Raw genomic sequence first — 144,179 nt, forward strand, 5'->3', positions numbered from 1 at the left:
GAAAATTTCCCTTTTCAGATCGAATTTGTTAAAAAACAGTTGAAAGCTTATACTGCAAAATAATTCTGGAATAATGTAATTTTTGTTGGTTGCTTCAGACAGTAAACAGGTAATTGTAGGTATGTTTGGTGGAACAACCGTATATGTAGGATCAAGAGGACCGACACTGTCAGTGAACAAATCTGTCCTCCCCTAATACATGTCACAGACCACAAACACAGATACAATCATGTTCGCTGACAACCTGACCAATTTGGGATTTCTGGGTAATCTCTTCTGCAGTCTTTATTAGATTCATAAATACCACTGTATTGTCACATCAAATGCTTTCAAAGCTTTTCAGTGACTTTGAAGTTTCCCTCTGTTAGTCTTGTTTTCTCAGATAACCTTCTTAAACACATTTCGTTTCTTGTCGGTAGTAATGACTAATTATTTTAACTTGGTTATAAAAAGTGATCAGTTTGGTCATCAGTTTGGTCACAGTGGACAGCTACAAGCACATTGCAAAATAAGTCTGACTCTCAAATACACAACAACCATTTATATAACACAGGATTTTCTGAAGGGGAACTTGTACAGCCAGTAAACACAGTAAAAAGACTTTTTTTCTCTGCTTAAAATTCTTGTTTCACTTTAAGTGAGAGATTGCATGGCAGTTCCATTTTAAAAAGTTTGTCGATAGTAAATAATGTGAATTTTATCACTGACAGTAGTAACACTGGTGGGGTCTGCTGGTGAAAATAACAGTTAATTTGTATGACTACAAATGAATCATATCAGACACATTTGTTGTGTTATCAGGGAGAGGAGGCTGGGGATTGGCTACAGGGTGAGCTCATTCTCTTGTCATTCCTTCATGGGCTTCCTGTAATTCACCAGTAATTCTGTATCAAACTTTGAACCAATCATTCAACTTTGTTCTGTTCCCATCAATTCAATCAAAATCCCTTGGCAATATTTAATTTTAAGAACAAAAATTTGAATTGAAGTTAGAAGAGAGGAATCTGATTTCAATACTTTTTTTGTAGTTTTTTTATTATGGGGATCAGATGAAATGATTCCTATCTCAAAGCCAATTTGATATTTTGATGAATCAATTTTTTTCCTTCTAAAAAACATTTAATAATCATGTATAGTAAACGGTCTTATATCGTGCTATAAAATCTACACATTCCTGCATCTTTTGGAATGATGTATTTTGTGGTGATTTTTTGTAAAAGAAGAACTGTTTACATCATTAGCAGTGTGGAGAAAGGTTGTGTATAGAGACATAAGAAGTGTAACCTCGGCTCGTTACAACAGTTAGTCAGTAATTATTGCAGCGATCGCTCCTGTAAAGTTATCTCCCATAGTTCGTAAAGATTAAAGGACGAAATATGTGTTGGTATAACCTCTAGTAATGAAGTTAATATGCTCCTAGCATGTAGTAGATAGGGGAGGGCCTTTCATCCTGTCCCTCAATGATTAAAAACACTTCCCTTTGTAAAATGGCCGACGACACCTTCAGACATCCACTCCATAGCTTTCAGCTGTAAATTGTAAAATTTGACTGTAAATTAGTGTGTCTAGATTTAGGTATAGTAAATGGTACATTTTATGACCAATACTTCAGCAGTTAAACTTGAGATCAAGACTTTTTTATGGCTGGGTCTTCGAGGAGGGGAAGGAAAGCAATGATGCCTTCAAGCAAAGGAAATATTTTTTTCTATTTTGTGTTGGGGGGCATTGATAAGTCGACATCTAGCCATGTGTCTTTTACAGTAAATTAAGATCCCAAGTTAAAGCTGTATCTGAATTTCCTGTTCACCCTGACACCACCATTACAGCTAGCTGTGTGTTGCTATGAAGACGGAGCAGAACCTTGTTCTCGAAATCAATAACTCTAACCTAGAAGTCCTGCTCACTAACGAAGGAGTACTTATAACAGTAAACCTGATGATGTGCTTTATATGAAAGTTCTTCAGCATGAAAGTTCAATGTAGATTTCATAGTTGAACGCTTTATTTTTTTGTAATCTTTTATTGAAAAGTCATTAATTTTTTTTCCTTGATAATATAGGTTATATACCTGGAATTTCTGTAATTACTGAGTTAGGTGCTCACTAACTTACCTCCACATTATTTTTAGAAATACATTTAATTTCATCATTTTACAAAGACTGGTTATTTGTTTTTAGTTCTTTAAGAATTCTTTGTAAAAGTGTTTTTTCCTGCTGCTGTTTAGACACCATACTCTACACCTGTGACCTAGTTTCTCTAGTTTGAATAATATTCCAGTCTCAGCTTGACAAATGGCAATTTTCAAGACAAGTTGAATTGACATGTTTTTCTGGCGGTAAAATGACTTAATTAAGTGTTATCTTGGTTTCTGGGCTATTTCATCTTGTTTTACAAAAAAGTATTATTGTATACATTTCTGTACCCAGAAGTTGGCAGTATCCTGTTGGTTAGAAAGCAGCGACTGAGAGGGAAAGTCTAGCCTTGTCACGGAAAAATGTCAACCGATGTGGTGGGATATTTGACATGATGCAGCAGGGCAGCTATGTCAGACCCACAGCAAATGGTTGTTATGGTCTGTAATTGGTGTGGACACATTGGAAGAATTAGACTGTATAAGATATCATGAGATATAAATTAGAAGGACAACATTTCTGCTGTTTTGTCAAGGGAGATGGCTAATAGGCGTTGGTTTTTTGAGTCTGTATAATAAAAATGTTACCACTTCATCTGTAGCGACATTCTGTGGATCTTGTCTGGAAAACACTTATCTTCCTTCAAGACAATTGCTAATGAAACATTCATTGTGTGTTTAAATGTTTTTTACTTGTTCTGTTTTGTTGTTTAATGGATAACTGGAGTCAGACAGTAAAACCCACCGGTATTTTATCTGCAGTTTGTAGATAGGAAATAGTAAAGATCGGCTGTTTTTGGTAAGCAGACATTTCCAGTAGAAAATCTTGTGATATGATGTTATGAAAATATTCTTATCTTGATTAAAAATGTAGTGTTCATGTATTGTTAAGGCAGATTCTGCACTCTTTAAATAAGGACAGTATTGTATTTCTGAAATGCAGTAATGTCTCTTACCAATGGAGACTGTGATTCATAATACAGCAGCGCCGCACCCAAATAACAGATATTCCAGTCAAACTTTCACAGCTCCAGACAACAAATAATCACCACCGCATTGTTAAAAATTGAGAATATACTTTAGATATTGTTTCCAGTTAAGTTGCTAATGTCATTCAGTGTAGTGATGGTGTGTTACTTGTGTATAATGTTTGTGTCCAGTTAATGATGATGTTCATGTTGAGCCATAGTTTGGTATGAATTGCTGGTTGTGAGAAGGACAAAGCCTTTGTCACTTGTAAGGAAAACTTTTGAAAGTGATACAGTCAATTTACTGATCAAGTATTGTTTTCCTTAAAGTTTTATTTTGTTCAAAGTATGGCTGCCATCTGTACCAGCATATTAAGATAGTTTTTTTATCCTCCATTGTTGGTTCTAGAGGCTGTTAAGGTTTTAGCACCCATGTCCAAATGTCAAATATTGTGTCTCAGTGGTGACAGTCATGGTTTTTGTGTTTGCAGGGATGAGCTTAGTACCATTGTCTTTAATGGTTTATTAGCATAGATAGTGTCATTGTATTGCTGTAGGAATCTTTCTGACAAAGGCATATTGAGTCTACTTTAGCTTGTGTGGATTAGGTGGTTTTTAGACATAGGGAATTCAGGGATAAATAGTCAGCAGGTTTTTGTTATCCTTACACCTCAAACTTTCACAAGTTTTGTAGCGATATATACCATATCTAACTGTTTTAAGGGGCTCATACTTACTTCTAACTTTAAATAAAAGGGTGTCTTATAACCGGAAAACTAATTGTGTTTACTTTATACACTTGAATATTGTTGGGTGTATTACCAAAGAGATAAAGAATTTGGTTAATTTTGAACTCCATTTGTTGGAGACACTCTTAGTTTGATTAAGATTAGAAATTAGATTAGAAATGTCCTAAGCCTGGAGCTCCAAAGTGAGAGACATGTAGAGTATGAGGCCCCAAAGTGAGAGACTAGTAGAGTCTGAGACCCCAGAGTGAGAGACATGTAGAGTCTGAGACCAAGAGTGAGAGACCTGTAGAGTCTGAGACCCCAGAGTGAGAGACCAGTAGAGACTGAGACCCCAGAGTGACAGACCTGTAGAGTCTGAGACCCCAGAGTGAGAGACCTGTAGAGTCTGAGACCCCAGAGTGAGAGACCAGTAGAGACTGAGACCCCAGAGTAACAGACCAGTAGAGTCTGAGACCCCAAAGTGAGAGACTAGTAGAGTCTGAGACCCCAGAGTGAGAGACCTGTAGAGTCTGAGGCCCCAAAGTGAGAGACCAGTAGAGCCTGAGACCCTGAAGTAACAGACCAGTAGAGTCTGAGACCCCAGAATGAGAGACCAGTAGAGTCTGAGGCCCCAGAATGAGAGACCTGTAGAGTCTGAGGCCCCAGAATGAGAGACCTGTAGAGTCTGAGACCCCAGAATGAGAGACCTGTAGAGTCTGAGGCCCTGGAGTGAGAGACTAGTAGAGTCTGAGACCCCAGAGTGAGAGACCTGTAGAGTCTGAGGCCCCAGAATGAGAGACCTGTAGAGTCTAAGGCCCCAGAATGAGAGACCTGTAGAGTCTGAGGCCCCAAAGTGAGAGACCAGTAGAGCCTGAGACACTGAAGTAACAGACCAGTAGAGTCTGAGGCCCCAAAGTGAGAGACCAGTAGAGTCTGAGACCCCAAAGTTAGAGACTAGTCGAGTCTGAGGCCTCAGAGTGAGAGACTAGTAAAGTCTGAGGCCCTGAAGTGAGAGACTAGTGAAGTCTGAGACCCCAGAGTGAGAGACTGATACAGTTTGAATTATCCAAATGTCCCCGCCCCTTCTTAGACACCCACTAGGAACACAAACAATATCATAGCATCTCTGCCAAAATTTCATCTGCAAGCTCTGAGGATCATTACAATATATATGAGATAGGATGAGGGCACTGGTACTGATAACAAATGCATTTTTTGTGTCTGAGGTGCACATATAATCTCCCTATCACCGTCCCAAGCATTCCGTAGGTTATGTGGGTCCTTGGATGAATTTTCATATTTAGATTTCGGAATATCATGTATCAAAATGCAGTTCTTGAGTCTGTGCCAAGTGATGATATGTTTGAATATTAGAATACATGGAGTTGAACATTTCCTCCAGCAGTTAAGCATTTCTTGACCTATATTTTCTTTCATAATCATGTTAGCAGCAGAGAAATCACCATGGAAATATTGCCACGGTAACAAGTGTTAGCTGGTAAGGAAACCAATGAGTGTTTTGTTTCTGCAGAAGGAAGCTGGACAACATTCCTATAGCAAACATGAGCTACAAACAGCATTTGTCAATGTCACTGAGATATGTTTTGCTTTTGGATTGCCTCAGCTCAGAGAGCATTTTGACCCAAGACCAATGCTTCCTAGCATTGTAACTGAGCCTCTTTCACCTATCTCACAGACTTAGATGATAGAATGCCAGGGCTACAGGACCGTTCTGCTTTCATTGACATGATTTATCATGGCAGGAAATCCTACGCATTGTGACCTTGTCAAGGTCAAGGACAACCAAAAATATAGATGTCATCAATAGTGGTGTCCACAAGCCAGCATTTCCTGCCTTACGTTAGCCTAAGCCATACTGTCTTATTCTGGTAACTTGTTCTTGCATTCAAGGTTTAATGAAAAGGGAAGATTTTCTTTCACTGTAGGTTTAATTGTTTCTGGGAAAGTGTTGCCCGTTTTGGTTAGCATCTGCATTCTTTGTGTAATCTGCAGCATAGTTTTTAATAATTATGAGTTGTATATTTCCCCCTCATTCATTCTTTATACATTAACCTCTGTATACCCACTTTCTCCTTCTTCCAGCTTAGTGTGATCAAATTAAATTCATTTGTGAACCTTTTAAGTACAAAAAGATAGGATTGACTACAATGTTAAATTGACACTACTTCATACGTGTGTGAACACAACACCCTAACAACGAGACAGGTGTATAACGATGTTTGTTTTTGTGTAAGGCCTTTGGTAGGATCCCTAAAGACTTAGTATGTCATGTTGTCCCTGTGTTGTGTTTGACTCGCCTAAGCACAGTGTTTGTGTTTTGTCCAATGACAGTATCCAATTTTAAAACACTGAACAAAGATGTGAATTATAACGCCATCGACATTGACAGTAATATCCGAGGCGTGGAGGATTCTTGTGTAGCTATGATATACAGTGCAGCCCTGATCTTTGGAGGAGAAAACACTTCTTTGGTTTATCTATCAAGTGTAATTTCACTTTGGATTTAATTTGGTCTATATACATGGTCGTGGTATTTCTGATTAGCCTTATTTGGAATAAAAAAGGTATTAGAAAATTATCTTATTATAAGTAAATGTTTTAAAAGGCAGACATCACAGCTCTAGCTTTTATTGTGAAACTGTGAGAGGGCATAAAGAGGGAACCTTTAATGGTCTTAATAGGTGGGAGGGGTAAACTTTATAGCCAGAAAAGGTGTGTTTATTTGACAGCCACAATAGCTGTGGGTAGGAGATGATGCTATGAGGGAACCAACACCCCAATAACTTGGAGAAGGGTTTGTGACAGGAAGGTGGGGGAAAGGGATTGTTGGATGAACACTTAAAAATAGGTAGAAATTTAGTATGAGGGAAGTGACCCTAAATAACTGGAGGTTTAGCATGAGGGAAGTGACCTTAAATAATTGGAGGTTTGGCATGAGGGAAGTGACCCTGAATAACTGGAGGTTTGGCATGAGGGAAGTGACCCTAAATAACTGGAGGTTTAGCGTGAGGGAAGTGACCCTAAGTAACTTGAGGCTTAGCATGAGGGAAGTGACCCTGAACAACTTAGAAGACAGTATAAGACAACTAGAATAGTTGAAAATTTCTGTATGTTGGACATTCATCTCCTGCCCACTCACTGCTGTGTAAAAATTAAAAGTACATCCGGATTATAAACTTGTCTGACTTAATGTTGTCATTAGACCCAGGTATTGGTCAAACCTCTCGGGCTTTATGATTATAGTAGACCTGTACAGAAATACGGCCATATATGTTAAATATCTATCTAAAATATCAGCTGTTTAAATTATTGCTGCATGTTATGGCTTTCTGTTGATGTATGGTTAGAGATCCACCCACATGTACACCCTGATATTCTATACTGATTATACCATGATTTACGGGATACTGCCAACACAGGAAGCCTCCTATAGCTCTGATCATTCTGAAGCAAGAGTCACTCTATGTATAGCTGAGATCATGGCGGTGATATCAACCTTATTTGTATAACAGTTCACGAGCAGAGAATCACACACCGGGTTACGCAGCAACAGTGCAGGGCAAAAAGTGATCATTTAAAATCGTGCCTTTGAAGTTTCCATATTTGTGATAAAAGTGAGATAGGTTTATCTGCAATGTATTGTTGTATTATATGTGTACTATATCTCAAGGCAGCCCACGACAGTCTGCAGAGTATGGTCAACTCAATCGCACACTGTGTGGCTTTTTGTTGAAAAAAAAAAAATTATCTTTCAATCTTTTTAGTGTAAAACTAATAATCTAAAAATTATCATATTACAGGTTTAAAATTCCAATGTAAATCCTAGCTTGTTGCATTGATTCCGACTGCAGTAAAGCTAATGTAATGGGAAACAGCTGACCATGTGAAAGGTAGAGAAAAAAAGAGAGTTCACATTCAGTCAGTACAGATTTTATAAGGCATTGTGTTACGTAACCTGGTCATTTGGTCTAGAAAGTTGCTGGATTTATTTTCCCAGAAACACCTTATCAATTAGGCTGTGTCACTGTCAATTGAGAAATTCTGTTGAACTTAACAAACACCGGTTTTTGTTTTACAGTGAAATATATATTGCATTTAAAATGACTCTTTAAGTGAACATTTTCTTTAATGTTCTTTAATCACATCTGTCTTCAGCATTTTTGCCAGCAATCCTTTGCTATCAGAGTAAGATGGGTTGTCTAAGGAGACATGCTTGTTGTAGTAAATGATACATCTCCTGAGTTCGAGTTCAACTGCATAAAACAGTTTGCCATGCATTGGTGTTTTTATTTAAGGGATGAACGGACGTTTAACAGAATGTAAACTTTTATAGTTGATAGTTTGGGAATAAAAGACACATATAAGAAGCATTACCTTCACAAGGAATTTATCTGAGAATATACAGATCAGAAAAAAAAGGAGAAGACCAAAATTTTGATACAGTAAAAGTATGAAGAAATGTATCCGTTTTTGAAAAATGTTATAGCATGTTGATATTGACTTTATCAAAAGAATATGAAGGATTAGACCAATTTTCAAGGTAAAAATAGATAGGCATATATCAGGATATAATAATTGTGCTCCCTCCTTTACAAATTTATCAATGAAATGAATAAAATATGTCAAAATCTTTTATCTTTGACAGCCCAAGGCTGAAAAAGTATTTCCTTTTCCCTTGTGTGTGGAACTGTCTGAGAATCTGCATGTGGGACATAGAAGATATCTATCACTCTTCTGTCTTGACAAATACCCTATGTCTCTGTCAGAGGCCATTTTGGTTTCTCTGTAACTGGTCTGTAGGATACTACAACACCGACAGGCACCAAATACATTCTGGAATCTTTCAGTAGTAGTGAAAAATGGTTGGTACGCTTGCCTTTGACAGGCTGGTTGGTTTTTGCAGGTTTTAATGAGGAAGAGTGGGAATGAACCTTGTACACTCACACCATACATTAGCGAGAATTTGTGAGAACTCCCCAGTACTACTTATATCTCTCCCAGTGTGTTGGAATGTCCCACCAACAACAAACTCCTGATGTTTGCTGCACTTGTAAATAAACTCCATCCCTCATTGATTTTGACAAGACTTTGTGTCAGAAATTTGTCTTTTCCTTCAACCATGAAACTACATCATGTCTACCATCCCCAGAACAGTCATGGCTAACCAACATTTGCAAATATTCCAGCACCAAGCATTTTGAGAGGTTTGGAGTAGCTATGGCAGCAAGCTACTGTTTACTTCCATCCCCAGCATCAGACAACCATAGGCTATAGAATGTGTAACAAAATTCATAATAGGAGTTCTGCTACTTCTCTTTGTTTGTGGAAATATCTCATAACTTACATTTTTCCATCTGGTAATTATATTGACAATGAAATATAATAAGCTGTAAGGTTTTCTTTGGGTTGCCTCCGAGTGATTATCTCTCCTTGGTTTCAACATCATGCTTTTCAAATCACAAAGTTAGGACAATTACAGTAGGTGCAGGGAATATTTTCTGCCACATAAAAGGACAATAGTGGCATTTATTTGGCCAATTCTGTTATACTGATGTAAAGCAAATTAGCAGTGCCCCTGTTTACAGACAGTTATCATGTCTAGTTCCCATTTGATTTGTTTCTGTTCCTTTGTTTGGATGTCAAACCTGTGAGTGTTGGTTCCCTGGAGACGCACTCTACATATAGCAATACTGGGCTGTTGGGCTGTAAAACAATTACACGGAAAATACTGTGAAAAATATTGAATTACTTCAACAACGGTATGTTAAGTCCCTTTTTAACAGTAAAATAGAGACAATGACAGTTATTTCATATATATTGATTAAAATATCTGATTATACACACAACAGATATTGGTTAGTTTTTTGTTTAGATTTCATCTGAATTTAATTTATCCATACTGGAAACACTACTGTTCTGATACTCTCAAATTTTATGTAAACAATGGTTTTGTTTTTCATAAGTAAAAAAATGAAGCATAGATTTAGAAATTAATTGACGAATATAAGGTTTAGTGGATTGTTTTCACCTACATGTACATTAGCTTTTCAAAAAGCACTTGTTTAAGGCATAGTTTGGTTCATGCTTAACTGGACTTATTCAAAAACTTATTTGAGTTTTCACAATGTGTTGGTGGAGAAAAACTGTTTTTGGTTCTGTTGAGTTAGATAAAAAAAAAGTGTCATTCATGCTTTTTGTTATCAGTGTCCAATACCATTTACTTGATTCTATTACCCATTGATTGGGTTTTGACACTTCTGGCTGTCAGGGATGTTGCTGCTTGGGACATGATTAACTAATTTGTGGCTGGCACTGATATGCATGTTAGACTCAGAACCAGTGCAATCTTGTACACATGTTTGAAAGGTTGTAGAAGTGACTTTTTTTTTGTAAATGCTTAAGAATTCTAAAAAGAAATTATATTAGTTTTATTACTATTTCCAAGTAATTGTTTTGGTATTGGAATAACTTGTGGACAGGAAAATTCTTGATGCAAGCTATCAATGTAACACCAACAATGGAATATTTTCAAGAGTCCTGATATTTTCTTTAAGTCCAGACATTCTGTTTTTAATTGCTTACCACTGTGATTTAGTATAGGTTTGATATAGTGAAAATAGATTAAGCTTACTGAGAGATTCACAAGATCCCTCAACACTGCACAGCCATGCCAGGTCTAGCTATGTATCAATGGTAAGCTTCACAGGAAACACAAAATGCAATGGTTTTAATGATGAAATGTAAGTTCTAGCCCCTGTTCTGTTACCTCACCTCCGAATACAAATTCATCGCTGCCTATCATTACAAAGCTAATTACCTGTCTGCATCGGAAATAAGGACCTTTTTATTCAGTATACGATTACATGATTTTTAGCCAAAGCAATAAATCTAACACAAAAAATATGGATGAATCAAGGTTTAGGTTACTTTGTCTAGCTGGCAACCAAAAAAAGTATTAAAAAAAATTATAATAAAAGAAAAAAATACATATTGATACATAATTGAACAGAATTAGTTTTTAAAAATAGTGATTTATTGTAGGTACTTAAATTCTCATTAGACCTTTCTTGGATATAAATTCTGTTAAAATTGATGCATGGAAAATAATTAATTTGAAATTGTGACAGGAGAAGTTGCTTAATTGTTGCTATAATTCAATAAATTAATTCATTCTCATCCTATTAGGTGGCCAATTGTTTGCCACATAAAATGTCCTATTGCACATGGAGTGCTGAACAGCTTGATAATGGCATAAAAATGGCTATTTATGTCACCATGTTTACGCTGTTCTGGTATGGATGGAATGTGATTCACTGATTAATATCAGAGAGCCAGGTGAAGGGACATTAGCATACAGCTTCCTTGCCTTACAACATTTCTCCTTAATTTGTTTATTAAAAGATTGCATCTGACTTTTTTGGGGGGGAGGGGAGACTCAATAATTAAATGAAATATAGAGTAATGACCATAAAAGTCCTGAAAATGATACAAAGTTACACATTGTGATCCTTGTTTATTTTCTTTGTCCCAGAATACATTTAATCAGTTGCCATAGTCACAGAAATTACAAAAAGCAGATGGTGGAGTAGGCTAATGGTGGTGAGCTCATAAAATCCCTGATTGTCTCCCTTCTCTGGAGGGTAATTTTTGCACAAGTTATCATGTTTTTTGTGCATAAATTATCCTACCACACCACAGCTCCGTTGCTCTGAGAAAGGACTATGAAAAGGGAGGGGGTTATATTTTTGGGGAAGGGTATGAAGATTGTACTTGTTACAATGTAGTTCCAGGTTATGATCAGGAGACAGAATTGTGGGTCCAGGATTGGAATACTACACCAAGGTATTGGTTGCTGTAGACATGTATTTGCATTTGTAAAATGAGAAAAAGAGATTTAAGAGACAGTCTTTATAAGCTGGATAATAAAGAATACTTTTTCCTTAACTCTGGGAGATTGTGTTATTTGGTTGGTGAATGGATTGTTTATATTGTTTAACGTCCTATCAGCAACTAGGGTCATTTAAGGACGTCCGCCAGATGTATTTCAAGGCAAGTGTATACATTTAGATCATGTGTTTTTTGAGGTTTATGATCATAAAACCCTCATGATCATGCAGAACTGAATCCAACATCATAATTGCTACCACACTGAAGTATACTGCTGAAGGCCTCCAGCTGGACATCTCAGCTGGTCACATTATACTGACAACAGGTGAACCATTGGGTACACTACCACACTGAAGTATACTGCCGCAGGCCTCCAGCTGGACATCTCAGCCGGTCACTATATACTGACAACAGGTGAACCATTGGGTACACTACCACAGTGAAGTATACTGCCGCAGGCCTCCAGCTGGACATCTCAGCCGGTCACATTATACTGACAACAGGTGAACCTTTGGGTACACTACCACACTGAAGTATACTGCCGAAGCCCTCTCCAGCTGGACATTCACCCTCTGGACCCTGGTCAATATATTATACTGACAACAGGCAAAACAGTGGTTACTCTTCCATTATGATGAATGTGAAACAAGAATTAGTACAGCTATCTTTTTAAAGACCCTGGTAGAACCCATAACTTTCCTGATGAACACTCAACTTAAGGCCAAAAGTGAGGCAGTGTCAGGGGAGATAATAGGATGAAAACAGATGAAAGAGAGGAAATATAAAGATTTCGAGTTAAATTGCCTCTTACAATCATACAATGAGGGCAGCAAATACCATTCTTACTCTCGACCTCCAGGACAGTGGTGAATGATGGTAAATACAGATTGTCTAACAGGACAGTGAACAGCCATAGAAATAAAATGTAAATGTACATTAGATAAGAAGAAGAAATCTTAAGAATATTTTTTGCAATAGGAATATTGATTTTGGTTGGAATTATGATTTATTTGAGTGGAAATCATAATGATATTTGGTGGGTATCCTGAGTGCAAGGGCAGGAATCATAATGATATTTGGTGGGTATCCTGAGTGCAACGGCAGGAATCATGATTATTTTTGGTGGGTATCCTGAGTACAACAGCAGGAATCATGATTATTTTTGGTGGGTATCCTGAGTGCAAGGGCAGGAATCATGATTATTTTTGGTGGGTATCCTGAGTGCAAGGGCAGGAATCATGATTATTTTTGGTGGGTATCCTGAGTGCAAGGGCAGGAATCATGATTATTTTTGGTGGGTATCCTGAGTACAACGGCAGGAATCATGATTATTTTTGGTGGGTATCCTGAGTGCAAGGGCAGGAATCATGATTATTTTTGGTGGGTATCCTGAGTGCAAGGGCAGGAATCATGATTATTTTTGGTGGTATCCTGAGTACAACAGCAGGAATCATGATTATTTTTGTTGGGTATCCTGAGTACAACAGCAGGAATCATGATTATTTTTGGTGGGTATCCTGAGTGCAAAGGCAGGAATCATGATTATTTTTGGTGGGTATCCTGAGTGCAAGGGCAGGAATCATGATTATTTTTGGTGGGTATCCTGAGTTCAACAGCAGGAATCATGATTATTTTTGGTGGGTATCCTGATTACAACGGCAGGAATCATGATTATTTTTGGTACAAATGATGATGGGTACGAATGTATAGGCAGACTATACCAGTTTGAATTAGAATTTGTGTATGGAACGCAGTCCTACTGAGTGTCTGGAATGGAATTGAACCCAGATCTCCAGCTTGATATTCAACAATGGAGCTAACTAGGAAGCATATTGAGTGACTATATATGCCACACGACCTAGCTGCTACCTGTTCTAGTGGTAAAGTGATGTGGCCAGCCGTCATTATAAACTGTTATACACGGACATGATTCATCAACTGCTATTAATCGTTGAACACTGGTGTTCATGTTCCTGTGGATGGTTTATTTCTGTTGAATAGTCTGTAACTTTTAACAGGAGAGCCATTGCAAATGATTCACTACACAATTTTGATTGCAATTATTATATTTTATTGATGGTGTAGAGACCAGGTAATAAAAGACATTGGTTATTGTACACAGGAGTGTGTACTGTAGACAAACACATTAATGACACTGCAATGAATCTCACAATCCAAAAACTGTTTTACAATTATAAATTATGTCTGTGGTAAATAAATATTTAACTAGGTTTATTTCAACCAGTTTTATTAAGGAAATGTTTAAAATGGGAAATTTTAGAATCTTGTAGAACTCTGTTCTAAGGATCAAAGTAAAATGCGACACATTGCCTTAAGTCATTTAGATGTTTAAATTACTAGAAAAGTAGATTTTAATATCTTGTGTTGGACAATTCATATGTGTCCTTCTTAACGGTAGTTGATGTGTACCTAATGTAGGATATTGATGGTGGATAGGGTTGTCAGGAATAGATACTTATGTACACAGAGCTCAGGTGTAAAGTGTCAACTGTTCTATTAGCTGTAATACATGTATCCACTGCTTGATGTGTAAACTCTATCAGAGCAGTCTTAGGGCACAGACAAAATATTTACTCTTTAATTTAAAAGACACTACTGCATACCTGGAGATGATAGCAGCCCAGCTATGTTGTCATGGGGAACATAATGTGTATACTGTTGATACTTAAATATACAAGTAATGCTAGGTTTCATTTTGATTGGACTACCTGTAGCTAATGACACAGGTAAAATGTCAAACTTTAATACCTGTACATTTCTTGTTCTTGAGATTAGAACTTTTTTTTACACCTTTAACGAGGATGAAATTTACCTAACGTAGAAACTTGTTAATGAGACCTTTGATGTTTTTCCTGAAATAAATCTCTGACGATAGGGGATTAGACAGGGGATCAGTATTGGAAAAATTACAATGATCTGGATCGCATGACTGAGTTGGTGAAGATGTGAAGGTAAAAGATCTGCAAGCAGTGGCGAGAAGGATGTACTCTTACAGGACGCATTTAATGTAAATGGCCACAAATTTTACAGTGCATGTTATCCCTCTTAGTGATGACACCATTGTCGACTTTGGTTTATCAAAACAGACTTAATTACGATCTTTCTGTACTGTTTCGTATCAATAGTGATTTGATGCCCCGAAAGTGTGACGTTTTCTCTTGCAGTTTTTATGTTTCTTCTATCTTTATTGTATAACGGTGTTAACAATAAAATTTGAAGGAAAAAAAATTATCAAAAGGAAAAAAAAGATTATCCCAAATGGTTGCGTTGCCTCATAAACATTAAAAGTGGCAGTTAAAATTTTAAGAGTACATGTAAAGTATTTGTCCTATTGTTGTCAATTAAAGAGTGTTAAAATGTTTTACTGATCCATTCAACACTGAAATTAAAACTCTTTCAAGACTTGTTCAGTATTTAAACTTTGTTGATTGATAAGCATGTCATATATTTCGAGATATTTTACCTATAAAAGATTTGTTTAGCCTGAGGATACATGTGTGTCCTCTAGAAGATGTTAAAACCTAACTGCATATCACTTTATCTGTGCATGTGGAATTACAATTCTATCTGCGATATCTAATATTCTATAATTGGAATGAGATAAATTGAGAAAGACAGACCAACCTTGGAATTAAACAGTTTTTTCATTAGAATGGTATTGGGTTCTGTTGGGTAAAATTCTGTCCAATGTATCAATTGCTGGTTTGTCAAGATGACATGGAGGGTGAAAGATGGCTTTGATGAGTGCTATGTCAGCTCGGTTACGCATGCTGGTCAATTTGACAGTGAAGGAATGCCGATGAATAAATTTGAATTTCTTGACAATATAAATTTGTCTACACTTAGGTGGTAATCTGTGGTATCAGTTACATTACTGTCTATAAAAGGGAAGACTAAACAGGGGTAGACTATGACCATGATATAAATCGTTCGAGCAAAATATGATATTGCTGCCTGACAGCATGTTCTGGACACCTGGTTAGCGCCGCTTTGATCTTTTCACAACCGACAGAAATCTCCTATGTCAGTCTTTGATACTAGTGACAATACTCACCAGGGACTCAACTCCTTACTTTCCATTGGTAGGTAATACCAAAACCTCATGACCAGCAGGGAATTGTCACAGTTGCCCTTTTTTTCTTCCACAAACCTGACATGTACTGATTCTGATCTCTGTGAATACTTTATGGATCAGAGATTAGCTGTAATCTTATTGAAAGGTTTGACAAATAATCCAACATGGACATTTTACATTCAGAATGTTTATTGGAATTTATATAAGGATGCCTTTGTGTGTAGAGAATATGACTTGAGGGGTCTTGGTGGGGAGTGTAATCCCTTAATTCTTACACCAGACACGTTCACAGAACTAGACCAAGTATGATGACAGGCAAACCAAATCCAGGCTTGATAGGAAGAGTGTAGACAATTGTAATGGTATCATAATGTCAAGGTCATTGGTATCAACCAAAGTATACAAGGTCAAGGTCAACTGTATAATGTTGATCACCTTGTTCTTTCAATCTGAAGCAAGTTGATTGCATTTACTGCTTCAAGATCTTTCCATATTCTGAAAATAAGATGTCTTCCAATGCACTCCATGGTGAGAAGAGTAACTCTGCTTGAATGTTTTATGATAGAATGGTTTGTCATAGGTAAGTGTATTGAACAGTGTGTTGATGTTAGAACTAATCCTTTCTACTGACATGATGTGATAATAAGTAACTAATTTAATGTTGAATCCTGCAGCCGCCAATCCTTCCCACAAGGTAGACTGGAAGCTTGCATATATTTTATTAATGAAAAAGTGGAAATTGTAATTTGTAATCTGAGCTATGAAGTAAGGTGTCCAGTTTTTCCCCCCATTATGGATAGAGTGGATAAAAGCATGGAGAAATTAAACGCTCATTGTATTTCCAACAACATCTGTAATGAGACAATTTTGTAGTCATATACAAGGATTGGTTTGGGATCTGTTGAGCAATGACCTGGTTTGATGACCTTCTTGGTTGTTGATCTGGAGTCCTACATCATTAGATTTTGGCACAATTTTGACAAACTGGGGATAATGACAGATATACAAGACATCTCACAAAGCTTTTCAGGATTAACTCACTAAAATGATTTTGGGGTTTGCCGGTGATCTCAGATATATTTTCACAACTGTTATATTCTTTATTTTTTTGTTTTAAGTTGCATTGCAATTTCCTGAACAACTTTAGTGTAACTTAGGGCAGTTTTTCTCTACATTTTCTTCTGATTTTGTATCAATGGATTTTCAGCATCATAGGAATTTTGAAGATTTTTTTTTGTAAGAACAGGAGAAGGATTGTAAGTGTTGAAGTGAATTTAAGCCTGTATTGTGTGGTGACTGTAGAATCAGTCTGAACATAGAAATATGCTGACTGCAACTGTTAAAACTGGTGATCATTGAAAGTGTCTTGTGCTGTCATTAATGGACTAGAATGGTGATCGCAGACGGTGCATTTTCCTCAATCAAAACAAGACATTTCACATTTTATACTCAATTTATTAATGCCTTGAGAAGTTTTTAATTTACGGTCAATAAAAAGGAAATTATGAAAATTGTCTGTATTCAAGAAACATCATCATTATCAGCTAGAACAACTTTGTCTCTGTTTTATTATTTTTCTGTGATAATTACAATTATGGATCCTACGTCCATCAATGGCATACAATTTTATGTGTAGAATCATATCTTTTTGCATTTCATTGGATTCTGAGCATTGTGTGTAAAAAGAGAGTGGTAAGCTACCACAAGCCTAAGGGATAGATGTCAAGGGAATGCCATGGAGAAAGATGTATTACCCTATGATTATTTACACATAAAACCTTGTTTTTATGGTCAGATAATAATAAGTCCTCTTGCTTTGGGGTGTTTCACTAGCCTGTTATGCTATGGTTAAACTAGGATTGTTTTAGGGTCTTAATCTTTCCAATCCAGCAAACAATACTGGTGACAGGTCCAAACAAAGCAATATGGAACCCACCAGACAACAAGAGGTGATGTATTTTTAAATCTATATAGGAAAGACATAGTTTTGTCAGTATCAGAAAGCTTCACTGGTTCCTCTTTAGTATATTGACGATATATTGACTTGTAGGGAGCTCAAGGCTGCAATTTCTTCTGTAGGGAATAATTCATATACTCTCACAGAGAAATGTTATACCATTCCAATATTTTCCATTTGATTCTTTGTATGTTTTACTCTGTAATGATGTTAAAAATTACCATATCCTTACAACACAAGGTCAGCAAAATTTGCATTTAGGGACCATCCTTTTAGACCAAAATGTATTTTTTTTCTATTTTTCTAACACAGGTGGTCTCTTAATACAGGTTCAGTGGACAAAGGTGTGTCAGCATGGATAACATTATAAGTGGGCTCTAACACAGGTGGTCTCTTAATACAGGTTCAATTGACAAAGGTGTGTCAGCATGGATAACATTATAAGTGGGCTCTAACACAGGTGGTCTCTTAATACAGGTTCAATTGACAAAGGTGTGTCAGCATGGATAACATAAGTGGGTTCTAACACAGGTGGTTTCCTAATACAGGTTTAGTTCACAATGGTGTGTCAGCATGGATAAGATTGATGTGGTCTATTAAACACATGTGGCCTCTTGATGTGAAACTGCAGCAATAATTGTACTTTGCCATGAGACTTTTTATTTTGATTAAGGGTATCTCCTCTGTAGTCTTGGGTAATATCAGCTTTTCTCTTATGTTGTTTTTTCCAGAATTGGCATCATTTCATTTTTTCTTAACAGCCGAGCTATTTTTGTAAGCATGTTTGCACTGCTATCAAATTTGAAAAAAAGAAAGAAATTTTGAATATAAAAAGTGACAGTTTTGCAGATAATTGGTTGTATTTTCAATATGAAACATGAATTTTATTCCAGAATTGGCTGGCAGAATGAATAATATGTCTCTGGCCCCCTCCTCAGCTCTGAGTCCTATCTTCTCAGTAATAAATCTACTTTTAGTGGAACAAATATGTCTTGAATGAAACAGTTTATATGGAAGCTCCCGTCTCCAACTAGGCAGGGAGATGAATCGAACTGAAAGAAGACTCAGACAAAAGTCAAATACATGATAAGGTGAAGTGATATATTTAGAGGGCATTAAGTTGGATAGTTAACTAATAAACGGCTTTAAATGGGGACAAGATAATTTCATAAGGTCAGTGATGTAATAAATTTTGTTTTTAACTCTTTCTTAATCTCAATGATAATTTTAATGACATTTGTGACAAGTTATCATTTAATACAAAATCCTCTACACCTGACAGGTTCATAGTGATGTGACTTGTCCAGTTATAGGGAGAATGCTAGTACAAATGTGAAAATACCTGTGGATTTTACGCTCAGGATGATATAAACTGTCTGTTACCAGGGAAAATACCAGTGGGTTTCACACTCAGGACGATATAAACTGTCTATTACCAGGAAAAATACCAGTGGATTTCACACTCAGGATGATATAAACTGTCTATTACCAGGAAAAATACCAGTAGATTTCACACTCGGCGATATAAACTGTCTATTACCAGGACAAATACCAGTAGATTTCACACTCGGCAATATAAACTGTCTATTACCAGGACAAATACCAGTAGATTTCACACTCAGGATGATATAAACGGTCTGTTACCAGGACAAATACCAGTAGATTTCACACTCAGGATGATATAAACCGTCTGTTACCAGGACAAATACCAGTGGGTTTCACACTCAGGACGATATAAACTGTCTATTACCAGGACAAATACCAGTAGATTTCACACTCAGGATGATATAAACCGTCTGTTACCAGGACAAATACCAGTAGATTTCACACTCAGGATGATATAAACCGTCTGTTACCAGGACAAATACCAGTGGGTTTCACACTCAGGATGATATAAACTGTCTATTACCAGGACAAATACCAGTAGATTTCACACTCAGGATGATATAAACTGTCTATTATCAGGACAAATACCAGTAGATTTCACACTCAGGATGATATAAACCGTCTGTTACCGGTTTTAAATGTTAGTTTATCAGACTATCTTCATCAATGAAATATTTTTGCATTTATCCCGGTATAAATAGATTGATTAGACATGAAGGACAGCTACAAAGTAAGACTTCTACTAATACATCATATGAAAGGTTACAAAAACCTAGTCAGGGGGTGAAAAGCCAGTATGGAGCCATGTGTTAAGGATGTTTTTGTGTTGTAACTGAAATCAAAACCATCTCATCCTAAGCTGCTATTATCAATATATCTAATTGAATTTGCAAAAAAAAAAAAAAAAAAAGTCACCAAATCTCAGTCAGTATGAAGATTTTTGAATGACTATCAAAATGGCTGAGTGCACTTTTCTCACCCTTTGATGTTGCATGAATAAAATTTTGAATCCTCTGACGTATTTTATTTCTCTTATCGTCCTAAGTGTGAAATCCGCTGATATTTTTCCTGAGTGGATGTATTAAGAATAAAGCATTCCTTGTGTGTACTATCTGCTACTGTGATCTAACCAGATCATCATCTCCAGGAATTGTGCTGTGCTATACAACACCTGTCTACATTTCTATCTTATATTGGCATGCAAGGGCAGATTGAACATTCTCATGTTTCATTTCTGTTTTTATTGGATTTTTAAGGAGTTTTGAAAATTTAATTAAAAAGGGGGTCATATTTAATTGCTTACCAGACTTTAATACACTCAGTCTTATGAAAAAAAAATTCATCTCATGTCTGATTAACTTGAGCCAGTTGAATGGGTAACATCTGATCTGAGTCTCTGAAACCAAGAAACATGTATAGATTCCAGATTGCATTTGTGTAAAATGAACCTGTGTGGTCTATAAACAGATTCATTCTCACAAAATGGTTCATCCTGAAGTTTCTCGATATACAATATGGAAGGCTTTAAAACTGTTGGAATATGAAACATTTTCAGTTTCACACACAACACTGCAACTTTAAGATGAATTCTTTTTAACATTCATTTGAAAAAAAAAAATATCATTTTGCTTTCCAGCACTTCAAATTTAAATAACACTAGATAATGATCAGTAGGACAGCAAGATACATGTAGACAGATACATTATGTAGAAAAATAGTTTTAGCGGATGTTTTAACGAACACCTTCGATATCAGCAGATCTAGATGTATATCCTGCATCATATCAGAGCTTGCATCATTTTAGTGGGTGTAGTTTTGTCCGTACATGCATACGATACTAAATGGTGTTTTCATTTAAATTTGAACACCTTTATGAGAGGCTTAAGTAAATATTCATAATGTGTTGTAAAATGTGCAGCAGAGTGGTATAAACACATTACACATAGAGGCCTGTTATCGGCTGTTATAATATTTCCCGCATTATGTTCTCACCAGATGCATTTCTAAATTGTGGAGGACATTGATCAAAAATCAGATAAGCGTCTTGAATAACATGACTGTCTACAGAATAGAGATCACATTATGTCAATGTCTTTAAGCAAACGCTGTAACTGTAAAAAGACGGCCCCTCTATCTGTTATCAAAATTTTACAGGATTTGGAAATGACTGCACGTGTACAATGAAATGTATATATGGAAACTTCAGATGTAATTAAACAAAAGTTTGCATAATCACTTCTATCTTGATCATGTGTTCACTTCGGATGAGCACACATCTCATAGAGTCCTCAGTCCATTGTCACAGTCAATCGCATCTCGTAACTCGATACAACACCAACCGCTTTATGAATAACATTGAGAAATTTCTGGGGACCAATGAAACATTCATGACTGCAAAATTCGTAATGGAAAATTGGATGATGTGAAATGTGTCGCTGGCGTGGTAATATGTAAGGGAGATGTATGAGGTTGGGGAAGCGGCTGTACAGAGCATTGGGGGTATACCCTGTCACTGTAACTTAAAATCATAGCCTGAAATACCTGCCCGATTAGAATTATAGCTATACACATATTGTATTGTCACTGTGTGCTGGACTCTGCAGGGCTTAGGAATAATACATTAGAAAGTGATAACAACCTATATTGATCCAGCCCAGGGAAGGATCAGAGGTGGCCGATTTCCATGATACTGTGATGGAAATCTACACTTGATATGCACTTATCTTTATTTGGGTGTATTTATTATAATCCAATCCATCATAGACATCATTTTTATGTCGGCTATCAGCCCTGGTGATATCTGCACATCATATGAGAATGTTTCTAATTCCAGTATCTTAGCATCAGCGTCATCAAGTTCTCTGAATATGAGCAGATTAAAGGAAGTTTACACATCTGATCATATAATCTGTTTGGCCCGTTTGAATATTATGATGATTGAGGAGTTCCATTAGGTCTTTTGTTGATGAGGAAAAGACTACCACACCCATGACTGATTCACTGTGAATACAGGTGTTTTTACATTAAACACTTTGTCACAACAAGACTAATTCTAGAGCTTGGCAATTTGTTGTCCTTAAAGAATCTATTGTGTCATTGCCATGTAATGAAATCTATAAATTTAGCTTTTGTATACGGGTGAAAATCATTTATCATTATCAATTCATGATGGTTGTCTGTGTCAGTAACATTTACTGAAAGTTAGGTGTGATTCTATACCTTACATACGTTGCATTTATATTGAGTTTAAGTGGATAAAAACCTACATATAAAGGCTCCATTTGTGTAATATCTTAAGCGCTCGGCATAATTCTTATGTTTTTCCTGCTTCAAGCAATGATGATGAGCTAGGGGAATTTACCTGGAAATGATTTATATATATAAATATTGTTAAACTAATGGGAATAACTGCTTTAATTAGCATTACTAAAACATTAGTGTGTATAGCTATTTCAGCTATTTATTAACTTTTTCTTCAAGTTTTTTAAAAAGTTTTTTATTTGAGAATGAGATTTGTTTTCTGAACATTGGTAGAAGAGATGCTATGGTAATTGAAAATCATCAAGGGATCAGGTAACTTTGTTTCAGTATCAATGGTTCTGGTTAATGTTGATGCGTGATGGGCCACCTGCTTCGAGACCTGGTGGGGTCAGCTCTTTTACACATAGTTCCAATGTACACTTCAAAATTTCCTCTGTCTAAAGCTGCATTTCCGGTGGTTTGGAAACCATGCAGGTTAGGTGTGTGGTTGTGACAACCATGTTACATGTTAGCAAGGACTTTTAGGATGCACACTTGCATGTTTTCACGGTAACTGTCAGATAGCATTTACATTTGGTTGCAAATTTCTGGCATTAAGTGCAGACGTCAGGAACTCTTGCTGAAGGAGAAGGATTTTGTCAGATATGGAACTCTCCTGACATGGACCACAAAAATATCAGTTGGTAAATGTCATTGTGTTTGGGTGCAACAAATTAAAAGTTTACATGAATTCATAATAATTTGTAAATGTATTAAAAAAAATTGTTAGGAATTTTCACAGATTTGGTATTAAGCCTTTTGAAAACTACTAGATCAGACCAATGTCTTCTCTTTGAAAACGGGCTTCAAAATTTACTGGTAGCTACCGTAATCTCAAGATATTCAACATGACAGTCATAATTAAGATTCATTAAGTGGTTGAGAAATACATGACAGTCATGTATAAGATATGTTTAAGTGTTTGAAAAATACTTACTCCATAGAGATTTAGAGAAATAATGATAAGTTTTCAATCAAACACACACTCACCACTCCTCACACACCACCACCACCACATATATATGTCTTACTTAGACAAAGACAAAATGTTTTTAAATATCAAGAAAAAGTTTCTCAGCAAGGAAGGGTATTTGATATCTATATATTATAGGACATTAAGATAAATCTTTTGATGCTTTTGTTTAACAACACACTTCTATGTTAGATTCTGTTGCAAGAGACACAATGGTTGTTTTGAGAGAATTTCTTTCAATGACAAATTATGCCTGTCCTAGCTGGTAAGATAACATTTGGGCAGATCAGTAACACTAGCAAGATATAGTGTTTTGAAGAATTTCCATTACCCCAGATTACCAAGTCATCAAAACATTTGTGGGATCGTGGAGTGTCTAGGTCATCAAAAGGTTTGGTGTAGGTTCTGGGTGTCTGGCAGTCAGGATGTTGATAGATCAGTTAATTGTAATCTTGGGATAAAAAATGAGAATGTTGTTTTTGTACATAGGTACCTGGATGGTAATGAAGACGACTTTGATAATTATTTCAATGACCACCTTTCAATTCAATATCAAAATCTAGTTCTATTTCATTCATAACCAATCCTATTTCAAGTAGGATTTCAGTGTTCATTTGTTTCAGTGAAAAAAATATGTTAGTCTCTCTGTATATCATTTTTACAACTCATTTTATTGGTTTGTTATATTATGTGTTAGAATTCTCATTGTTTCACTGCTTTCTATCTTGGAATATTTGGACAATTTAATGGAACATAAACATGAAAGTGTTTTTGATATAATCCAGGTAGATCATGATAGCTACATGTACTCGTGACAAAACCTGTAACCTAGCTGCATCTCCTGAGCTGGAAATCTCCCAATAGATCTTCACTACTCAATCATTAAATTATTGGATTTTTGTCGGTATCGAAATGATATGAATGACATTTTATGATATTAGGATCTAAATATAAGACATCTATATACAAGTGTATGAAGGTTTGGAGAGAGTGCATCTATAAATAGTGTAGCAAGTGAGGAAATGTAAGGTTTTAATCCTAGGTATATGATCGCATATGTTTACCTGTAGACAAAATGATTGATAGACAGATAAAACTAAAGCCATCACTGGCAAAAAGTCTAATGGCACTCTATAAACACTGGGTTTATGGTGGAATCATGGCCATGCATGGAGCTAGTGGTACAACCAGAATGTTGGAGAAAAATGGTTTTCAACTAGAAGATAGCAATAGTTCAAAAGTACAAACTGTAAATAGTGACCCTTTCTTATCTTATTTGGCAGAGCTTCAGTTTGGACATTTACTTTTCATAAATGTAAACATTGTCTAATTTATACAGTTATTGGAACAGTTTGTATGTCTACTGATTATCATGAGAGAATTCTAGTGAAGGATGTTTGTCTTTTCAATATGGCACCTTGTAAGTAAGTTGATAATTCATGATACCGACCTTAATGATGACTTGGATGGCAGGGTTATCTGGTGAGTTTGACTTTGAAAAATTGTTGTATCATGATGGTTGACATAAAAACATATCATTTATGTACAATTAGAAAAAAAGAGGTATGTTGACTACTAAAACTTGGGAGAGAAATGAGACTGTTTATACAGAAGGAACCCTATCCACAACTGGTACAGTATTCATTCCAATAAATGTTCAGAATATCCTTAGAGGGATAAGTAGAGTAAAAGAAGGGGATAAGGATGGTTATGTGACGCAGTGGTAACACACTTGATTTTCACCTAGCCGTCTGGGGTTAGATTCCCAGAATGGATGTTAAAACGTATGGGGGTCACCTGCACCCATTCACCCCCCACCCCCACACCCCCATCCAGCCCCAGTGCTCTGGTTTCCTTCCACAGTAAGATTTGTGCACTTGCATCCATGCAGGCTGACAGTGATTAATAGATTAATATAAGCTAATAGTTTCTTTTCGCAATTGTTGTAGAATAAATGAAGTTTATATATATAAGGAGTATGTAGGTGAAAAGGGAAGATGAAATGATAGATGACAAGGATTAAAGGACTGGATTCCGCTACCTAAAAATCATCAACCAGTTTAGTGTGCAATATGTGAAGGATATGTGGGGGATGAGAATAGACAGATTGATGTCAGGAACAGTCTGACATGTGTATTTGTTGTCCAACACACTCCGGTCACTATTTACACCACTGGTCAGTGTGTCTTATCACCTATAAATCTCTGGTCAGATGGATCAAGGTGTCAACAGCTAGCTGCTAAAGGCCATTTTATGTCCAGTTTATGGAAATTTTAAACCCATTACACACATCTCGGACAGGCCAGCTAATGGCTTGTTTTCTACTTTTCAACTATTGTAGGCTAATAATGGATATATAATCATGTTCACAATTCAGATTTTGACAATGTTTGTTCATTTAGAATGATACCAGATATATCTGGCCTCAAGTTGTCATGATACTGACAGTGAAGAAAAAGAGCACAGTTTGTACCTCTGTGAGTGTTGACCATCTGACAAGGAAAAGGTTCCTGTCAATAAGAATGTTATTGGAGACTCAGATGTACCATCGTCAATCAGATCTTTCTTTGTTGGATTTCTCTTATATCAACAACATATAACACCACCATGTGTCACTTCATTATTGAAAAAAATAATGGTATGTTTTTCTTGTAATTTAAGAATTTCCAATGAAAATCCACTACTTTTCTAAACTTTTGATTTAGAAAAGAAATGATTGAAATAGCTCTTTTTGGCCTCTCTGAAGTCTGAAGTAGCACTTTCCCAGATATGTCATTTAGAAATGTTTTGATTTAATTTTTTCTCAAGGAGTTGTTAGAATGATATCTTCAGGCGTGGAAATTTGATCTTCGGAGTTATTGACTTAGTGTGTGAGCTCGGCTTTGATAGCTACAGATACCTTCTGCTGACAGCTAAGTGTTGTTCAAATGGGAAAGGTTTGTTTCAGGTGCTTTAACCTTGGAAAAAAATCATACCTTCTGTCAAAATACTGCCATTGATTTCATAAGTAATTGACATGAGCAGACAGTGATACCCTAGTTAAAGATCAACATATTTTATCCAATAAAATGCCATCATGTCGGTATCGCTGCTGATAACACCGAGTTTCTTTGCATTATTTACATAGTTTTTATTACGCTGGAAAACCTTGGAGTGGAAAAATAAAGCTTAGGTGTAGTATATGAGGTTTTAATGTCATTTGTCTGTAAAAATTTGCAGAAATAATCAGCTTTAAAGGTTAATGTGACAAAAAAGGTAACTTATCTGAACTCAGAATGATCGAATGGAAAGGTATAAGAATAATGATGATATAGGCGATAAATCAACAGATGATGGCTACAATTCATTTGTAATGCTAAATAATGACACTATTTATGTTTCAATTTCTTCAAATGCCAATGAAGGCTCTCAATCTGTATTCTAACTAAAGATACCAAATAAGGCTCTCAATCTGTATTCTGACTAAAGATACCAAATAAGGCTCTCAATCTGTATTCTGACTAAAGATACCAAATAAGGCTCTCAATCTGTATTCTAACTAAAGATACCAAATAAGGCTCTCAATCTGTATTCTGACTAAAGATACCAAATAAGGCTCTCTGTCTGTATTCTGACTAAAGATACCAAATAAGGCTCTCAATCTGTATTCTGACTGAAGATACCAAATAAGGCTCTCAATCTGTATTCTAACTAAAAATAAAAAATAAGGCTCTCAATCTGTATTCTAACTAAAGATACCAAATAAGGCTCTCAATCTGTATTCTGACTAAAGATACCAAATAAGGCTCTCAATCTGTATTCTAACTAAAGATACCAAATAAGGCTCTCAATCTGTATTCTGACTAAAGATACCAAATAAGGCTCTCTGTCTGTATTCTGACTGAAGATACCAAATAAGGCTCTCAATCTGTATTCTAACTAAAAATAAAAAATAAGGCTCTCAATCTGTATTCTAACTAAAGATACCAAATAAGGCTCTCAATCTGTATTCTGACTAAAGATACCAAATAAGGCTCTCAATCTGTATTCTGACTAAAGATACCAAATAAGGCTCTCAATCTGTATTCTGACTAAAGATACCAAATAAGGCTCTCAATCTGTATTCTGACTAAAGATACCAAATAAGGCTCTCAATCTGTATTCTGACTAAAGATACCAAATAAGGCTCTCAATCTGTATTCTGACTAAAGATACCAAATAAGGCTCTCAATCTGTATTCTGACTAAAGATACCAAATAAGGCTCTCAATCTGTATTCTGACTAAAGATACCAAATAAGGCTCTCAATCTGTATGCTGTAAATGGATATTTTTGTCTATAGAAAAAGATTTAGATTATCGATATGTGTTTGGAGTAGGTTGTCTACAGCCACCAACCAGATCAAAGATGTCAGTGTCAATTCACAAACATTACAGATCCTTGTGCAAATACAAAGATAAGGTAACAGTTGATCACGAAAATGGTTGGATCTCAAGATGGAAATTGGTTACAATTGAAGTTCAAAAGGTCATCAGTTTAAAGGACAAAGTAGACACCCATGTGATCAGCTGATGATTTCTATTGAAGTCTCATTGTTTTACTCTAAACATTCAGAGTACCGGTGTGTTGGGGTCATCAAAACACTTGACCATTCTTGCTTATTAATTTGTAGGGAGACCAGTTGCCTTTACACACATTGAATATATATACTTGTATAAAAAGGCCAGATTTCTTCTTAAAAATAGACTACCATTGTGCACACATGTATGTAGACTACCTCAAAATAGAGACCAGACTACCTCTTTATAGGGACCAGGCTACCTCAATATAGAGACCAGACTACCAGTGGTATATACATGTTTATAAACTACCTCTTTATAGGGGCCAGACTACCAGTGAATAGACATGTATAAAAATCTACCTCTATATAAAGACCAGGCTACCATTGTTTACACATGTAGACTACCTCTTTATAGAGGCCAGTACATATACATGTATAAAACCTACTTCAGTATAGGAACCAGACTATTATTGTATATATACTTCCTCTATATAGAGACCACTTGTATGAAATACCTGTGTATTTGGGTAATTTATTCATTAAAGTCACTTGTTTATATTATAAACAGGCATTAGTACATAGAAATAGACAGAACCTTTTGTAATTTGTAAAATACATATTCCAGTAGTCATAATATGTGGATTGATGTGCATCTTTACCTTAACTAATAAGACTGACCCCTGAAAATAGTTGTATGTTAGAAGGCAGGGTACTGGTGTGATGGATGAGTGGGGTATATACCCAGCTGGAGCAGTCATCAATCATTCCCCGCCCCTGTCCAGGCAAAGAGGTCAGGTGTCCATGGCAGTCAGATCTCCGCCATCTCTACTCTACCCCATTGTCCACCATTGGTAAATTGATAACCCACTTTAATCAGGCCGATTGACTGACCGTATCATTAGGCCGTGATCAAACATGTTCTTTAAACTGACTGACCTCACACAATTGGGTGGTAAGAGCTGGATGGAAGTGACCAATGGAAGTGTCTTGGCTAGTATTGCCAAAACATGTCGGGAGGTAATTTGAAGATTATGAATGTGTGTTTTGTGCTAATCTGAACTATTGGCTGAGATTGTCTTCTTGTTCAGATAAAATTTTAGAAGTCATGGCCTGTAATTATCTTCAACATCTATAATATTGGTGCTCCTTTATAATAAAATATTGTATATTGTGTATTCAAAATTCTAAAATTTAAATACATTTTGTACCTGGTTTCTTCAAATTCATCAACTGTTTGATTATCTGAGCAACTGTCTCTACATGGGTGGGATTGACTATTTAAGCTTAATTTATCTTCCAATTTACTACATGAAACAAGCCTGTTGTGAAATTAAAGTTTAATTGAAATTAATTTGAAGAACAGCGTAACATCTATGCTTTCTAATCTGATCTACATGTTTCCTGATTGGAATTGATCACAAAATTAATTTTTTATCTGAAATTCCAATGTCCTGTTGATGGTGATGTTTCCTGATAATAAAATGCCTAAAATATCAGTAGGTCACATCACACATACAATCTTCTTAGCGGGAAACTTTGGTGGGTAGGGGTTGGGGGATAATTCAAACTCGCTTCTAAATTCTCCAATTCTACACGATTTAAAACCGATCTCTTGTTTCTATTTCCAATGAGATGTTCATTAGAAAAAATTTACTTCAGCACTGATTTCCATTACCATCAAGTCTGTGTGAATGAGAAAAGAAGGCAAAGACATATTACACATTACTGCTATGGCGTGCACATGATTGGCAGGACATGGCTTTCATGAGCTCCAAGCTATTGGACAAGTTGCATGAAGGCTGAAAGCAGGCTTAATCCCCAAATTAGGTGCTATAAAGTCAATTTCAACAAATAGGAGGTTTGGAATGAGCTGTATAGGAAGATAAGGGTTATGCTGTCTGTGCAGCTGTTGTAGGGATCAGAATCTGATATCATAGGAGCTATTTGGTGATATTAGTTTGAAGATTGGTATGGGCAGGGCTTTCCTTATGGTGGTCAATAGTAAATGGCTGTCATTAGAAGGCAGGTTCGTGACAGCCTGTCCTACAAGTGATTAATCACAAACTGATCAAGGTTATTTGCATATCAGATCAAGTGCCAATCCTTTCTTCCAAAATAAGACGACAGATTTTCAAGAACAAGGAGGATTTAAAAATGCGTGATTTTTTTTCTTTTTCTTTTGGCTAGCATAATAAATCTTTCAAAAAGAGTGAAACTAAAGCATAGATATTGAAAAGAAATTTGATTTCATTTGACTTAAGCTGGTTATTATAATGAGCATTCAGTACATTTTTTGATTTTTGATTTTAGAGAGTGTATTTTAATTAAGAAAAGATGACATATATGAGAGGATGGAAAAGGTTTAACAAATTTAATTGATTTTTTGGTATTTCTGTTATTACAGTTATCTATATCATGATTTATTTGTTACTGAGATAAATAGACCATATAAAATAGGTATTTACTTTATGGCAGATGAAATGTTACCACAGATATTTTTAACCCAAAATCATCAGACAGTGTGTGATTTAAATTTCCCTATGCCCATGGTCAGCAGTCTGTACACGATTATTGTTAATGCTATTTCTTGACAAGTACTGAATGGATCTTTCTCAAATTTTTTAAGTAGGTTTCCCTTGGTCCCTAGTTGTGCCTGGTTGATCTTGGGTCTGATCATACAAAAACACATAATTGCCTACAACTGGCCATCTTGGGTTTTTATGGTGAAGACTGCTAATCGCTATTTCTTGAGAAGTACTGGATTGATCTTTGTCAAATTTCAGACATAGGTTTCCTTTGGTCCCTAGTTGTGCCCTTTGAATTTGGGACTGATTAGAAAAAACAGTATAGCAAACAGGCAGCCATCTTTGATTTCGACTTTGAAAATTTGTTATGGCTATTTGATGAGAACTACTGGAATAATCTTTGTCACATTTCGTATGGAGATTCCCCTAAGTCACTATTTGTGCCAGTTTGATTTTGGGACTGATCAGAAAAACAAAATGGCTGATAGACCACTAACTTGGATTTGGCAGTTAAAGATTATTATCAATATTCTGCAAAAGAATGTTTAAATTTCGCATCATTAAGAGCAAAAACAGAGAAAAGAAGGAAAAAGATCCAACTTTTAAAGAACAAGTAAAGATCAGACAATAGTGGGCACCAACATCCTTCTGGGATCTCTTGTTTACAAGAGAGCATTAATACCTTGGGTAATTTGAAGTTGGTGGTTTGACAGTTGATATCTAACAGAAGTCAGGCATACCATCCTGGATCTGATATTCTGTTCTATAATAGATTATGAAGCTTCCAAACTTCATCTGCACCCAGAATCTGTGTCCCAGAAAGGCTTGATAGTCCGATAAAGCAGGTCTCAGCAGGATTGTCAGGGATTGACAAATTACTTACAAGGATTCGAGCTTTTTTTTCCTCTGTTTGTATTTTTTCTTGGCTTAAAGGAAAAGAAGGGAAAAAAACCAGCATCATCGCCGTGGAAAGTGATTACATGTTAATAGAGAACCAGCGTGAATCTACAATTGAAGCAGACAGATTTTTGTAATTTTCCATTATCTTAATCGTAATGTCTCGAAAACCGGTGATAAGATTGATGGCAGAGAAAGGAGACCACTGTTGAAAATGGTTTATCATTTATATTTGCCACATGAATTCCGGAGAGGTTTTCTGGTTCAGATATTTCAAAACGAAAAGAAAAGCTGAAGGATTTGCCTTTTACCATTCTGTGTGTAATCTGTGATACCAGAGTAAAACAGAAAAAAATGGAATTGATCCAAGGCTTGGCACAGTTCTGTAGATATGAAATGACACATTTCATGGTATATGTTTAGTTTTAACATCACGATGCATGTTTTGTTGGCAGCAAGATGCCCCGAGAGTTTGTCATGCACTTCATTGTATATCAAATATCATGTAGGCTCAAATGACACAATTGTGTTGGGTAACTGTACAAGGTCATAAAACTACATTTCATAGATTTGTTAAATTGTATAACGGTTTCATATCCCCAGAGCAAAACCTGTAATAAAAATTACTGTGCACCTGGATGTAAACATTGATTTTAGTGTATACACACCATGGTGTTTCAAATGTTGCCTTTTAGTGTGGAAACGAAATAGGGAAAGTCAGGACTGAGGTGATGATAGGAAACTAATTGTCCAGCCAATCAGGTACAATATTACAGAACACCATGTTAACTAGATAAATAGATGGGAAGGAAATACAGGGGAAATTAGATCAACTTGTTCTCCTTGAGAATTTACTAGATGTTGAATGGCAGAAAAAAACTCTACAATTATTTATGAAATATTGTTATCGTTATATTATTCAATTACCCTTGGGTCAGAAAAAACAGCGTAGACTGCATCAGGAAAATGTCCTGTATCAACTTTCATTGGAGACAGTGAACAGCCTTAATGGCTAGTCAGTAGCTGTTGAATGGGCATATAAATCAGTGACGGGAATCACAGGCTTCTACAGACCCTGAAAAATAACAGCAAATATGTTTTATTGTTTGGTTGAAGGGGAAATGCTATGATTGGCCTGGTGCTTGATGTAAAGGACGGATCTACCAATATATCGCATGAAACTCCAGCGGTTGTGCTGCCTGTATTGTAGGAGAAAACACTCATATTATTGTTGTATGTGATGTAATGTTTTGGCTTGAGGCAATTAACTTAGTAATTATCAGAAATTGTGCAATTATTAAAAAAAGGTAATTTCACTTGGGTGTTAAATATCAAAGGGGAGAAAAGTTGTTTTTCATCCTTATTTCCTCTCGCCATTAAAGCTATCCTGATTTTAAAGTAACGGTATTCATCTCTCATTGAGTGCACTGGATATGTAGAACACAGATAATTGGTCAATACAATATGAATAGATGACAAATTTTATTAAAAAGTTTTCCATTCAATTTCCCATGCTCACTGACTGTAATTATGTATGCTGTGGAATAACTTTATCCAATAAAAAATAGAGTTAAATTACTCTAGCATTTAACGAGCAAGCAATCAAATCATTCAAAATCCCTTGTGAAATTAAATTTGTTTTTATACTTAATTGATGGAGTAATTGATGAAATTTGACATAATATTGTGCGTCAATGTTTCTTTTTGAAACTGGTTTGTTCTCAATAGGAAAAATTATACTGTTTAAAGGCATTACAATGTCAGATTAAATTAGCTGAGAATGTAATATATAAAGGCAAATTATGGTAGAAAGAACTGTGGGATAACGAATCTGACCTTTTTTTACTTTTTAGAATAAAAACCATTTAATCATAGGACTCATATGAAACTGGTGCCAGAGTCTGATATCAAATGATTGAAGATTAGATTTTTGGTTGAAAAGTTTGGATGTTATTAAAGGAAAAGATGTTTTAATGATTTGTGAGACAAGATGTTACATCTGTCAAGAAAACTATCTCTAGCTGTGATTATTAATGTCACACAGCTGAGTACATACACTTATTGATTGTCATTATAGTATTAAGGCAACTGGGCAAAGGAGAGCTTTTGCATCTTGAGCCTCTAGAGACTTCCTATCCATATATCAACAAAGATGACTAACTCTCATATAAGAGATATTTGCTTGCTAAATGATCATCAATGTCCACACAGGCCAACATCAATATCTATGACTGATGGCAGGTGCTCCCTAGGAGAGAAGTAAGTTCACATGCTAATTGTGATACCCAGTGATAAACTTAACAAGCCTTAATTGTATATTGTTTTATCAAACATTGATATAGGATTATTCATTGGTGAAATTTGGACAATTTTCATAGGGAATCTTAACCAAGAATAATGTTTGCCATATTTTGTTTTATTTAAGACTGGATATCAGTGTCAGAGTTTACTGGAGTTGAAACAGTAGCCTTCTGAGATGGCCAATATTCAGATCAGTGTGGTCAAATGGAGATGTCATTGATTGACACCTGGGTAGTTCTATCAATAATCTTACATGTTTGAATAAAAGCAGTAAAACATTCCAATTGACTGAAGTTGAAACAAGCAATTTATCTCAGATAATCAGAATGTTTTTGTATAAACTGCCTCAATGTAACATGTCTTTACTTCAGTTATTCCTTGTTTAGATTATCATTTTGTGGTAATTGTATGGTGGTGCCTGATATAGGATAGAATTTTTTTATTTAAGATATTGTGTCTATTTTTCATGATCTAGTACTAGCACGATCGTACTCACGGATCTCAGCGGGAATATTGACATTATGTCTTAGACTTTTCACAGTTTATCTGTAATGTTGTGAAATTGTAGAGATAGAGTATAAACTTTAGAGTGGGGGACATGTCTATTTGATTAACATTCCAAGCTACATGTGATTGGAGGGACATAAACATCAATACAGCCAAAGCTTGTATGTTCCTTAATGATGGGAACCTCAAACACCTGTTTGTATGGAGTTAATACTCAATAACAGGTGACACCTGATGGAAGAGAGATAGGAATAGAGGATTTGTCATTTTGGACCTGTCAGTTCTGAATGTGAGTGGTTCTATAGATGTATATATGAAATTAAGTGAAAACAATATACTATCAACTGCAGGAGGAAAAAACACAATTTTTTTTCAGTAGAAAGTGTAAAATTTTATATGAGATATCTTGTGTAGTCAAAGTGATCCACAAATCAATCATTTTGTTTGAATTTCTGAAAGTATAGGACTGAGGTTATCCATTGTCTGACACATGTTGTACAGCAACATTTGAACAGACAGGTTTGTACAGATTTTTGAGATGTAATATTAGAGTTATTGATGGATATAAAAAGTCACAATAATAGGCCATGTTAATTTGGTCAGACAGAATCACTTTAATACATCAGTGTGAATGGAAGAAACTCCTGGGGATCAGAAGAGCAGCTCAATCAAGAGAATTGGTTACATTTCTATGGCTGTCACAGGAGTAATGAGGCCACAATAAAAACAGTTCTGGACAGTGGCCATAGGACTGACCAGATCTGCTTCACTGTGGTGATGGCCTGTCTAGGCTCTGCTTCACTGTGGTGATGGCCTGTCCAGACTCTGCAGCAGCTTCTTTCCTCTCTCACCTCCCTGTGACACCCTTCCTGTCATCACGATGAGGATAACCTTCTCCGAGTAAATGCATGTGCCTCTGTTTGTATGGAGTTACCATGACAACTGATCCACCATTTGTAGACCTAAGATAAATGAACTCAGAGGGCAGGAAGGAAGTTCTGCATCCCAAAGGGGGTCACCAAAAGTGCAAATTCCAATTACATTCCCTCAGTCCGCCAGTATCAACAATTTGTTACAATGTGCAAATTGAAAGCTGCAGAATGAGATAAAAGGTTATTAGGAATCACATATCCACACTCATCTGTTGTGAAGACACGCTAATTATAGTGGAAAGAGGATTAGGGAGTCCAATCCCCTACACATGGATCCTGGATCGACCAATTAATGGAAACAACTGACATGGATAAAGAAATGAGCCCTTATAGGGGGTCACACGTATTGTGGTTTTTGTGGTGACTGTTCGGTAACATCATCGAATATCATAAATGTCCAAGAAACAGAAAGCCATAGATTATTGAACTTGGTATAGCTGATGACAGCTTTCGTCGACCCTAAAACCACTTGTAAGACTTCTCAATTCTAAAAGGTATTAGGGTAGTAAGCTAAGATAACACTATATTTTATAATCTCCAGGGAAAATCTACACATTACAGCACATTAACCATATATGAACTTGGCGCCAGAGACACGTGATGGTCCCCCTGGAGACGCATCTCAATGGTCATCAACGGTTGGGCAAATATTGACAGGAGTATTTTCACAATATCAGGCATTAGTCCATGTTTATATGGAATAACTGGTGTTGAAAATCATTGTCAGTGGGTTTCCTTCACACATTAGATAACTATAAAAAGAAAGCTGAGATAGAAAGTAAGGATCCAAAGCTGGAAAAGCTTGAGTGAAGTTACAATTTTGTTCAGTTTGAGTCTATGATTTTTCAGATGGTTATTTAGGCAAAACGTATCATAGATCCCTATTAAATGGCAAAATATACATTGTATGATGCAATTACCCGTGGTGTGTGTTATTGGAACTAACTTAACGACTTTTATTACCAATATATCTCCTGTAATGACTTTACATGAAGAAAATTCAGTGTCACTTGGAAGGTTAAATATCCTTGTTTATCACAAACATAAAAAGAGGGTTACATGGCAACTAAACAAAGTGATGGCAATGTCTGGCCTGGTATTGTGTTGGGGTCAGCTATTGTGATGGCAGACTGCTGTTTTGTAACACCAACCACCCAGTAAGTCTGAAGGCCATGTGTGCAGTGAACCTCCAGTAATAAATCACACTAAAGAGTGGCAGACCAGGGGAGATAATTGGTCTGAGGTCATCCTTCAGGGTGACCCTACAAAGTAGCTAAATATACAGAGGTGATATGAGGTCATCCATCACATTGACCCCAACAAAATGGCTGTAAATGTGGTCTGGGTGCTCAAGTGTTCACACCTCTTGTGTCAAACAGCGATTTCATCCACAGTATTTACATCTGTAATAGCTGATGATAGCATTCAATGAAAAAAAAAAGAAAAATCATAGTGTTTGGAAATTCATTGATTTTCTTTTTGTGGAACCTTTAAAAGATCCAATCTTCTTTATAATACTTGGAATTAAACAGTGTACTTTATGGCGTTTGTTTTAACAGTTGATTTTTACTTAGCTCTATAAATACTCGGGTGTATTCAAATGTCTTCAGAGGCCATGTGCCAGTGATTGAAAGTTTTTAATTAGTATTTCCAGAAATAATGATCGGGAAGATGAGCCAATCATTAAAATAGCTGGTACCAATCTCCCATTACTACCCAGATTAATCATTATCTTTAGGAATGTTAGCTCATTATTGTGCAGAACACCATTATATAGCTTTATTAAATGTCAGGAATATGTGTAATATCGTGGTGTAAATGAGATATTTGGGTTTTCTGTAATAACAGGATTTTAATATAGTTTTTACTTACATTGTACAATGACCCATTTTTAACTGTCACATTGTCTCACCCATGAACACGGTGTTCCGGTGACAGTTGGTCTCTGATTTATGTGCTGTATATCAGGAATATGGTTAGGTGGATTCAGTTACATATTACATTAAGTGACTTCTCTATTGCCATGAGTTTTCAGTTAGAAATCTAGATTCATCAACAGCTAATCATCATAGTCCATGTTAACCACAGAATGGTATGTAAGATACTTCTACCAATATTACACAGAATTTCCCATCAGTGGAAATGGCTACAATATAGAGATATGGCTGAAGATGTGGAATATGTTCCATAACAATAAGAACGCCGCCAGGCTCCCACTGTTAAATCACCCAATTTCACTTTCAAGTACCATTTCAAGTTGTTCTGTCGAAATCCCATGTAGTGTACACAGTCTGCGGTTGAAAGGGTTTCTCAGAGATGGGAGTTGAACAGGTTCATCTCTATCCCAGTCCACACTTTTTTTGTTATCTCAAATTTGATTGGATACTTCAATTACTCCATTTCCACCTTCAATGATACATTGAATATGGTTTAGTTACCACTCTCAACGCTTTCCTTGTTATCTGATTTTTGATTGGTTCAGTTTCAGGGCAATTATCTGTATATTATCATGCAATATATTGAATATCCTTATATTGATGTGATACCTTTGTAGAAGTGTTCATCACACATCCAATTTTCAAAGTGTTGAAAAATAGTTTAATAGGATGAATTAAGGCTAAATCCTGTACAGTTTAATTTGATGTTGTATAAATTGCATCAAGTGCAATTTGACACTTTATGTTTTCGTGGTGCTATGGATGAGTAGACATGACAAAGAATAAGAGGTCATATCCAGTATCTCAAGGTTAAAGAGCAAGGGTCAAATGTGGTCAAAAGTGGGGTTAGATTTACTACCATAGTGCTTTCTTGGTTTCGGCTTGATGCTATCTGGTACAAAATTGTTGGTTTTCTGTGACAACTGTTTCATGGTTGGCTGGTGCTTAAGTAGGGGTGAATTCACCCCAATTTTCCTGCCATAAAACTTGATAATCCAAGCCTTTTTACACAAACATTATTAACTTCATGTGATTTTTGGGAGGTTAGAGAACACATCCTATTAAACGTAGAACTGTGTAACTGTAATTCATGAAACCATCTGTTTTCTTTTGTTTGTGTTGGTTTGTTTGAGCATTATCTTGTGTATTTCAGTGCAGGTTGTATTGTTTGTGTTGGTTCGCATCTCGTGTATTTCAGTGCGTGAGTTTAGGTCATTGTACCAGATAAACTGAGACGTCTTTTATCTCGCCTCAAATACACATCTCTATCTGTGTGGCACGTATCATCTTCTGTACATTAAATCTGACAAAAATGTACTAAAATAAATGGAGAACCACAGCCACTGTATTACCAATCATCATTATTAAAGAAATATAAGACTGATTCAAAATACTGGCACACATCAATGACAACCAGTCCATTGCTTTGTAGTATTATATTGAATTTGAACTTTAACGGCTGATGTTTAGTTAAAACAAGTGCAAATACCACTCATGAACAATGGATGTTTTCATGACGTTTTTTCTCCATGAAGAATTTGATCCATTTTCTTTGTTTAGTTAAAATGTTGTCATGGGAACAATGAGGATGCTAATGATAGTTCTAGTTCCTCTTTGTTTTAGGAAGATTGTAATTTTTCTGGTCTGATTGTTAACTTTGAAGACAGTTTAATTCATGACAGTATAGTGAGAAAAGATTAAAGAGGTTTATAGGTAGAGTGAGGGGAGTCAATAGGTATAAGAATGGCTGAAGAGGGTATTGGGTGTTAGGGGGTTGAGTTTGCAGATGGTGGACACAAGCAAGGTGTAGAGAGTATAGGCGATTGTTGGGGAAGAGGGAGGGAGTTGGGTGTACAGGGAGAAGTAGGGAGGACAGGATAGAAGGCAGGATGTAGGATAAACTATGGGTTGACAGCAGTAGAATAGAGAGGTAGAGAGGACATGGTAGAAGGCATGATGTAGGATAAACTATGGGTTGACAGCAGTAGAATAGAGAGGTAGAGAGGACATGGTAGAAGGCAAGATGTAGGATAAACTATGGGTTGACAGCAGTAGAATAGAGAGGTAGAGAGGACATGGTAGAAGGCAAGATGTAGGATAAACTATGGGTTGACAGCAGTAGAATAGAGAAGTAGAGAGGACATGGTAGAAGGCAGGGTGTAGGGATAATTACAGTTGTTAGGTAGGGATGCTGCAGAAGAGATAGTAAAAGGACAGACAGAGAAGAAATAGATAATGGTTTGGATCAAGTAGCAGAGGTGATGAAAGGCAATAATGTTATGTCTGTTGACTGATCAGTGCAGCATAAGGTCAGAATTGGTGTAGGTCAGTTAGGCCAAGTCCAGTCTGACCATCAGTGTATATTACTTACAAAGGTCAAGCCTTGGTCATTGGTAAGGGCGGAGAACATGAAAAGCCACTGTGGTAGAATCTGTAATCACCTTTCCATTCTTCCCTTCCTGTACCGTGTCTTTTTGTGAAGGCGTCTTAGAGGTTTCTGTAAAATTCTGAACACCCTGATGACCGGTGGATGTTAAAGTGCATTTTAACAAAGTGATAGTGATGAAGTTATCATTGTAACTTGATGTTTGTATTGTAGATAACCACTAGTAGGTTTAGTATTTTTACCAACACCCCACCCACCAAGACTGCATTGATCCCAGTGACCTAGGGTTGTGTGGTTTCTAAAACACCCTCTACCACTGACCTAAGCCACATGGAATCATGTGGTTCCTAAAACGCCCTCTATCACTGACCTAAGCCACATGGAGTTATGTGGTTCCTAAAACGCCCTCTATCACTGACCTAAGCCACATGGAGTTATGTGGTTCCTAAAACGCCCTCTATCACTGACCTAAGCCACATGGAATCATGTGGTTCCTAAAATGCCCTCTATCACTGACCTAAGCCACATGGAATCATGTGGTTCCTAAAACACCCTCTACCACTGACCTAAGCCACATGGAGTTATGTGATTCTTTAAACACCCTCTTTAATTGACCCCAGCCACATGGGGTTGTGTGGTTCCTTAATAAAAACCCGCTACCTGACTGCTCCTGTCATTCTGTCATTCCACATTTGATATAATTATGTATGATGGGCTGTGATAGTGGTTATAACGAAAGGCAGTAGAATCCAGTCTGTGTGCAAGAACATGCTTAATAAATTATCAATTTCCTTTTTTTTTAAGTTGTAAGATGAAAGATTTATACATGGAAGTTACGTGTTTAATAATGCGTGAATGCAAATATTATATCTTTCTGACATTGGAGATTGTAAGGGACACTAAACTGGCAAAGAGTGGCTAGTTTTTTATCACCGTTAATATGTTTATGGTTTTAATGCATATTACCACCTAATGATAGGGAAAGGCACACAGGGCTTTCTTATGTTGACTGACTCATGAACCTGCTTGTTTATCATGTAGATATGGTTTTCTTTTCCATTTCTCTTGATAAATATCTTGAAGTTTATACGTTTCCCCCATCAGCAAATCTTTGTGTCTGTCTATATGCACTTTGCTGGAGATGCATTGATCACCATATCAATCTGCAGATGTTTACATGTAGGGTGTACAGTAGGGGTCAACAGATAGAGAACCTAAGGGCTCCTTCAGTTACATAGAAGAGATACTTAATATCACAGATTACATATTTAGATATTGTCAGATCTTCAATAATTTTCACATATTTCTTCTCTAAAGAGAATTTCGAATATGAAAATTTGTGATAGTGAATAAAAGTATTTCATTATTATCTACAAGTATTTAGCAACATCTGAACATCAATTTCTTTGCTTTCAAACCAGAAAATATTTAAATGACGTTCTTGAGTAGTTATCAGCCATTACAAATTGCTGTGTTTCTTCTAAAGTGTTTATTTTTATCTTGCACTCGGAACACTTTTTTCCCATTTAATGTAGAAATTTTATTGCTGATTTCTCCCAATTTCGTCTCACCTCTCTCAGCATCTTTCACATGTGCTTAGATAGTGGTGTGCAATCCTTTCAGAGATTTTATCAGGACTTGTCCATTTCATAGTCTTTTAACAAACTTGAACATGAAAGAATACATATCATTGTTCCTGATGAAACATTTTAGTCAATATCTGCACAGTAATCCTAAATTGTTTTTTAACTCTAAAAATGTATAAATCATTTCAGCTCTGTTACATTTCAAAGGATTTTGCATGGTCTGTATATGTAGTTTTTCTCACAATTTTCAAATTAAAAAAAAAAAAAAAATTTAAGGTGGATTTTCCTGACTTAATGACCTATATACTGTATATTTTCCAGGGTTAGGAAAAACAGCAGAAGTTGAGCTGCGGAAACCAAGGCCAGATGAAGTGTCTCTGGGTTCAGAACTATCCCTCAAATGTATTGTCTCTGGAAATCCTGAGCCAACCTACCTTTGGTACCACAACAATTTCAGGTAAGTAAGATAGTGGGCAGTAAGATAGAGATAGGCTTTGTCTCCTGTGGTACCATGATGTTATATAGCTTTGGATACTCTGAGACAACAATTATGTGTACCCCTCTGACTCAGGAGTCGGCTGTCAGGTGTACCCCTCTGACTCAGGAGTTGGTTGTCAGGGGTACCCTTCTGACTCAGGAGTCGGCTATCAAGTGTACCCCTCTGACTCAGGAGTTGGTTGTCAGGTGTACCCCTCTGACATAGAAGTCAGCTGTCAGGGGTACCCCTCTGACTTGGAAGTCAGCTGTCAGGTGTTATCCTCTGACTCAGGAGTTGGTTGTCAGGTGTTATCCTCTGACTCAGGAGTCGGTTGTAAGGTGTACCCCTCTGACTTGGAAGTCAGCTGTCAGGTGTACCCTTCTGACTCAGGAGTCGGTTGTCAAGTGTACCCCTCTGACATGGAAGTCAGCTGTCAGGTGTTATCCTCTGACTCAGGAGTCGGTTGTCAGGTGTTATCCTCTGACTCAGGAGTCGGTTGTAAGGTGTACCCCTCTGACTTGGAAGTCAGCTGTCAGGTGTACCCTTCTGACTCAGGAGTCGGTTGTCAAGTGTACCCCTCTGACATGGAAGTCAGCTGTCAGGTGTTATCCTCTGACTCAGGAGTCGGTTGTCAGGTGTACCCCTCTGACTTGGAATTCAGCTCTCAGGTGTACCCCTCTGACTCAGGAGTCAGCTGTTATGTGTTCCCCTTCCTGACTCAGAGTTTGTAGTTATGTGTAATGTTACCAAATTATACAGAAACAAGCTATTAATGCTACTACATATTTACAATTGATACATAGTTAATTTAGTGCTACAAAAAAGCTAGGTAAGTATATGTAAATATATACTTATTGTATCATAACTCACATAGGTAATTAGGTGGTTAAAAAGTATCATTTACCTGTGTCATTGTGTTTTAAAATGGATAATAAGGTAGATGTTTGTAAACTGGGGATTCGTCACGATTGGGTGGATAGTGGGTACTTTGTTAGAGGCATCATATCACAGTCCAGAGGAAGTGATTCCAGTAGATGTACTCTGACTTTCTGATGCGGGACTGGAGCTTCTTTTATAGCTTTCATAAGTAATTTGTCTCTATATCTTATAAACAATCATTATATAGTACTGACAAAATTTAGATTTAACAGAATAATCAGCAACATATCAAATGGTATCTTGTTGGTTCATTTCCAAAGGAAATAAATAAAAATTGACTTGTTATTTTTCAGTGTTAAAGCTGAGCTCTCTGATTGGTCAGGTTATTGAGAAGTAACAGAAGTATTTACATTAGAAAAATATCGGACTATTTTCACTATAAATCTATCTTAAATGAAGTCCTTGTCTCACTGAAAATTCCTCAGTGCTTTGAAAAAGTGCTTGCTTGCACGGATTGCTTTTTATGCCTGGAGGCCAAAGTTGAATGTCACTTTAACTAAAAACAAAGTTGGTTTCTACAAAATACTTATCTTGAGTTCTCTTCAGCCCATTCTATATTATTCATCCAGTGCTTCTTCCAAATTGCTTTTCAAGTCCAGAAGTCAAAGGTAAAGGTCACTGTTACTATAAATAGAACATTTTTCATGACTGTTATAAAGTCTGCTTTTGATTGCTGTTTCAAATGTTTGAATTTCAATTAACATCCATCCTACTATTTATAGAAACCTACTTTAGCATTTTCCTTTCCAAACTCAACTGCAGAAAAATAATATTTATGATGATAGACATCCAGCACTCCTTGTGAAATCATGTAAATGTGCTTCATGTGATAAAACAGTTGTACAAACATAGGTATGGGATTAAATTTGTGGTTTTACATGTCACAACTGACTTACCAAAACATGCATCAGAGGAACAAATATTACAATACTTATGATAAAGTCTGTTTCTATGTCTTTTGTTTAATCCGTTTCGATCATTAATACAATTCTCCTATGAAATACGTGTCTATTCAGCAAAATGGATTTGATATATAATGAATACATTGATGGTTTATAATTGAAGTAAAACATTGAAATAAGGAATTTAAAACAAAATATTGATGTTGAGCATCGCTCCGTTGTGTATGGTTAGATATAAAATATGTTGACTGGGAATGTGAGACAGCTGGTTAAAAAGTTGAAGTGAATGTTGGTAATGGTATGACACAAGGCTATGTACAGCATCCATGGGATGTTGATTCAGTGGCTACAGAGGGGAGGACAACTCTCAGTGGCACCAGTCCTTCCCTCTGTTAGTCTATTCTCAGCACTGATTGGTTGAATTGGTTTGGATGGCCAACATCTGTAGTGAAGTGGTCTGTGGAACAATCTCCTGGCCCATTACTTTATGTGAAGATGTGATGCCATCTCCAGGCTAAGTCTAGGTATACACCTCTTGGCAATCCCCAACTTACAAAAGTGTAGTTCTGCTCAAATTGTGCATTATCGAAAACTGCCTTAACCAGCCCCCAAACAAAAAGCAGATGATATTACTCTTAAACATGTGTGACCGGGGCATCCATAATGGTCATAAAAAGCAAGCAAAATTGCCCAATCTTGCCATGGGAACTCAAAATCATGGCTCCCATCTAGGCTACACATCAAATATTTATATTGTTCAACTTTTTAAGAGTTGTTAAAGTACATACAGTGCAATGGTAGTTAGACTATTTAATTCATTCTCTTAAAAAATCTAAATTCATGGTATGTTTTACAGTAATACTTATGTACATAAAAAGTTGAATATAAGCAGGATTGTCTACCATTTGGGAGGAAACATGTTAGGTTGTGCATTTTCCTCATAATTTGGGACAAATGTAGGATTATTACTGCAAGCAGAAAAAACATCAATTGTAAATTAGATATTTGAGCAATTTTATAATTGGATACTGAGGAACCTGTTGTGATCAGCAAGCCTTAGATTCCTGCAAGGCCTATTTAGTTCCTGGAAGGTCAGAGACAAATTTACTAAAAACACGGTAGTGAGGGTCGGTAGCGAGGGTGGCGACTCATGAGGAGATGGCAAGGTGATACATTTGATACATCAGGAAGTCCATTTACTTAGAGAAGATAACAACAGAAACCTGTCCGACCATTTCTAACATATGGTCACTTATGATAATGGGGAAGACTTACCAATATCTGATCTGACCAGCACTACCTCTTCTGGCATCAACAGATTATTCTGGTGCTATCTCAAGGTCATAGTGAATCCTTCCCAATTTTTTATCATACTTGATTTAAAGGCACTCTGTTATTTAAACTATTGCATTGAATTTTAGCCATTATTTCACCACTCATTGTTTAATCTTAGAAACAGGTACTGTTTATTTTACAGATTTGGTCTGGTTTAAAAAATAAACCTAATAATGACGTATGTATTGTGTAATTACTCAAGGTCATCATCAGATCTATACCTGTCATGATATAGTATTCACAGATTTATATAAAGATTAATCTCCCTTTGCAAGCTCTCCAATATGATAAAAGAATGATTTCTTTCCCTCCGCTCTTGCAGCAGATCAAGGCACACTTTTCTTCAAGAGAGGTTAGATTAAGCACCCATTATATAGTTACACCTGCAACCCCAACATCCGTTAACGCATGTCAGATGCATCCAATCATATTAGCAAAAAATAACCAATAGCCAATTAAAAGCCCTCGGCCTGAAACCGAGAATTTCAGATCGCAAATGTTAGTTAGTTTATAGGCGTCCTTAATAGCCTGGTAGTAGTGTATATGTAATCAGCGAGTTCAAGCTCCTCTCTCACTGAAGATAAACGACTGTGGATAACATGATTTGTTTTCTTTTTTTAGTGTTGACTGTTGATCACCTGGCTGTATTTAATGGTTTTGTACCATTTTTGAAATATACTATTTTGGAAGGCAAGTTTCTGTGTATGTTATGGGGTTGTACTTTTGGTATATTTGATATGTCATCATTCTTAAAATGAAACCATGGGTTTTTTCACTCTTGAAGTTCAAGAGCACTGTATAAAGATGTAAAAAGGAATTAAAAAGTCATTTATTACACAGGTTACTTGCCAATGCAATCAGTTCTTGGTTGATACATTTGATAACTTTGTGGTTTACCTAAATTATAAAGAGTTGCTATCATAGTGTTAAAGAAAGATATCATAATAAAAGTATTTCAACGATCACGATTACATATAAAATAATATACAGGTTCAGTTATCAGTAGTGGAATCTGTTTTAACTTGTGTACTTCTTAAAAAGTCCAAAACTCATAAAACAAAACTGCAGCTTTGCACTAGAGAATCCCAAATGTTAGTATCTAACAGTTTGTTACAGAAAATTAATTTTGTGTACCTAGTACATAATATACTGGGATTATCGTACTTGACAAGAAGGAAGCAAGATGTTTTCATCATCTACAGAATTGCATTTTGGCATGTTAATGCTTTTTCTGAGTATGCATATAAATACACTAAACATTTGAACATCATAGTTGTCAGTACTAATTCAGAATTACATGGCACCATAACACAAGCCTGCAGCCATTCATTACACATGACAATCACACAGCAATGCACCATTTAGCCTTGTTTTAAAGTGTAAATTTAAATGAAAAAAGGTTTTGAATATTAAGGCTATTTCAAGGACTTTGTATGGCATCCTACTTATGGAGGTAAAATGTCAGCTACTTGACTTTCTGATGGCTGTTACTATGGCACTATTTGTACATCAGGAGCCATTCTACATTATCCTTACAAAACAATATTTTAAAGAACCTCTTGCTGTAACATACAACAAAAATTGAGTTTGGCATTTTAAAAACAAAGGATCCCTTCAGTGAGGTCTGATTGTTTCTAGAAGTGGCTAATGGGAACATTTTTCAGGGAGTAATGAGTTTTTTTTTTATTTAATCTAGAGGAGAAGATAAAGTATTTGTCATAAAAGATCATTTTTGAATGCTCATTAAATTCTCACACAAGTTATACACTGAAATAATATATCTGTTCTATGTATTTTTGTGATCATGACTGATGATTTTCCTCAGTACATGTTTTTCTCCATTTATAAACCATTCTACATACAACAAGCAAAGTGAGAAAGGAATCACTTTCCAGTGTAAAATTGTGTGAATATTGGGAAATATCGGAATTCTTGAAAGATAATAATAAGCAGAAATGTAAAACATTTCCTAAAACCTTCTGTTTTTTTCAAACTCTTCCAATTTATGTATAAATTAATGTTTATTTGATATTAAAGTCTGACTGCTTTGTAAAAAGAAGATAAATTTCTGCAGAAAGAGAAATATGAACATATTATGTAATAACCACAAAACTCATCAATTCAGGAATTACATACGGTGTACAAACAAGAGTGGCATGCATTCTTCCTTATGGCCTGCCTTGTAGGACATAACACATTTTCTTACAACATTCAATATCATGTACTTTGGTGAAATGTTCATACCATTAATAATAACACTAATTGTATCGTTTATCAGAAATGTTTCACTTTAGGTGGGGCTAGAGAATTCAATTTAGGACACGGGAATTTAACTTAACACATCCAAATTATGATTGGCCTGGCTCAAAGTAGACAGATTTGATTGGTCGAAAGCAAGTCATAATATCTGTGGTAAATTTGTGTAAAAATAAAATCCTATTGAAAATAATTAAGTGTTTGGAAGGTAAGGAAACGGCAGCTGTGTTGGTGCAGACAGACGGAGTCTGGGACAGGCTTGGTATGTTTGGGGACTACATCGCTCACAACTTGGCTTTCCTCTTTACATTCCAAAAATGTATACAATGTTTGGCCGATCAAGGAAATGGCTATCAGCTGCAAATGAAAATCTTGGCCAATAAACGTCAGCATTGCTACCGATGACTGTACTTCAATGACTGGATGAAAGTGATATACCATGAGCAACAATAGCATGCTCAACATAGCCAATTTGTTTAACATATACCTGATACCAGTTCAATCTTTACAAATAACAATCATTTTCGTTACTGATGATCAATAGGTCATATCCTTATAAAACTCCAGTTATCTTGTAAACATCCCACAAAAGATGCCAAAAGTGTTGTATATAAAGGAACAAGTGAAGATAGGGGCCAGATGTCAACCATCATGCACTGGGGCAGGAAGAGGCACTAATTATAACACAGAGGACAAGGAGATGATGTTGGGTACAGATGTAATGGGAGGGTACAAAATGTATTTATGTGATTTGAGGAGGGTACATGTGTGGTTGAAGCCAAAACCAGAGTTATGCATTATCTTCCCACTGTAGACTCTTAAGTATATCATTGAATTCTCCCTCTCTTCTGTAGGGGCACAATAAACCCTCCCTCTCTCTTGGCTGGTTGGTTGGCAAAAATGAACCCTCCCTCTCTTCTTACTGTAGAGGTGTAATGAACCCTCCCTCTCTTCTTACTGTAGAGGCACAATGAACCCTCCCTCTCTTCTTACTGTAGAGGCACAATGAACCCTCCCTCTCTTCTTACTGTAGAGGCTCAATGAACCCTCCCTCTCTTCAGACTAAAGGGGCACAATGAACCCTCCCTCTCTTCAGACTAAAGGGGCACAATGAACCCTCCCTCTCTTCAGACTAAAGGGGCAAAATGGGCCCTCCCTCTCTTCAGACTAAAGGGGCACAATGAACCCTCCCTCTCTTCAGACTAAAGGGGCACAATGAACCCTCCCTCTCTTCAGACTAAAGGGGCAAAATGGGCCCTCCCTCTCTTCAGACTAAAGGGGCACAATGAACCCTCCCTCTCTTCAGACTAAAGGGGCACAATGGGCCCTCCCACTCTTCAGACTAAAGGGGCACAATGAACCGTCCCTCTCTTCAGACTAAAGGGGCACAATGAACCCTCCCTCTCTTCAGACTAAAGGGGCACAATGAACCCTCCCTCTCTTCAGACTAAAGGGGCACAATGGGCCCTCCCTCTCTTCAGACTAAAGGGGCACAATGGTCCCTCCCTCTCTTCTTACTGTAGAGGCACAATGGGCCCTCCCTCTCTTCAGACTAAAGGGGCACAATGGGCCCTCCCTCTTCATTAGATTTATTGGTATTATTAACCCTCCCAAGCTATTGGTTGTAGAGGCATGAGGAAAACTGCTTGTCATGTTTGTGGAATTAAATTGCCAGACATGACTTTATTATGACAACAGGGCAACAAAAATATGAATAATAAAGAGCTTAATATAAGTTTGTAGACATATTTTTGGCAACAAAATGTTCTCATCTGAAAAATATGACATTCTTCAGTCAGACAGTGATGTAGCGAAGCTGTCACTTTCAACATGTGACATTAATAGGGAAGGGATCCCCAGATAGCATGATGACACAGTCATGCACAGAGTTTAGCTCAGCAGATAGATTCATGGTATTTGTTCAGTTATGGAATGATGTCAAGGGGATTCCATTTGGGCAATTTTGTTCGCTCTATTTCAACCTTTCCAGCTGGTTGTCTGGAATTCTTCATTATGAGATATAATATAGATATATAGCTGCAGTTGAATTGTCAGCAATTTCCTCACAACACCATGGTAGATATCGAGTTTTATTACATGTTTAACAACTTAATAAATGAAAAAATTCTTGACATGGTACAGAATTTCTGCAGATGGAGTATCTTTACCTTCTCTTGTACATCTACGTGCATAGGCACAATCAGCATTTTGAAGTTTTGATAATATCATTGACAAGTGTTACAAGAAAAATCTGCTGTTGAATCACATCATGTGGTAATATTGTCGTTGACTAAAAAATATGCATCGTGGAATTTTAAAGACAGAATTTAAGAAATTGACAGTATTTGTTAAAGGGACAGACTCTGAAAGTGTCAGATTTCTAAAAGAGACCATTACTCATACATAAGATTCATTGGAAATGCTTGAATCTGTCATTTACAGAATGTCAGCCTTGCTGACACTTTCTATGTGTAATGATGAAGAGTATCTCTACTGATGTGGGTTTGCGTTTGTAAGGTAACTTAGCAAACAACTCACACCTGGCATGTGTTCATAGACAGCAAATGCTACTGTATATTTCAAAATGTATTAATTTATTTATGAAATAAACTCTATCACATTTTTAAGTAACAGAGAACTACCAAGACCACTAGAAAGACATTCAGTATAGTTTACCTGAAAGTAAAGAAGTTTACATACAAAAATTGACAACAGCTTTTCATCTCCGGAGTTTTGTGGTGCATTTTTTTTAACAGAGGGGGAAAAAAAGGAAAGAAAAAGAAAAAAGAAAGAAAATCTCACTTTATATTTTAACCTGAATAGCAAAAGAACAGTCATTTGATTTTACAGAATTTCAAATTCATATGAAATTGTTTACTGGGCTAAAAGAAATGATAGTATGGTTAACTTGACAGAAGGTTAAAAATAATGATAGTAAGGTTAGCTGGGCAGAAGGTTTAAGGAAATGATATTATGGTTAACTGGACAGAGGGTTAAAAAATGATAGTATGGTTAGCTGGACACAAGGTTTTAAGAAATGATAGTATGGTTAACTTGACAGAAGGTTAAAAAATGATAGTATGGTTAGCTGGGCAGAAGGTTGTAAGAAATGATAGTATGGTTAGCTGGGCAAAAGGTTGTAAGAAATAATAGTATGGATAACTGGACAGAGGGTTGTAAGAAATGATAATATGGTTAGCTGAGCACAAGGGTTGTAAGAAATGATAATGTGGTTAAGTTCTCATGGCCAAATGAAAAATTGTGAAATATTTCAGCTGGAGCTTGGCAGCTCCAAAACTGTTTGCTTTGTGTATTGTGGGAGTAAGAACTGATTGATGATGGACAAGATCTGAAGCTGGAGAGCTGGGATCCTGATAAGACAGGCTCCAAGTAGCCAATCTTGTATACAAATTCAACTCGCCCAAATACTGATGATTGAAGGATAGAAATCCTTGCATTTTTACCCCAAATTTTTGTATAAAACATCAAGATTTGTTTTCTGCTGGATTGATGATTATACATCAGCAAATTTATTTTATATGTTGGTGTTAAAGTGCCATAAATTTCTTCGTATCGAGCATTAAAGATGGAAATTTCATATGTCTTAGAATATTAATAATAACATTGTTAATTGTATCATACTGTATATCACTTTTTTGCATATACCCAATTTTGACACATTTAGCAACCCTTTTAAAATCATACCAATTTAAAATCACAAAATCCCCATATTTTCCTCTTTTTATTATAAATGCACAAGTAATACATGTTACTGAAGACTGTTTAACATGACCTGTTAGTTGGATCTCCAGTTGATGTATGAATAAACACTGGTATACATATACATGTGTGAACTATGTCCATTCTGAAGTGTGTAAAGTCATTATGAGAGGCTTTTCAAATATCTGTAAAGACAAAATTGCAAAAAATGAAATTAGAAGATATTGGGAAAGGTTAATTTCTGGCAATTTTGCCAAAAATTGAATTCTTGAGAAAATTTTATAAGCATCCTCAGTATTTGTGTATCATTTTAAAATATTTTTGGTTCTTGAGAACTTTTTTATAATTATCAATAGTTCTTCTGTACATGTATATTATTGGTTGGTTGGTTAGTTCCTTACAGGATTTCATCTCCTTGACCTGACCTAACTTTAGGCATTGTCTCACCAATAGTTAATGATCTTGGGACGACTTGTGTACCTTTTATAAGCATCATCAGTTCTTGTGTACCTTGCATAAGCATCACCACTTCTTGTGTACCTGTCATTATTGTTGTTCATGTATATAATATTCTCTACATAACATTCTGAAACACCCACCTGATATTTTACCAAGCTACTGTTAGACATTTTCTGTTGTATCGTTCTATAGATTACTGTTTGCATCACACATTCTCGTTGAGTCATAAAAATAGTTTCTTATGTTTAAAATTTAAAAATTGGAAAAGGAAAGTAAATCTAAGGTTGTGCAAACATATTAAATGTTTTCATTTTATAACTATTTGCACCTGTATTGTATCGATGATTGATTTTTTTAGGATATTTTTTGTCTGGTTTTGATACTCACTGATGACAAATATAGATTGACCTGATGGTCTAAAGAGCTGTGAACAGATAGATAAATGCTGTTAGTCGTGTTGTGTGTAAATAGAACCAGACTGATCAGATGATGAATGAGAAATCAGTTTCATGCATCAGTAGACACAATCTGTATTTCAGTGTTGTATTATCCACTAATATGATAAAGGTTTGGATAAAATACATGGACTGTTGTGGGTTATATACACAGTGGAGTCATAATTCCATCTGTATGGCTGCTGTCTGCTCATGGAACTGGTCATTTGGGGTCAGGGAAGGTCAGATAAGTAACCAGAAGGTTTGTTTATAGAGCAATAATAATCCCCATTTATTAATTATTGATGATGGACAAATTGCTCCAGCACTCCTATACTTATCTGTGGGCTGGTGTCTGTAGACTTTGATGTGGCTGCAGCTGCTGGTGGAGTGACCAGTGGTCATTTCCAGCTCCCTACAGTTAGTACTGGTGCAGCAGTGGAAAGTAGGAGTAATACAACATTAATCAGATAACTAAGACCAGCAGCAGACAGCCGAGACAATCACCAAATCATCAACTTACTCTCCATTTCATTAGGTTATTTAATAATATGTACAGTGTTTGGTTACAAATCAAAGCCAAAGTTGCAGCTGTTTTTGTTTTAAGGTCTGCTGCATATGTACATATCGCAGCTGATGGTCTTTATTGTGCAAAAAAAAACATTTACAAATTTACTGGTTTAGTTGAGGGTGACTTGGGACATGCTATAGGGTGTACATGAGGCTTGATGAGGCATAACAGAAACTGTGAGCTTTCATTTTCATGCTGTTTTCACAATTTACTCGCTGGTTTATGCATTTTGTGCTGGCACCATAATGGAAGTAATTTACAAGCGACCAAGTCATTAACTCAAGCTGTGTCTAAAATATAAATTGTCCAACACTGAAAACTGTTGGGATTGACATCCAATATATGACCTTTTCATTTACTTAACACCAGGTATTAACGAATGTCTAATGAATTCCAGACAGTGAAGACAGGTCAAAGACATTGTTAAGTGTAGGAGATATTCATTGGAGTCTGACTGTGCTTGCCTCTATACATACCTTTGTTACAAGGATTTTACTGAAAATCACTATTCATCCTGATGGAAGATAAGAAAGTAAATCTGTTTTGATTCTACTGCCACATTGCCATTAGTCAAATAAACGGGCAAGCTACATCATAGAGTTAGAGGTGGTGTGTTGGAGGTCGTACCCTAACCCAGAATACTCAACTTGTACTTGAGTTTTTTTACTGAGCAGATAATAAATACAAAAGAATTTTAGATTGACAATTTTCTGTCTTGGAAAAGGACCAGAAAAAAGACTTAACAGTTAGGTTTTAGATGATCTATGTCAGAATCTTGTGTAGACTTTTCTACAATTTCCTAATAAGGATGTCTCAACTGCTAACATGACATTAACTTTCAGTTCAATCCAATATGACTGACATTCCAAACGTTCTTATCAAACAAAATGCTTTACAACATTACTTTCACATATCATTATTGTTTGTGAGGTGACGTAATGTTATTGTATATATGGTATATTTAGTAGTATTTGTCACTTTCACGGATATTCTTGTTCACAGAAGGACATTTGTCATGCAATTATCTCTCAAATAATATCTGTAACAGGCAATATAATTTTGACCATCAACATGCCGTTTGACACTGGGAACATAAACATTATTGGAGACTTAAATCGATTTGTAGATAATGAAAGGAAGATCAGATGTCCTTTTATATGCTGTGATCCTTTTATCTTTCTTGTCAATCTCTTTGTCTTTGCCAAACCAATCTTAGAGAATTTCCTTTTGTTACGTGTACCGGTAAAGGTGTACCTACTGGCTATACAGTCAATGAAGAAAATGGATTATACAACAAATATTCCTGATCTACTCCATACAGCAACATGTTTCTGTCTGTATGTGTTTAGACTAAATCAAGCATTGATCCTGTAGTTGACACTAAAGAATAGGGAAAGCAACTTTGGTGAGATTGCAACAAGCTAAATTAACTGCAGGCATTCTTGATTATATATGGCCAGGTAAATCCTGAAGCACTGACAGGTGTTGTTGCCTTTATGGTACTTCTGTGGCTTGCTAGCTGTTCAGGTGTGAAATCTGTACTTTGATGCCTGATGAGTGAAAAAAGGGTATGTTTGTAATTAATTGTGTAGTGAAACAATTGTTGTACTGATATTTGTATTGGTGTTATCTAGTTTTGTAGGTTTTCACTCTTTTGTTCGACTTCATCACCAGGGAATTGTATATCTATATATACATAACAGTTTGTTTACTATCAACAAGCCTGGTCGGTAATAAAAAAGGACATTCTACGTAATGGTTGGGCGGATTTCAAGTGTTCAAGCTGTACCTATTAAAGGAATTGGCAATGACTGACTGGTGTCCTGCAGGTTCCAGGAAGAAAATTGATCAAACATTTGATTTGTTTCTGAAGAACCGCTGAGAATAGCTCTTGAACTTGTGCTTTTGCCAACTTATTGTTGAGTTTGAAGCAATTCCTCTAATTTAAAGGAAGTAAAACACCATGGAAATAGGTTTTTCCTTTTTGAATGTTTTCAAAAAATTAATCATACATCACAATATTCAGACAAATGTTATATGGTATATATCATATGTTGGGGAACTATAGGAATGTGCATGCTGTACAGATAAACCCTTGTATCACTTAAATATTCAAATCCAGAATTTCTTATAAAGCAGAACTTCAGTTTTGTAATACTCTTATCACTTATAAAAAACAACTGTCACCAGATTATGTAAAACTATTTGATTAGAAACCGTTCAACATCATCTTCAAAGAAAGAAAACCCAGAGTAAAGTCATTCATCTGAAATTAAACTGGTGCTCTTGAAGGAAGCTTTGTAATTAAAATGAGGATTCTGATGACTCTGTCTGCCATTATTTTGACAATAACTGCTGATGATATATCTTGTTTGGGTTTTCAAGCATTGTTGGGTGTTTCACAAATGCTTTGAAATCCCATGACTTGCCTCTGCAAGGCTGCTCTCAAAGAAGGTTCATTGTTTTGCTGGGTCTGATAGTAACTAACTTGATGCTGTGGTGTCACTGTGTTTACAATACTACCTACACAGAAGACTTTGATAGTGCAGCTTTTGACACTGAACAGATTCCCAATTGGCTTTTAATGAAGCAAATAGCACCATAAAGCAGTTCCAATTTGCCAGGATCTGACAGTGGAAATGACAGGAAGTGCTTTATTTCTGCAGAGTTTGTTATTCATGTTCAGGAATAGAAAGAAAATCAGAGCTGGTTTTATCTTCATCGTTACTATGTCATATGTTTCCATCTCCTTACCAGAATCTCGCCCCAATTTTTATATAAAGTGCAAAATGTTGGGAGTGTATAGAGTTTCATCTTTCAGGGTGATGAGATTAGAATCTAATTTTCTTGTTTATAAAATAATTGTTTATGCTTCTACAGTTTAAAGCAGTAACAACTAGACAGAAGCTTTTAATCCAATCTGAAATGTTCTAAACATAAAAACTATTTGTCTGTTTGATTTATTTGCATGGTATTAACCATTTTGTATGCAGGTGGAATTTCGTGAAGTTCAGAGGTCACATTGACCTTGAACCTTTAAGAGGATAATTTTCTACAAAAGATACTTTGTTACCAGGAACACATCCCTCAAAGGAAGATGTTACCTTGGCCTCAGTATTAGTTTGTAACATTAAACTATTGTTCTGCACATGCTCCTTTAATGTCAGTCAAAAACGTCTAGATTTGTCAGACGTAACCTTTGACCCATGCACAAATACATGGTTATCTTATACCTCCATATGTAAATGCTGTGCAGCAAGGGGAAAATTGTTTGTACATAAACAGTATATATGATCTGGACATATTTTTCTCCAACATCACTTCTTCGTAAGAAGATTGTTATGTATGTGAATGATCTATAGCTGATTTCTGACCCAACATCCCAAGAAAATTCCTCATAAATTCAAACTACTGTATCTCTTTACCGACTTGTTTACTTTTCCGTCTGATATTTGGTTTATTACCATGTAAAAGACTTGACAATTAAAGGGAAGGCTGCTGTGATGGGTAGCAGTCTATGTATAATTATACAGAACTTTGCTAACTCATGGTTCAAAAGTATTTGGATCCCTTCTCCCTGTTTATATGCTGGATGTGAATTATACCATCAACCCTTCTATATTTTTTTTTTCCACAGCTAAGAGCTTTTCAAGTGCCAGAGAGAAAACACAAAAAAACATTTACTTCACTGTTCGGAAGTATTTTGAAATTACTCTCTCTTAATAGTCATTTAAATTCACATTAATGATAATTACTTAAAATAGCAGAAGTCAACCAATGAAAAGGGAGTGTTACATGTCATCTCCATGGTAACAGTTAGAGGGCACTGAAAGAATGAAAAGTTAGCCAGGTCTCTTTTTATAGTAGAGAAATGGACAGACGTAAGATTTTAAAAAAATCTGCTTGCAAATACAACAAACCAGATATAGATCTTCATTTAGGAATCAGTGATTGAAGAGGTGCAAGGAAAGCGCTAAGCATAAGATAGGGAAAGGTTTTGCTGTAATGACTTCTACAGTTGGTTCAGGGATATTTTTTTCTGTAGAAGAAATGTACCCATGTCACCATATGAAAAATGTACTGGACTTTAATGAGATGGTTAATTTATCAAGCTGAGGGCTTCACAGTGCATTTACTAGGGTTTCTAGCTAATCGTACTAGCTCACTGTTTATAAAACAAGATTCCCTGATAAAATTTTGAAATTAATTACCATAACACTGTTTTCTCACATGGTTTACTAAAACAAGATTAAGGGTAATACTGGGCCTACAGATTTCCATACCGCTTGTTACTTTAGCACAAATGTTTTCATGATCAAGTCAGATGCTTCTAGAAATCACAATAAACATGATTCTGTAAATATAAAACCTCACAGATTCTGGAAATATATTGTATATACTGACATCTCTATATATATATTTTCTTGTCAGATTTGACAAATTATATGAAAAACTACTTTTTTGATTAATCGGTCTCAATCATTTTTACTGTAAATCATGACTCAAAACAGTGTTTATAAAGTGGTATATGTATTTTAAAATACCAGTTGTGATGAGAAAAAAAATGATTTAACAATAAATGTATACGTGAATTCTGTAGATTCTCAAAATATACCCTACCACGATGTTTGTTAAAGTAGTACACATAGTCGCGTCTATAGCATTTTGTGGCCAGTCAAAAAACTTAAATACTGCCTACATTACATAGCTAGGAACAAATTTGTGCACTATAAATGTATTTTGTCAATGTAGTGAAGATAAAGTCTGCACTTTTAACCTCTGTAAAACCTCCTTCCTGTTATAAATTTCAGACTGCTCAATGTTAAAGATCGCAAGAAAGTATCAGGGAACCGGTTTCGGATCACAGGAGTGACTGCAGAGGATAATGGCATATACTCATGTCGGGCGGTGAATGTCGCCGGAGCAGTGGATAGCCCAGTCAAATTCCTCCTAAACGTGAAAGGTAATCAGGAAAACCAAGTCATACATTGTACCTACCCATCACCTTCCCCACAAAGGTAAGACATCACCTCACACTCACAGGTAAAAACAACAATAGCATCACCTTCCCCACAAAGGTAAGACATCACCTCACACTCACAGGTAAAAACAACAGACATCACCTCACACTCACAGGTAAAAACAACAGACATCACCTCACACTCACAGGTAAAAACAACAATAGCATCGCTTTGCCCACAAAGGTAATAAACGACAGAGACATCACCTCACACTCACAGGTAAAAACAACAGACATCACCTCACACTCACAGGTAAAAACAACAATAGCATCGCTTTGCCCACAAAGGTAATAAACGACAGAGACATCACCTCACACTCACAGGTAAAAACAACAGACATCACCTCACACTCACAGGTAAAAACAACAATAGCATCGCTTTGCCCACAAAGGTAATAAACGACAGAGACATCACCTCACACTCACAGGTAAAAACAACAGACATCACCTCACACTCGCAGGTAAAAACAACAAAGGCATCGCTTTGCCCACAAAGGTGAAAATCACAAAGGTATCACCTCACACTCACAGGTAAAAAAAACAAAGGCATCAATTTGCCCACAAAGGTAAAAACAACAAACGCATCAATTTGCCCACAAAGGTAAAAACAACAAAGGCATCAATTTGCCCACAAAGGTAAAAACAACAGTGGCATCACCTTACATACAAACATAAAAAGTAAAAAATCACCTCGCTCATAAAAGTCAAAACGATAGAAGAAGAAAACGTAGGTTTGTCTGTAAACAACATTGATTTCAATTTGTCATGTGAAATTGTTGAAATGTGGAACTCTATTCAGAAGAAAAAGAATTGTCTTTAGTGTCACTTGTTTAATTTTCGACAGAAACCTTATAGATTTGATGTCAAGAACATCAGTTTTTTCATGGTATACATGATCTGCATTCTGTTGTAGCCTAAAACAGTCCCCTGTTGTATGATAACCTTTAGACTGTAGCCTTGACAACGTCACTGGACAAGGCCATCTCTACATCTTGGTTACCGTGGCAATAACTACTGGCTACCAGACATAGATACCATATGACAGACTTATTTTCATTTATTGTTATTGTTTCTTTTTTAAGAATAGTTTTTATTAGTGAGAGTTTCTGTCAGGGAATATTATACACTTTTGACTTTACCATCATCCCTACCTAGCAGCAAGTGTTCTATAGCTCCATAGCCAATGCAGTGCCGGCTTGTAAAAGGTTAGCACTGGAATTGACAGGGAGCAGCCTGCTGCTTAGCTGTTGCAGCATGAAAGGCCTTTCTCTATACAGGTTGGCTATCTGTTTGTTCTAAATAAATAATAAAACATTTCTCAAGGATGAACCTGATGAGCAGGACCTATAACTTGTCTGACTAATTTGTTGATATAGACTCAGGTTAAGGATATATTGATTGGAGTAGCAATGAACAATTACACCTGAAAGGAGTATCAAACAATATCACTTGTATACCTACTTGTTTTACCTACATACAGAAGTAATTATCAAGAAGGGAATTCAATAAGGGAAAGTACATTTTTAGTTGCCATGTTGTTGTGGCTCTCAGACTTAACAAAGGCGTTCATGCAAGACTGACTACAGTGTTCTGTTAAATCATTGTAACAATTTTATAAGATTGAATTAAAATCTTTTTTTATCATTATTGATGAAGTTTTCTACAATAGAAAGATTTGTTAATAGGTAATTTAACTGTTATGAAAGGAGCATTAATTGATAAACAGGCATTCCATCAGACTGTCAAACGGAACATGATATTAATGTTTGTTGTCTGATGTAATTTGAGCCAGTGCCTTAATAGAATTACATGGAAAGCATGTGCATAGGGTCTTATTGTCACACTGTCACAAGTTTTAGATGTCAGTAGTGTGACTCAGCGCCATGTATTATCAGTGATAGTTACACAACCATGTATGAATCAAAACTGTTTCAAGATCCTTTGTACGGTTATATGATAAATAAACAGCTGATCATTTTTGGTGTAACATGTTATAATGAGTGAAAATATGATAACAAGTAACACTGTGGTCTATAGTCGTTGATAAGTTTCCTAAATAGTATGATAATGTTACAAATCGAAAAAGTACGACATGCTATGACATCACACAGTGATGACATTATAACAACTGTAAATGACGATGAAATGTTGGTGCTACCGTATCAGAGATAAGATATATTTGTAATTCTGGCTTCAGTTTCACCGCTTGTTATCAATGAAAGTGAATCATAAGCAGTGACAGGAAAATAGGAGTGATGAAAAATAGAATGAATTTTAAGCTTATCTCCTGTATGTATCCACCTAGTTTATCATTGTTAAATGGGAGTGATGAAAAATAGAATGTTAAGCTTATCTCCTGTATGTATCCACCTAGTTTATCATTGTTAAATGGGAGTGATGAAAAATAGAATGTTAAACTTATCTCCTGTATGTATCCACCTAGTTTATCATTGTTAAATAGGAGTGATGAAAAATAGAATGTTAAGCTTATCTCCTGTATGTATTCACCTAGTTTATCATTGTTAAATAGGAGTGATGAAAAATAGAATGAATTTTAAGCTTATCTCCTGTATGTATCCACCTAGTTTATCATTGTTAAATGGGAGTGATGAAAAATAGAATTTTAAACTTATCTCCTGTATGTATCCACCTAGTTTATCATTGTTAAATAGGAGTGATGAAAAATAGAATTTTAAACTTATCTCCTGTATGTATCCACCTAGTTTATCATTGTTAAATAGGAGTGATGAAAAATAGAATGTTAAGCTTATCTCCTGTATGTATCCACCTAGTTTATCATTGTTAAATGGGAGTGATGAAAAATAGAATGTTAAACTTATCTCCTGTATGTATCCACCTAGTTTATCATTGTTAAATAGGAGTGATGAAAAATAGAATGTTAAGCTTATCTCCTGTATGTATCCACCTAGTTTATCATTGTTAAATAGGAGTGATGAAAAATAGAATTTTAAACTTACCTCCTGTATGTATCCACCTAGTTTATCATTGTTAAGTAGGAGTGATGAAAAATAGAATTTTAATCTTATCTCCTGTATGTATCCACCTAGTTTATCATTGTTAAATGGGAGTGATGAAAAATAGAACTTTAAACTTACCTCCTGTATGTATCCACCTAGTTTATCATTGTTAAGTAGGAGTGATGAAAAATAGAATGTTAAGCTTATCTCCTGTATGTATCCACCTAGTTTATCATTGTTAAGTAGGAGTGATGAAAAATAGAATTTTAAACTTACCTCCTGTATGTATCCACCTAGTTTATCATTGTTAAATGGGAGTGATGAAAAATAGAATTTTAAACTTACCTCCTGTATGTATCCACCTAGTTTATCATTGTTAAGTAGGAGTGATGAAAAATAGAATGTTAAGCTTATCTCCTGTATGTATCCACCTAGTTTATCATTGTTAAATAGGAGTGATGAAAAATAGAATTTTAATCTTATCTCCTGTATGTATCCACCTAGTTTATCATTGTTAAATGCTCATATTGTGTTAGAGATCATCTTTAGTGTAATAACAACAGTAGTTAATTCTATATTTGCAGCACCAAACACACCACATCTAATAGAGTCCGAGTTTACACGGTCCCTCTTGGTCCTGAAGAATGATGTAGCTAGGCTTGATTGTCCATTCTCAAATGCCTCCAGGATTGAATGGTTTGATGACCATGCCAAGCTCTCCAATAATAGCAGGTAACAAAGACAACAAAGTTTGTACTGACTGTAACAAAAAATGGTACACATTTCATTGAAATGTTTCTTTTGTTGTAGTTTTCTCTTAATATCCATGATATCAACCCGTAATAATTATTTTTTTTGGCCTTATAATAGTAGTTTGCAGGGTGTGGGGAAAACCTGTATGGTCTAGTGGTCGTTTGTAGGGTGTGGGGAAAACCTGTATGGTCTAGTGGTCGTTTGTAGGGTGTGGGGAAAACCTGTATGGTCTAGTGGTAGTTTGTAGGGTGTGGGGAAAACCTGTATGGTCTAGTGGTCGTTTCTAGGGTGTGGGGAAAACCTGTACGGTCTAGTGGTCGTTTGTAGGGAGTGGGAAAACCTGTATGGTCTAGTGGTCGTTTGAAGGGTGTGGGGAAAACTTGTATGGTCTAGTGGTCGTTTGCAGGGTGTGGGAAAAACTTGTATGGTCTAGTGGTAGTTTACAGGGTGTGGGGAAAACTTGTATGGTCTGATGGTAGTATTCAGGGTGTGGGGAAAACTTGTATGGTCTAGTGGTAGTTTGCAGGGTGTGGGAAAAACTTGTATGGTCTAGTGGTAGTTTGCAGGGTGTGGGAAAAATTTGTATGGTCTAGTGGTAGTTTACAGGGTGTGGGGAAAACTTGTATGGTCTAGTGGTAGTTTGCAGGGTGTGGGAAAAATTTGTATGGTCTAGTGGTAGTTTACAGGGTGTGGGGAAAACTTGTATGGTCTAGTGGTAGTTTGCAGGGTGTGGGAAAAACTTGTATGGTCTAGTGGTAGTTTGCAGGGTGTGGGACAAATTTGTATGGTCTAGTGGTAGTTTGCAGGGTGTGGGTGAAACTTGTATTGTCTAGTGGTAGTATTCAGGGTGTGAGGAAAGCTGTATGGCCAAGACCTGGCTGTGGTGTATGCAGAGTTTGGGAAAACTTGTATGGCCTAACAGTAGTATGAAAGGTTTGGGATGTACTTAAAATACTCTCAGGTAGAGGTTTTGTATGGCTGTACACCTGAAGTAGCAGTAACAGCAGTTATTCTTTATTACAGATATTCTTACTAAGGTTGCCATGGCTACCAGGCTAACCACTCATTGTTATACATTATTGAGAGATTTAAAAAAATCTAAATGCTTATAATTTATAACCTCAGCTATTTAATAGATTGTTGTGTCTGGCTTTTGATAAGAACTTCTAGAGAAGATATTGATCTTCGGCTGCAAATTGAAAAAAAAATTAATTGAAAGGTTAAAGGTCAGTGGCAGAATGCAGGTTCAAAATGTTACAATATAGATTTCTGTATTGGGTGAAAGAAATCATAATTGTGAGCATTGTCATCAAGTAGGTTTCAAGTACAATACACTTGTAGAAACTGTAATGGATTGTAAGTGTCAGTAAGAGAGAATGAGATGAAAACCTTGATCAAAACTTCGATTAACATAGCGTTAAAGTACATGTTCTGTTATATGGCATTGTCTATGGCATATGGCATTGTCTGTTTAGGAGACTGACTAGCAGCTAGGACATCAACTACATTGTCTGTTTAGGAGACTGACTAGCAGCTAGGACATCAACCTCATTGTCTGTTTAGGAGACTGAGTAGCAGCTAGGACATCAACCTCATTGTTTGTTAGGAGACTGACTAGCAGCTAGGACATCAACCACATTGTCTGTTTAGGAGACTGACTAGCAGCTAGGACATCAACCTCATTGTCTGTTTAGGAGACTGACTAGCAGCTAGGACATCAACTACATTGTCTGTTTAGGAGACTGACTAGCAGCTAGGACATCAACCTCATTGTTTGTTAGGAGACTGACTAGCAGCTAGGACATCAACCTCATTGTTTGTTAGGAGACTGACTAGCAGCTAGGACATCAACCTCATTGTCTGTTTAGGAGACTGACTAGCAGCTAGGACATCAACTACATTGTCTGTTTAGGAGACTGACTAGCAGTTAGGACATCAACCTCATTGTTTATTAGGAGACCGACTAGCAGCTAGGACATCAACCTCAATGTCTGTGTAGGAGACCGACTAGCACCTAGGACATCAACCTCATTGTTTGTTAGGAGACCGACTAGCACCTAGGATATCAACCTCATTGTTTGTTAGGAGACTGACTAGCACCTAGGACATCAACCTCATTGTTTGTTAGGAGACTGACTAGCACCTGGGACATCAACCTCATTGTCTGTTTAGGAGACTGACTAGCAGCTAGGACATCAACCTCATTGTCTGTTTAGGAGACTGACTAGCAGCTAGGACATCAACTACATTGTCTGTTTAGGAGACTGACTAGCAGTTAGGACATCAACCTCATTGTTTGTTAGGAGACCGACTAGCAGCTAGGACATCAACCTCAATGTCTGTGTAGGAGACCGACTAGCACCTAGGACATCAACCTCATTGTTTGTTAGGAGACCGACTAGCACCTAGGATATCAACCTCATTGTTTGTTAGGAGACTGACTAGCACCTAGGACATCAACCTCATTGTTTGTTAGGAGACTGACTAGCACCTGGGACATAAGCCACATTGTCTGTTTAGGAGACTGATTAGCAGCTAGGACATCAACCTCATTGTCTGTTTAGGAGACTGACTAGCAGCTAGGACATCAACTACATTGTCTGTTTAGGAGACTGACTAGCAGTTAGGACATCAACCTCATTGTTTGTTAGGAGACCGACTAGCAGCTAGGACATCAACCTCAATGTCTGTGTAGGAGACCGACTAGCACCTAGGACATCAACCTCATTGTTTGTTAGGAGACCGACTAGCACCTAGGATATCAACCTCATTGTTTGTTAGGAGACTGACTAGCACCTAGGACATCAACCTCATTGTTTGTTAGGAGACTGACTAGCACCTGGGACATAAGCGACATTGTCTGTTTAGGAGACTGATTAGCAGCTAGGACATCAACCTCATTGTTTGTTAGGAGACTGACTAGCAGCTAGGACATCAACCACATTGTCTGTTTAGGAGACAACATTGTTTGTTAAGAGACCGACTAGCAGTTAGGACATCAACCTCATTGTTTGTTAGGAGACTGACTAGCAGCTAGGACATCAACCACATTGTTTGTTAGGAGACTGACTAGCACCTAGGACATCAACCTCATTGTTTGTTAGGAGACTGACTAGCAGCTAGGACATCAACCACATTTTCTGTTTATATCTGTCTCACAGTTTCACCTTTCCTTTCTTGCTATATGTAGGGTATCTTACCGAAGTTTTCATTCAGATGAGAAGTATATGTAGCCTCTGGTGAAGTCAAATAAAAACTTTGTGAATAGTCATAACAAAACATAATTCACTGAGTGTTATTGCATGGATAGAATAACTTATGTGATAGATATAATTACACTTACATATTGATGGTAAATGGTAAATGCATTAAGTGCAGCACCCCTTTGAACTTTGAAAGAGTTATCGCCCTTTGTTTCTGTACCAAAATTTGTCCTTAACATGTCTCTTCCCAGTCACTTCACCAAGGTTTGATAAGTCACAAACTTGTGTTGTTTGGCAGGACAGAATGATCTGCAACAAAGTTATGTTCATTGATTTGTTTGGTCCAAAACCTTAAATGTTGGGAGTATGGACATTCTTCACATTTCAAGAAGAAACATTGAATGTATTATTCAATGCTGAATACTTTTATTAAATATAGATAGTTGTTTCAAAAATTGTTAAAAGTTTACGCACACATTTCATTAGAACAGGAAAACAGAAAAAGACAAGGATATGAAAATCTCCTGAAGTTTGTGTTATGTGATTTGATAAAAAAGTGTTAGTTTGTCTCCCACATTTCTGTATTATTTTATTGGTAAGGTTTAACTATAAAGGAGGCGTTGACATCAAAATCTCTGTGTATATCATGTGATTATGTTTGCTGCGACATAAATATACCCGTGGGTATCATTGTCATGTCTCATTATTGTTCAGTCAACTCTATTGTCGTTGTTTTGAACCTGAAGGCTTGTCGTTTATACAGGAGAGTATTTTCATCGGCCCAATTCAGTGCCATTTAAAAAAAGAAAAACACTTAAATTTTGCAAATGAGTGCAGTCAATATTGAAAAGACATTAACTGTAAATGTTCTGTCAAAGACGGATGTCCATTAGGATTTTCATTTTTGATGATACAAGTTATGTCTGTGCAGATGAGTGTCGTGTTATGTATGTGTTAAAAGGATCGTTAGGAGCTATTGTTTTATGTCGACTATAGCTTTGTTTGTATGACAACATAGCTGAATTCACATTCTGAAGCAGGATTATTTTATTACTACGATTTTAGCTGAAGCAAGCAAGGCAGTTGATCTTTAAACATTAATGGCCAACAGTAATGTAGTGATTTCAGTAAATTAATAAAGTTGAGGGTACGTAGACTGCCAACAATAATTCTTACATTACCCCACTTTTATGATGGGTTTATTGTTTGTGAGCGGTTTTGGCATTGCCTTAATTACAGAGCACCTGTTAGAGAAACCTACAGGTGCACTAATTAAGTCGATAATGTTGTTATGAAATTTCTCAAACATTTTTACCCTTATGTAATCCATATGGGTTTATATATCTTCCAGACATACAATCTTCAACAACGGATCCCTGTACTTTCCAAGAGTACGTCAGGTGGATGAAGGCTTTTACCGATGTGAAGGACTAGGTGACAACCGTGACATCCCTGCCCAGAGGTTTATGTCCGAACTCATATTAGCTAGTAAGTTTTAATAGCCTGGAAACCAGCTGGTAACTAAAATGATGGTCTCAAACACCCCAGAAACAAACAACTTTAAAATGAAATGTAAGATGTGTCTTTCATTATGTACATTAGATATTGCTTTTGTTCCAGAAATTTTGTGCATTTCTGACTGGAGCATGTAAATTATTTCCAATGCTATGTAAAGTGGATTTAAAACAAAGAATTTTTCGGACATGTTTTGCACATGATTGTTGTATAGAATTACACATCATGCAGAGAGGGGAAATGTTTTTATCTGAACAGTTGTTACATGTACAGGTTTTTCAAGCCAAAATATAATCCTACTATGCGTTGTTTATAACTGTACTATGTGTTGAAACCTAATAAATGGTGGAAGTGTAAAATGTGCTGAAGATGGCAGTCGTTAACAGCAGATGTACAGTCTGTATAGATCGGAGGTTGTAATATACCCAGAGGGAGAGAGTCTCTCAGAGACCCTCACCTGGCACTTTAAGTTACCACCTGACAGGGAATCGATAGCATGCTTTTGATACCAGGGTTACTCTCATCACTGCTAACTTCCTGCATTAGGCTTTCCAGAAAACATTTTCTGTTAAAGCTTCAAAATCGTTTATATGTACTTCAGATATCATAAAATAATTAGTGACTGTGGAACAACAAAACAAAAAGTCGATGATTGTTTTAGGTTTAGATCTGTTATACGTTTTGTGTGTTAACCAGATAACAGACTTTTTGTCTTGGATTTAACTCGAAACTCTGACTTATTCCAATATATCTTTCTCACAAACATTTGTTCCCTGTTGCTGCTTTTGTTTCTGTTTCACTGTGATAACCTTCCTTTGAATCTGTCACGCAATTAACCAGGAGTTCCTGATCCCATCCCCTCCAAAATGTATAGGTCTTGATTCCTCCCTGCTGATTTTGCTGTTTCGTAATATCATTTATTCTCTTTCCCTTTTATCAAAATTTAATTCCATGATTGTTTGAAAAATTTGCTGCATTTTGCTGAACAACCCTCTGTAAATATTTAAATCCATATGCTGTTGTATGTTTTTTTCATTATCAATTTCCGTTTGTTGATGGATCGAGATAATGAGTTCTTTGGAATAACTGTGATAAAGATGTGTTGTGATCCATGGTACATCCACCAGACACATCCTGACTGGGTCTTATCATATCATAATGAACAATGATAGTGGATAGATTGGATCAAAGTTTTCCCAGGAAGTCATATCATAATTCTAACTCCCACACCAACAGGTAATACACATTTTGTCACACACAGTCTGTATTACAAACAGATGACAAAGCATTATGTTTTTTTCCAGTAACTAATTTCATATCTTGTGTAACATTGCAAGCTTAAGCATTTTATCTAAACTTTTTACAGACATTAAAAGCTTTTCTTTCTTTGCAAACATTTTCATTTTGGATTCCTACCTAGAATGTTTTTGTTTAGACCAGCTGTAAATGATCAGATCTTTCTACTTTATTTACACCATATTTCCTTAAAAGTCCTCCTCCCCTCCTAAAATCAGCTAGAAACGTAACATCGAAATGCCTAATGACATCCTAATGACATTGTTCTCTAAACTTTCTCAATTTCTTCTTAATTTGATCAGATGAAATCTTAAAAACTCCTTTTTTTTTAACTGGTGAATTTAAAGAAAAACAGATGATGACTTGTGTGTATGGAAGGGTTTAGGCCGTAGTTATCATTTGTCACTGTAACTTTTAGTGTGATTGGAGACACCCCAGATGGCACAAAAGACTCCCAAACCAGGCTGTACCCCTGTCCTACAGAAATAGAGAGGACAGATTGTTGTAGGGGTTCAAATGTCCTATCTGTCTTGCTCATGCTAATGTGAAAAGCAGTAATTTCTATTTGTCAGGCTACACTATGTGAATTCTGGGGAAATGATAAACAGTAGGTATCAGGTTCACTTCTATGTCCACAGTGCACTGTACTGCATCACACAATTAACAAAAAAGAAATTAATACAAAAAGTTTGCATTGATATCAGAACGATAGAATGAAATTGAATATCGTTTTATTGATGAAACAGTGTCAAAATTATTTGGAATGACAGCTTAATTTTCGCCAATGATTAAGTAAAAGAAGATAAGTTCTTTAATGTAAATTGCTAAAGGAAAACTATCAATAACAATTTGATGTATAACATCCAATAGAATGAAAAACATACCCATCATGATCCATTGTACATCAAATAGAATGAAAAATTTACCCATCATGATCCACTGTACATCAAATAGAATGAAAAATTTACCCATCATGATCCACTGTACATCAAATAGAATGAAAAATTTACCCAACATGATCCACTGTACATCAAATAGAATGAAAAATTTACCCATCATGATCCACTGTACATCAAATAGAATGAAAAATTTACCCATCATGATCCACTGTACATCAAATAGAATGAAAAATTTACCCAACATGATCCACTGTACATCAAATAGAATGAAAAATTTACCCATCATGATCCACTGTACATCAAATAATATGAAAAAATTACCCAACATGATCCACTGTACATCAAATAGAATGAAAAATTTACCCAACATGATCCACTGTACATCAAATAGAATGAAAAATTTACCCATCATGATCCACTGTACATCAAATAGAATGAAAAATTTACCCAACATGATCCACTGTACATCAAATAGAATGAAAAATAGAATGAAAAATTTACCCATCATGATCCACTGTACATCAAATAGAATGAAAAATTTACCCATCATGATCCACTGTACATCAAATAGAATGAAAAATTTACCCATCATGATCCACTGTACATCAAATAGAATGAAAAATTTAAATGATCCACTGTACATCAAATAGAATGAAAAATCATGATCCACTGTACATCAAATAGAATGAAAAATTTACCCATCATGATCCATTGTACATCAAATAGAATGAAAAATTTACCCATCATGATCCACTGTACATCAAATAGAATGAAAAATTTACCCATCATGATCCACTGTACATCAAATAGAATGAAAAATTTACCCATCATGATCCACTGTACATCCATTAGAATGAAAAATTTACCCATCATGATCCACTGTACATCAAATAGAATGAAAAATTTACCCATCATGATCCACTGTACATCCATTAGAATGAAAAATTTACCCATCATGATCCACTGTACATCAAATAGAACGAAAATTTTTACCCAACATGATCCACTGTACATCAAATAGAATGAAAAATTTACCCATCATGATCCACTGTACATCAAATAGAATGAAAAATTTACCCATCATGATCCACTGTACATCAAATAGAACGAAAAATTTACCCAACATGATCCACTGTACATAATTTGAAGAAAACTTTCCAGTTAATGTCTAGTTACCCCAGGTATACAATGATTTACAGTGAAGATCTATTTATAGCTATTTACCCTTTTATCAATTCAGACAGATCAGAGTACTGTATATCAAAATACCTGTGGCCTGTTAAGGTGCAGACAGATCAGAGTACTGTATATCAAAATACCTGTGGCCTGTTAAGGTGCAGACAGATCAGAGTACTGTATATCAAAATACCTGTGGCCTGTTAAGGTGAACATTTGAGCCAAAAAATCACATATCAATTAAATTGATACAAGTCAATGAATATTCTTTTGCAAAAAATCATGGGAAACAATGTTATTTAAAAATTACAGCAGATTAACTGTCTGATTGATTTTCTTTTTGAAAGAAGGTAGATCAAAGGTTATATCGTTGTTATAGGACTAACCTGGTAACATTGTGGAATCACTAGATCCAAAAGTCACGAAAACATTAACAAAATGAAAGTTACCATAAACAAGAACTGTATTCTTAGCTTGTACACTTAATTTTTCCTTAAATTCATGGTGTTATTGAATACAGATATACACAATGATTACTTTGAAAGTGACAGACATTTTTAATTTTTTGAGTACACTTGTGTAACCTTCTCTGGTACAAAGTCATTAGTACAATGTACCATTCACAATCTATAAAGTTGTTTGAAACACATCCTGTCACTTCCTTACAACCTAATAATAGCTACTTTTCTAAAGGATAACCCCTTATCCCATATCACATTCCAAGTATATTTGAAAAAAAGGGATAAAATGAAGAACTGAACTCAATAACCCTTTGGTTGGTGTAGATGATGCTAAAATTCAGAGTAGAAATAGAGCTTGTTGAGAAACTTATAGGGTTGGGCAATGAATAGTCATTGCCTGTTACTTAAAGAGAAAGAAAAAAAAGTTTAATTTTAAAGATGAAAGAATCAATTTACATTCATCCACATTTTCCAGTGGAACAGAAATTTCTACAGCACCAAATGCTATACACAGAATTGTAGATGCTGTCATTTTACATATTAAAAAGGAATCATTTATATAGAAGATTAATAGGCTTAATTGGCTCACTTCCTTCCTAAAAGCATTTCTGATAAATTTTCCTTAAAGTGGAAGCCATTTTTTACATTAGGATATAAAAACAACACATTTATCTGTCTTGAGTGAGTTGTACACTGTGTTGATAGGAAAAGAGAAAATATTCATAGATAGGAATTTACCATAAATTCTAAATGTTTGAGTGAGACCAGAAATCATGCCACAATTCCAGGATAAGAAACTGTTTCCAAGTAGACAACTATGGTATAGGACACTTGATAGTAAGTAACATGATGTTAGGCTTACACAGATAAACACATTAAGTCTTTAATTGATTCCTGGCTGATTGTAGGGTCCATCTTACCGTCAGCTATTCATCTCTGTAGTTAAGACAAGAGCTTTCTTACTTCATCAATTCATAAAGAAAGCTGATCGTATTATCAGGAATGTTAAAGGAAATAATCTTGATGTGACATTATTTTGTTGAAATGTGGTGCAGTTTTTACATTAATCTTTATACAGCCACGGTGGTATGGAAGAATTATGTGAAAGAAAGGCGGGTCACTCTAGTTTAATTATCCACAAGGTCTTTTAATCAGGAGATAGCCATGTTGTTTAGACAGATAACTAATTTCCCTGACAGTGCCCTAAGGTTAAAAAGACAAATATGTTCTAAACAGTGAGACCAGATGTGGATCTAGAAATGGGTACCAGGATGTATAAGATCACAGAGGTCACAAGATTGTGTTGTCTCTTAGAGTTTCAAGGTCAGATGTCACATTGAAATGGATGTTTTCCCTCCCACTATCGTTAAAAAAAACACTATGGGACAGATATTTAAATTGGAGAGAACATGATATAATGTTAGATAAAAGATACATTTATAACCATACATCAGAAATCCTATATCCTTATAATTGGTACAACCTAGAACAGGTGTGTATTGGGAAGGAGCAGACAGCACAAGTAAGGAATTCTTACATCACTTCAAAACTGTAATACAAATCATTCCATTTAACCCCACTGGCAAATGACCTTTAGATAAGTAAATTGATGAATTTTTGTGACCCTGAGCAGGAGTAAGGTTTTTGACAAGTGTGTTGTGTTTGACTGGGTGGGGTTGAGGATTATGTTTCGTGGTACCTGTGATGTGACAGATACTACAGACTCCTATCATAGGTGTATTGACATGATGGCCACAGCTAATCAATACAGGGCCAGAACGTTTTTTGTAAACATCCTGTGATGATAGACTGAATTACCATCCAGGTACAGGCCTGCAATTGGAAAGTAATGTATTAGATAGAAAATTAGAATGTTACTGAAAGTAAAGTAGATTTGTGGTGATATTTCTTACCAATTTGTGTAGTATTGTTTCATGCTAAACAAAAACTGTACTGATACTCTTTATTCCATCTTTTAACTTGGGACAAAGCGGTAGCAGAAGGTTTGTGTTCAGAATGTATTTTTATATTATTACGTTAGGAGAAGATAAGCCAGCATCAGGAATGTGTTGGTCGGTGGTTAAAGAGAGCAAGTCTGTTAATGAAATGCCAAAGTATATACTGCTACTGTTCACAATCAGAAGATATGGAGCTACCTTAGGGCCCTACAAAAACCAGGCATTGAAATTTTCCAGGTGGAACCTGAACTAGACATTCGTGAATGGTTCTGGTGTGCTGTAATCAAAACAGTAAAGAAATTTGGTACAAGGTTCGTAAGTACTACAGGTTTGAGGCCAGAGGACAAGTGTAATGACGACATTGAATGAATCCAGGTGTTACAATGATCTGAGCGAGACTGCAGGTATAAGATGGGCTCAATGGTCCCAGTATAAGAAGGCTCCAAGTATTTACAGAGTTCTTCATGCTTTACAATGTTTGTGTATTTTTATAAGAGTTTTTAGATAAACATAACTCTTACACAGGGAAAAGAGTGATGCCAATCTAGTCACTCAAATGTCACTTATATTTCAAACACAACTGAAGAAAATAAAATTTATGGAAACAATTGAGAAACAGCAGTGATTTAACAAGTGTTGAATCTTTTTACAGTTTACTTGTCAGTGTTACAGTATTATCATTGTTTTTTTTTTATTTCTGCAAGTAAAATGAAATTCTGTGCTAATTGCTGAAAAAAAAATTAAAGAAAAAAAGTTTTGAAAGGGATCAGATGGATTATATTTTATAGTTTTTTGAGCCTTTTGTCTCTGCGGTGTTGACAGGGTTGTAACCAGCTCTTTACTAGAGAATTATGTTATGTTCAAATGCATCTTAGATTGTCAACACTTCATGCTCCTAATCAAATTATTTTTTATTTAAGTTGATTTGAATCACTTTGACCCAACCTTCAAGTGGGAAGATGATAAATTATATCTGACAATCCCCTGGAGAATTAAGGACAAAGAGAGTCATTTCCATTTTTGTAACAACAGTTTTGATTGGACCACCAGTATATAGGTATCATTTACCGAATCATTTATAAATAAACTTAATGAATGCCTTCAAACTTCCCCACTCTTTGATGTTGGTGTAGACTCAGAATCAGGGTATTTTCATTTAACCAACTCTTGAGATTTGTAATTACTCGGTAGAAAATTTTGAAATCAAAGAGGAAATCTAGGTATTTTGGCTTCTTTTTTTGCTGCTGGGATTGAAGTTAGATTACATTTTTAATGAGGATCACCCATATCGAATTGTCTTTGAGAAATACTCAGAAATTGAGAGCAAGACAATTGTGCATCATTAATTTTTTGTCAAAAGGTCATATGTCAGAAGAAAAATTAACTCCATTATAGTATGGAGGAGGACCATACATCAGACACTGACGTTTGTACTTAGGGGATTCCATGTAATAAGGCTGGGACCAACTCCTCTCACCTCCCTCTATACAGCTCATCTTTACTGGTCGCTTCAGGTGCCTTTCAGGCCCTGATTGATAGTACAGAGTATTCATGTCTTGGTTCCTGATCTCAATGGCTGTTTGATACATTGATTAGGTGTGTGGGTATTACATTACCACTGAGACCACCAATGTCATCATACACTGTCACCAATGTATTAGTTATGATCAATCTGTACCATGACCCCTGACCTCTGTAACAATTCCCCACCGTCAATTATTAACCTTTAGAAACTGTATCTTTGTGTGATACCTTTTGCTTGCTTTTCCTGGTCCTACCGACATTGTTAGATACAATATTTCCTCATATTCTTGACAGAATGTTCCTTTCATGCCTGGTGATTTATTTGTTCTAATATCAGTATGAAGTGTGGCTATTGTCATTTTATCAGTAAAATCTGTGCAGGAGTTACCTGCCCTTGTACTGTTCTCTGTGACTGGTTATCAGCACCAGTTATCTATGGCCTATTGTTGGATGGTATTACACATTCAAAACCTAGCTGTTGTAAACATTAAAACCTAGCTGTTGTAAACATTGAAACCTAGCTGTTGTAAACATTGAAACCTAGCTGTTGTAAACATTGAAACCTAGCTGTTGTAAACATTAAAACCTAGCTGTTGTAAACATTGAAACCTAGCTGTTGTAAACATCAAAACCGAGCTATTGTAAACATTGAAACCTAGCAGTTGTAAACATTAAAACCTAGCTGTTGTAAACATTGAAACCTAGCTGTTGTAAACATTGAAACCTAGCTGTTGTAAACATTGAAACCAAGCTGTTGTAAACATTGAAACCTAGCTGTTGTAAACATTAAAACCTAGCTGTTGTAAACATCAAAACCTAGTTGTTGTAAACATTGAAACCTAGCTGTTGTAAACATCAAAACCTAACTGTTGTTAACATCAAAACCTAGCTGTTGTAAACATTGAAACCTAGCTGTTGTAAACATCACAACCTAGTTGTTGTAAACATTGAAACCTAGCTGTTGTAAACATCACAACCTAGCTGTTGTAAACATTGAAACCTAGCTGTTGTAAACATCAAAACCTAGCTGTTGTAAACATCACAAACTAGCTGTTGTAAACATTGAAACCTAGCTGTTGTAAACATCAAAACCTAGCTGTTGTAAACATCACAAACTAGCTGTTGTAAACATTGAAACCTAGCTGTTGTAAACATCACAACCTAGCTGTTGTAAACATTGAAACCTAGCTGTTGTAAACATTAAAACCTAGCAGTTGTAAACATCAAAACCTAGCTGTTGTAAACATTTAACTTCTTGATGTAAAGCTTTAATAAATAATCTGTACTTTCCATTGTTAAGAGTTTAGGTGTTGGTTTGAATGATCTAGATAAATTGTTCCAAGATCGGAATGTACTGCAGATAGGTTACTAGGTAAAACACATTTTTACAATGATTCTACCCAGTTTTCATAGTAGAATTATGTGTTCATTTGCTTCAACCTAGGTTTTATGGACTTATATGTTTTTATTCTTTTTTTCTTTCTGAAATCTTTCCACATGTCATTTTTGACGCTTACTATTAAATGTTTGTGTGGTATAACTGATAATGGGTTATTTTTTATGTAATAAGTAAGTATCCCGTAGGTTTGGTGTTTGACTTTCAGGCCTCTGTGCACCACATGAGTGTTTCCTGCCACAGAACATATGTGAACAGCAGTCATTTCAGTATCCCTGTCGTGTTTCTAGATAATCTATCTTTTTTTAGCAATACAGAGATTATGATTGATAAACATTAAAATACAATTAGGACTGTGTGACTCAGATTCTAACCTTAAACATTGTGTATGTCCTACCTTGTGTATGACCCTGGATGGATAATAGTATTGAATTTGCCCATATACATGATATGGGTGATCTGTGTGTGACATTTGTATACTTTTTTTGTTGCAGACCTTGACAAGTTTTCACCAATGTCATTTGAGCCGAGGTTGATACCCAACTTTCCAATGGTGATTCCGTCTCAAACACGCTTCATTGTGAAAGTGTTTCAGCCAAGTGGACAGCCTCAGCCGATTCTCAGGTGGGTACTCTACATATCTATAGTTGAGTGGACAGACTCTGTTTACTCTCTGATTAGTACTCTCTATGTCTGTCTTCATCCTTCCTCAGTCTCTAACTTCATCGTATATTTGCTTCATCAATGATGCCTTGCTGCCTGTACTCTGCTTTCAGTCAGCACTTGAAGCTTATATTGTGTTAATAAGCTTTTACACCTTATGTTTTGTGAAATTTAGTTTTGTAATGCAGTAGAGTTCAACTATTACAGTGCCAGCCTATAGCCTTGAGGGAAAGACCAAGGATTTCTGTAGGCAGGTCTTTAGCCTGTAACCTTGAGGGAAAGACCAAGGATTTCTGTATGCAGGTCTTTAGCCTATAGCTTTGAGGGAAAGACCTAGGATTTCTGTATGCAGGTCTTTAGCCTATAGCTTTGAGGGAAAGACCAATGATTTCTGTATGCAGGTCTTTAGCCTATAGCTTTGAGGGAAAGACCAATGATTTCTGTAGGCAGGTCTTTAGCCTATAGCCTTGAGGGAAAGACCAATGATTTCTGTAGGCAGGTCTTTAGCCTATAGCCTTGAGGGAAAGACCAAGGATTTCTGTAGGCATGTCTATAGCCTATAGCCTTGAGGGAAAGACCAAGGATTTCTGTAGGTCTTTACAGCATTTGAAATGCACTACTGGATGTTTAGGTACTACCTGGATGGAGTGAGTTATGTGTTGAGATTTAGCACTGTGAGGGGCAGAGAGCTCCATATAACCAGCTGGAATCACACACACCAGTGTTACACTTACTGTTTACATGGTAAACTAATCAAGACTGCTGTTCACACCAAAGAAAACTAGATTTACAGGTACAATAACAGGAAAAATCCAGATGAAGCTGTTTTGGTAAAAACTCTCTTCACTGTGATGTTAAAGTACACTTCCCCCACTATCCCTCTAGTTTGGGTTCCTATGTACTGCAAGACCGCAATACCCATTCTGAAATCTGGTTTCCTTTTTCTTCTGTCATTAAATAAGTGACAAAATTTTCATAATTTTTATCTTCTATCACTGCATTTATTTTACATGTAAAGTATAGTTGTGGTAAGTCATAAAAACTAATGTAGTATGCAGTGTTCCTTCTAAAGCAAGGTCAAGTGAGACTGATCCATGACAACAAGCTTGTTACAAAATAACCATGTTGGTGTGTGATCCTTTAAACTATAACTATTTCAATGTTACCTCAAAATTTGGGTGGCCACAGTTTCAGATGGTTAGGTTGTCCAGGATGACATTAAAAGCTTGGTGAAAGAATGTGGTAGTACAGACAACTTTTCCGGGGCCAAAGGTCATTGCTATGGTGAATCAAACTTCACATTGCATAATCAGTTTTGCCATTTTGTTGTTCCTATAGTAGCTGGCCATAAATAAGATAAAACATCTGCTTCCTATCAGTGGTGTAAGGACTTTGAATGTTTTGTGCCATATTAAACAGCGGTTATATTGCCAGCAAGCTTGTCTCTGGGATTATAACTTATCTTTCTCTATCTGGATAGCTGGCCTCTTCCTAACGGTTACTTGTTCAAGTTTCATCACCTGTCATGCTAATTGTAACCCTGGGAAATGTTTCATTCCAGTAGTCATTCGTTATGACTACCCCCTTCATTTACAACTGGCAGCTCCTTTTTTGGTCATTTGTTGTCCTTCCGAAGGTCATTGTGCAGCTTTATGTGTATCACTACATTAAAGGTCAAGGTCAGGTCAAGAGACTAAAATTCAAAACATTGTGCTAATTTCTTGTATTTTCTTTGTTGAAGTGTTTTCTTTGTCTTTTTTGTAAAAGTTCATATAACAAAAGTTTGATCTGGTAGATTCTCTTTGATTGACTAAATCTAGATGTCTCTCTTATTTATTTTATATAATTTTTTTATGACAAAATTTCCAATACAACCATACTTATGAATATGTTAACTGCCTAGTGATTACAGGTTTGCACTGTTATGGTCAAAATTCAGACAAGATGTTGAAATAAGGTACAACCGTTTAATTCTTTGCTGGACAATAAAATGAAAACTTCTATGCTAAATTTGTCCTATGAAATGTAACATATATGTTATGTAACTGAAGGGTACTGCCATATAATCATGAGAATCACTCTTGTTTAACACTCTAATGTGCATCCGGTATTTCTTTTGATGAGATTGGAAAGTTATTAGAATAGAAAAAGGAAACAACACCTTGAATTTTGTGTGACTACAATATTAGGTTATTTTGAATTTTAGTGGTCAGTAATGAAATTCAACTTAAACCAAGTCGCAGAAACATCTGGTTTTCCTTCTAGTTTAGAGGAAATCATGGTCTATTTGAAAGATATCAGTTTCAAGTTAACTTTAGATGGATTTGAGTAGGTTTCAAAGGTCTGTATAAATTTGTGAATTTTATAGATTTTTCTCTCAAAAGCTGCACTTGTGATAACATAAATATCTAACTAGTTTCCTCATAACACTTGTAATTATCACATGTCTTTTCTATCTCTCCTTACTTGTTTTTTGATGTTAGATATTATGGAATGGGGAAAATACAAACTTGAAGTGTTTTCAGTATTAAAATTAAGAGGCACTCATAAAGCCTAGGAAACAGAGATAGTTTTAATGTCATAATATTTGATTGAAGTTTGTAAAAGAAAGTTTTTTTAAAAAATTTACTGCTTGATACTTATTAGATGATATAGAAATGTTAGAAGATAATTATAATAAAGACAAAAGAGAAATATTATTAGATACAAAAAAAAATTGAGATTAAAAACAAAATGTTGCAAAATTTACAGGTCTAAAGATGTAGCTTGGATAAGAATAATTCAGCTTTACCAAATGTCAAACTATTTCTTTCTCTAACTTTGAACTTGCCAATTCTTGATTTGAAGTACTGATAGTTTTAAGTGCAAATGATTGTAGTTTTTAAAATTTTATTACCTTTTTGCTTAGTGTCATGAAGTTATAGCGAGAGGAAATTATCTGAAATAGGATGTAAGTCTTTGTTTCAACATATCACCTTGGTTCCATCTTTAATCTTCCCTTACATTTGCAGTATTTGTTTAACATGCGGCGCAACAGGGTTTGTCTTTTGCCAAGGGTTGTTACACAGGCGATAACAGGAATAGTAATCTTTAATACATCTGTCATAAGTTGATTACACATAAGTTTTATCTGTTTCCATCATAAAAACCCTTTACGCTACAGTTGTACAATGGTAATAGTTACAGAAACCATGGTGAGAGAGAGTCATATGACAAAAATCACAGTTACATCAATATTTACCTCATAAATTTCACCTATTTGGCAAAAACAAGTTCTGTGTACTTTTTGTTCTGTGTTTCATCACTTTTTTTTCGTTTCTCACTGTTTCAAAACAGAGAAGCCTATAATCATGGATATGTGCCTCAGAACATCTATCAGAACTGTTTTGCTATTTCACACAAAATGCGAAAGAAAAACTTCCTGCAGAAGACATTACATAAGATTTTTTGTGAGAAGAGTAATTAGGCCCTGGAGTTGTGTTTATATAGATATTGTTATTTACGCCACTAGAGATATGCAAACATTTGCATACCATGTTATTAATATCGTGTAGCGTGGCTTTGTCGTAAATTCTCTATTTGAGCGAGACACATGTAACTACCTCCATCTGTAGCCCTATATCAGCCTCCACTGAGAATTTCCATCACTGACTAGAGATTGGCTGGTAATTCCTTTAAGAACAATGGTTGTGATAATGGGCCTAGCTTGTTACCAGCAACATTTAAGATAAAGAATTTCATCTGTTGGTTCCAGCTATGCATTAAATAGGAAATCTGGAAATGGTGGACACATGATTGCTTAAAATATGTCAAAAGTCGGTATGGATGATTTTTAATAAGAAACATTTGCCAGAATTTTGAAAATGAGTGTTGTAACTTTAATCATACACACGTTGCCTTGCAACACAAAAAGCAATCTGCCAAATGCTAAGGACGTCATTACTAAAAGTGTAATTTGATTGGTCAATAAAGGCTTGCAGCTTAACCAATCAAATATTGATGCTTTGTTTTATCATCATTGTCTGCAGAAATTAAACATGCTTGTTCATCAATAGTCCATATTCAGTCATAACTGGTATTGCTTCTCTTATGTTGACAATTGTTATTGTTAATTTTGTTAAAATAAAAATCTTCTTTTCAGAAGATGTATTTAGATAGTGTACTGTTACACATATCTGAAAGTGTCGAGATTATTTGCATGGTTTCCCTGTTGGTCACTTTTCTAGATGTGTAGGACTGACTTTACTTGGATCTGCCAGATAATTATGCTGTGATGAGTAAGCTTTAGTCTTATCACTGTACAATCTCTACTTGGATGTTAATTTATTCAAATGAATCATTTAGATGTCAATTGTTTGATATGCAAACATGCATAATTAGCATGTGCATTCCATTTTTAATGAAGTGAATTTGATTCTAACAGAAACGGCTTCCGCTCATTTGCATCATTTTGTAGATTATTGTTGGAGATTTAAACACAGAGACAGTAACTTGTCATACAAAATTTATTATGTTGTTTTTACTTTTTTGTGTCTTAGCACCTTTAACAGATACTGCTATTTTCCCTCAATTTTTAAATGCTTACTTTTTTGAAGTGAAAAAGCTTCATGATTAATTGTTCATTTGCTGTTGGTACAACTTTTGATGTCAACACATGTACACGTGAGTTATCTGTAGGATCAGTAAGAGATGTTATCTAGGGTAGGCTGACACAGAGCTGGAGCAGAACAAACACCCTACAGGACAATAGTCCACTCACCTTATCACACAACACAATCTCAATTCTCCTGCTTTATGTTCTGTTAGGTTACCAGGGAAACCATCAGACCAGGTAATTTATTTGCATTTTGAAAAAAGAATTCTGATATAATCATCTAAATTATGTCTCTCTGTATATGTAATCGAGAGACAAAGAAAACTCAAAGACATCTGGTGTGTAACTTTTGTAAGAAAGTAAAGTGTGATCAAGGAGGATGCTTAGAATTGCTGGCCATCTTTATCAAAGGAGATATTTCAAGGTCACACATATAATGTGAGAGAGCATAACCTGGTATGTCTATGGTGACCCATGATAAATTATGAAAATCACTTAGCTTTATTCAATACAAATGTGGCTACTTTGATGCGGGAGGGAGAAAGAATTTGTGAGGAGCTGTTCACTCTCAGCCTAGTTCTATGGTTATGTCTTCTCTATGGATATAGTATTCTTAATTACGCTTAATTCTATGTTTCCTCCCGAAAAAATCTTCAAGTATTCCACAAAAGTACTCCTGGATAAAGGTTCTCTACAGCCCTACACTGCTGACATTGGTTCTAGTATTTTTGTCAGTAATGTTTTATAGTGTAACAGCGACTGTGATGAAATTATGATAACTTTTAGCATAATTTTGAAGTTAATCACAGTACTTACACCTATTGAACTTTTTCTGTGTGAGTATTATGAATAATGATTTCGTGCCATAATCATCTGCTACATATTCTACCTAATATCATGCCATCCAAAGTATTATTGTTCAAAAGTTCTGGAAAGAGCCCATCAAATATGATCTATATCCTGGGACTAATATTGTGGCAGCAATTTAGGCAAGCATTTCTGCTGGGGTCCGATGGCAATCTCGCAAATATAATTGGAAAGTTTTGAAGTTGAGGCAGGTGTGTAACCAGATAAGTACGTTATGTAACATGAGGATTTTGGGGGGATTTTCGTAACTTTGGCACATTGTCAAAAACATACGCAGATACATTTTATCTAGATACTTCTTGGGACAAATCTCCAACATTAATCTCAGCTTGTCATAAAATTAAGTCTTTTTCCCAATTTGATGCATTTTATTTGCTTTTGCAGATGGTATGATCGTAACGATCTACTGATTGGGGATTCCGGTCAGATTCATGTGGAAGGAGATGACCTGGTCTTTGAAAACCCGCAGGAAATGGATTCTGGAAACTACACATGCGTTATAACAAACATTGCTGGGGAAAAACGTCAGAATGTTTGGATCATTGTGTCGGGTGAGGAAATATCCAAAAACCACATCAAATTTGGTAGAACTTTCATGCATTTAATAGACAATATATTACTATCACACTGTATAGTGTAAATGAACAATGTTCTTTGATTGAGTGACCTTTCACTGTTCCAAGTAGTAATGCACAAAGAGATCTGGCAGCTATGCTGACGCCGTATCACATGACATGACCAGGTGATGTTATCACCCGTTTAACATTTAACACCACTTAGGCACACCAGGAAAGGAAAAGTGAATATGGTCATGTGATAGACAAATTACACATCAGGAGGCAAGCTTTGATGTTTTTTTCCCTAAATTCCACCTTCCCAATCCATCCCATTCAACCTGGCTACCCTCTGCTCTCCTTACGTTGTAGTTAGATAACTGCCTAGATGCCAATGATTTGAAATGGGCCATTTCTGATTCTGCCAGTAAGAAAACTCTATTAGCTGTCTAAAACATAAACTACAGTGTTCCATTCCCTATAAACTGCAGGACAGATAGAAATGATAAACAGTTCTGTCGTCTGCTCCTAAAATTATTATCAGATTTGCCTACTGTGGGTCTAGGAACCTTAAATATCTGATATATTTACTCAAAATTAATAACAGGAGTGGATAACTAACAGCACTCCTCTTTCTTCTCTTCTTTGTCAACCTAATTTGTTGTGTAAGCAGGGGAAGGGACCGAAATTAACAAGTTACTTTAATGTTAAGGCAAGTCAAACTACTGCATGTCATAAAGCTATTATTTAATTGAAATTTTAACTTTCAATTTCATTTTTTTTGTTTTCTACGCATAAATAAAACATGAAACAAATCTTATTTCAAAAACAAATGTTGAAAATGCTATTTAATCTTATAATTTAAAAAATATTTTTTAGATGAAAGTTTTTAAACGTAGTCTTTATGACAACAGATTTTAAGTTTCATTTTTACTTCCTGGTTTTGAAGTTTATGCAAAACATCAAACAAATTATTCATTTCCAAAAACAAATGTTTAAATTATCTTATCACATGATTCAAAAGATATTTGGTTTTAAAACCAAATTGTTTCAAGGCAGGCATTCTGACAACAGATGAAAGAAACTTGGTCAATTTTCAATGACTGGGTGGGACACATCATTTATGTCATGTGTTAATAATTGTTCATTAACTCAATATTCTAATTGTGCTAAAATCCTTTCCACATTGATTTTGTGTGTAATGGTAAATTTGTTGAGGATTTTTTTAGAAAAAATCGTCTGTGATGTAAACTTCTCAGACAGTTTCTTTTCTCCCCAAACTACCCTACGCATTGCTTCCTCGACACACCATTCATTTCATTTTAAAAGGCTTGATATGCACTTCATTTGGCATTTTAGTGTTAGAACTGGTATTTGTAATTCTGTCTGATGGTTAAAATTACATATGTGTGAGGAAAATGGTGGCTGTAATATACAACATATGTATAACCTAACATTACCCTGCATTTATTGTGCATTATGGATATGATGTACATGATACCTGGTCGAGAAAGGCTAGTAAACCTCTCCGACATTCGTTCTGGTACACCTCAGGAATATCTCATCCCATACATTATTTTTTGTACACAGTTGTCAAGATTACCATAGAATTTTCTAAGTCACGATATTTACAACACAAAAACAAAGATATCAAAACAAAATCAAGGCAGTTGAAAAAATCTATTTTGTTTTGTTCTAGCCTTTATTGTCATTATGTTTATGATTACTTATCATGAAAGATTAACACTTTTATCAGATCAATGCTGACTTACATGTGTTTAAAGTACTGAAGAATAAATCTTAAAATGGGAAAAAAAACATGAGAACAATTCCACAACTTCTTTTCTTTTGCTGGCCAAATCATAAGATACGATAGGTAGCACAACTTGATCAGGCACCACTAGGTATAATAAGTATGTACAGAAGTTTTACAGAGATACACCTTTACACACTAAGGTACAATAAGTATGTACAGAAGTTTTACAGAGATACACCTTTACACACTAAGGTACAATAAGTATGTACAGAAGTTTTACAGAGATATGCCTTTACACACTAAGGTACAATAAGTATGTACAGAAGTTTTACAGAGATACACCTTTACACACTAAGGTACAATAAGTATGTACAGAAGTTTTACAGAGATATGCCTTTACACACTAAGGTACAATAAGTATGTACAGAAGTTTTACAGAGATACACCTTTACAACTAATTTACAATAAGTATGTACAGAAGTTTTACAGAGATACACCTTTACACACTAAGGTACAATAAGTATGTACAGAAGTTTTACAGAGATACACCTTTACACACTAAGGTACAATAAGTATGTACAGAAGTTTTACAGAGATATGCCTTTACACACTAAGGTACAATAAGTATGTACAGAAGTTTTACAGAGATATGCCTTTACACACTAAGGTACAATAAGTATGCATAGAAGTTTTACAGAGATACACCTTTACATATTGAGAAATATCTATACTGTTTTATTCCCCTTAGTACAGTCACTGTAAGCCTTTTGTTGTCTGCTCATTAATCATTTATCAGTTAGTTTTGAATTGGTATTCTCATGTTATAAATCAAAACTAAGGTTAAAATGATTTTTTTTTAGTTTAGTTGTCATTTTTTCTATACTGAAGTTTAGATACGCATATAAGAACCTGATAGATCAACTTCTTAGTCTCTATGTAGCTTTATCTGTACCATGTATAGCTATATGTCCCAGTATTTTTTAACCTTTTTTTCATTTGGCAGTACCACCTATCATCCGACGCCCACCACAGCCTCAGGAGGTAGAGGAGGACGGCATGGTGACCTTCAACTGTCAAGTGACAGGTACTCGGCCCCCAGTTACCACAGTGATCTGGGACAAGGATGGCGAATATGTGAAATCGGTAAAGATGTTACAATGAAAATGAAATTCTTAAATTTTCTATGAATTAGCAATATATTTGGTAGTACAATGAAAGTGCATTACTTTTTATGTGTCTTTACTGACAAGTTTTTATACATGTCATTTAGTTGCTTTTCTTTGTTAACGACATTCCTGTGAAAAATTTCTGTTAAAAATGATTCAATCCTAGAACTTGTAACCTGTGTTATGTTGATGTTGTGATTTTCCACCAAATCATATCTTATGATATACCTTTCTGAAGTGGTGTTTTTTTTTTAATATTTAAACTGCTTCGTATCATATATTTGTGACATGTTTATTTACCTGCTGATAATAGAAAAAAAAGTCCTGACATTACACATTACCATTATATTGAAAGTGACAGAAATTGTAATTTGATTGTTCAGGTGCGACAGATTTTGATTTACTCTTGACAGCAATATGTAATTATTCAAACTTAATGGATTGAGGCATTGTGTTTGGTTCAATGGGAGATGGAAATTGTAGAGCTAGATCGTGCACTCTACCAGTGTATATATGTTTACACACCTGTAGTAGTACAAAACCCGTTTATGACAGGTAAATTATAGATCCAGGTCGTGCATCTGTCCAGAGTTATTATGGGAGGGGATTAGGTGTGAGACAAGAGTCGTTTATGGGCCCTGCTTTTTTCAGATTTTCTAACTTGAAGGATCAAAAATGGCTATAACCCAGCAGGATTTTGTGTTGGAAGGTGAAAAGAAGGGTCTAAAATGTGTTTATTGACTGTCTGTGTAAAACAGAATCCTATTATAACACCTTCAGCTTGTAGAACACGCATCACACTCCTAAATAAACAATAAAAATTGTAATCTTGAAGTTAGATCGGTGACCAATGGCTGGATGTTCTTACTGACACACTAGTATATATTGGCATTGAACTGATAAAGAAACTGATTAGAATTAAAACATCATTGAAATAAACATCAGGTCTGCTCAGAGTTTCATATATGTAAAGAATATTTGGGGAGATGGTAGCTGTTACAAGTTTATGAATATGCTTCTGCCTTTTAATTCTATAATTGTTATGTTTTGGAAGTATTCACACAAATGTCTCTTAAGTTTGGCTACATTCTCTTATTTCAGGGGTCAAGTCGCCATCGCATGGATCTATACAGAGGAACGTTGACCATTACTAATGTCCAAATGCAGGACGCTGGAGCATATGCTTGTGTGGCAAATACAACTGGACAGGACCTGGTATTCTCTGATAGGGCCTATCTCCGTGTCAGGAGTAAGTATATAGAGTGTCAGGGCCTACCTCTGTGTCAGAAATATAAAGTATACTTATTTAGGGCCTACCACCATGTCACAAGGAAGTATACAAAGGTAGGGCCTATCTGTGTCAGAAATATAAAGTTTACGCCTACCACCATGTCACAAGGAGTACAAAAGTATATAGTATATAGTGTCATGGCCTACCTCTGTGTCAGAAATATAAAGTATACTTATTTAGGGCCTACCACCATGTCACAAGGAAGTATACAAAGGTAGGGCCTATCTCCGTGTCAGGAGTAAGTATATAGTGTCATGGCCTACCTCTGTGTCAGAAATATAAAGTTTACTTATTTAGGGGCCTACCACCATGTCACAAGGAAGTATACAAAGGTAGGGCCTATTTCCATGTCAGGAGTAAGTATATAGTGTCATGGCCTACCTCTGTGTCAGAAATATAAATTATACTTATTTAGGGCCTACCACCATGTCACAAGGAAGTATACATAGGTAGGGCCTACATCCGTGTCAGAAGAAAGTATGCATAGTTAGGGCCTATCTCTGTGTAAGGAGTTGTACTTACATAAGACATTGTATACTCCTTTAGGGTCTACATATATAATGTCATGTTGTCGAGGCTTAGTTATTTCAAAAAGTTTCACAAATGTTTATATATTTTTCTTTTTAAGGAAAAAAAAATCAATGTGTTGTTCTTTTTTCCAAAAATACCTAAATATGATACCATATTTGTGTCAACAGAGAGGCTGAAGTTTGACCCTCTACCAGAAAACACGTACATAGAACTTCTTGACCAGGATGCCAGTGTACCATGTTTTGCTGAAGGAGATGGACAGGTCCGTATCAAATGGTTCAAGGATGGTCGCATCAATATTGCTCCACATGTTGCCAATGTGGAAGGCACACTGCACTTCTACAAAGTACAGCGGTCAGACTCAGGTCTGTACACTTGTCAGGCCTACAACGACAAGCAGGGAGCCATTGATGTCACTATCAACATTGATGTTGTTGGTACGTATAATATACTGCTGAATCGCTGATCAGGGTGGTCGGGTGGCGCAGTGGTAATGCACTCGCCTTTCACCTAGCTGTCCATGGTTTGATTCCTGGAATGGATGTGAGAAGGCATAAGGTCACCTACCCGACCACGTGCTTCCATACGGGCCAACAAGAGTGATTAATATAAGTTGGAAAAGTTGTAAAATAAATCCAGATTATTATTATTATTATGTCTGATCACAGCTCCTGACGGAAAATGTTTTCATTTTCTGATAATTTTTTATATGGAAGATGCGGTATCTTTACATGTGGAAAGGTTTTTTTAGATGTTTAAACATTTAGGAGTGTTGATAATATTTAATGTATGATATATCATTTTACAGAACGACCACGATTTCAAGTTCAGCCAAAAAACATCACAGTGTTTGAAGGTCAACCAGCCATGTTACACTGTGTTGCCAGTGGCGACCCACCTCCAATGATCATCTGGGACAAAAATTACTTCACTGACGACTTTGACAAGTCTCGTGTAATTGTAAGTTTTAATATTTCACCAGTAAAAAGGCTATGAATGGCAGGAAATGATATATGTATATATCAGATTTTTTACTATAACTTAAGGGGAATATATATCTCGAAATAAAACAGTTTTTGCTTGATTTTTTTTTCTTCACAAATATTTTGTTGTTTCTGGTACATGTATAAAGGGCACTTCTCCCTCTTTTTTTGTTTCAGAAATACAACAACGGAACACTGTATCTCAGTAAAGTTTATATTCAAGATAAAGGAAAATATGGCTGTACTGCCAACAACACAGCTGGTTCTATCCGCAAAGAAGCTTATTTGAATGTTGCCAGTAAGTACTGCTCTCCATATGTTTGCATGTCTCTCTTTCTCTCTGCGTTTATCTCTCCATCTTTCTCTTTCTATATTTCTCTGTTCCTTCATATTTTCTCTCTTTGCCTTTAACAATCCTTAAGACTGTTGTGTGAGAATTATTTTTTAGTAAAATTGCAATACTGGTCCAATACCAAATACTTTGTTAAAAAATACTATTTCATCTTCAGAATAACACTTGCTTTTGTTATCTGTTGATAAAATTGATAAAACCTGAGATGTAATCAGTGATTTTGCATGAGATGTTATTTATTTGAAGTTTAGTTGTTTTGGTATTTTAGCCTGTTTTTAGTGGTGGTCATGACACTCATAATGCCAGGAAGTCATATCCATCTGAGAGATGTAAGGGAAGCTACTCTTGGAAAAAAAGAGGGGAGGGGAGGAGTTTAGAAGTGTTTTATTACAACAATAGTTTCATCAGTCTTTAATTTTATTTGTTTATTACTAATTTTTTTTTAATGAAACATAAAATCTCTTTGATTTTTCATCTTCTTGGCTGTCAGGAATGCATTCATTATGTGATATTTTAAGAGCAGAACTAAATGATGAAGAACTCTACTTGATATATGTTTGAGAGAAGAATTGTAAATATTTGCAGCTTATGACTCTATGAGTTACTATGGCGACATGCGGTGGAATTCTAGTGGTAACTTGCACGTGCAAGAACAAAGGATCTCATTATTGACTCTGTTGTTCTGCCTTGTACAGCTGTGTTCATGGACGTTTTCCCCTTAAGGATGCTTTTATCATTCCATTTTCATATATCTATCTACATATATATTTAATCATGTTGGATGGACTATGTCACTATGGCAACAGTGCCAAAAATATGGATAAGTAAAATTCGACTTCTTTGCTGCATGTGAAATTCATGGCCACCGTTTTGTCAGCCTAGCTCATCATATCTCATTGCGAGAATGATTCCATCACAATAAAATTTGACCTACTGATAATACTTGATTAATAAAGTCATTTTATATACAAGTTGACTGTTTTTTGTTATGCTTCGTGCTTCCTAGAGCCATATGTGATCAAAATTTCCACTCCCACTTCATCTGTAGACATTTTTCAAATTGGTGTTCGCATGAATTCCTTGGTTTTGTGAGATAGCTTTTACTGTGTCATGTTTGTGAATCTACAGAAAAAATAAAAAAAAATGACCTTGAAGAGTAAGAAGATAGTGTTACTGCATCTGTTAGCTTCTCATAGCAGCTCACTTTCTGGTAACCTCTGCTTGAACTTTGATCCCCGGTATGACCTATGTAGAATATAAAATTCAATTTACTGAACTGCTTATGAATACTGATTGGATGCTGTAAAACGACATCAGTGTGCCCTTGTGTAGAACTGGTAAGGTTTTGATAGAGTGAACAGCACATTTATCTAACACCATAGAAGAGTAGAAACAACACAGGTTGTTTTGGTCAAATTCAATGTTTGCAGCAATAGATATATACCTTAGATGGTATTGTATAGATTACAAGCTTTTGTTTGACTTATGTTTTGAAGAGTTTTTGCATTAGCCATAAAAACTACTAAAATATTGAACTGAAGGGACAACAAAATGAATATTTAGATTTGTATTATAGAATTAACAGATTTTTGTTGTTTACCTGTTAATTATACACAGTTCCTGTAGAGATCTCTGATAACACATTTGTATCATAAAGAACCTATGTTGTCATGTTTATGTTTGGAAAATCATAAGATTCCGTTTGATCGACAGATCATAAAATTTTACTGAATGTCATTTCCAATGAGTTTTGTACATGTGTTATAGAAAGTGGTCTGTTGAACTGAAACAGTCCTATAATATCTGTACCCAGCTGATTTATCAGTAAGATTTTGATTAGTAAATCTATTAGTACATGATTGCTTTCTGCTTCATATTTTCTAATGAATATAAGATGTCCATTGTTCAGTATTCACTTTACATTTGTCATTGAGCCATTGATGCCCGTGAAACTTTCACCTCTCTGTGAAATTCTGATGTGGTGTTGGAATATTTGTATTACGTATGATAATCTAGTAGATTTTTTGTGTTGGTATTTCTGAGGGTATAAAATTTCACCTAATGGTTTATAGTTTCGGTGTTACTTTCTGTCCAAATCTGTCTACGATATGGTGTAACAGCACACTGTACTCTCTACTAAGTCATATCACTAGTGTGCTTGTTTTGATAGCTACCCACGACTACACAAAGAGTGCAGAAGAAGACGATGAGGAAGGATTTGATATGATGAAGACGATCATCATAGCTGTTTGTAGTGCTGCTGCTTACCTGGCTCTGGTCATAGGACTTACAGCCTTCTGCAGCTACAGAATGCTGATGCAAAGGAGAAACCGCAAGTCTCTTGGTAAGTAAACAATATCATTTTTCATCCCTTTCCCTATGAATCTATCTTTTTTTAATCATTTTCCTAATAAACATACTTTTCTGACTGATTACTTTTATTGTTGATGGTATTTATCAGTAAAATGTTGATTTTAAACCTCTAGTGAAGTCAGAAAATGGTGATATCAGTAGAGAGCAGCATGAATTACTGATGAAGGATCGCGACAGCGAGTCAAGGACGCCCTTCCGTAGCGATAGTGACAACAGGTCCCATGTGTCTGGAATGTCCTCACAGCCATCTCACTCATCCCAGTCCCAGTCCCAATGTCCCTCACATGCACGCAGTCGCCGTGGTAGCTACGACAGACTCCAGTTCCCAAGGCAAAACTTACAGACTCTTGGGATGCTTGGTAAGTACTAGCCGTGAATACATTCATGTATGTACAATACGTCCATACATATCCTGGTGCCCGTTTATCTTGAAGTGTTTAGCTCCGGTGAATTACATCTGCCACTCTGTATTTATGAAATCCTTGGGAATGCATACATATATTTCACAATCCTTTGTTTGGTATGACTCGTGATGCTCAATATGTAAATCTTTTTCCACTAAACAAATCTTTCATTGTAGAAAAGTATTTTCAATGACATTTTTTTGCTATTCTTGTTTCTATAGGGAAAGGTTCTTTTGGTGACGTATTTTTGGCGAAGGCACGAGGCATCCGAGATAGTGAGCCAGAGACTCTAGTCCTTGTTAAAACACTTCTGATCAAGGATGAACAGCTTTACTTCGAATTTAAACAAGAAATGGATATGTTTGCCAAGCTTGACCATCCATACATCGTTAAGTTGCTTGGTGTTTGTCGAGAAGTAGAACCTCATTTCATGATCACAGAATATTGTGATTGGGTAAGTTTGTCTTCACAAAATACCATAGAATCTAGAACCAACTTTTACTGTTTTAATTGTTCCATATTTGACCGGTTTTAATGATGATGTCCTGAGCTACTTCACTAATAGTACTTGAATGCTTGTGGTAAAATTTTGGATTTTCCCTTCAGAATTTTATTTATAAGTGTAATTTATCTGATTGGTTCATATGCAAATTAGACAACTTCAACCACCAATACACTGTTTGTTGATTTAGATAGAATTTTGTAAAGGTGTCGCTACCCCAGCCTCTCGTTACGTCTAATGTAGCACAAACATTTGTTTTTGGTGTTGTAACTGTTTTGTTAAGGATGTTGGCATTAATACCTTTTCTCTGTGGTTTTAGGGAGACCTGAAGCAGTATTTACTGGCCACACGTAGCGACAACGGCCTTCGGATTAATCGTGTGCCACCTCTCTCTACAGGACAGAAACTCAACATGTGCCACCAAGTGGCACTAGCCCTTGAGCATCTGTCCAATCACAGATTTGTACACAGAGACGTGGCATCACGGAATGTGATGCTAACATCAAACCTGAGTTTGAAGCTTTCAAGTATGTCCATGTGCAGAGATGCCTACGCATCCGAGTATTACAATATACATCAGAACCTTATTCCTCTCCGTTGGCTGCCTCCGGAGGCTGCATTGGAAAACGATTATTCCACAAAAAGTGATGTGTGGTCTTTTGGAGTTTTTGTGTGGGAAGTGTTTCATCTAGCTGACTTGCCCTATTTAAGTATGTCAAATGAGGAAGTATTAAAAAGACTGCGAGTGAGAGATCTCCAACTCGATGTTTCATCAGATCTCTGTCCAATGGAAATTTCAGACTTGATACACAAATGTTTGAATGATTGCCCCCGTGAGAGGCCCCAATTCAGTGAACTTTGCATTTACATTGGTGATATCATAACTGGGGTGCAACCAAGTATGAACAAGAGCTGAGAGAGGTCAAAGGTCACATCAACATACTGCTGTTTCAACATTTTTGGACTTGGTTCACTGAGATTTTGTTTCCTTTCATCAGTACACTATATATCATACAGAATCTGTTGCGGGGATTGGAGATGTCCTTGCTAAGCAGGATTGGCAGGTTGTACTATGTCATGGATAGATATTAATATCTATCTCGTCTCACTGTGCTTATGGATGAGTGGGGCTGTCCATCTGTCTGTATTGTGCTTATGGATGAGTGGGGCTGTCCATCTGTCTGTATTGTGCTTATGGATGAGTGGGGCTGTCCATCTGTCTGTATTGTGCTTATGAATGAGTGGGGCTGTCCATTTGTTCTTAAAAGATCAGAAAGGAAATAATTTTCTTGATCTCCTAAAATGAAATTGCAAGTGGACGGACAAACATTTCCTTCAAGTCAGGAAGAATGTAAACAGACAAACATGTCCTTCAAGTCAGGAAGAATGTGGACAGAAAAATTGTCCTTCAAGTCAGGAAGAATGTGGACAGACAAACATGTCCTTCCTGTCCAGGATAGACTTATTTGTAGGAAGGAGAAATGCAAAACAGAAAAAGCAGATCTCTTTGTTAATAAATTATGAAGAATTGTCTGTCTGTTTGTCCTTGCATGATTGCAGGACAATATATCTGTCCATCTGGCAATCATATTACGTCCATATTTTATTGTGTACCGGTATGTCTGTACCACATGCAAAGATAAAAATACAAAGCCTTCAAGAATTGTGTGGACAGCTTGTGATGTAGTTATAGTGACTAAGTGTTCTGATTCAGTGTAATATTGATACTGTTTGTGTAATCAGTCAGTTTTATGTTACTCCTATATATTCTGAGAAGATGAAAATGCCTAAAAGAACACACATCATCAGCCAATTCAGAAATTATGAATCATCATCAGTTCCATTGCTGTTTTCCACTTTCGATATATATATTGTACAGTATAATTTCCATTGCTGAGGTTTAATGTGCTGTCTGTGATTTCCTTTAAGGAAAATATTTTATAGGGATAAGGATACATTAGTGGTGAACTTCTTAAATTATAGAGATGGTATTATGTTGAAAGGGGAACAAAGACTTTGTTACCAAAAACACTGTATGTGAATAATGTACAGGTAGTTCTGTTCTGGAAAAGTTTTCATCATTATCTGTCAGCTTTGAGCAAGAATTATGTAGAAATAGGTGAAACTTCAGTTTCATGAATAAAGATTTTTTGATGTTCTTTTTCATTCCTGGACATGATGATATAGGAAAGATAGCCTAGTGCATGTTTATGAATATAATTTTGCTAAACAGATACTGATTTGAAATTTCATGAGATTCCAAGCTATCTGCTGTTCACATGTACATACTCAGTCATATTCTCCTGGTGATGAAAGGCAATATTGACCAGTCAATAGATTTCAATCGGTTTCAAAGCTTGTCATCGGTCGAGTGAGATGTCAAATAAGTTATACCCGATATGTAATGTTCTGTGTAAAATCGTACAAAATTTTACATTGAATTCCTGAACGTCTGTACATTTATGATTTACATTGAAAATGTAAGAGTTACACACGTTAGTATTGTTGTTATTTATTATGCGTAGACTGTTATTGTTGCATTTGTCAGCGTAGATTCTCTAGCTATAATGAAATCCGTGTCCATAGACAGCTAGATTTTACATTGTACAGAAACATTCAATTTCTGTGGTAACCGTTCATCAATATTAATTGCACTTGTTTTTCCAGTTCACGTCAACAAAAGTTCATAAATTTCAAAGTCCCTGTATTTCATTTAAATGAATCAAAGGATATGCTATGATGCTATCAGTATGTCTATGCAAATTCTCATTGGATGTATCATATCGTCACTTTTCTTTCATCTTTGTTATGAGAAATACAGCTTATATGTTCTGTATTGCCCTAAAACATTTTGCCTTATTAAATGAAAAAATGATGCGATTTTGTTGCTATGGGTACCACAGAAATGGCTGTTGTGTGGTTAATTTGTATGTATAATCAAGTGTTTGTTCCTGTTGAAGCTTATGTCTGGAGTTTATGTTGAATTATAATTGTCAACACCTTATTTGATGCCCGTGATATGTATGTATAGAAATATTGTATAACGATGGATGTTGACGTCCAAAAGTCCCCTTAAGCTGTATGATAACCGTACATGTGCAATACAATATAATGTCTGATGCACTTTGGTATGGAAAATGATATAAATAACTTATATTGCTTTGATTTTTTTTCCTTACATTTTGATATCTAGATACAAAGAAGCAATACTCAAGGGTCTTATAACCACAGCCAAATATTTTACTGTCAATTCCTGTAATACATTGGCTTACATTATGAAAATCTGTTTTATTTTTGCTGAGTAAGCAATATGGTCTCCAAACAAAAATTGTTTTTAAAACTAACACTGTTAAAATATACTACAGAGAAACAGTTCCTGGTTTACAAGTCTGTTTCGTTCTTATGACATATCTTTGTTTGTTTTAATAGTGAGTCATTGTAGAAAGTTGTGATTTCTACTTAAAAACTTTTTTTAATACCATTTTCTTGAAAATCTGTTTTGAAACATAGTTAAAACTATGAAGTCTTTGTTGACAGTTTCCTATGTCTTTCATGTGCTACTACAATGTAGTAGATATTATAAATGAACCCTCAACCTTCTGCATCAAATCTACAGTTTCTTGGTACTCAAACATTTTCAGATTAATGGTCCTGATAATTCAGGAAGTTTAACAGACTTTTTCGTTTGTTAATATAGATAATGCCGATAGATTTATGAATGCAATAAATGATTATGCTATATTATCATTGTGCCATTTTTATTATGTACATTTTAACATCATTTTAGTCATCAAATTGACATAGACAGTGAATTGCTGCCGTTCAAAATATGATGGTAAAACTGTTATTTAAAAAGAAGTGGTTACTTGTATGAGACGGATATTGTTGGTAGAGGAACTAGAACACTGTAATCAAGAAAGTAACATTTTAATCCAAATTTTGAAAGCAGTTAATTGGTTGTAACGTGTTTGACTTTATCGTTAAATTGTAGAATGTGTGCTAGAAAGATCTACATGAAACATGCTTGGTAGATTTTACTGGTAACATCAAGCTAAAATATTGGAAGGAAATGTAAATTTTACCTTTACATCAATTTGAATATAATTTTGGAGAGGGCTTCATGTACGCACAAGAAGATGGAAGAGATGGAGGAATGAGTGGGGCTTTATTTGTATGTAGGGGACAACAAGCGTAGGAGTCAGGGTACAAATGCCTTCATTACATATATAGAGTATGTGGAGTATTTTTAATGTTTTGAAATAGGAGACTTTTCAGCTTCTTTTCCCTTGGCTGTATATTGCTGAATAAAATTATTGCTGTATTTACTAAGAGGAATCCTAGCCCTATATCTTGTGCTAATGTATGTGTACGCTATCATTTTGTAATAGTTTTCGAGGAAAAAACGAGAATAAAATGCTGACTTTGTCTGTCTTTGCATTTTCATAATTATAATTAAGTAATGACCATTTTCATAAAATCATAAAACTAGGTTGAGTATGAATGGAGATCTGTGATAAAGATGTTTAGTCTGTATGAATGAATTCTAAATTCAGCTTTGATGAATATTCATAATTGTTTTAGAAAATTGAAGTTTCTTGATCATGTCTGTCTGTATGAGATATAAGAATTCCAATATATGGAATATGATCATATTGATGATAAGAGTAAATTACTTGCTGTATTTTCCATATATATGATTTTTATGATAATGGTTTTGAGTGTGAAATCAAGAATTCAGTACTTTTGGCATAATCATAATATTTTATTTGCATATTCATTATGTGATGTATCATATTATTGTTTCTCTTTACCAGTAAATTCAGACAAAGTCGCCAACTTTTTTGAGACTTGGAAGTTTTTCAGTGTATTTTGGTGGATTATGGGATATTTGTAATCCACAATGTGGATTTTGGATGTCCTCTTAGATTAGGTTCACCATTGATAAGCATTAAAGGACAACATTGTTGTTGTTTGGCTGGCTGTGAGTTAGATGTATATTTGTAACTCATGTTTATTTTGATTAGAAACAATCTGGTTAGCTTAACTATTGTTTAAGACAAAATTACATCAAAATGATACAAATGAAAATAGTTTGATACCAAAATTGAATTAGAAACACTAGAATATAATGTTAAAAACCTAATTAACAACACATACCAATATATACTTAGTAGTACCAAGATAAACTTAGTACCAAGATACACTTTGTAGTACCAAGATATACTTAGTAGTACCAAGTTACACTTAGTAGTACCAAGTTACACTTTGTAGTACCAAGATTTACTTAGTAGTACCAAGATATACTTAGTAGTACCAAGATATATTTAGTAGTACCAAGATATAATTTGTAGTACCAAGATATACTAAGTACCAAGTTATACTTAGGAGTACCAAGTTATACTTAGTAGTACCAAGTTACACTTTGTAGTACCAAGATATACTTAGTAGTACCAAGTTATACTTAGTAGTACCAAGATATATTTAGTACTAAGATATACTTAGTAGTACCAAGATATACTTAGTAGTACCAAGATATAATTTGTAGTACCAAGATATACTAAGTACCAAGTTATACTTAGGAGTACCAAGTTATACTTAGTAGTACCAAGTTATACTTAGTAGTACCAAGTTATACTTAGTAGTACTAAGATATACTTTGTAGTACCAAGTTATACTTAGTAGTACCAAGTTATACTTAGTAGTACCAAGTTACACTTTGTAGTACCAAGATTTACTTAGTAGTACCAAGTTATAGTTTGTAGTACTAAGATATACTTAGTAGTACCAAGTTATACTTAGTAGTACCAAGATATACTTAGTAGTACCAAGTTATACTTAGTAGTACTAAGATATACTTAGTAGTACCAAGTTATACTTAGTAGTACCAAGTTATACTTAGTAGTACTAAGATATACTTTGTAGTACCAAGATATACTTAGTACCAAGTTATACTTAGGAGTACCAAGTTATACTTTGTAGTACCAAGTTATACTTAGTAGTACCAAGTTATACTTAGTAGTACTAAGATATACTTTGTAGTACCAAGTTATACTTAGTAGTACCAAGATATACTTAGTAGTACTAAGATATACTTTGTAATACCAAAATTTGATATGTATATTGAAGGTTTGCTTTCATTCTATATCAGAACTTATTGTCTGATAGCAGTCATGATGCTTCATGATTAGATCGTTTTACAACAAAATGACCAGAGTGACAGTGTTAAGTTAGCCAGGTTGTCTATAGACCATCAGTCTAAGGGAGAACTTCCTACATAACTAGTTGTATGTATGGAATAATTCTCCTTCAGGGTTCCAGATCTGTATCTGTGGAATGAGCAATTAGGATTTAGGATATGGACCCTAGATTCACTATTTTCACAATAAAGATGCTAATAGGATAAGGACAAGGACACCATGATCCGAAACTAAACTCTGTTATTAGGATATGAATATTATGATCCTACATTCAGAGACAGGTGAGAGGATAGCATTTTATGAACCTTAACTTACAGACATTCATTAGGACATGGATGCTCTGATCCTAAACTCACAGTCTGTTGTTAGGACATGGATGCTCTGATCCTAAACTCACAGTCTGTTGTTAGGACATGGATGCTCTGATCCTAAACTCACAGTCTGGAGTTAGAACATGGATGCTCTGATCCTTAACTCACAGTCTGGAGTTAGGACAGTGATGCTCTGATCCTTAACTCACAGTCTGTTGTAAGGACATGGATGTTGTGATCCTAAACTCACAGTCTGTTGTAAGGACATGGATGCTCTGATCCTAAACTCACAGTCTGGAGTTAGGACATGGATGCTCTGATCCTAAACTGACAGTCTGTTGTTAGGACATGGATGCTCTGATCCTAAACTCACAGTCTGTTGATAGGGCATGGATGCTCTGATCCTAAACTCACAGTCTGTTTTTAGGTCAAGGATGCTCTGATCTTTAACTCACAGTCTGTTGTTAGGGCATGGATGCTCTGATCCTAAACTCACAGGCTGAAGTTAGGACAATGATGCTCTAATCCTTAACTCACAGTCTGTTGTTAGGACATGGATGCTCTGATCCTAAACTCGCAGTCTGTTGTTAGGACATGAATGCTATAATACTTAATATATTGTGTATCGTTATGTCTTTATGGAATTGCATCATCAAATTGCTGGCTATATTTTACTGTTTAATAAAACAGACCCTAAAGTTGATTTGTGTTTTGTGTTGTTTTCATAAGCCTTCCTGTGACATGACATATCTTAAATACATAGTTTGGCAGGTGGAAGATGATCAGATTTTTTAATAAAATATAATTTTCTTGCTATTTCATATGTATTCACTCAGTCATATCCAGGGTTGTAACGTTTATTAACAAAAGGTGAACTGTTCCAATTACCCTTCGTCCTTCATCTGTCTGCAAACCATAAACAATTTACATCATTGCTATTTCTAGAGAATTGTATCAATCTTAAATTTCATGTACAGGTTTTCATGGGTTCTAGTTGTCCATATTTGGTTTCTACTCATACATGTCCGTTTTGGGACTGATCAGAAAAACGATATGACCAATTGGCAATCATCTATAATTTTTTTATAGTTATAGTGCAAAGGTCCATAAGGGGAAATTTCCCAAGTTCTTTTAAATCCTAATCCTCCTGTAGGAATGATTGGATTTTGCTCAAATTTGGTGAGAATAATTCTTGGGTGTAAGGGAATCAATCTTGTATAAACATTAGGCATCAGGGAAATACCTGGTACTGTATATTATACAAAATCCCAATCCTCCTTTAGCAATGGATGGATTTACCCAAATTTGGTCTGAAGCATTCTTCTGTGAAGAGGTATCAATTTGGCATAAAGGATGGGTCTCAGCCCTCTACAAATTTTTTTTAAAATCCTTCTGTAGGAATGTCAGGATTCTGTCCCAGTTTAATCTGAGGTTATCTTGGCTGAAAAGAAATCAATTTTGTAGAAGCTGTGGGTCTCAACCCCGTAGGGAAGGAGGGGTACAAGGTTACAGTAGGAGATATACAGCAAATACAGCCAATTCTTTTTAAAATGCAAGTTTTTAGGAATGGTTGAATTTTGTCCCAATTGTGATCTAAAGCATGGCAGGGTGAATGGAATCTAATTTTGTATAATTGTTGCATTTGACTCCCATATGGTAGAAGGACCAACTAAACCAGGAGAGTAATACAGGCCCTATGGGCCTCTTGTGTATTTAATGCAACAGATGGTCACTCTTATGAGACTTACCCTCAGTGATCAGTTGTGCATTAGGGACTAGAACATTTCCTAGGTCCGCACACATTATCATATGGTTAATGACCTGTATAACACTTTCTGTATAACAGTAAAAGACAGGAAAAGATCTAACTTCAAAAGAAATACTAATGACCATGCGATGATGGGCATCCAGGGATCTTGTGTCAAAATAAGTTGGCCTAAATACCCTGCTCATTTACCAAAACTAATGTTTAAAAACTTGCCTCTTATTGTCCAGTGGAAAAAGCAAAGGAACTAGTATACAAAGAAAGATAACTGTGACAGACTTGTTTTGAGGCATTTGTAGAAAAGGTTTTGCCTCTGCTGGAACTAGTATAGGATGAATGATTACTGTAACAGACTTGTTTTAAGGCATCCATAGGGAAGTTTTCACCTCCGTCGAAACTCGTATCCAAAGAAGGATAAGTTTCACCTCTGTCAAAACAAGTATGCAAGGAAAGATAACTGTGGCAGGCTCGTTCTGAGGTGTGTACAGGAAAGTGTCCACCTGTGGGTATTTCTTGAGAACCAATATCGAGTAAGAAGTAAAAAGTATTTCCTTGCACATTTGTGTACTCCATGTAACATCGCAAAGTCTTGTCATCTCAAACTTTCATTATTTCTCATTCATCAGCATTCACATAACTTCACAGACACAAATGATTTTAAAATGGTCATTTCTGTGTCTATAAAAAGAAACAAAGGAGTTTTTTTAAACAGAACATTTTTAATCACCTTACACAATAATGTTTAATTTACATGTAAACTTCAACAATATAAAACAAGAAAATTTGCACAAATATATCTAACAGTCTACCATACAAACAAGCTTCCCCTAAAGTCTCCCCTAGAAATCCTAACACATGAATATATCTAACAGTCTACCATACAAACAAGCTTCCCCTAAAGTCTCCCCTAGAAATCCTAACACATGAATATATCTAACAGTCTACCATACAAACAAACAAGTCTCCCCTAGAAATCCTAACACATGAATATATCTAACAGTCTACCATACAAACAAGCTTCCCCTAAAGTCTCCCCTAGAAATCCTAACACATGAATATATCTAACAGTCTACCATACAAACAAGCTTCCCCTAAAGTCTCCCCTAGAAATCCTAACACATGAATATATCTAACAGTCTACCATACAAACAAGCTTCCCCTAAAGTCTCCCCTAGAAATCCTAACACAGTCTCCCCTAGAAATCCTAACACATGAATATATCTAACAGTCTACCATACAAACAAGCTTCCCCTAAAGTCTCCCCTAGAAATCCTAACACATGAATATATCTATCAGTCTACCATACAAACAAGCTTCCCCTAAAGTCTCCCCTAGAAATCCTAACACATGAATATATCTAACAGTCTACCGTACAAACTAATCTCCCCAACAATCTCCCCTATATATATATATATTAATCAATAATAAAGAGGCAGTTCTGAATCTTACTTACATACATATAAATAAATTAATGGCAAGTTCATTGAAAAGAAATTTCCTACATTTAAAAAAACACTCTAAGTGAGAGAAATAAGATCTATGAATGTTTGTAACTAGAATCAAATGCATCACGACTCTCCCTGGATTACTGAGGAAATAAAATGTGAGAGTTCCTTTATCAAAATCTTGATGTAGTCCTGATATAAAAACCATTTGAATATTTAAAGGTCCTGACTCTGAGTTAAATCCTTAACAACATCTACATCATATAAACCTTTAATCAAGACTGTCCTGTAAAGTTGTTTCTTGTATCATGATTGTTCTGGTTTGGGCTAGTTGACGCTGATTAAGTATCGTGAATGTCTATACATTAATATCCATATAAACAGGCTTATAACAGAAACTCTATTATATCTTTTTCTATGTTAAGGTATGCTGGGTATCTTTTGTTATCTTTGATGACTGTGAATATAGTGAAAATATATACCCTGTGACTACTACCAATTACACTGAAGTAAAAACATGGTTTCATATATAGCTGTCTCTGCTCTGAACCATTCATTCTACCTCACATAGGTAGATCATTGTTTTACATTTGTTCCCTATATTTCTTACATTTCTCACTTGGTCAAAATCATCACTCAATATCAACATGATTTTAAGGACAATTTTTCACACCAGCAGGTGTAAATTTCTGTTTTCATAACCATTTTAATTTGATTTAAGTATTGAATTCATAAGTTATCTTCGTGTAAAAAGATTATATAATATACTTAAAGTGTTTACATGCACTGTAAATTTTGTTTTGGATGATTGTGTAAATATATAGCAAAATAAAGCTTGCCATGCCTGCTTTGGGAAAAGTAATACATATCTAGAACATCTCAGTTCTCTACCTTTTCTGTCTGAAATACTTCAAATATCTGTTTCTATCAATGATCCCCATGATCCCGAGTAAGAAATTTTGATGCTGTGATAGCACCATTCTACCTGATTTCAAAACATCTCTTACCACAAAACAAAGATTTTTTTCCCCAGTCTCTAATCCAAAACATCTATTACCACAGAACAAAGGTTTTTCCCCATTCTCTAATCCAAAACATCTATTACCACAGAACAAAGGTTTTTTCCCCATTCTCTAATCCAAAACATCTATTACCACAGAACAAAGGTTTTTCCCCATTCTCCAATCCAAAACATCTATTACCACAGAACAAAGGTTTTTCCCCATTCTCCAATCCAAAACATCTATTACCACAGAACAAAGGTTTTTCCCCATTCTCTAATCCAAAACATCTATTACCACAGAACAAAGTTTTTTTCCCCATTCTCTAATCCAAAACATCTATTACCACAGAACAAAGGTTTTTTCCCCATTCTCTAATCCAAAACATCTATTACCACAGAACAAAGGTTTTTTCCCATTCTCTAATCCAAAACATCTATTACCACAGAACAAAGGTTTTTTCCCCATTCTCTAATCCAAAACATCTATTACCACAGAACAAAGGTTTTTTCCCCATTCTCTAATCCAAAACATCTATTACCACAGAACAAAGGTTTTTTCCCCATTCTCTAATCCAAAACATCTATTACCACAGAACAAAGGTTTTTTCCCCATTCTCTAATCCAAAACATCTATTACCACAGAACAAAGGTTTTTTCCCATTCTCTAATCCAAAACATCTATTACCACAGAACAAAGGTTTTTTCCCCAGTCTCTAATCCAAAACATCTATGACAACAAAACTCTACTACAACATATAACAAAAGGTACTGACACAAAGTTCCATTATACACAGGACTAGATTTTTATGTTGATATTAGAAATGATGGATAATCATAGGTATGGTAAAAAATGTAAATATACAGGTGTTTGACACAGGTACATGTAGTCAGAATCAAAAACGTGTGTTGCTAACATTATTTATGAAATATGTTTCTAAAAATTTTTTACCATCATTTGAACCTAAAATCAACAGTTAATTAACTTAAAACAGCATAAAAATACTTGATATCATAGACTTTCTAGTATGTTTCGATACACAGTAAAAACTATGTTTGATGTTGTGTGACAAAACCTGGTGTGCATGATTATACCTGTCTATTCTGACCCCCATGAAAACCAAGAGGATGTCAAGGAACATGTGTAATTTAATTATATACCTATAAGGAGTAGTGGAAGTACAGAGGAGTACACAGGAGGTCAGAATACTCAGGTGTCAAATTACACAGATTTATATAATCCACAGCTACTTGTAACAATTTCACACAGTGGTATTTTCATTTAAAGAGTGCTGAACACATATTGTGAGATAAAATGCTGTATATATAAAAAAAACTGATGATACACAGATTTATCACCTTCATACAATTAATTCTGTCTAGTATTATTATTGTGAAAGGATTTTATGTAAGACGTAAAAACCAATCTTAAGAAAACTTTGTTTATAGCACCATACAGTAAAACAATGGAAGTTAGAAGGTATTACAGCCATACCAACACTGTGACGCATCAACTTATCTATGTACGAATCAACAAATATCTATTTTTGACAATGTTTACGTCATTAAAATTATCAACAAAGATAAACATATGAGTTGACAGTCGTAAAACTATAATAGTGAAAATATGATTTTGTTTTGTTTTGTAATAAATGCTGAAAACTCTATAGAAATTAAATTTACAGAAACAATGAACACTGCATGATATAGTTATCAACTGATGGGTGAAAACTAAGCAATCAGTTAAGTTGGAAAAAAAGGTGGAGGAGTCCAATGTCGTGTGAGTGGTACTAGTTGGTAGATGTATCGGTAGAAGAATCCTTGGTGGATCCGAAGGATTCTAGCAGACCTCCATAGACAATAGATACTAACCACTAAATAAAGAAAGGAGCATCAACACCAAGGATTCCGTGATCGGTAGTTTTATTAGGTTGACATGTTTCGGCTAGCTAGACTAGCCGTCATCAGAACAGCGATAGAAGTATCAGCATAGCTAAGCTTAAAATTACCATTCAGCCATGACGTAACAACGCATTATCTTGATCACGTGATGATAACAATACAGTTTGTTACACTATATAAAGTAAAGGAACAAAGGTAGTTATAGATTATATAAAATACAAAAGTGGTACAGCGATGCTGTTTATAAAGTAATTGAAATATTCTGTAACAGTTTTCAAATGTAAATTGGAAGTTCTAAAGGTATCATCGATGCTTTGAGACCAGCTAGGATAGCCGTCATTGGATGGCAGTGTCAATAAATGTTGATGATGAAAAGTAAATGTGGGTAAAAATCATTAAAGTTCTGGGACAACCTGTTGTGTTCAGAGGCTTTTGTCAGTTTTGTTATATCTGCGTCTGCTTTAGTGAATGTCTTCACAGGATGTTTGGAGGGAGGGAATTAAAAGTGCTTTATATAAGGCACATCTTACATAACTGTTAATACTGGAGGGAGAAAATCCGGAGATTTTTGTGTTACATGAGTCAGAATGGGAGAGTGCTCTGCAGAAAGTGTTTTTAAAGAAACAGAGATTGGGGTACTTTACAGGGGACTGATATCAACTGATCTTCAATGTTCACCTTGTATGTACTACAGGGAACCCGTCAATGTAACAAAATTCTCTCCTCTCAAAGTAAACTCAAGAAACAAAAACATGCAGATGAAAAATAAACTTTGATTGCAATTGAACCATTTATATGTCTGGATTTCTACTGAAAATGAAATATAAATTTTGATTTATATACCAACCTGACCTAGCGAAGTCGTTTATGTTCCTGACATAAATGATAAGGCTTCAGAAGGAAGAGTGAAATTAAAGTATGGAATAGCTGTTCTTATTGGAGGGAATTGTTTATATCTAAAATACAGACTTAAGAATATCTATATAAATATATAACGTAAAAATATACAATACAAAAAAATCTGAAGAGAAAATCATAAAAACATAAAATTTTCTTAAAAACTAAACTTAAATAATTGAAATAAAACCCCTATAAACATAATAACGCTAAATTAAATAAAAATATATACATACAACATCTGGATACACACATCTATGTTTTTTATAAATAAACAAAATAATGAGATATTTTACATTAAACAAATTCATAGTTGATGAAAGACAGTAAAACCACACATGCACGTAAATTTACGATAAATCATCCAGATTTACAAGTTTCCATATTTCACTATAAATTCATATTTCATTCTATTTGTAGAAAATTTTTAAATCCATATGGCTGACAAATCCTGCCAGTCCCCAACAGAATGGTCACCAGTATATCTGTATCTATCTGTTCAAACAGAATACTTTTTACATTTACCTCTACAGTATCTGTTCCATTCAATAACTGATTTCCTAATGCACTGTTGCCAACTCTCTTGATTTTGCTAAGACAGCATGTATGACCTGCTTAAATCGTGACAAGCATTAGAATCACCTGATATATCTTCATTTTTAATCAGTATTCAAAATTTTGAAGTCAAATTTTCAGATTAATGAAGTCAAATACTGTTCAAATAAAACCTAGAACATCATCGAAATACAGACACATGATTACTAAATTGCAGAATTCTTTTTGCATGAAGGCACCTTCAAACGCTCAGACAACCATGATTTTGAAGGGCTACGATTGGATATCAAACGCCTAGAGGTTGGTGACAATGATATTTCTGACATCACATCATTGTTGGTCATAAATCAACCTAAGTATACCATAAATACAATATTCATTATTTTTCACCAAAATTTTCTTTTTCCACAGAAACTTTAGTTCAACAGTCTATCAGTTGAAACTATGAACTTAAATAATTACTCAGTGGTATGAATTTTGAAGAAAAGTTTCTGGTTTGGTAAATACATTTTGGCAAGACATACATTTAATAAACCTATTACTTAGAGAAAGTACAGCAAATGTGATTATTTATATTGAACATGACAAAATAAAACCAACATATTCATTAAACTAGATATACAATTAATCATATACAACATAGATTTAAAGAGTAATAAAAACTGGCAGTATTTAATGTATAATATACAAGGCAACATCAAACAAAATATCACCAAAAAAATAACACGCCAACATTGAATCCACTAAGATTCACCTTCAAATCGCAAAAAAAAAAAGAGAAGAGTTTTCTCCCTTCCACTGTAACAGACAAATTTGGTGGGGTTGTTTTTTTCAGGATAGTTTTACAGATATTTATCAAGGAAATGACCCTGGAAATCTAAGATAATTTGACATGCAAATAAAAAAATAGCATACATCCTGTTGTCTATTATCATGTGGCCTTTTCTGTTACAGTAATCATCATTCAATCATAACAGCTATATATTCTACTTTTCTGAAGACATAAATGTAAAAATGGTAGATAAGTATATAAAATTTCTAATATACGTAAGTTAACAACTTGTTCTCAAATAAGTGATTTTTAAAACTCAGTTATTTGAGTCCTGGACACAATTCTCCTGTGGTACTCACTCTGAGGATTCAACTTATCTCTAATTTATATCTAAGTTAAGTGACTCCTCAAAATTTTGGAAATTGTGTTTCAGACTTGCTAAAAAATTCTACAAAAATTACTGCATGTCTCTATAACAATTAATGTCCATAAAAAATATGATGCATTGTCAATAAGATACTGTTTCAACTAAACTACATCGGAGATTGAAGCAGATTCTGTCCACCACTTAAACATTACATATGTTGTAATTTTAATCGGAATTTTACCGTATTTAAAGGAACTATAAATAGTAGGATAAATTTGAAACCTGATGCATCAATTATCAAAACAAAACTAATTATCAGTCAAAGGACAAATCCTTATTTGATTGCAGTATAAATACTTGATAAACATACATTAACAAAAACAACTGTATTAAAAAAACAACTTTGTAAGGAACTGTTTCAATATTGACATTATAAATATTAATATGTATTGTGTGTCAATTTGACCTTACTATTGTGACCTATTGACCTTATAATAAACTTGTATGACCTTTTCCAAGGTGACATTGCTGTTAGCAAATATATCTTCCTTTCCGTATAGATGTGGGAGTGCAGGATATACCCAATAGCACGTCATTTCTCATCACAGGATCAATTCATTGTCAGTATAGGTTGTTCCCAGTCCAGCTGGTCCTACAATAACAAAGAAAATGTTAGGACGATGCTGTACACATCTACAAACAGATACATGTATCAGATATAAAGCATTCTCATTTAAACATTGATTATAAAATTACAAATGTCACCTTAAACGACAATAGGAAATAGGAGTTTAAGTGAAATATTTTAGTCCTGGTGTCATGCTTTGCCTTCACCTCTCATTTAGTCAAGTTTTGGGTCCAATTCCTTAAGGGATGTTGTGGTTCCTCAAATTTTGAGTGAGTCCCACACGCATCCAAGTCTAAAATACACATGTATTTGTATTGGTGGCAAAGAAACAACTAATAAAACAAACCATATTCATCATATATCAACTACTTCTTTTATCTTGTAATAAGCCTGCTTGACTTTTGGTGTTCTAAGATTATAAAAGTGTAATAAGGCTAAGTTTGTGACTGGGTGGGGTACCAGTATATACTTCTGTTTATTACTGGGTGGGGTACCAGTATATACTTCTGTTTATTACTGGGTGGGGTACCAGTATATACTTCTGTTTATTACTGGGTGGGGTACCAGTATATACTTCTGTTTATTACTGGGTACCAGTATATACTTCTGTTTATTACTGAGTGGGGTACCAGTATATACCTCTGTTTATTACTGGGTACCAGTATATACTTCTGTTTATTACTGGGTGGGGTACAAGTATATACTTCTGTTTATTACTGGGTACCAGTATATACTTCTGTTTATTACTGGGTGGGGTACAAGTATATACCTCTGTTTATTACTGGGTACCAGTATATACTTCTGTTTATTACTGGGTGGGGTACCAGTATATACCTCTGTTTATTACTGGGTACCAGTATATAGTATACTGGGTACCAGTATATACCTCTGTTTATTACTGGGTACCAGTATATACTTCTGTTTATTACTGAGTGGGGTACCAGTATATACCTCTGTTTATTACTGGGTACCAGTATATACTTCTGTTTATTACTGAGTGGGGTACCAGTATATACCTCTGTTTATTACTGGGTGGGGTACCAGTATATACTTCTGTTTATTACTGGGTGGGGTACAAGTATATACTTCTGTTTATTACTGGGTGGGGTACCAGTATATACCTCTGTTTATTACTGGGTACCAGTATATACCTCTGTTTATTACTGGGTACCAGTATATACCTCTGTTTATTACTGGGTACCAGTATATACTTCTGTTTATTACTGAGTGGGGTACCAGTATATACCTCTGTTTATTACTGGGTACCAGTATATACTTCTGTTTATTACTGAGTGGGGTACCAGTATATACCTCTGTTTATTACTGGGTACCAGTATATACTTCTGTTTATTACTGGGTACCAGTATATACTTCTGTTTATTACTGAGTGGGGTACCAGTATATACTTCTGTTTATTACTGGGTGGGGTACCAGTATATACTTCTGTTTATTACTGGGTGGGGTACCAGTATATACTTCTGTTTATTACTGGGTGGGGTACCAGTATATACTTCTGTTTATTACTGGGTGGGGTACCAGTATATACTTCTGTTTATTACTGGGTGGGGTACCAGTATATACTTCTGTTTATTACTGGGTGGGGTACCAGTATATACCTCTGTTTATTACTGGGTACCAGTATATACTTCTGTTTATTAGTGGGTGGGGTACCAGTATATACTTCTGTTTATTACTGGGTGGGGTACCAGTATATACTTCTGTTTATTACTGGGTGGGGTACCAGTATATACTTCTGTTTATTACTGGGTGGGGTATATACTTCTGTTTATTAGTATATACCTCTGTTTATTACTGGGTACCAGTATATACTTCTGTTTATTACTGGGTGGGGTACCAGTATATACTTCTGTTTATTACTGGGTGGGGTACCAGTATATACTTCTGTTTATTACTGGGTGGGGTACCAGTATATACTTCTGTTTATTACTGGGTGGGGTACCAGTATATACCTCTGTTTATTACTGGGTACCAGTATATACTTCTGTTTATTACTGGGTGGGGTACCAGTATATACTTCTGTTTATTACTGGGTGGGGTACCAGTATATACTTCTGTTTATTACTGGGTACCAGTATATACTTCTGTTTATTACTGGGTACCAGTATATACTTCTGTTTATTACTGGGTACCAGTATATACTTCTGTTTATTACTGAGTGGGGTACCAGTATATACTTCTGTTTATTACTGAGTGGGGTACCAGTATATACTTCTGTTTATTACTGGGTACCAGTATATACTTCTGTTTATTACTGAGTGGGGTACCAGTATATACTTCTGTTTATTACTGGGTGGGGTACCAGTATATACCTCTGTTTATTACTGGGTACCAGTATATACTTCTGTTTATTACTGGGTGGGGTACCAGTATATACTTCTGTTTATTACTGGGTACCAGTATATACTTCTGTTTATTACTGGGTACCAGTATATACTTCTGTTTATTACTGGGTACCAGTATATACTTCTGTTTATTACTGGGTACCAGTATATACTTCTGTTTATTACTGAGTGGGGTACCAGTATATACCTCTGTTTATTACTGAGTGGGGTACCAGTATATACTTCTGTTTATTACTGGGTGGGGTACCAGTATATACTTCTGTTTATTACTGGGTGGGGTACCAGTATATACTTCTGTTTATTACTGGGTGGGGTACCAGTATATACTTCTGTTTATTACTGGGTGGGGTACCAGTATATACCTCTGTTTATTACTGGGTACCAGTATATACTTCTGTTTATTACTGGGTGGGGTACCAGTATATACATCTGTTTATTACTGGGTACCAGTATATACTTCTGTTTATTACTGGGTACCAGTATATACTTCTGTTTATTACTGGGTGGGGTACCAGTATATACATCTGTTTATTACTGGGTACCAGTATATACTTCTGTTTATTACTGGGTGGGGTACCAGTATATACATCTGTTTATTACTGGGTACCAGTATATACTTCTGTTTATTACTGGGTGGGGTACCAGTATATACATCTGTTTATTACTGGGTACCAGTATATACTTCTGTTTATTACTGGGTGGGGTACCAGTATATACTTCTGTTTATTACTGGGTACCAGTATATACTTCTGTTTATTACTGGGTGGGGTACCAGTATATACTTCTGTTTATTACTGGGTGGGGTACCAGTATATACTTCTGTTTATTACTGGGTGGGGTACCAGTATATACTTCTGTTTATTACTGGGTGGGGTACCAGTATATACTTCTGTTTATTACTGGGTGGGGTACCAGTATATACCTCTGTTTATTACTGGGGTATATACTTCTGTTTATTACTGGGTACCAGTATATACTTCTGTTTATTACTGGGTGGGGTACCAGTATATACTTCTGTTTATTACTGGGTGGGGTACCAGTATATACTTCTGTTTATTACTGGGTGGGGTACCAGTATATACTTCTGTTTATTACTGGGTGGGGTACCAGTATATACTTCTGTTTATTACTGGGTGGGGTACCAGTATATACCTCTGTTTATTACTGGGTACCAGTATATACTTCTGTTTATTACTGGGGTGGGTACCAGTATATACTTCTGTTTATTACTGGGTGGGGTACCAGTATATACTTCTGTTTATTACTGGGTGGGGTACCAGTATATACTTCTGTTTATTACTGGGTGGGGTACCAGTATATACTTCTGTTTATTACTGGGTGGGGTACCAGTATATACTTCTGTTTATTACTGGGTGGGGTACCAGTATATACTTCTGTTTATTACTGGGTACCAGTATATACTTCTGTTTATTACTGGGTGGGGTACCAGTATATACTTCTGTTTATTACTGGGTGGGGTACCAGTATATACTTCTGTTTATTACTGGGTGGGGTACCAGTATATACTTCTGTTTATTACTGGGTACCAGTATATACTTCTGTTTATTACTGGGTGGGGTACCAGTATATACTTCTGTTTATTACTGGGTGGGGTACCAGTATATACTTCTGTTTATTACTGGGTGGGGTACCAGTATATACTTCTGTTTATTACTGGGTGGGGTACCAGTATATACCTCTGTTTATTACTGGGTACCAGTATATACTTCTGTTTATTACTGGGTGGGGTACCAGTATATACTTCTGTTTATTACTGGGTGGGGTACCAGTATATACCTCTGTTTATTACTGGGTACCAGTATATACTTCTGTTTATTACTGGGTGGGGTACCAGTATATACTTCTGTTTATTACTGGGTGGGGTACCAGTATATACTTCTGTTTATTACTGGGTGGGGTACCAGTATATACTTCTGTTTATTACTGGGTGGGGTACCAGTATATACTTCTGTTTATTACTGGGTGGGGTACCAGTATATACTTCTGTTTATTACTGGGTGGGGTACCAGTATATACTTCTGTTTATTACTGGGTGGGGTACCAGTATATATTACAGATTAAGGGAACTGGTTTATCTTTCTATTAGGTCATTAAGCTCAGATCATTTCAAACTTTTATATTTACACATAGTAGGAGGTATCACGTAGCCAAGATATAAATCAGCCAAGCTTATTACCACGGGTTTTCGTAAATTTTAAAATGAGAGATGAAGTAAAAAGTTCAGCATTTTCAACACATAGCACGAGCGATTCCTCTTAAACGTTAAGTTAACATATCTTATTTATCACTATGACTTAAACATTACCGTGTTAATATGTCACATGTAACTAATTTGATGTTGTTGAGGTGGGAACAGTCGTGGAGTCCGACATCGTTGTTCCATTGACGATGTCGCTGAAACCTCCCTCCGTCTCGGCCGCTGGACTGATGGTCGTCGCCGTCTTCAATTCGGGATCCCACAGAAAACTGTAGTAAACAGCCAACACAATAGCAGCCAGTGAAACAGACAGCACATACGCTAGAACTGTGGCTAGTCGAACCCACTTCTTGTTTGTTTTAGCAGCCATTTTGTTTTTGTTTTTATCGGCAGAGAAACTGGATCCCTTCATCCCTGGGCCTGAAGCATTTCGCGTGTTCTCGTCTTTCTCCATCACTGGATCTGTTAGTCACGAAAAGTCACAATGCTTTTTGGCAATATACTTACGTTATCGATTTTTTAACAATCCTATTATGTAATGTACTGTTTTTTCGCCACAAGCGGATGTGATTTTGTAGTGTTACACACACAGCCTGACAGAGCGATGGATGGTCCAGCTGCTTGCTGACTGGCTATTTTTAGAATGTGAACTATTGATCAATCAGTGAATAGCTGCATTACGTTTATCGACTATTCTTGTCTGTTTGGCGGCATATAAAGCTATCTATCTTCTAATCAGATACTAGCATAAAATATATCAATATAGCTTTAGTTTCGAAATTGTGGAAACATATGAAATTATAAGTTTAAAAAACAACGGACATAAGTTAACAACTTGTTTTCAAATAAGTGATTTTTAAAACTCAGTTATTTGAGTCCTGGACACAATTCTCCTGTGGTACTCACTCTGAGGATTCAACTTATCTCTAATTTATATCTAAGTTACGTGACTCCTCAAAATTTTGGAAATTGTGTTTTGGACTTATTAAAAAAATTTCTACAAAAATTACAGCATGTCTCTATAACAATTAATGTCCATCAAAATATTATGCATTGCCAATAAAATACTGTTTCAACTAAACTACATCAGAGATTGAAGGAGATTAAAAAACAACGGACTCAGATAAATATATCAGTAATATATATATTCAATCAAGTGAGTCAGTAATATACATGTAAAATATATTTTCAGCGTGCAATCCCCTCCTCCTCATTTCTCTAAAATCTGAAAAAAAACTTCGCTCTATTGTGTAAATCAAACTTGTAATTGTTACCCGAGACAATATATTCTATTCTTCATCATTAGAAAGAAAAGCATTTTATCTCGGCAAATCTGACTCAATGTCATCACAGACTTGTGATTATATACACAAATCTGACTCAATGTCAACATGGACTTGTGATTATATACACAAATCTGACTCAATGTCATCACGGACATGTGATTATATACACAAATCTGACTCAATGTCATCACGGACTTGTGGTTATGTATTCAAATCTGATTCAATGTCATCATGGACTTGTGGTTATATACACAAATCTGACTCAATGTCATCATGGACTTGTGGTTATGTATTCAAATCTGACTCAATGTCATCATGGACTTGTGGTTATATACACAAATCTGACTCAATGTCATCATGGACTTGTGGTTATGTATTCAAATATGACTCAATGTCATCACAGACTTGTGGTTATGTATTCAAATCTAACTCAATGTCATCATGGACTTGTGGTTATATACACAAATCTGACTCAATGTCATCATGGACTTGTGATTATATACACAAATCTGACTCAATGTCATCATGGACTTGTGGTTATGTATTCAAATCTGACTCAATGTCATCATGGACTTGTGGTTATGTATTCAAATCTGACTCAATGTCATCATGGACTTGTGATTATATACACAAATCTGACTCAATGTCACCATGGACTTGTGGTTATGTATTCAAATCTGACTCAATGTCATCATGGACTTGTGGTTATATACACAAATCTGACTCAATGTCATCATGGACTTGTGGTTATGTATTCAAATCTTACTCAATGTCATCATGGACTTGTGGTTATATACACAAATCTGACTCAATGTCATCATGGACTTGTGATTATATACACAAATCTGACTCAATGTCACCATGGACTTGTGGTTATGTATTCAAATCTGACTCAATGTCATCATGGACTTGTGGTTATATACACAAATCTGACTCAATGTCACCATGGAATTGTGGTTATGTATTCAAATCTGACTCAATGTCATCATGGACTTGTGGTTATATACACAAATCTGACTCAATGTCATCATGGACTTGTGGTTATGTATTCAAATCTGACTCAATATCATCGTGGACTTGTGGTTATATACACAAATCTGACTCAATGTCATCATGGACTTGTGGTTATGTATTCAAATCTGACTCAATGTAATCACAGCCTTGTGGTTATGTATTCAAATCTGACTCAATGTCATCACAGACTTGTGGTTATGTATTCAAATCTGACTCAATGTCATCACAGACTTGTGGTTATGTATTCAAATCGGACTCAATGTCATCACAGATTTGTGGTTATGTATTCAAATATGACTCAATGTCATCATGGATTTTTGGTTATGTATTCAAATATGACTCAATGTCATCACAGACTTGTGGTTATGTATTCAAATCTGACTCAATGTCATCACAGACTTGTGGTTATGTATTTAAATCTGACTCAATGTCATCACAGACTTGTGGTTATGTATTCAAATCTGACTCAATGTCATCACAGACTTGTGGTTATATATTCAAATCTGACTTAATGTCATCACAGACTTGTGGTTATGTATTCAAATCTGACTCAATGTCATCACAGACTTGTGGTTATGTATTCAAATCTGACTCAATGTCATCACAGACTTGTGGTTATGTATTCAAATCTGACTCAATGTCATCATGGACTTCATTGTAGAAGATACAGATACATTTTTGACGCTAGCATTATTTTTGTACAAAACATGGGTGTTATTCAAGTTCACGAAAACCTAAACAAATACAAATGATTTCTTTTATTTCGAAGGAGTGGTCAAAAGTATCGGGAAAATCATGTTGTTTATTCATATCAAAAATGTTTACATGATATAAAGTTAATTACAGTAACTGATATGGCCGAAATTGTTTTATTATAAAGGTTGGAGCCCATATACCTCGCCGCTGGTTATACAAGGCTATACTTGTACAATATAGTAATCGATGTCTATCGACTGTAAAAATATAAAGAAAATGACTGAGCGAAAATGATGTATAAAATGAAAAACTACCCGATCTCAGTATCTTCGGCACTGTGAAGTACTGAGAGCTTTGTTGAAAGACACTCCCTTCATTGTTCGCCGTCGAAGATCGATACAAAAATAAGGGAGACAACTCTCATATAAAACTGACGATGCACGAGGTACATTGTGACATTTTTCTCGTCAATTTAAAATGCATTTGATTCATTACTAGTGGTAGCAAATACGTGCATTAAGTAAACATTTAAATACTGCAATACAATGTGACATTGTAAATGGAGACAACCGCTTTAAACTATGCACGTCCTTATATAATATGTAAGACAAGTAACGGTATATTAAACAGTGTTTTATTCTTGATTATCTTTAGTCATTTAAGTATGACTAAGAACAACTCCCGTATACCGGACGCATAGTAATAAGACCAAGTCTATTTTTTCTTTTGATGTTTACAGAGAATGAACTAAGAATGAAACAAAGTTACGCCGATCACAACACTCAATCATTGTTATCAACGCCGTTTCCTTCATACTCAGTAGGTCATGGACCGGGAACATACAGCTTTATTTGCGATTTCTCAGTTCCACCTTCTCCCACAGATGATGTTGCGAAAATCCTTGTTACGATGCTAATGTTTGTAGTCAGTTCAATGAATCATGAACATTCAGACTATTTGGCTCTATTGAAGACCATTAGACACGGACAATTGTATTTATTGACTTGTTTTCAAAACACCAATATTTATAAAAAAAATCATGGAAATAACAAACGAAACACCAGGGACTTTGCTTACCATTGTACAGGATATTTCACCTCGATTAACACAGAGCTACCGTAATCCCCAAGAAATCAAGTGACGATGTCCATTATATGGCCTAGATCTTATCCAACTCTTCGTTATCTTTCCCTCCATTTTGACGTTTCCACGGCAACTGTTGGGTGTGAACTGGATACCTTAAAGTGCAGTCATATGGGATGTATTCGCGGACAGAGAAACCTTGCCTAGTAGACAGAGATGGGGGGGGGGGGGGGGGGGGGGGGGAATGGCCTGATATTCCGAATGCGCTAGGGCCGGGCATTTGACGGGACATCTCATAATATATTCATTCAGTGGTGATAGGTATACACATTGCCTACATACCATAGTTATTGGTGATAATGAAGATATTATTTTTAAAAAGCGATTTTACGAGACACCAAAATGTTGCCTAGATTTGGATATATCTGCCTTGGACTGAGCCGAACTTGCATTGGTTATGTGTGGCGCCATCCAAGGTGGTGTAAATCTCCATCAGTTTAATGTCGGTATGTGTCTCCAAAGTACGTTATATTACTCACGTTATTTACCTGTAGATCGACATATGTCACGTGTATGTGTTTCATACATACCAATAAAATGTTTTTGAGATGATCCCAGGTCTCTATCTCGATTTCCGAAATGACTTAATTTTCTGGTCTAGGCATTTCAATCACATATGAACTGAGGATATTATATGTTAATATTCATAAAACAAGCCGTGACTAGGCCCCGAATCAGCCAATTTGTAACTTAGTAATAATGATATCCGGGAAACCGCCAATGAACTGAACAACTACTTTGGAACAGTCTTCAATCCTCATGACACCGACGAAGCACCAAAATTTCCTCACAGACCGTACCAAACTGATCTTTCAGATATTGAAATCAATCACAACATAATCTTAAAAGCTGTAAAGAAACTAAAGCCAAACAAATCCCCAGGTTCAGACATTTTCCCATCCAAAATTCATCGCTGAAACAGCTGACGAAATTTCCAAACCATTAGAAATCTTATTCAGGAAATCATTGGACGAGGGCAAAATCCCCGATGACTGGCGTGTAACTAAGGTAACACCGATATTTAAAAGTGGAAACCATAACAAAGTTGAAAACTATCGCCCTATCAGTTTAACATCAGTTCCAGGCAAAATATTACAAAGGATAGTGCGAGAAGAAATTGTAGAACACACGGACAAAAATGAAGTATTTTCTGAACACCAACATGGCTTCAGGTCAGGGAAATCATGTACCACAAACCTACTGGAAGTCATAGAACATTGGTCAGAAGCCATCGACAATGGAGAAATATCGATACATTTTGTTTGGATTTCAGCAAAGCTATTGACAAAGTGCCCCATAAACGCCTCTTGAAAAAATCAGAAGCCTACGGCATCATTGGAAAAGCTTTGAGGTGGATTGAAGACTTTCTTACTCACCTAAAACAACAAGTAGCTATCAACGGCGAGAAGTCTGGTCTAGTTGATGTGACAAGCGGTGTACCCCAAGGGATCTTTATCAATGACAGGTTAAAAAAGTTAGGTATTCCAACTTTAGATTATAGACGTAAAAGAAACGATATGGTTGAGATATATAAAATCCCAAACAACATTGACAAACTTGACGAAGACAAACTCTTTATGATGTCCACAGTCTCTACTAGAGGTAATAGTAAAAACCTTTTCAAGAAGCATAGCAGGACAAATGTCACTAAAGGGACTTTTAGTCGACAGGTAGTAGATCTTTGGAATTCTCTTCCAAACACTGTAATAGAAGCCCCTACCCTAAACACTTTTAAGAGGACAAACACTGGCAACAAGTACCGTTCAAGTTTTATCCTAGTGTTTATGTGGCACAACCGGACAACGAGTTGACTCAACAAAATGCGCCTCAATTAGCTGAGATAAGCTAACAAGTGGTGTCTATGAAGAGGTAACAGGTAATTTCATCGACAAATTGCTTTACTTTTTATACCTAAATACGCTCTTTAGTTTTCATTCTTTCAAGTACCGAATAATGATCCCGTAGAGGCGGAATTTTTATCTAGTTTTTTTTTCTAGATAATTTGGAATGTTTGGATAAGAAAGCATCAAAGAAAACTTAGAATTTAAATTTGGTCAGATAATTTATCGAAATCCAAGTCACATGTGTTCTTTTTTAGACCACCTTTTTTTTTTTACCTATAACTAACATCAAACACTAGGGACTATTGAAAATTGACGCATACCTGAAAGAATTTTGCGAACAGGATATCCCTACTTCTTCCAAGATATAAAGACAAAAAGACCTTTTCAGTCAAAAATCCAAGAAGCTACTTTATTTCTTAACGATGATGTGGTCCTAAAATTGAATTTGTACAACTACGACAGAAGGAACTATCTATATGTGAAGAAAATGATCTCTAGAGCTCTTCGCAAGAAATCACAATAAGAGATTTGAAGGTATCATAGGCGAACGACAGACCTCCAAGCGAACGACAGACCTCCAGGCGGACGGCAGACCTCCAGGCGGACGATAGACCTCCAGGCGAACGACAGACCTCCAGACGCATAGCTGCCTTACGCAAATACTCTATGCATATATGCCCATGATGCCCCCAAACCCCTCCTGGAGCTTGGCCCCTGGATCCTTCACCCTCGATTGGCTGCATGCTTGGTCTCAGACGAAGGTCACATATCTGTCATTCTCCAGTATACATGAGACTTCACCTTTTTGCATACGGAAATACAAAACAAACAAAATCTGGAAAAGGTGTAGAGCCGGAGCAGGATACTATATATATATCAAAACTAGAAATTGTTGCTAACAATTTTGCGGGCTTTTCACTTCTTTGGCGACAATCTACCGAAAAACAAAACATTAAATTCATCGGAAGGATGTTCTGCATCGATCTGAAGAAGAAAATTTCAAGAAAATTCAAAATTGAAAAAAACAGAAAAAAAATTGTTAAATTTTGAAAACTTTACCCCACAGCGAGCTTTTTTATTTGACACATTTTGCATTAATATGGCTGACAAAAACTTAGATATGAAAATTCTCTACAAATAATATTATTGCACAAACTCTGTACAATCAATGGTTTTCGAGTGCCATTTTTAAGTTTTTAACTTATGACGTCATGGCGGCCATATTGGATTTTTGACCTACTTAAAAAATCGGCATCGACAACTTCATATACGTATCTACAAATAGGTGAATAGACAGTATGTCTAGCTTTTACAGTTTAAATGATTACGAACCCACAAAATTGGAATAATAATAATAAGAAGAAGAAGAAGAAACATAACAAAAACAATAGGTCTTTTCACCAGTTGGTGAAAAGCCCTAACAAGGAGAATCTGATATTTTTCAGTCTAGCTTGGAACGCCATATTCACCGTCAGGGATGTAGTCAGAAATGAGAAAGGCTTCTCTCTAACATCAGAGAGTCTCCTTTCTAAACTGACATGATTATTATCATCGTGTATATAACTTACTTCGTATTAATATGACTATAAAATCGCCAATTAACAAAATTTCTCTGTCAACAGTATAGCGATTTAAACTAGCTACAATTCAGCCACCCTGGGTAGTATTTGTACGTGTTCTGTGTATATAGGGAACCCCAGCCGACTAAAAACATACTTATGAAATAGTCCTTTTTATAGATTGAGCCCCAGAAAAGTTTGGCCGCCACAGGTTGACCAGTAAATTATGAAGTTAGTTTTTAAACATATATATAACCTGATAGTAATTATTCATAGAAAATGCTGATATAAACTTGGTAAGTTACTGTTAGCATAACTAATAGATGAAACATTCAGAACTTTAACTGCAAAATTTATTCAGTTTTAACCTCCTGTTATTCTGTCTTTATTCCCCTTGAATGCGAAATTCTCAAGTTTCTCCTTTGTGAAATAGCACTCCAACGTTTTCAGATTTACACCATAGTCGTCTAATCGTTTTAATGTTTTTATATTTCCATAACTACAATAGATATGGCGGTAACAACATAACACAATGACATGCGCAATACATAATACACACAAAATAAGATATGGGTACATCTATTTCCTATACTAACCTAACAGTTTTACATCAAAATTTCTCATTCTTCGTCATCTGTATTTGTAAATCTTTGTACGTCAAAATAAAGAACACATTGCTAAACATTTATTTCAAAGCTTAATGATATATACATTGTATCTACACTTTTAAGCAACCAAATAAACATTGTCCAACTTTGTGACTTGTCAATGCTTATACCTGAAACACATTTTCTCTCTCAATCCCATAGTCAGACGAACAGTGTTTGCGAATTGTATGTATGAAACATTTGATCGAAATTGTCACAAAAGCTGACACTTGTGTGAATATGATAATGTTCTTCTTGTAAAGAAATGGACCGAGGGTTGAAGTTGAAATATTATCGCACATGAAATATTCGGGTTTTTGTCACCTTTAGAAGAAGCTTGATTTACAGTTTACAATATACAGTATACACAGTTTGCAAGGAACTTAACTTTAAAGTACCTATCAAAGCTCGTATACGTATTAACTAGATTGTGTGAATTATGTGGGCACACCTGTTATCATTGTGCAATGGCCTTCACAAATTACACATCATGAAGCTTCATTAAGCTCAATTTAAAGTTAAGGCCGTTCAGAGGTGTACGTAATCGTAGACACGATCACCAAATAGGCACTGTTACAATTTGTATTGATACAGTGCTTTGATGACAATCACCACATTGATATTTTACATTATCTTTGATATCTATGGTCTTCAAAGGTCATAAGCCATATGCATATAACGGATAGATATCGCAAAACACCCCACGCGGTGCACCGCTGTCGGAGATGGGCCGATTGGTTTTCCTGCATTTTTTAAAAACCTTATTGTCTATGTTAAATTACCCTTGACGTCAGACGGAGCTATACAGAAGATATGCCAATAGTCTGTTGGAGTATAATACCAGAAAAGATATCATAAACCAGACCCTCGATCATTTTTAGAATTTTGTCCTCTATATATTTTTTCATTGGACGTATTTCTTACGAAATACCCTTCAGTATAGTTTACAACCATACATTTGTACCACAGTTCTTGGAAATGTTTACTCATTAAATGAACCCTGTAATGAAACCTTTCGTTTAAACTTGAATCCTAAATATCACCTTGTGTTGCGCAAATTATATCTCCAAGTATTAGCAACAATTCTTGGATCAATTATTGCCTTATAATATATCGAAAGACGATAATTTTTTCCTTACAGCTATTCTTAAACCGGTGCCGTCTGGAACTTGAACATTTACTTTCCTCCCAAACAATTCCATCAGTCGCCTAAACAGTGAGGAGAGACGTTCTCTGTGTTTACATGTCATCTCCAGCCTTGTTTTCCCTATACCTTTCTAACATGAAGTCCAAAAATTTCTTTATTTCATCATGTTTCATAATCTGATTCTCTTAATATAATCCTTCAACTGCTGTCAATTACGTATGATCAACATTGCCATACATATTTTCTGTTTCTAAATGGACTTTTCAGTATATATCTTCACATTTGTATAGCACTTCCTCGTTTTCCCGATACCTTTCTAACATGAAGTCCAAAAACCTCTTTATTTCATCACATTTGAGAAGATGTTGTGCAAGCTTTTGTGCTGTACTTTTGTCTATTCCTATTAATGTCTCTTTCAAAGGATCCTTACCCTTTCGAGCCGTTTCACATCTTACAATGTCACAAAGGAACTGCTTCATTTCACTGTCATCTTTTATGTCAATAATGCTTTTCACTATGACCTCCTCGAGGTTCCCAGTCTCCCAAATGAATATTCCGCGCTTTGTATACGTTTCCATCCTTTTAATAGCATCCTTTGGTTCTATGTCTAGGCCAAAAATGTCGACCGTATTTCTCTTGATTTCAGTATTATTGTCCTTCTTTGGCAGGTACATCCTTTCCAATACGGTTCTGATTATATGTCCCGCTGAATCTGTGTCAAGGTCTAGCGATAATATGCCGCTGACTTTTGATGCCTCAGGGTTGGGTTTTTTCTTCTTTTTTGACGGTCCTTGTTGTGTTGGTTTATTTGTCGAAGCATCCATTTCAAATAGTTTCTCCATTTCTTTTTTATGTCCAGAAGCTAAACTTACACAGGCATTGAGCACTTTTGGTTTACTGGTTGTATATACCTCTGGTTTTGATATAAACACACAATTTCTGTCAAACAGAAACATGTGTTGAACCGATATCATGTTGGAAAGGGTTTTATATGGATTGTAGCCAGTAGAGCCTCCAATGTCAATTATAGTTGTTTCAGCAATTATTCGCTGTAACTTTTGTGCTTTCTCTTCATCCTTTTCCAGAATCTGGTCAAATATGGCACCGACGATGGTACTATCTGTCGGACCTGCTATAAATAAAAGCGATGACGAGAAGAGCATTACCTTTAAGTTTTCTTCCTGGTAACGCATGAGAGCTGTAGTTTTGAATTTTCGGACGCTATGATAGGGCTCGTTGTCACGGTACTTTTTTCTGCTGACAAACATTCTATTGAAAGCCCAGAGATTGACCATACTTTGTTTATGTGAAATGATCATTAATATCTTATGTTTCTGTTTCCGCAGCAGTAAATCACGTAATCTTTGCACCATCAGTGGATGCATACCACGCCCAGGTTCTTCGAGACAAATCGTCTGGTATTTGTTATGCGCAAATAGCAAACTGAAATGACGTGCTTCCAGAATACCCTCAGGACATTTCATTAAAGGAATATCAGAACCACTTCTTTCAACAACTATGTCGAATCTCTCCTCCTGGTCTCCAGTTGAATTAGATCCGCTTTCGTTGCCTTGAATTCGTTTTTTCTTGAAAACAAACGTATCAGGAACCGTTAGTTCCGTGAAAGTCCTGTCTGCCTCTTGATGGTCTACATCTGGACTGTCGAGAAGCTCCTGCAGCATAACAGCTGCTTCTGACGCATTTCTATACTTCCCATATCCTGCATTGAATTTACCGATTTCCGGATTCTGGTTCCATTGCAGTGGTCCATGACCTCGGACGGGAAAGGTGACCACTACCACCTTCTCCAACTCTTGCAGGATATCCTCAGCAATGTTACTGCTTCTTCCTTCTTGACCAGAAGCTGAATCTTCAAGATCTCTCAGAAATTCAGAGAAAAACTCAATCGTTTTTTCAACGCATTCCTTCCCATTTTCTTCCAATTTGTCTAATTTTTCAAACTTTTCCTTGAGGTTAGAATTTGTGTTGAAATCAAATGTCCATTCGTGCGTGCCGTCTGAATCTTGAATAAATCTGCCTTTCAGTGAATAACGCTGAATGTACAAACGGGTATTTTCACCGCCATAAGCAATGTCATACACGCAAACTAATTTGAATAACTGCTTTCCCTTCGAGGTATTTGAAACAAAACAGCATGAAAACAATGATTTGTTTCTGTGTGGTGCGTCTGAAGGAGAATCGGTCGCACCTGTCACTCGATCAATCGGTGTTACTAGTTCTGAGTTTAATTTGAATTTACATATTACGTAAGCAGGTTTAGATTCATCCGGTATAGAGGAAATCTGGAGATTACTTTTCCTTGATAAGCATCTTCTTGTTAGTTCAAAAAGGGCAGTTTTTCCACTCGAATTCGGCCCCACTATGAAATAAGGCCCCTCCTCAAATAGGAGTATTTGTGCCTCCCGAAAATTCACAAAATTACCTACAACCAGCGTCCTCAACATCTTTCCTGAAAATATTAAAACAACGGAAACTAAGAAGCCTGGTATACAGCCAGAACGAGACATACATGTATATCATCAAATATTATTGATCTTATCATAAACAATAGGTAAATGCTTTGGTTTAAAAAGTTAGACTACAATAAGAACATCAATAATTGAATAGTAACCAAATACAGTTAGATTTAAACATACAGTTATACATATCATGTGTGTGTGTGTGTGTGTGTGTGTGTGTGTGTGTGTGTGTGTGTGTGTGTGTGTGTGTGTGTGTGTGTGTGTGTGTGTGTGTGTGTGTGTGTGTGTGTGTGTGTGTGTGTGTGTGTGTGTGTGTGTGTGTGTGAGGGTGTGTGTGTGTGTGTGTGTGTGTGTGTGTGTGTGTGTGTGTGTGTGTGAGGGTGTGTGTGTGTGTGTGTGTGTGTGTGTGTGTGTGTGTGTGTGTGTGTGTGTGTGTGTGTGTGTGTGTGTGTGTGTGTGTGTGTGTGTGTGTGTGTGTGTGTGTGTGTGTGTGTGTGTGTTTTAAATCTATTAGGGGGGTGGGGCGGGAGGGGGTCACTATCTTTTATAATTTATGTTGTGATGTATAAAATTACATTATACTTAAGAGACAGTCCAAAACACCATCACCAGAAAAAGATCGCACTGGGCAATAAATTGGCAGTTATTGGGGCAAATGGTTCTGTTCCCTAACCTAAGTCTTTATATTAATACCGCCATAGGTAGCAGTTTTGTCCGTGTGGCCATGGGTGCTATTTTTGCTCGTTAGATTACACAATAAAAGTATTATTGATTTTTTTTTTGCTAAAATTAGTCTTGTCTTTTTGAAGTGGACAATGTTGGGCTTCACGTTTTTCAGAATAATAATCTTGCACGTAAAAAGTGATTTGTTAACTCGACATAGACATACAATGCTTTGTACTATTACGTACAAACTGGTTTGTGCATGTGTTCAGTGGTGCAATATGGAGCTGATTATCAATTACAGTTCGCTTGAGTTCCTGTGAGGTCCTTGATGTTCAAAGTCTGGTTATCAAAACATGAATCAAACAATATTAAGAACATTCTATTGAGAAAATATCATGCTGACATAATTTGAGTGTAACTTTTTATCAAACATGCTTGTATTTTCTGTGAAAACAATTTGAGTTATTAACCACCTACTGCGCATTTAGATAGGCGTTCGGTTTAAAATACCCTTACAGTGTTAATAGTTTTGGGTTTAGTCACATTGTATATTTTTCATATACCTATAGTGCAAAATGATATGACATGTATAACATGTATATTCAGCTTAACTTTTTGCATGTCAATATTATTTAATACCACGATATAACAATTTAGTAACAACAAAATCTGGGAACTTACATTAACTCATTTCATGTGTGGTTTATTCAGAGTTCAGAATCAAATATATTAAACCCTATTCGTCGTCCGCCTAATACAACTATTGTCCTGCAAAAAATGTGAAGAGTGTGAGAAATGTAAATATTTGATTCATGTTATTTCTAAAAAAAATAACCAAATGACATATTTGCTAGATTAATGCTACTGACAATCACTCTATAATTTCATTGGTTCATATATGTTAATAATGTTGTAATGTCCTCCACCATCGCATTTGGAGAAAATTAATAGTAATTGTAATTAACTCAATTGATATATGTAACCAACTAACCAATTAGTTAGATGACCGAGAGAGATAAAAGAACATGCTATATTAGTGAGTTTCCAATTGTTAGTCAACAAATGATAAGTTGTCAGTAGTTGTGTAAACAGCTTCTATCATGTATAAAGCACATGATGTTACCTCGCAAAACAATCACGTTACTGAACTCGAACTCCTTACCTTATATAAAGTATTCATGGCCCTCCGTCTTCTTTGAATGCATAGACATATACACAACCTTAGAATAAATCGAGCATAAGTTGACTTATAAATCCTAGCTGATCATTGCTATTGCCGTTATGACACCGATTATGACGAAATGTGACACACCGGCGCGACTTTAAATCACAGCTTGTTTATAAACTCAACACTACACCAGCCCATAGTGATCGTTGGTATCCCTTATTGAATAAAGCAACAGAGATCCTTCCAAAATAACACAAAAATGAGCTAGCTGTCAATCAGAGTTGTTTTTTTTCACATAAAGTATGACTATCTCCAGATTGATGTGGTTTAAGCCCTCTCTTATTGAACCAGTCACATTGTATATTTTTCATATACCTATAGTGCAAAATGATATGACATGTATAACATGTATATTCAGCTTAACTTTTTGCATGTCAGTATTATTTAATACCACGATATAACAATTTAGTAACAACAAAATCTGGGAACTTACATTAACTCATTTCATGTGTGGTTTATTCAGAGTTCAGAATCAAATATATTAAACCCTATTCGTCGTCCGCCTAATACAACTATTGTCCTGCAAAAAATGTGAAGAGTGTAAGAAATGTAAATATTTGATTCATGTTATTTCTAAAAAAAAATTAACCAAATGACATATTTGCTAGCTTAATGCTACTGACAATCACTCTATAATTTCATTGGTTCATATATGTTGATAATGTTGTAATGTCCTCCACCATCTTGCTGTAATGATATGTAATATAATATATTAACATTTTGTAATCCTGCATGATATTCGCATTTGGAGAAAATTAATAGTTATTGTAATTAACTCAATTGAGTTACGAGACGGACAATATGTAACCAACTAACCAATTAGTTAGATGACCGAGAGAGATAAAAGAACATGCTATATTAGTGAGTTTCCAATTGTTAGTCAACAAATGATAAGTTGTCAGTAGTTGTGTAAACAGCTTCTATCATGTACAAAGCACATGTAGTTCCCTCGCAAAACAATCACGTTACTGGACTCGAACTCCTTACCTTATACAAAATATTCATAGCCCTCCATCTTCTTTTAATGTATAGACATATAGACAACCTTAGAATAAATCGAGCATAAGTTGACTTGCTATTGCCGTTATGACACCGATTATGACGAAATGTGATATATCGGCCCGACTTTAAAGCACAGCTTACTGTCATGTATTGACATGTATTGATATTGTGATGTACCATCGACACTTTTTAGGAACCGTCTTTTACTTAAGGTTTGATAGTCGTGTACGATGTGTAGTTAAAACACACGTGAAGATTCCTCACTGTATCATTATATAGTTAAGTTTTATTGAATGCATAGACATATACACAACCTTGGAATAAATTGGGCATAAGTTGACTTATAAATCCTAGCTGATAGTTGCTATTGCCTTTATGTCACCGATTATAACGAAATGTGACACACCGGCGCGACTTTAAATCACAGCTTGTTTATAAACTCAACACTACACCAGCCCATAGTGATCGTTGGTATCCCTTATTGAATAAAGCAACAGAGATCCTTCCAAAATAACACAAAAATGAGCTAGCTGTCAATCAGAGTTGTTTTTGTTCACTTAAAGTATGACTATCTCCAGATTGATGTGGTTTAAGCCCTCTCTTATTGAACCAGTAATCAGTGGATGAACAATCGGTAGAATTAATGTCCGAAAACGAACATTGATGTGATGTATAAAATATGAAATCCATATGTAACGTATATATGCACATGTATGACAAGTAAAAGTCATACACTACTGACCGTTTATATAACAACCTGTTTACACAACCTACATACAGACTGTACGTTATGGTGAAGGATTGACTATTAATATCGATTTCGAACATACGTAGAGGTCAAGACCAACTGTCTAAAGTCTACTCACTGAGATGGATCTCATACACATTAAGTACTTGTCATGAAAGAGAGTTGCTGTAAATCACTTAGGTTTCGTAAATACTTTATTTCGCGTATTTACCTCTTTAGAAATATTCGCAAAAACATGCTTTTGCGAACACTGATGCAGAAATGAGTTTATGAACTCTGATATTGGTAACCGACTCAGCATGGATGTCATAAAGAGTTAGTTTCGAACAAATAATCGCGAGGGATCCAAATTTGCGATTAATTCTTCTCACGTACTCCAATGGAGAAAAATCCCATGCGAAATATAAGCGATTTACACTAACATGATTTCAATACTCGTCTACGTGTGTTTGATATGATCTCCATATTAAACGTAAAAGTGATTGACAAGATCTGTTCTTACTATGTTCTTGATTACCTGATTTGTGGATTAGGTGACAAACTACAGTGTGTTTTACCGAATATGAATTTGTAATCAGGCTTAGATTGATATTTTTTCTAGTATATCCTCGCAAATGACAAATGACAACAGAAGAAATAATACAAAAACGAAAGAATAGACAGGAAGATAGTAGTTAGTGGAGAGTTACAATATCTGGAAACCCGTGGTCTTAAAACGTTTCCTCCTATATATCTCGAATGTTTACCTGGCACAAATTTAAAAGCATTTCATTCGATAGACTGCATTATTGACTGTTGTCGGTCGCAATTTCGATTTCCTGGTAATAATACAGAAGATGTATTCATATAGAGTAGGTATATCCGGTGGCCTGCTTTAACACTATTCTTAGATGGTTGCGAATGGATAACAACAAAAATGTGACTTTCAACAATTTCGACATATTTTTATTATAACACTTATCAAAAATTTTAATAAATATGTACAAATAGCTTTGCAATAAATAACAAAATTATTGATGAAGTTCAATGTTATTTTTTAAAACTGATAACAGGTAGCAGGCAACAGTTAATTTGCATTTTCCTGAAATTATTGGTCATGTTTGTAATATACAGGTATAGCAGTTTGGTTATGATAAATACATAATTACATGTGTATATATATATTTCTAAACTACATAACAATTACATTAATACAGAGAGATGAAATCTGTGTAAATCATAAATCCATAAAATAAAACCACTTCAACATAACCAGGCCAATTTTGGCAAGGATTTATTTTTTTCAATTTTAATTAAAACCGTTATACTGGTTAACACATTTATATCCATAAACGCATACACATTGCAAAGTATGCTCTGTTCAAACGTGAATTATTTTTTTAAATTAATTTTGAAAAAAAAAAATCGTGTATAACAGAATGTCGTTATATCTCCACGTAATCAAATAAAAGAGAGAAATATTCAGTGTTTTGTATGCAAGTTAGCAAATGCTACCATCTTTTTAATACTTTCTCTTTTTACATATTTTATTTTTATATAGATCTTACTATAGTTCCCTTTTGATAGAAAATTTTGGAAAGGAGTTTCAGATTATTTTATTGCGAGCTAAAATGAAAAAAATCATGACGAGTTTGATATATCACATACCAAACGGAAATGAATTTAAGATCCTTTTTTATCACATTGCCTGATTTCAAGTAAATAAGGTAGTGACTTGATGTTCACTCTATATATATGGTCTTCGTTACTACGTCACAATGTATCTTTAAATGTGTGACGTCATTTCTAAACTGATGTCACAATAAGCTTTTTTACGCACGTTTAATACACAGGAACATGATAAAGTTATGTTCACTAAATAACGGGACAATCGACGACTATATCAATTTCAAAAATATTTTTATAAGTACAATATTGATTTGTTGTTTGATAAATTCAACACTTACCAGTAGGTAACGATTACTACATTAGGATGCAGTATACCGGTGAAGCATTGATTTGGCTCAGAGAGAACACTATAATGACCTGTCTAGATGTAGCGAAACAAGCCATACGGTAAAATCTAAGGGAAATTACAATCACACTGTCCAGACACAGAAATCTTAGCCACCCTGTTAAAAGTTTTAAAATCATAATGACGATGTCTAAGCACAGCAAACCAAGCCACTCGCTGTAACCAAAGGATAATAGACTATAATGACGATGTCTAGATACGGTAAACTACTCCACTCGTTCTATCCAAAGCCCATTAATGGACAACGGACAAATATAGGGACCAAAGAAAACTTGCATATGAGGTTTGAAAATGATGCCCAGGACCCCTATTGAAATTGTGATAACAATTTTAATTCAAATTCCAATATGTCCGCCTCTCGTACATAACGTTATTCTTCTGTCCGAATCCAAAGAAAATGCTTATGTGGAGAACAATGGAAACACCGACAGAGATTTAGCCATCAAGAACCTGTCAAGAAACAATGACAACAATCACACTCTATCTAATTCAAATATGACCGCCTGTTAGCCATTTTTTCCTGATCCACAATGATAAGTAGATCTCAATGAACCCTCGACTATTTTGTTTATGCTATCAGTCTCTATACAGACAATGCGAAAAAGGACCAAATAAAACCTACATGTGAATCTCAACACAAAAGTCCGCCTGTCAGCCAATTCTGTTTTCCATATTTGTCCTAAAAGTAATCAACAAGTAAATGATCCATCCATCACTTAGCGATGATAAGGATTGCTTCAGGGTGGACGGACAACGCACGGACGACTAACATATGATGGACCACGGATGAAGAGATAAAGAACCATAAATCAGACTTAAAGCTAGAAATAAATATCACTAGCTACCCAATGACAACATTCCGTTTACATGCCCTTGTGTAATCAGGTTCACGCAGGGTTTATTAGCAATGGGACAGACTTAATTTAGATATGGATGCTGATTGACTTTTCTCAGCTGATTCAACAGGACATTTTCATGCAAGTTAACGAAAGTTGACATTTTTTTCTCAATACAGTCGAACCTCGAACTAGGCGGGACCAAGGGAATTCGTCGAGATAAATGGGTCTTCGGTATAAGTGAATTTAAATAGTTTGTGTAAAGTTATGCAAGGACCGATAAAATTAAACGGTCACTTTAAGTTCGAGACAACGAGGTTCGACTGTATTATCCTGATATTGCTGTTCTCTGGAAAATTTTCGCATACACATGTCAATCACATCTTGCCGTCCATCACTATAGGATTACTGTGTTACACTGAAGTCGCCTGAACGGTACAAATAGGAGACATCTCGGCATTTAAATGTTATCCCCTTCTTTGTTTTCCGAGTACTTTTCTCACATGACTTCTTTTTTTCATCACATTTCAGAAGATGTTGGGCTAGCTCCTTTGCTGAATAGAACTGGTAGACAATTGTTTATCGCATCCTCATCAATTTCCTCTCAGTTTTCTGTCCTATATTGTTTATCAGAAATTCACAGATTTGCAATAAAAATGTAAAGAATTTATTTCTTTTAGAGTGAGCCGTAACGGTACGATTTATTCATATTCTGCACCATTTTGTTAAGGCAAATAACAAGAACGTCTCCAGGTATATACAATCAGTAATTATTATCTAGGATGACAAATCTGAATTTCTTAATGTAATCCTCAAACTGCTGTCAATTACGTATGATCAACATTGCCATACATATATTCTATTTCTAAATGGAATTTTCAGTATACATCTTCACGTTGGTATATCACTTCTTCGTTTTTCCGATACCTTTTTAACATGAAGTCCAAAAACCTCTTTATTTCATCACATTTGAGAAGATGTTGTGCAAGCTTTTGTGCTGTACTTTTGTCTATTCCTATTAATGTCTCTTTCAAAGGATCCTTACCCTTTCGAGCCGTTTCACATCTTACAATGTCACAAAGGAACTGCTTCATTTCACTGTCATCTTTTATGTCAATAATGCTTTTCACTATGACCTCCTCGAGGTTCCCCGTCTCCCAAATGAATATTCCGCGCTTTGTATACGTTTCCATCCTTTTAATAGCATCCTTTGGTTCTATGTCCAGGCCAAAAATGTCGACCGTATTTCTCTTGATTTCAGTATTATTGTCCTTCTTTGGCAGGTACATCCTTTCCAATACGGTTCTGATTATATGTCCCGCTGAATCTGTGTCAAGGTCTAGCGATAATATGCCGCTGACTTTTGATGCCTCAGGGTTGGGTTTTTTCTTCTTTTTTGACGGTCCTTGTTGTGTTGGTTTATTTGTCGAGGCATCCATTTCAAATAGTTTCTCCATTTCTTTTTTATGTCCAGAAGCTAAACTTACACAGGCATTGAGTACTTCTGGTTTACTGGTTGTATATACCTCTGGTTTTGATATAAACACACTATCTCTGTCAAACAGAAACATGTGTTGAACCGATATCATGTTGGAAAGGGTTTTATATGGATTGTAGCCAGTAGAGCCTCCAATGTCAATTATAGTTGTTTCAGCAATTATTCGCTGTAACTTTTGTGCTTTCTCTTCATCCTTTTCCAGAATCTGGTCAAATATGGCACCGACGATGGTACTATCTGTCGGACCTGCTATAAATAAAAGCGATGACGAGAAGAGCATTACCTTTAAGTTTTCTTCCTGGTAACGCATGAGAGCTGTAGTTTTGAATTTTCGGACGCTATGATAGGGCTCGTTGTCACGGTACTTTTTTCTGCTGACAAACATTCTATTGAAAGCCCAGAGATTGACCATACTTTGTTTATGTGAAATGATCATTATTATTTTATGTTTCTGTTTCCGCAGCAGTAAATCACGTAATCTTTGCACCATCAGTGGATGCATACCACGCCCAGGTTCTTCGAGACAAATCGTCTGGTATTTGTTATGCGCAAATAGCAAACTGAAATGACGTGCTTCCAGAATACCCTCAGGACATTTCATTAAAGGAATATCAGAACCACTTCTTTCAACAACTATGTCGAATCTCTCCTCCTGGTCTCCAGTTGAATTAGATCCGCTTTCGTTGCCTTGAATTCGTTTTTTCTTGAAAACAAACGTATCAGGAACCGTTAGTTCCGTGAAAGTCCTGTCTGCCTCTTGATGGTCTACATCTGGACTGTCGAGAAGCTCCTGCAGCATAACAGCTGCTTCTGACGCATTTCTATACTTCCCATATCCTGCATTGAATTTACCGATTTCCGGATTCTGGTTCCATTGCAGTGGTCCATGACCTCGGACGGGAAAGGTGACCACTACCACCTTCTCCAACTCTTGCAGGATATCCTCAGCAATGTTACTGCTTCTTCCTTCTTGACCAGAAGCTGAATCTTCAAGATCTCTCAGAAATTCAGAGAAAAACTCAATCGTTTTTTCAACGCATTCTTTCCCATTTTCTTCCAATTTGTCTAATTTTTCAAACTTTTCCTTGAGGTTAGAATTTGTGTTGAAATCAAATGTCCATTCGTGCGTGCCGTCTGAATCTTGAATAAATCTGCCTTTCAGTGAATAACGCTGAATGTACAAACGGGTATTTTCACCGCCATAAGCAATGTCATACACGCAAACTAATTTGAATAACTGCTTTCCCTTCGAGGTATTTGAAACAAAACAGCATGAAAACAATGATTTGTTTCTGTGTGGTGCGTCTGAAGGAGAATCGGTCGCACCTGTCACTCGATCAATCGGTGTTACTAGTTCTGAGTTTAATTTGAATTTACATATTACGTAAGCAGGTTTAGATTCATCCGGTATAGAGGAAATCTGGAGATTACTTTTCCTTGATAAGCATCTTCTTGTTAGTTCAAAAAGGGCAGTTTTTCCACTCGAATTCGGCCCCACTATGAAATAAGGCCCCTCCTCAAATAGGAGTATTTGTGCCTCCCGAAAATTCACAAAATTACCTACAACCAGCGTCCTCAACATCTTTCCTGAAAATATTAAAACAACGGAAACTAAGAAGCCTGGTATACAGCCAGAACGAGACATACATGTATATCATCAAATATTATTGATCTTATCCTAAACAATAGGTAAATGCTTTGGTTTAAAAAGTTAGACTACAATAAGAACATCAATAATTGAATAGTAACCAAATACAGTTAGATTTCAACATACAATTATACATATGTGTGTGTGTGTGTGTGTGTGTGTGTGTGTGTGTGTGTGTGTGTGTGTGTGTGTGTGTGTGTGTGTGTGTGTGTGTGTGTGTGTGTGTGTGTGTGTGTGTGTGTGTGTGTGTGTGTGTGTGTGTGTGTGTGTGTGTGTGAGGTGGTGTGTGTGTGTGTGTGTGTGTGTGTGTGTGTGTGTGTGTGTGTGTGTGTGTGTGTGTGTGTGTGTGTGTGTGTGTGTGTGTGTGTGTGTGTGTGTGTGTGAGTGTGTGTGTGTGTGTGTGTGTGTGTGTGTGTGTTTTAAATCTATTAGGGGGGTGGGGCGGGAGGGGGTCACTATCTTTTATAATTTATGTTGTGATGTATAAAATTACATTATACTTATGAGACAGTCCAAAACACCATCACCAGAAAAAGATCGCACTGGGCAATAAATTGGCAGTTATTGGGGCAAGTGGTTCTGTTCCCTAACCTAAGCCACAATCTTTATATTAATACCGCCATAGGTAGCAGTTTTGTCCGTGTGGCCATGGGTGCTATTTTTGCTCGTTAGATTACACAATAAAAGTATTATTGATTTTTTTTTTGCTAAAATTAGTCTTGTCTTTTTGAAGTGGACAATGTTGGGCTTCACGTTTTTCAGAATAATAATCTTGCACGTAAAAAGTGATTTGTTAACTCGACATAGACATACAATGCTTTGTACTATTACGTACAAACTGGTTTGTGCATGTGTTCAGTGGTGCAATATGGAGCTGATTATCAATTACAGTTCGCTTGAGTTCCTGTGAGGTCCTTGATGTTCAAAGTCTGGTTATCAAAACATGAATCAAACAATATTAAGAACATTCTATTGAGAAAATATCATGCTGACATAATTTGAGTGTAACTTTTTATCAACATGCTTGTATTTTCTGTGAAAACAATTTGAGTTATTAACCACCTACTGCGCATTTAGATAGGCGTTCGGTTTAAAATACCCTTACAGTGTTAATAGTTTTGGGTTTAGTCACATTGTATATTTTTCATATACCTATAGTGCAAAATGATATGACATGTATAACATGTATATTCAGCTTAACTTTTTGCATGTCAATATTATTTAATACCACGATATAACAATTTAGTAACAACAAAATCTGGGAACTTACATTAACTCATTTCATGTGTGGTTTATTCAGAGTTCAGAATCAAATATATTCAACCCTATTCGTCGTCCGCCTAATACAACTATTGTCCTGCAAAAAATGTGAAGAGTGTAAGAAATGTAAATATTTGATTCATGTTATTTCTAAAAAAAATAACCAAATGACATATTTGCTAGCTTAATGCTACTGACAATCACTCTATAATTTCATTGGTTCATATATGTTAATAATGTTGTAATGTCCTCCACCATCGCATTTGGAGAAAATTAATAGTAATTGTAATTAACTCAATTGAGTCACGAGACGGACAATATGTAACCAACTAACCAATTAGTTAGATGACCGAGAGAGATAAAAGAACATGCTATATTAGTGAGTTTCCAATTGTTAGTCAACAAATGATAAGTTGTCAGTAGTTGTGTAAACAGCTTCTATCATGTATAAAGCACATGATGTTACCTCGCAAAACAATCACGTTACTGAACTCGAACTCCTTACCTTATATAAAGTATTCATGGCCCTCCGTCTTCTTTGAATGCATAGACATATACACAACCTTAGAATAAATCGAGCATAAGTTGACTTATAAATCCTAGCTGATCATTGCTATTGCCGTTATGACACCGATTATGACGAAATGTGACACACCGGCGCGACTTTAAATCACAGCTTGTTTATAAACTCAACACTACACCAGCCCATAGTGATCGTTGGTATCCCTTATTGAATAAAGCAACAGAGATCCTTCCAAAATAACACAAAAATGAGCTAGCTGTCAATCAGAGTTGTTTTTGTTCACTTAAAGTATGACTATCTCCAGATTGATGTGGTTTAAGCCCTCTCTTATTGAACCAGTCACATTGTATATTTTTCATATACCTATAGTGCAAAATGATATGACATGTATAACATGTATATTCAGCTTAACTTTTTGCATGTCAGTATTATTTAATACCACGATATAACAATTTAGTAACAACAAAATCTGGGAACTTACATTAACTCATTTCATGTGTGGTTTATTCAGAGTTCAGAATCAAATATATTAAACCCTATTCGTCGTCCGCCTAATACAACTATTGTCCTGCAAAAAATGTGAAGAGTGTAAGAAATGTAAATATTTGATTCATGTTATTTCTAAAAAAAAATTAACCAAATGACATATTTGCTAGCTTAATGCTACTGACAATCACTCTATAATTTCATTGGTTCATATATGTTGATAATGTTGTAATGTCCTCCACCATCTTGCTGTAATGATATGTAATATAATATATTAACATTTTGTAATCCTGCATGATATTCGCATTTGGAGAAAATTAATAGTTATTGTAATTAACTCAATTGAGTCACGAGACGGACAATATGTAACCAACTAACCAATTAGTTAGATGACCGAGAGAGATAAAAGAACATGCTATATTAGTGAGTTTCCAATTGTTAGTCAACAAATGATAAGTTGTCAGTAGTTGTGTAAACAGCTTCTATCATGTACAAAGCACATGTAGTTCCCTCGCAAAACAATCACGTTACTGGACTCGAACTCCTTACCTTATACAAAATATTCATAGCCCTCCATCTTCTTTTAATGTATAGACATATAGACAACCTTAGAATAAATCGAGCATAAGTTGACTTGCTATTGCCGTTATGACACCGATTATGACGAAATGTGATATATCGGCCCGACTTTAAAGCACAGCTTACTGTCATGTATTGACATGTATTGATATTGTGATGTACCATCGACACTTTTTAGGAACCGTCTTTTACTTAAGGTTTGATAGTCGTGTACGATGTGTAGTTAAAACACACGTGAAGATTCCTCACTGTATCATTATATAGTTAAGTTTTGATAATAATTGAATGCATAGACATATACACAACCTTGGAATAAATTGGGCATAAGTTGACTTATAAATCCTAGCTGATAGTTGCTATTGCCTTTATGTCACCGATTATAACGAAATGTGACACACCGGCGCGACTTTAAATCACAGCTTGTTTATAAACTCAACACTACACCAGCCCATAGTGATCGTTGGTATCCCTTATTGAATAAAGCAACAGAGATCCTTCCAAAATAACACAAAAATGAGCTAGCTGTCAATCAGAGTTGTTTTTGTTCACTTAAAGTATGACTATCTCCAGATTGATGTGGTTTAAGCCCTCTCTTATTGAACCAGTAATCAGTGGATGAACAATCGGTAGAATTAATGTCCGAAAACGAACATTGATGTGATGTATAAAATATGAAATCCATATGTAACGTATATATGCACATGTATGACAAGTAAAAGTCATACACTACTGACCGTTTATATAACAACCTGTTTACACAACCTACATACAGACTGTACGTTATGGTGAAGGATTGACTATTAATATCGATTTCGAACATACGTAGAGGTCAAGACCAACTGTCTAAAGTCTACTCACTGAGATGGATCTCATACACATTAAGTACTTGTCATGAAAGAGAGTTGCTGTAAATCACTTAGGTTTCGTAAATACTTTATTTCGCGTATTTACCTCTTTAGAAATATTCGCAAAAACATGCTTTTGCGAACACTGATGCAGAAATGAGTTTATGAACTCTGATATTGGTAACCGACTCAGCATGGATGTCATAAAGAGCTAGTTTCGAACAAATAATCGCGAGGGATCCAAATTTGCGACTAATTCTTCTCACGTACTCCAATGGAGAAAAATCCCATGCGAAATATAAGCGATTTACACTAACATGATTTCAATACTCGTCTACGTGTGTTTGATATGATCTCCATATTAAACGTAAAAGTGATTGACAAGATCTGTTCTTACTATGTTCTTGATTACCTGATTTGTGGATTAGGTGACAAACTACAGTGTGTTTTACCGAATATGAATTTGTAATCAGGCTTAGATTGATATTTTTTCTAGTATATCCTCGCAAATGACAAATGACAACAGAAGAAATAATACAAAAACGAAAGAATAGACAGGAAGATAGTAGTTAGTGGAGAGTTACAATATCTGGAAACCCGTGGTCTTAAAACGTTTCCTCCTATATATCTCGAATGTTTACCTGGCACAAATTTAAAAGCATTTCATTCGATAGACTGCATTATTGACTGTTGTCGGTCGCAATTTCGATTTCCTGGTAATAATACAGAAGATGTATTCATATAGAGTAGGTATATCCGGTGGCCTGCTTTAACACTATTCTTAGATGGTTGCGAATGGATAACAACAAAAATGTGACTTTCAACAATTTCGACATATTTTTATTATAACACTTATCATAAATTTAAATAAATATGTACAAATAGCTTTGCAATAAATAACAAAATTATTGATGAAGTTCAATGTTATTTTTTAAAACTGATAACAGGTAGCAGGCAACAGTTAATTTGCATTTTTCCTGAAATCATTGGTCATGTTTGTAATATACAGGTATAGCAGTTTGGTTATGATAAATACATAATTACATGTGTATATATATATTTCTAAACTACATAACAATTACATTAATACAGAGAGATGAAATCTGTGTAAATCATAAATCCATAAAATAAAACCACTTCAACATAACCAGGCCAATTTTGGCAAGGATTTATTTTTTTCAATTTTAATTAAAACCGTTATACTGGTTAACACATTTATATCCATAAACGCATACACATTGCAAAGTATGCTCTGTTCAAACGTGAATTATTTTTTTAAATTAATTTTGAAAAAAAAAATCGTGTATAACAGAATGTCGTTATATCTCCACGTAATCAAATAAAAGAGAGAAATATTCAGTGTTTTGTATGCAAGTTAGCAAATGCTACCATCTTTTTAATACTTTCTCTTTTTACATATTTTATTTTTATATAGATCTTACTATAGTTCCCTTTTGATAGAAAATTTTGGAAAGGAGTTTCAGATTATCTTATTGCGAGCTAAAATGAAAAAAATCATGACGAGTTTGATATATCACATACCAAACGGAAATGAATTTAAGATCCTTTTTTATCACATTGCCTGATTTCAAGTAAATAAGGTAGTGACTTGATGTTCACTCTATATATATGGTCTTCGTTACTACGTCACAATGTATCTTTAAATGTGTGACGTCATTTCTAAACTGATGTCACAATAAGCTTTTTTACGCACGTTTAATACACAGGAACATGATAAAGTTATGTTCACTAAATAACGGGACAATCGACGACTATATCAATTTCAAAAATATTTTTATAAGTACAATATTGATTTGTTGTTTGATAAATTCAACACTTACCAGTAGGTAACGATTACTACATTAGGATGCAGTATACCGGTGAAGCATTGATTTGGCTCAGAGAGAACACTATAATGACCTGTCTAGATGTAGCGAAACAAGCCATACGGTAAAATCTAAGGGAAATTACAATCACACTGTCCAGATACAGAAATCTTAGCCACCCTGTTAAAAGTTTTAAAATCATAATGACGATGTCTAAGCACAGCAAACCAAGCCACTCGCTGTAACCAAAGGATAATAGACTATAATGACGATGTCTAGATACGGTAAACTACTCCACTCGTTCTATCCAAAGCCCATTAATGGACAACGGACAAATATAGGGACCAAAGAAAACTTGCATATGAGGTTTGAAAATGATGCCCAGGACCCCTATTGAAATTGTGATAACAATTTTAATTCAAATTCCAATATGTCCGCCTCTCGTACATAACGTTATTCTTCTGTTCAAATCCAAAGAAAATGCTTATGTGGAGAACAATGGAAACAATCACACTCTATCTAATTCAAATATGACCGCCTGTTAGCCATTTTTTCCTGATCCACAATGATAAGTAGATCTCAATGAACCCTCGACTATTTTGTTTATGCTATCAGTCTCTATACAGACAATGCGAAAAAGGACCAAATAAAACCTACATGTGAATCTCAACACAAAAGTCCGCCTGTCAGCCAATTCTGTTTTCCATATTTGTCCTAAAAGTAATCAACAAGTAAATGATCCATCCATCACTTAGCGATGATAAGGATTGCTTCAGGGTGGACGGACAACGCACGGACGACTAACATATGATGGACCACGGATGAAGAGATAAAGAACCATAAATCAGACTTAAAGCTAGAAATAAATATCACTAGCTACCCAATGACAACATTCCGTTTACATGCCCTTGTGTAATCAGGTTCACGCAGGGTTTATTAGCAATGGGACAGACTTAATTTAGATATGGATGCTGATTGACTTTTCTCAGCTGATTCAACAGGACATTTTCATGCAAGTTAACGAAAGTTGACATTTTTTTCTCAATACAGTCGAACCTCGAACTAGGCGGGACCAAGGGAATTCGTCGAGATAAATGGGTCTTCGGTATAAGTGAATTTAAATAGTTTGTGTAAAGTTATGCAAGGACCGATAAAATTAAACGGTCACTTTAAGTTCGAGACAACGAGGTTCGACTGTATTATCCTGATATTGCTGTTCTCTGGAAAATTTTCGCATACACATGTCAATCACATCTTGCCGTCCATCACTATAGGATTATTGTGTTACACTGAAGTCGCCTGAACGGTACAAATAGGAGACATCTCGGCATTTAAATGTTATCCCCTTCTTTGTTTTCCGAGTACTTTTCTCACATGACTTCTTTTTTTCATCACATTTCAGAAGATGTTGGGCTAGCTCCTTTGCTGAATAGAACTGGTAGACAATTGTTTATCGCATCCTCATCAATTTCCTCTCAGTTTTCTGTCCTATATTGTTTATTAGAAATTCACAGATTTGCAATAAAAATGTAAAGAATTTATTTCTTTTAGAGTGAGCCGTAACGGTACGATTTATTCATATTCTGCACCATTTTGTTAAGGCAAATAACAAGAACGTCTCCAGGTATATACAATCAGTAATTATTATCTAGGATGACAAATCTGAATTTCTTAATGTAATCCTCAAACTGCTGTCAATTACGTATGATCAACATTGCCATACATATATTCTATTTCTAAATGGAATTTTCAGTATACATCTTCACGTTGGTATATCACTTCTTCGTTTTTCCGATACCTTTATAACATGAAGTCCAAAAACCTCTTTATTTCATCACATTCGAGAAGATGTTGTGCAAGCTTTTGTGCTTTACTTTTGTCTATTCCCATTAATGCCTCTTTCAAAGGATCCTTACCCTTTCGAGCCGTTTCACATCTTACAATGTCACAAAGGAACTGCTTCATTTCTTTGTCATCTTTTATGTCAATAATGCTTTTCACGATGACCTCCTCGATGTTCCCCGTCTCCCAAATGAATATTCCGCGCTTTTTATACGTTTCCATCTCTTTAATAGCATCCTTTGTTTCTTTATCCAGGCCAAAATTGGCGACCGTATTTCTCTTGATTTCAGTATTATTGTCCTTTTTTGGCAGGTAAATCCTTTCCAATACGGTTCTGATAATATGTCCCGCTGAATCTGTGTCAAGGTCTAGCGATAATATGCCGCTGACTTCTGATGCCTCAGGGTTGGGTTTTTTCTTCTTTTTTGACGGTCCTTGTTGTGTTGGTTTATTTGTCGAGGAAACCATTTCAAATAGTTTCTCCATTTCTTTTGTATGTCCAGAAGCTAAACTTACACAGGCATTGAGTACTTCTGGTTTACTGGTTGTATATACCTCTGGTTTTGATATAAACACACAATCTCTGTCAAACAGAAACAAATATTGAACCGATAATTTGTCTGAAAGTACTTTGAACGGGTTGTAACCAGTGGTCCCACCTGTCTCAATCATGTTTGTTTCTGCAATGATTCTTTGTAAGGCTTCTACTTTCTCTTTGTCCTGTTCGCCAGTAATGTCCTTGTCCAGAATCTCGTCGAACAGAGCACCAAGAACAATCCTGTCTGTCGGCCCTTCTATAAACAAAACCAACGACGAGAAGAGCATTACCTTAAACTTTTCTTCTAGGTAACGTTTTACATCTGTGCTATCGATTCTGCAGACGGTGTGATGGGATTTGCTGGCTTGGTACTTGTTTCTACTGACAAACATTCTATTGAAAGCCCAGAGATTGACCATATTTGGTTTATGTGAAATGATAATTATTATTTTATGTTTCTGTTTCCGCAGCAGTAAATCACGTAATCTTTGCACCATCAGTGGATGCATACCACGCCCAGGTTCTTCGAGACAAATCGTCTGGTATTTGTTATGCGCAAATAGCAAACTGAAATGACGCGCTTCCAGAATACCCTCAGGACATTTCATTAATGGAAATTCATTACCATTTTTTTCAACAACTATGTCGAATCTCTCCTCCTGGACTCCATTTGAATTAGATCCGCTTTCGTTGCCTTGAATTCGTTTTTTCTTGAAAACAAACGTATCAGGAACTGTTAGTTCCGTGAAAGCTCTGTCTGCCTCTTGATGGTCTACATCTGGACTGTCGAGAAGCTCCTGCAGCATAACAGCTGCTTCTGACGCATTTCTATACTTCCCATATCCACCACTGACTTTACCGATTTCCGGATTCTGGTTCCATTGCAGTGGTCCATGACCTCGGACGGGAAAGGTGACCACTACCAGCTTCTCCAACTCTTGCAGGATATCCTCAGCAATGTTACTGCTTCTTCCTTCTTGACCAGAAACTGACTCTTCAAGATCTCCCAGAAATTCAGAGAAAAACTTAACCGTTTCTTCAACGCATTCTTTCCCATTTTCTTCCAATTTTTCTAAATTTTCAAACTTTTCCTTGAGGTTAGAATTTGTGTTGAAATCAAATGTCCATTCACGCACGCCTTCTGAATCTTGAACATATCTGCCTTTCACTGAATAACGCTGAATGTACAAACAGGCATTTTGTCCGCCATACACGCAAACTAATTTAAATAACTGCTTTCCCTTCGAGGTATTGGAAACAAAACAGCATGAAAACAATGATTTGTTTCTGTGTGGACCATCTGTAGGCTGTTGAGAATCGGTCGCACCTGTCACTCGATCAATCGGTGTTACTAGTTCTGAGTTTAATTTGAATTTACATATTACGTAAGCAGGTTTAGATTCATCCGGTATAGAGGAAATCTGGAGATTACTTTTCCTTGATAAGCATCTTCTTGTTAATTCAAAAAGGGCAGTTTTTCCACTCGAATTCGGCCCCACTATGAAATAAGGCCCCTCCTCAAATAGGAGTATTTGTGCTTCCCGAAAATTCACAAAATTACCAACAACCAGCGTCCTCAACATCTTTCCTGAAATTATTAAAACAACGGAAACTAAGAAGCCTTGTTTACCGCCAGAACGAGACATACATGTATATCATCAAATATTATTGATCTTATCCTAAACAATAGGTAATTGCTTTGGTTTAAAAAGTTAGACTACAATAAGAACATTGTTACATTGAATAATAACCAAATACAATTATATATACCATGTGTGTTTTCTTTTCTTTCTTTTTTGTGGGGGTTATTTTTTTTATAATTCATGTTGTGATGTATAAAATTACATTATACTTAAGAGACAGTCAAAAACACCATCACCAGAAAAAGATCGCACTGGGCAATAGATTGGCAGTTATTGTGGAAAATGGTTCTGTTCCCTAACCTAAGCCAAAATCTTTATATTGATACCGCCATAGGTAGCAGTTTTGTCGGTGTGGCCATGAGTGATATTTATGCTCATTAGATTACACAATAAAAATATTTTTATTGATTTTTTTTATTAATTTCGCTAAAAATTAGTCTTGTCTTTTTGAAGTGGACAATGTTGGGCTTCAAGTTTTTCAGAATAACAATCTAGCATGGTGTTGGAGATCTGGACAGTCTCGAATCTGTGTCTTCACACCAAACACTGACTTTACAGGAAGTGAAATTTCCTCAGTGTCTACACGTGGTCACGTTCTGATTTGGAATTTTCTATAATTTGTTACCATGACAGTGTCGTTAGTTTAAAGACAGAAAAAAAGCCTCCTATTAAATTGTAGTTTTGGGTTGAAATACAGAAAAAAATGCAAACTAAATGTTTTAGTTTAATCCTTTATAAAACATGCATTTCAATTGACCATTTTTATGTTATCGTCCAACAACGTAAAAAGTGATTTGTTAACTCGACACAGACATACAATGCTTTGCACTATTACGTTCAAACTGGTTTGTGCATGTTTTAAGTGGTGCAATATTGAGCTGATTATCAATTACAGTTCACTTGAGTTCCTTCGAGGTCTTTGATGTTCAAGGTCTGGTTTTCAAAACATGAATCAAACAATATCAAGAACATTCTATTGAGAAAATATCATGCTGACATAATTTGAGTGTAACTTTTTATCAAACATGCATGTATTTTTTTGTGAAAACAATTTGAGTTGTTAACCACCTACTGCGCATTTAGATAGGCGTTCGGTTTAAGATACCCTTTCAGTGTAAATAGGTTTGGGTTAAGTCACATAATGCAAAATGATATGACATGTATAACATGTATATTCAGCTTAACTTTTTGCATGTCAACATTATTTAATACCACGATATAACAAATTAGTAACAACAAAATCTGGGAACTTACATTAACTCATTTCATATTATCATGTGTGGTTTATTCAAAGTTCAGAATCAAATATATTAAACCCTATTACTTCCGTCGTCTTCCTGTCTTCAAATTAATACAGCTACTGGCCTGCAAAAATGTGAAGAGAAACTTTATTAAATATTTGATTCATGTTATTTCTAAAAGAAAGTCGCTTCTTAACAATTAACCAAATGACATATTTGCTAGCTTAATGCTACTGACAATCACTGTATAATTTCATTGGCTCATATATGTTGCTGAAGTTGTAGTGTCCTCCACCATCTTGCTGTAATGATATGTAATATCATATATGGTCATTTTATAATCCTACATGATATTCGCATTTGGAGAAAATGAATAGTAATTGTAATTAACTCAATTGAGACAATTGTCAACAAATGATAAGTTGTCAGTAGTTGTGTAAACAGCTTCTATCATGTACAAAGCACATGTAGTTCCTGTGAGATCCTTGATGTTCAAAGTCTGGTTATCAAAACATGAATCAAACAATATTAAGAACATTCTATTGAGAAAATATCATGCTGACATAATTTGAGTGTAACTTTTTATCAAACATGCTTGTATTTTCTGTGAAAACAATTTGAGTTATTAACCACCTACTGCGCATTTAGATAGGCGTTCGGTTTAAAATACCCTTACAGTGTTAATAGTTTTGGGTTTAGTCACATTGTATATTTTTCATATACCTATAGTGCAAAATGATATGACATGTATAACATGTATATTCAGCTTAACTTTTTGCATGTCAGTATTATTTAATACCACGATATAACAATTTAGTAACAACAAAATCTGGGAACTTACATTAACTCATTTCATGTGTGGTTTATTCAGAGTTCAGAATCAAATATATTAAACCCTATTCGTCGTCCGCCTAATACAACTATTGTCCTGCAAAAAATGTGAAGAGTGTAAGAAATGTAAATATTTGATTCATGTTATTTCTAAAAAAAAATTAACCAAATGACATATTTGCTAGCTTAATGCTACTGACAATCACTCTATAATTTCATTGGTTCATATATGTTGATAATGTTGTAATGTCCTCCACCATCTTGCTGTAATGATATGTAATATAATATATTAACATTTTGTAATCCTGCATGATATTCGCATTT

General features: G+C 35.5%; 1 protein-coding gene across 1 annotated transcript; it reads left to right on the forward strand.

Annotated features, from left to right (window-relative positions):
* Nucleotides 1–41,377: 41,377 nt before the first annotated feature.
* Nucleotides 41,378–91,527, forward strand: LOC132561588 (inactive tyrosine-protein kinase 7-like; the record flags this gene model as incomplete). Its single annotated transcript, XM_060226286.1, has 15 exons — nt 41,378–41,513; nt 56,962–57,113; nt 60,733–60,880; nt 65,456–65,592; nt 74,824–74,953; nt 80,838–81,004; nt 83,767–83,906; nt 85,031–85,178; nt 85,919–86,188; nt 86,560–86,711; nt 86,912–87,032; nt 89,257–89,430; nt 89,573–89,818; nt 90,085–90,317; nt 90,685–91,527. Coding segments are annotated over 15 exons (2,951 nt in total), but the record flags the coding sequence as incomplete, so codon positions are not given.
* Nucleotides 91,528–144,179: the final 52,652 nt, after the last annotated feature.

This window comes from Ylistrum balloti, unplaced genomic scaffold (assembly GCF_031769215.1).
Source record: "Ylistrum balloti isolate Yb309-2 unplaced genomic scaffold, AGI_CSIRO_Ybal_v1 Utg371232, whole genome shotgun sequence".
Taxonomy (NCBI): domain Eukaryota; kingdom Metazoa; phylum Mollusca; class Bivalvia; order Pectinida; family Pectinidae; genus Ylistrum; species Ylistrum balloti.